Source organism: Megalops cyprinoides, chromosome 4 (genome assembly GCF_013368585.1).
Source record: "Megalops cyprinoides isolate fMegCyp1 chromosome 4, fMegCyp1.pri, whole genome shotgun sequence".
NCBI lineage: Eukaryota > Metazoa > Chordata > Actinopteri > Elopiformes > Megalopidae > Megalops > Megalops cyprinoides.
In genome coordinates this window covers 41,735,587-41,879,765 of record NC_050586.1, presented here as the reverse complement: position 1 = coordinate 41,879,765, position 144,179 = coordinate 41,735,587, and the positions used below count along the sequence as shown (strand labels likewise).

Below are 144,179 nucleotides of genomic sequence, written 5' to 3'. Positions count from 1 at the left end.
TTTAGATTTAACTTGACCTTGCCATGCCTGGGCACTGGTGCCTAATTAGTAAAACATTCTCTCTGAAGGTATCCTCATGATTGATAGTGAGAGCACACTGACCTGGCTCCTCTCTGTCCTCCCTGTCACAGACCTTGACAGGTGGGGAGAGAAGGAGAGTGGGTCGTGGGGCACAATGAGTATCACCACCAAATGACACGCATCTGCACCACCCAAGCAAGACCCTCCAGAAGTCTCAAAGTATATTTATTACCCGCGCCTAGAAGTCTGGAAGATGAGGTAGAAGGCCAAAGTTCACACGCAAGAGTAGGACAGGGCCTGAAAGTCCAGGCCTTGGGGTCCAAAGATCACACGCACAGTGGAAAACAGAGGCCTCTCTGTTGGACGGCCTACAGCACATGCACACAGAGCACATGTGTGCGTGATTTGTTCAATAGCAGCATCACATTGGAATGTGGATCACATGCCCTAACTATGTGATCACCTTAAAACTACATAGACACAGTCACATTATACACTGTGCATAATAATTCTACCAAACTAATCATTATACTGCTTACCAACTACAATAAATGATCACTAAATAATCACCACTATCCTTCATTACTCTACATTACATTACGTGCATTTAGCAAATGCTGTTTTCTGGAACGACTTCCAGAACATAAGTGTATCCATTCATGTTAAATGAGCAACAGTGTCAGACCAGGCTGACAACACTCACAGACCAGTGAGTGTGAGCATAACACCATTCAAGCCCTACCACAAGTTAACTTGTGCACCATGAATAGGCAACGGAAACCAAGTGCACTGCATCACAATACTACACGTAAAATAAACATCAAATGATGATGTTGATGGTGATGAGCTGTATTTACAAAGGTGCCGCAGTGTTAAGGTGGTCAGTATATGCAGAGGTGGATCAAATAAAAAACTGTCAGTGCTCCTGCCCCCTAGCTATTGTGTTTTTGTTTTTCCCTGTCCATGTACTTTTGTTTTCCTTGTGGTCTAGCCCTGCCCCACTCTCCGCCCTGTCTCCGCCCACCCGATCATCTCCTCCTGCCTGCTTACACACCTGCTTCCCATCTTCTCATCAGCCCAGCCTTATATCTACCCTGCTTGTCTCTGTCTTGTTGCCAGTTCGTCGCAGTGTGTTTGTACCTGTCTTGTTCCCGCCGTGTTTTCTGCCTGATCGCTGTTCCCCGAATTGACCCTGCCTGCTCTTCGAACTTGCTCCTGTCTGCTGTCCTGCCTTGTTCACCTGATCTTCCTGACTACCTGGTTTGACCCTGCCTGTCCCCGGCTTTGATTCCTGACTGTGTTTGGACTGCCTGCCTGGTCTCTACCCTGCCTGTTTTTTGGTCACGATTTCTGCCCGGCGTCCTTCTAAAGGCACTTGGAATCTGGAGTTCTTGTGGTCCGCGCCCGAGTCCTTGCCTGTGCCCTGACAAAAACACATCACAAATACAACAAAGTAAACCAATTACACAGACCTGAAGCCATCTGCAAGCCTTACTGGCTATGTCCACTTTTACCGTAATTCACTAGCCTCTACCCCATTCTCCTCCTAAGTGAGCTAGCCAGCCAGTTTAAACAGTCTCCCCTTGCCAGATCCCAATCCTAGACAAGTCCACCTCCACAGCCACATCAACTACAATATATAAATTTGTGATTTAAAGTTCAGTGTGGGGGAATATATGATGGCATCTGTATGCTGTAGGATCCCACACAGGAAATGGCTGAAGAACAAGTATACAGATGGAGAGGAGATTGTACTAGTCTGTCCAAGTGAGTGGTTCAGACTAGCTAGCTAAGTGGACTGTTGTTGGCCCTTTTCAAACATAACAGCATTAAATTGTAATGCATTAAGACAGTGGTTCACAAAGCCCTTTGAGAATCTGATTAAAACTATGGACCCCCCTCCCCAGAAAAATTCACATAAACATACACAAAAAGACTGATGTAATTTATTTGGGAAGCAGAAACTATTGCACAAAAATGAAATATAAGTCATAAATGTAATAAGTCTTTAAAATAATATATATTTTACCATACAATTCACTATGATTCAATATAAACAAAGAGGTAAAGCAAAGAGGTTCTTTAATTCCTATCAAAGGGAAACTATTCCAGATAGACACATAAGAAAGTGTTGCCAAACCACTGGATAACATACTTACTAGGTAAAATATTGCCACAGCATTTGAAGACTCACACCTAGATTCCGTGACCTACCTTAACTGTAACTGAAACAACTACATGGCAGGACCACTGGTTATTGTCATCATAATCAGGATTGCAGCATAGATTTATGTGATTTCCAGGTCTTTGGGTTAGGGTTAGGGTTAGACTGTTTTGCCCATCCATTTCACCCAGCCAAAAGTGCTGGATATACTCATCAATACCATACTATGTAATGACACCTGAGGGTTTGTTTGTGCCACACCCTCACCCTCTAGGAAACTGGTAGATCTCCTCCACCATTGTCACAGGGAGATGGTTGTAATATTTTGCTCTCCAGACCTCTAGTTAGCCAGGTGTAACCAAGCTGGCAAGATGGTCAGAGACACTATCCAACTGTCCAACTATTCTACAGTACAATGCACTGTCTGGAGCTAGCTACCATTTAAACCATAGAGAATGTCTTTGTCAAAGAGATGTCTGAATTGGCATGCTAATGTCCTCTTTCAAATCACAGTGTTATAGTGCAGTGTGTTAAAGTATGGTGATTTCTTTTTGTAGTCAGTAGCTACCTATTGTTATCAGAGAAATCCTGTGATTTTTACCACAAATTCATTAACCTCAGGAATACATACTGCCTATAGGGCACATGCCGATTTGTTCTTATAGAACACTGTGTGACATTATATGACAGGGAACATTGCAGGTATTTATGTACATGTGTGCACGTATGACCACGTATGACAATTCATTTACCACATAGGTTGAGTCCAACGCTCAACAGTGAATGTGCATTGCAGTGTGTGCTCCATGTGTCAGACAACAGAGAGATTATTATTATGTATTTACTGAAAGAAAATGTTCAATATGTATGTTCAATCAATGGACTAACTATGCAGGGTTATCAAATGTGAATTTGTAAAATTAAATGTATGTCAAATAGAAACTTGGTGGTAGCAGAGGCATGATATCCACAGAAGCACTTTGTGCATGCGTATCTCAAGTATAAATTGGTTCCATGATGATGAAAAATATTTGGAGAAAATCATTCCTGTACTCACAAAATGTAATACAATACAAAGCAACTAAAAATACAACTCGTGTACCTGCCCTGACCGTACATGTTCTGTACATTGTTTTGTTTGGTTAAAAAAAATATTGATTCATGGCTTGGCATTTCCTTGTTTTGGGTGCTTCTCTGGTTATTGTAACTCAGGGGATTATGTGTTGAAACAGCAGCTCTGAGGTTGAGTTGTGCCATGTGTGGCATAGGTTGCATCTTGTATCAAGCACTAGTTACAGAAGTGCCTAAGATATTTTGAGAAAAATACAACTTGACAGGAAAAAGAAGAACCTTTTTACAGATGACAAATGATGCCCTTTTTGTACTCTCAAGACCAGTGCAGCTGAGAAGTTGGACATTCCACAGTCAAGTCTTTCTAAAAGAGTCTGGGTCTAATAGACCATGAACATCATGAAGAAATGTGATACCATAAAAGTGTAAACTAGTGTGACATTTTTGGGCAGAACTGCAATTATCACAGTGGCTCTAAAAAATAATTAGCGTAAGTCAAGTTGTTTTATGCTTGAAATTACTTAAGGGCACTGAGTCTGCCAAGGCATTGCAGCACATAGAGCGCCAACAATTTGTAAGGTGGCATTCAAATAACAAGACTTATTATTGACATTCTTGTTTAATTTAGTTAAGGATTATTCAAATTATTTAAAATTTTGTTTAACCTTTACCAGGTAAGGTCAACTGAGAACCAGTTATTTTTTTGCAGTGATGACCTTTGGGAGGGGATAATTTAATGGCTAGAGTCTTATGGCAAATTAGCCAGGACACCAGGGAACCCCTTACTCTTTGCAATAAGTGCCACATGATTAACATGACCACAGTTGGGACCTTGGCATAACATCTTACCCGAAAGACAGTGTGCCCTTCAATACAGTGTCGCCATCAAGTACTAACAAAGTCCATCCCTGCTTAGTTTAATTTATCGGGCAGGAAAAAAGCTCACATTTCTCACATAAGAAAAAATGTTTAAAACACAACTGGCAACTTTATACATTGATTTAGAGCTATTTTACAAATCTTACAGGAATCAGCCACTCCTAAGAATCAAATCATCCTGGACAGGATCATTATGAGTGGAGGATGCTGTATAAACACAGCCATTTACCCAGATGCTGCTTTTGACATATGTTTTCTATTTTTATGCTGTGGCACAAGTAATTGTGAAATTGTGAGGAAACAAAACAATGAAATAACTCCTGAAAAAAGGAACTTTGTTACTACTTGGTGAACTGTTACTTCTGCATTGAGTGATTTTTATTTCCACTGTTGCATTGCTGGTGTATTTTATGTTCAGCAGTTTCCTCATCCATCTAGAAAGTGGCACAGCCATAAAACAATTAGAATCCAACACTAAATCTGGGTACGTTAAGTAGTGAAGCAGGGATATTGGAGTTGAAAATGAATGACAGCTTGAATGTGTCAGACATGGAGGATGAGGAGTGCTGGGTGCAGTTGGAGGACTATAGGCTGCTGCTGATAAAGACCATTGAACCATCACGTATTACACCTTATCTGCGGCAGTGTAAGGTACTCAGCAGTGATGATGAAGAACAGATCTTTAATGACCCTAACCTGGTCATCCGCCGGCGCAAAGTAGGTAAGCCACTTCTGAATTTGCTGAAGGAGTATCTTCAGTTTGTGTGCTTAAATTAAGCAGCATTTTAATGTTGTTTGCTATGTCCAAAGGTGTATTGTTAGACATCCTGCAGAGAACTGGTCACAAAGGTTATGTGGCATTTCTGGAGAGCTTAGAACTGGACTATCCACATCTGTATCGCAAAATCACTGGAAAGGAGCCTGCTCGTGTCTTCTCTATTCTTGTGGGTGAGTGTTGCATAAACTGCATTGTTTACATGCACAGTACTGTAAAATTTCTGATTGATTTGCTATGTTATTATGATCATTTTACCACAAAGCTCTGCAGGTACATGTAAACTACACATGGATTTTTGTCTCTAGAATAATTTTTGTCTGATTCTATTAGAAGGATTGCTTAATCACCAGGAATGTGTGAAAATACTTGTTTTTACTCCTATAAATGTTTTCCTCATAGCTTGAGCAACAAAGTTATCTTAATATAGACACTATCCAAGCCAAAGGTCCACATAAGAACATAAGTTGGCAAGAACAGGCTGTTCAACCTAATTAGGGGATTAGCAGCACAAATGTATGTGGTGTGAGGCACACACCGGATTACTTTCCTACTGAGCAGAGCGTGTGACGAAGGTGTGCCAGTGCACTGGCTAATAGGACACTTGCACCTTACTATTAGAAGAACCTTTGCCCCAGCACCAGGGTGCATTACATTACATTAACTGTTGCACTTATCCACTAGTTATAGTCTAAGAGTCTAATAAGTCTAAGTCTAAGGTTTGCCACCCTTTACTGTGTCTGCTACATCGCATATTTCGATAGCTGACTCTACTGACATTCTAAAAATCTGGGGGTAGCTAAATTCTGGGTGTAAGGCCTCCTAAGAAGTGTAATCCTGATGAGCAGCTGGACTCTTTTAGCCAACATTACCATACAGGTGTGTGCCTCACAGGATCCAGACAAAATGTAGCTTGACTGTAACATATTGCCTTTGATGAATTAACTTTCAAGTGCTTTTGCAGTTGGTTAATTAGAGAAAGCTTTGGTAATTTTAGATGCCAGAACTTCTTTTTTAGAACTTCTTTTTAGAACTTCTTATTCTTATCTTATTCAACTCATTGCTGGTTTACTAAAATCAAGTACTGCATAAGGAAAGATCAATGTGAATTATCAATGAGTTTGAATGAAAACTGATAACTGATAACAGAATAATTCAGGCTAATGTTGGTAGATTGGTTGAAAATAAAGACGTACTGCGGACCACTTACAGGCATGAAGGTGGTAAGGAAGATAAATGTCATTTGTAATGTGAGATTGTCATGTCCACAATAATATTGTCATTTGTTCATACATCTGTGGTTTGTGGTTTTATTTGACTTCCTGTTTAATGACAAGTTATCAAAAAAAGTACTTCTTTTCAATTAAATTTGTTGTTACTTTGACTGTAAATATGAATTTAAGATCAATTGAAATAAATTACATTTTCTGTGTTGAGCAACAACTCTATATAATTCTAGACTTTTTTTAATGCAGTAAATTATTTTGGCTAGTGAAAAGCACAGCTGGCTGTTGAATGTTCTACCACCCTGGATGATACACCAAAAAGTCCATTTTAGACCCTGTAATTATACACTGTCACAGCCTGTGAGAATTGCCCTGCTATAGATGTAGCTTTGCTCTGAATTCAAACTTTCATTTAACAACTGATTACAATGATTTTATACCTCTACCTAAATATTTTCAAATACTAGGAAGGTGATCCAGACCAGCCCATAACATATTGAATAGTGAGGCAGTTCTTTCTTTGTAACAGTGCTCAAACTGGAAGGTCTTTTTGTTGAAGTAAACCTGTGGTAGTTGTGAAAGTGTTAGGGTATTAAGCAATTTTACTTTACCAGGAAACATTTTTGAAAGTCATTTATTATTTAATGATGGCTTGCTGACAAAAATGATTAAACAGTATTTGACTTCTGTGCTTTGTGAAGCATGGAGGCCTGTGTCTTTTAACACACTTGAGTATACAGTACAGTACGCTCTTTGACTATTGAACATTTCCACAGATTTCCACAGTGAGTCAGGTCAAACCACATAGTAACATGTTAGTTGTGTTGTACCTTTTGTTCTCAGATACAGCAGGTGAGACAGGACTTACACGGTTTCTCATGAGTGAAGTGACAAGCCTACAGAAAGCCCTTCAGGAGGAGCGTTTCCACAGACAAGAGGTGTCTGCACATGTGGCTGCACAGGATGACACAATTCGACAGCTGCAGATACGGGAGAGTGAGTTGCGAAAACAGCAGGAACGTGTACATCGCATGCGAGAAGACCGAGACAAGTTTGCAGAAGAGGTATGTCGCCTGAAGGATGAGAACTATGCCTTGCTGCGTGATGTCACTAGGCTGAGCGAGGAGAAGAACAGTGCTCTCATGTGCACCCGGGATCTGCAGCTGGAGGTGAGAGAGATAACATCATGACATTCATGCTTGAGGGTATACCAACCACCTTAAACAGCCTCCCTGGCAACACACACCATGTTCGTAAAAATTCATGTTCGGTTCATAGAACACATTTGTCATGACTACCCAGAGTGCACACCAAGTGACACCAATATTAGGTTGCCCGTAGTACTGTACAAGTACATAGTGAGAAATCAGCAACCACTCTCATTTTCAGATCAACAAAGAACAACTCACTCTTACTGTATTGCTGAAAGGTTTATTCAAACTGTATGTTAACTTTTTGACCATACCTGTGTACTCATTAGAGAAAAATTATGCATTTGTCCTGGTTTAGGAAAGATGCATCTCTATCACACGTTTATTGTATTTTGCCATTTTTCAGTGCACTGTCACTTCACGGGTGTGATACATACACCTTTACTACACAGGCTGGACTGCAGGGTGTAAATTTTAACAGAGAGTGAGAGATTGTATCATTTTATGTTCATGCCTTATTATGGTAAAAACATTGACACATTCATTTTGAATAAAACTTGAAGCAACAAAGTTAGTAAGCAAGTTATTCTCTGCTACTTTGAAGATACATACAGGGACCAACATGAAAAGCTGACAAGAACACATGGGCCATTTACTTGTGTATCATGAATATAATTTACTGTCTTTGCACAAACAGATTAGTGCCAAGGTTTTACTCATATCTATTTTAGTGGTCTTGCAGATTACAGTAGCTGACTGTAGTAATTTATATGCTACATGGAAACCTTCAGATTGAAAAGCTCAAGCACAACCTGATGAATGCAGAGAGTGACTCAAAGATCCAGCGCAAGCGGACTATGACTCTAAAGAATGCAATGGAGCAGAGGCCAAGTCAGGACACGGTCTGGCAGATTCAAAGACAGAATGACCTGCTTAAAGCCCGTGTTCAAGAACTGGAGAGTTCTGTCCAGGTAAACAGCATACTATGCAGTGTGCATTTCTTCCTTTTGAACACTTTTTAAGTAATAGAAAATGTGTTAATGTTTTGCTATAAGTTTGAAGGGATGTAATTGCAACATAAAATAGGCAGTAGTGGTCTGCAAGAAAACTTAACCTAGTTATAGTCTTTATGTGCAAGTCAGCATCTTTTTAAAAGATTGTTTTGCTTTAGATTTGATATTATAATATTTTAATACAGCAGCATGCAACACAACCCACCCAAACAGGACAGGAGAGCGTGAACATCCAGAGCTTGGAAGACTACAAGCAGCAAGCCCAGACAAAACATCAGGAGCTAGTGAACAGCACCTACATCCTGCATAAGCAACTACGTGAGGCAGAGGAGCTGCGGGACAAGGTACATAACAGAGTGAGCAAAGAAGAACAGGGGTTTAAATCTAAATACAGTGGGCTTGGGTTTTGGCCTCATATCCAGGATGGGACAACACAGTTTAGAGTACTCTTCAAGAAACCCAGCAAAAAAGATAATATAAGCAACATTTTTAATATAGTGCCCACCATATTTATTTACACCCATAAATAAATAGGAAGAAAAACATGGCAATCAATATGGCATGTTATACTTTAACCCTAATAGCCTTCCATAGTGCAAAGGCATATGGTTCACAAATAATACATTTTATTCCAGAACACCAGAGGGTAACATTTAGGCAAACCTTTGTAGTTAGTATTTAGTAAACCCTCCTCGGTCACGCCATGATAAAACACTCCGTGGTGCTTCTGTGATATTGGCAAACAGAGTGAAAACTTTTGAAAACTCCTCTTATTAAAATCATTTTATATATTTATGTTTCATTTGTAAACTACATTCCAGAGCTCAAACCTCACATCTGTATTGATTAATAGATTGGATTGATATTGCCATCTGAGAAAACTTACTGTATGTTCAATTAAACATTTCTTAGATTTGAATGAATGCTTTGCATTGCTGCCATGCTGGAATGTCTATTTTCAGCTAAATTTGAGCTTCTTGAAAGAGGGGACTAGGTTTTTTGCCTAAAGTGTTCTGAATCTTGTTGGAATGCATGACTCTTTTTAGCTCCAGGATCTGTAGATGCAAAACAACCCACAAACATTATAAAGCCCCAGCCCCACGCCAGCCACATTTCACAGTGAACAAAAGTATTTTCTCAATACAAACTTCATGTTTTATACAAGCATAACACTGATGAGCATGTCCAAAAAGTTCAGCTTACCATATGACATTCTTCAAATTGTCATTCAGGTGTAGTTTGGCAAAAACAAGTGGCCTTTTTCATGGTTTGCTTTTCAAAGACGCTTCCTCCTTGTTACCTGGCTATGAATGCTTCATTAATGCAACTGATTTGAATACTCTTCCCCTTTATTAAACTCTCTTTCAGCATTACCAATTATACATTAGGCTTGTGTCATTGCAGCAGTCTGTGAACTTGTGTATGCAGCTAAATGGCTTTTTTTCACACACCAAGTCTCACAGTGCACCACAGTGAAGTGGGTGGTCATTGAGGGATAGGTGCTGCTTGACTGACATCATCCGAGCAACTTGCAGGCACCTTAGAAATTGCAGGGTGCCTGAGAGCAGTGAGATGAGGAGACCCTATCCACCCCTATCCTGGCATAACAAAGCCATTTGGGTCTGTTGCTGTGAGCTCCAGGTTATGGTCATCAGATGACATGGCCTGTTTCAAATCCAGGCTGTAAGGGCTGAAGACAACAACTGAACTTCTATCATTTTTGTTTTTTTTTCTCTCTGACTGGCATTATTTTATTGTATGAGCTCTGTATATACAGGCTGAGTAAGATCCGGTTGTGAGGCCAATGTGGACAGTGTGAAGCACCTGTGTTTCCTCCTTCAGTATCTGGAAGAGAAGGATGTTCTGGAGCTGCAGTGTACAACTCTGGAGAAAGACTCAAAGATGTATCGGGATCGCTTGGAAGACATCTTGAAGCAGATGGATGAAGTGATCATGGAGAGAAACAAAGTGAGAGTGTGGTCCTGTGAGAATACAGTTCAGTTTACATCATTGGGTATTAGAACACTCTGGCTAGCATCATGTACAAAGCCTTGATGACTCAATGAGTGTAGTGAATGTTCTACAGCTGATAATTACATGACTCAAATGTAAATAGATATGATAATGAGCAAAGAACTCATTGTCAGCAGTCATTTGCATTGTATGTTTGCCTCAGACATAACCCTAAATCTAAAAAAATTAACAACAAATATTATGTATTTAATCATACATGTCATTTTGAAGGCCATGAGCACCAGAGAGGTGTACCACCAGGAAAACTGCAAAAACCTTCAAGACAAAGATCAGTATCGGAAACAGATTCGGGAACTTGGGGAACGATGTGATGAGCTGCAGATCCAGCTGTTCCGAGCCCAAGGGGAGATTATTGCCATGGAGACCAAGCTTCGCAGAGCTGGGCAGCACATACCCATTACTGTGGTGAGATTTAGTTTATTGTGACTGTAAATTCAAAACAAACCAAATCTGTTCAGCCATCTGATTATGATTTCCAACCCCCTGGCTCAAGACCACATCAAACATAGTTTGTGCACAATTAAGAATATTTAATTGGATATGTAATTTCCCACCAAGTTTTCCATTTCTGATTATATTTACATTTAGTCATCTGGCAGTTGCTTTTATCCACTGAAGTGTATTCAGTAGTGTTAAATAATTAGCAGCACAGATACTAAGCCTTACTGATCCTTGAAATGTAGTGCCCGTGTGGGAAACATTGCCACAGTGGCTTTAAGTGCTGTCTAAGGACGTACAGCCTTAAACTATTACCATATAACTTTAATCTTAACCCATACAACCTTAAACACCACATGTTTATACTGGTGCACAAAATGATCTTATGCTGCTACAAAAGCTTGAAGTGCCAACAGGCTTTTATCTTTTAGGTTGAAATCTGTTTTACAACTGTCTAGCTTGAATTAGTGGTGGTTCAGCACTATAGTGAGTGGATGTCCAATTTTTATTATTTTTATAGAAAGTCAACAAAACTGTCATTTCAGAGCAAAGCCAAGCAAAGTCACCTATATTCATTCTTAACCTTTTATCATTTTTTTCCAAACTGACAGGACTCAATGGGAGGGATAATATAATGCTAATGCACTGTAACACATTGCCATTTCAGACCTCTGACTTTGAGGATGGCTCCTTGCATAGCTGGCCAGAGGTAAGTGCTTTGTATTCAGTTTTTAATTCCATTTGCCATACATACCTCATACATTGTTCTGTCATAGCAGCACAGACATTTAGCAGTAAATTAAAGCATGTCATTCATGTCCTTTTTTTTTGAAACAGTCTCTTCCCCATTTTTAGAGCTTCCCCTTTACTTGTGATGTATATCCAAAAGTTTTCCTCTTTAGCAAAAGGGGGTTTGGGGTGTTTTCACACACATGATCTTGCAATCACTGCTGTCTGGTGATTACAACAGCTCAATGAATGAGTTTTTTTTCTCCTGTACAGCAGAAGAGCCAGACTAGTGAGGAGGAGTACAGGGAAAAGTGTGACAAAGGTAAGCATAATTTATAATTGTCTTTGACAAATACCAAAAATATTGAATACCACGTGAGATTACAATCATATTTTGGGAGAGAGCTCTAATCTACCACAGGTAAGAACACATGCTATTCATTTCCTTCTTTGTTATAAATGACATTGAAACCTGTTCCTGGCAATCAGACCATTCCTTCAGCTCACACTGATATCATAGCATTGTATATGATGATCCACCTCAGCCATGAATGAGGAACACTTTTATCTTGTATGAGGGTAATATACATTGTCATTTTAGGCCAGCTTCATAGACCAGGGCAACTGGAGAAGGACTGTTTCCCAATGGTAAGAGATGATTGTTTGCCATAGTCATAGAATAGCTGCCAAGCTTGATTCATATCTATGTTCACTTTTTGTGTGCACACACCTTGTCTCTATGTATCCACTTTAAGTTTCTCAAGTTTATTTATGACTTCATTTCAACTGCCTGGCAGACATGTGATCTGGTTATGCAACATAATATATTTCATCATTTACTGAGGAAGTGAGAGAGGGAACTGGTGTTAGGAAAAATACATTTCTTATGCAAATAAGTTCCCCTTGTCATTATTTATGTCACACTTTAAAGGGAATTTTCTAGTGCAAATGAGTGAATGTTACAGTTGCTTTATGTTGTTTGGTCCATTTTTCCAGGAGTTACTGCAATCAATTATTCATACCAACTACTAATTATAAGTCTGGCCACTTCATAATTAGCAGTGAATAAACAAGGTTTGGCTTGTGTGTGTGTGTTTGTTTGTGTGTGTGTGCATGCGCTTGCACACCAGTTGATTATAAAGGTTTAAAGACTAACACTGTGACAGAGAAATTTAGCTTGAATTGAGTGGGTCCTCTGATGTTAGTTAGGCTACATCTAGGTCAGATAGTCAGTGCTCAAATTGTAGTTGAAAGCAACATTATTTGAACAGCATCAACAACCATGATAGCATATGCTGTCATGAAAACTGCATCAAAAAAAAAAAACAGCTGTTTCAAGTTGAATTACACTGACAGACATATATGAACACTTAACAGGATATAGTCATAAAACAATGGGCTCAAAATTACCACAGAACTAAATCTATAGTTCTTTGACCCAGTCACAACACAACTATATGTAATGAGTTACAAAGCTGATATTTTTGGTGGGGCTCCCATTTGGAAGCCACTTATTACCAAGGCCATGAGCAAAATGCATAACAATTCAATTCAAAAAACATTATTGTCTGTCCCACAGGGGTAGAAAATTTTCTTTGACAAGAGGCTCAGTAAAATAATTAAAAAACATTCACTTTACATACATACATTAAAAACACAGAGCAGTAAAAAGAGCATTAAAAACTGGGACTTAAAAGTTCATCTTGGCTGCTTATTTAAGTTGGAATAAAAGTCTTCTTGTAGATGTCCTTTTTTACCAAAGGAACTGTGTACCCTCTCCCTGATGGGAGTGGCTGAAAGGAGTTATGGAGGGGGTGGGAAAGGTCTGTTGCGATGAGGGGAGCTTTCCTTTTGACTTCCAGTGTGTAGAGTTCTGAAAGAGGTGCTTGCTGTGTGGCTGTTATCTTGCTAGCTTGGTTTGTGATCCTTGAAGGCCTGTTGTTGCATTTAACTGAAAGAGAGTTGAACCAGGATGAGATGGTGAAGGTGAGCACAGATTCGACGAGTGATTTGTACACAACTGTTAAAATTGTCCTTGCTAATCTTAAAACTCCTCTGCTTCCGTAGAAGGCCTAGGCGTTGTTTAGTCTTTTTAAAAACACTGTCTGCGTGCTTGGCGAGAGGGGGGGGTCGATCTCTGTGCCTAGGTATTTGAAAGAGTCCACCTGCTCAACCACCTCTCCCTTAAGCGGCATTGGTTTAAAAAGTGGGGGAGCATTATCAGCACCACAGCACAGTTCTTTCCCAGCTAGCAAGAAGACTAGGGCCGAGTCCGGGAACTGTTTGGCGCCTTCGGTTAAGACTTGGCATCGGTCAACCTTTATCTGGCCAAGTGCGGCTTGCCACCTGACAGACCAGGGCAATCGCAAAATGCAGTAGCACCGATGCTGTGCGTGTTTACTCGGCCCAGATGCTCATTAACCTACATGTGCCACAGGAAACCGTGAAGGTTAACCGATCACCACAGCCATAACCTGAATAAATTACCTTCAGTAAAACAAATTCCTAGGCTCCTAGGTGATTTCTTTCGTTTGTATTTCACTGTGACATTGGAATATATAATATTAGCCAAATTAGCTCTTAATTAGGTGACCAAAATCAACATTTTGGAAAATATTTTAACATATAAATATGTACATTTTACATACTTCTTATATACTCCAAACTATGTCACTGGCTAAATATGTGTTGAGCAGCAGCGAACAGTTAAAAATGAAGTCAGGCTTGTTAATGTTATTTCCACCTGGCAAACCGTAGCTAGCTACCTCTTCCGCTAGCTAGCTAAGATGAAGCGCTTCGAGCTGACCAAGCAGTTACCAGTATGGTCAAATCATTGACGTAGGAAATTCTTTTTCACGTGATAGCGATAAGGTTATCTAGCTCACTGATTCTCAATCCTGCTCCTGGGGCCCCCCTGCTCTGCTGAACAAATTTATGAAAGTCCTCTGGCAAAGACTCGCACTATCATTAGCAACCATTTGACCAGATAGGTTCGAACATTGGCTAGCTAACCTGCTAACCATTTGGCAGGCTTTTGGGTTAACTGGCTAGCAAACTTACATGTTGAAAGAATAATGAATACTTGTTAGGTATGTAGCCCAATGTTAAACCTATCGCGTTTGTTTCAGTGGGTTGGAATTTACATTTAGAATTATTTGGTAGCATTATCTAATTATTGTAACGTGTTGGGGGTAAGTGGGCGAAGCTTCCCAGCAATGCCTTAAGGTGATGGACTGTTGCTTAGCCCACTGTGAATGTAACTGTCTTCGTCAATGATTTACTTCCCTCCTACCGTGTCAGGGTTAAGTGTGTTATTTTCTGGTTTGTGCTGTTGTAAAAATAAAAGGTTTGTTGCCAGCAGAAGAATAGTAGTGTTATCACTCCAGAGAGAACCTAGCTATTTTTTGCTACTTGGGTTAGTTTTGTTGATGTTGAGCTCCAGGGAGCTCTCCTCAATCCAGGCTGTGAGGAGGTGTACAAAGTTAAAATAATTGTCCAGTGTCTGACTGTCCTTCACACACCCCACCAGTGCCATGTCGTCTGCATATTTGATGAGTGCCAGATCGTTGCTGTTGCAGGTTATTTCGTTGGTGTAAGCGGAAAAGAGAATTGGTGATAAAACACAGCCCTGAGGGAGTCCTGTATTTAAAACCACATTCCCTGATTTAAAACCATTTACCAGCACATGCTATGGTCGGTCCTATAAAAAGCTTTTAATCCATAAAATCAGGGTTTGGTCCACTCGTAGGTCCTCTAGACGCTTTAAAAGGATGTTTGTATTCACCATATTAAAAGTAGAGGAGAAATAATTGAATAAAATCCTGATGTAGGAATGTGGCAAGTCCAGGTGCTTTGCAGCTTTGTCCAGTAGGGTGAGGCTGGCATCCTCAACTCCACGCCTTGCCTTGTAGGCAAGCTGCAGTGGGTTGAGCTTGTCCTCCACTGCCTGGGAGAGCTGATGGCAGACCACTTCTTCCATGCATTTGCAGAGCACAGATGTTAGTGCCACAGGCCTGTAGTCTTTCAGTTCCTTGGCATGTGACTTCTTAGGGAGGGGAGTGATGGCGTTTTCTTTCCAGGCCTGGGGGACAAAGCTGGAGTTGAGGAGAACCTGAAAAAGTTGTGTTAGCACACCCTTCAACTGGGCTGCACATTCCCACAGTACCTTGTCTCTTAGTCCGTCAGGCCCTGGTGCCTTGCAGGGCTTGACATGGCACAGAACAGTTGCCACTGTTCCTTCTTCAACTGTTATTGGAGGAAGAGCAAGAGGGTTCAGAGGGGTCCAGTGGTCCCTTGAGTCTGTGCTGTTAAAACGGGCATAAAATGTGTTCAGTTTTGTGGCAAAAGTGTCAGGATCAGAGCACTGGATTTGATGGTTTCTGGTTTCTTCCCATCATTATGTTCTTCCCATCATTCGTGCGTTTACTGTCACTAACTTTTCCTCCACTTTCCGCTTGTAGTGCTGTTTGACCACCTTAGTCTTTTATTTCACTTTTTTTCATAGTTGTGTTTGCCACCTTTTAAAAATGCTATTTTTTTCATATTGAGCCATTGTTTGAGTTCTTTTGTAACCAAGGGCTTGTTGTTTGAGTACAGTCTAACTTGTTTTACAGGGATGACATTAGCCACACAGAAATCCAAGTAACCAGAGATGGAGGCAGTGAGTAAGTTCATATCATCTTCACAGCTCTGAAAGAATATGTCCCAGTCTGTAACTTCAGAGCAGACTTTCAGTGTTTCACTGGATTCAGAATCCCATACCTGGAAGTTTTTTGTTTGTACTTTCTCAGTTTCCAGTTTTTGTCTGTATTGGGATAGAAGAAGAACAACATTGTGGTCAGATCGACCAAGGGGTGGGTGTACCTTGGAGATGTAGGCAAACGTGAAAACCAGTCCCGGAACAATCACTGTTATATGGGCAAATTCATGAGAGAGGGAAGTGGTCAGAAGGAGACAACTATTATTTTGTCATGTTTTGAACAGTCCGTTTCCCTCACTGTGAAGTTTGTTGCCAATCTATTGTTGACTGCCAAGCAAATCCCACTGCCGAGTTTTAAAAGTGTCCCAATCTGCACCCAAGTGGGGTGCAGTCAAACCTGATGAAGTCAAACACATTGGCCTCGTCTGGTCTGTATACAGGACTTAATGATGGATTGAAAGAGCCAAAAGAGAAGGAGCCAAACTTTGCACTGCCTGATAGGCTAAGACCAGCATTTTGAAGCAGATGTGAACCATCACTGTTAGCCAGTAGAGAGTAATAGGGATTAGTGAGATTTCGGAGAATGTGACTACACAAGCAACAACATTCTTAATCAGCTGCAGGGGTTTGACTGCACCTTGCATTACATTACAATACATTCTTTTAGCAGACGCTCTTATCCAGAATGACTTCCAGCACAAAAGAAGAGACGCGTATCCATTCAAGGCGAATGAGCAACAGTGTCAGACCAGGCTAACACACTCTCAGATCAGTGACTGTAAGCATAGCACTATTCAAGCCTTTCTTGGGAAAGCTTAAGTTCTTTGGAAAACAATGGTGTATAATTAGGGTAAATTTTAATTTCTTTGTTTGCTAGTCTTCTTATGTATGAAACAATGCCAGTCATTAAATGTTTGAAACAATAGAGCCAGTCCTCCGATGATCATGACATAAACTCAGAGATTGTTAGGTACCTAATAAGCTTAAAAATTGAGTCAGTATGCTATTTAAATTATTGATTACCTAGCTAGTGTAACAGAGTCAAAAATGAATATAGTTAGTTTAGTGTGTATTTCACCAAATTTACTCTCAGTACACACGGGTTAAACTACATGTTTGCTGAGGACCCCAGCTTGCTGAGCTGGTGCGACTGACGTGTAGCAGTAAGACAGTGACCTCCCATGACTTCTCAGACATTTTATGCTGTCTGCGAGGTAGGTCACAAGACAGATGTTTGGATAGATTTTAATATTAATTATAGAATGTTTTGTTCTTAATTTCAATTTCTGCTTGTTCATAGTGGTTTACTAGCTGAAAAGATTGTAGACTGGGGTAGCCAAAGTACAGCCTGTAGGCCAAATGCAGCCTGAGGGCAGATTTTAAATGGCCCATGGCCTCTCTCCCGCACAGCTACTGCGAGTGGCCCTCCACGGTGCTACAGTACAATAGTAGGCTATGTGGTGAAGACGTGAAATGTGCTATTCAAGTGGCCCACCACACAATGGCAGCACTAACTACAGTTTGTAGACCTGCAAAATATTGAGGAAGAAATTAAACTTGTCCCTTAATAACAAATTGATTGGTTATTCAGTCAGTAGCCTACCAGTCATTCGCTATGGCTGCAAAGAAGCGCAAAGTTGATTGCAAGGGCCGCTGCTTTCAAGAGAGATGGAAAACAGAGTACTTTTTCAGTGAAAGCCGAAATAATTGCATCTGTCTCATTTGCCAAGAGACCGTCACTGTTATGAAAGAATTCAATGTGAAGAGACATTACGAAACTAAGCATAGTTTGTACCAGAAACTGTCCAGCTGTGAAAGGACTAACAAAGTGAAGCAACTGGAATCTAGCTTGGCGTCCCAGCAACAACTCTTCTCACAGGCAAAAGATTCAAAGGAAAAAGGTACCAGAGATAGCTACGAAGTGGCAACACTAATTGCGGAGCGTGCTAAACCTTTTGCTGAGGGTGAGTTTGTGAAAGACTGTGTAATAAAGATGGTGGATTCCATATGTCCTGAGAAAAAGCAGACGTTTTCCAATGTTTGCCTGGCTCGAAATACCATGGCACGGAGAATAGAAGAATTATCTACAGACATCAAGAGACAAGTGAGTGAGAGGGGGGCATAGTTTGACTTTTTTTCACTGGCCTGCGATGAGAGCTCTGACCAAACCAATACAGCTCAGCTACTTATTTTTTTGGGGGGAGCTGATGATGACATGAACATTACTGAAGAATTACTTGACCCTCAGAGTCTGAAGGGCTATACTAGGGGGGAGGATTTGTTTCAGTCCGTGTCTAAAGTTGTCAATGACATAAAACTGCCATGGGTGAAGTCAGTGTAAGAAGATGTGCAGACAAGGCTTGCTATGTTATTGATTCAGTGTTGCCAACTACTTTCAATGGAAAGTAGGTAAAGCCTGCTCGAAAAGTGGCTAAATGTCGATAGATGGTGTCATGCGCTAATTAGCATATTTGTGATGTCATCGTGTCATATTTGCATTCTGCCTAGTGTCAGATGGTGTTAGCCCTTTACATCTGGTTGCTTCTCTCCTACTCTCTGTGCTCACAAATACTGTATTTTAATACAGCCGAATTCCCAATAAAGCTGTTCTCATTTACATATGTTCCTGTTTCTGTTGTCAGACAATGGATGTGTATATAGGTTTAATAGTGTTTAAAGGTTATCATTATGTGTTTGAATAAAGTACAATGTACAGACTTGTCTAAATAAATTATCTGAATTGAGAGAGTTCAGAAACAGGAAGGAACTAAACCCCTGTGTGATAGTGAGTGATAAGACAGTGATAACGGTCAAAACAATGAAATTATATTGTTTAAATTAAAACACAGGAGGAGCATAGTGATAGGTCCTTGGCAACACTTTGTACATGTGAAGCTCATTCACGTCTATGTCAGCTGCCATGCGGACTGAGACAGAGCACAACGCGTCATTGGAGGGAAAACCACGCCCCTCATGGGGGAAAACATTTTGCGAAGTTGAAAGGGAGTAAATGGGAAATTGCGGGACACAGTCTCTTGAAACAGTTTTAACATAAAATGCCAACACCAGCCTATTTCAATACCCTTCTGCCCAAAGAAAGGGCCAGATATATAGAGAAACTAAGTCTGATTGGACTCCCTCAGTGTCCCTTTTATAACCCAAAATCAGTGTGGACCCCACAGAGTGGCCAGCCGTCACTTATTTTGACTTTACCATTACCTGATCGAATCACCAGATAGGCTAAGCTAGTGAATATTGTCATCTAGATAGCTAACGATGTGATCAAAATGCTCAAGTCTATAGCCTACTATTAGGCTACATATTATTGCTACCATTACCCTCCTGCTGTATCAATCTGAAACAATGTCGTATGAACTTGCCGTATTGCCATGTAAGATCAAATGCTCAAGTCTAAATAAAATATAAATTGCAGTTACACTTGAGGCATAAAGACTTTCCCCCTCTCTGGCCTTGCTAGCTAGAGTGTGGCTAATCATCGCTATCAGCTATCGCTGTAGCGGATAACTTGCAAGCTCGTCCTTAGCAGTCATCGCTATCAGCAAGCACATCGTTAGCAGCAATGGTGTCGCTTAGCCATATTCTCCTCTTCTTCAAGGATGAGACCTGAAGCCGAAGTTTTCAGCGGGTCGAAAATCATTATAAATCAGGGCATGTGGAGGAGTTTAGTTGTTTTGAGGGCCATATCACCAATTTGGTCAGGGCGAGCATGAGGGATAAGACCTACAGGGTGTCAGTGAGTGTAGGCCAGTGTAACGTTAGGTAGCATAGCTAAGTCAGGTTACATCATCACCCATCGAGCTTGCTAAGTAGACTGATTGTTAGCCCACAATTTTGAATGATGAAAACCGCCCAAAGCCTTTGAGGCATATCTACAGAGTCAGAAACACCTTGATGTTTAAGCAAGATATATATATATACACATACACACACTATATGGACAAAAGTATTTGGCCACACCTGTTTTTCAGGGTTTGGGATAGGCCCCTTATATAATATTATATAATATGTATATATTTTTTTAATTCAATCATCTGATGTTCATAAAATAAATTGTTATTGCGACTACCGTGTTATGAAGAGGTAGCCTCGGTCCCAATGTTCAGGTTGTATTGTAGGCGCAGGTTGTATTCTATGTATATATTTTTTTAATTCAATCATCTGATGTTCATAAAATAAATTGTTATTGCGACTACCGTGTTATGAAGAGGTAGCCTCGGTCCCAATGTTCAGGTTGTATTGTACATAACTTAAGTAACTGGCCAGGCATAACATCTCATTTTGGAGTTGACAGATAAATCATTTATAATTTTATTGCCTTGAATGGCTCTCAGTTCCCGTCTTACTCATTTATACCCTCAGTGCTACCCAGCATGCATTGCAACACATTTGTTACCTGAATTATATCGCTGTTAGTTTGGGCTTTGAAACACATTTTCTTTGTTTTATAATGAGTGGTGACTTGACTCTTTTTCGACAATGAAACTGACGATATTAAACACGTAATTATCATACTGCGAACTGATTAGCCGCACTGTTACTGTGAAACATATCACCATAGCTTAATATTTGCACCACACTACCAGTCAGTGCATGGCTTCATCATGGCAAATACGGTTGGGCTTCTCCTATTATAATCCTCACGCGCTGCCACTGGTGCCGAATACCCCCTCTCTTTCCTTGTTTCTTTTTCCTTTTGGTTCTAATCAGCTCCAGAGGGATATTGTCCAACATCGACTGGTAGACGTGGCTTGATGTGATCTCACGAGTTGGCCTGGATTGTAGTTTAAAAAAAAAAAACTACAAAAGCCATAATTCATGTAGCCTATGGACTGTTGCAGCCAATGCCCAGCCGGCGGGAGCTGGCTGCAGGACACCTCAACCACCATGAACAGTTTTTAATGTTTTATCAGACAATAACTATTTGGGACTCTACTCTAGTATAATATTTGGGACAGTTAAGATGGGATTCAGGATTCCGGACAACTGCTTGGATTTCGGGGCGTTTGGTCACCCTACACTAACGGAGCATACTGAGACGCAGTGCGCAGGCAAGCAGCGCACCGGAAGTTAATGTTATTACTGTTTAACAAGCTATTTACATTATTGTTTTCATTAATTCATCCAACAGCAATTTCAAAAATGCTGTCAAGTAAATTTTAATAATAGGCATAACCTACTTACAGTTTATGTGATGGATAAATTGTATGTATTTCAACAGTCTAGTTTACATGTAAATTTGTAGTCTAGTTTGTCCATCAATACACTCTAATCAATACCAACGTAAAACTTTAAGTAGCATATGTTGATATTCTAAACCTTATCACAAACGACTACCAGGATATAACTATAGAATATTCTGATATAGTCTGAATTACCTTATCAGAAAGTGCTACCAATTTAAACCTACAGGTAGCATATTTTGATAGTCTGAAATAGCTTATCAGAAAGTGCTACCAAAATAAACATATTTTTATTTAATATAGGCTATTTATTTTATATATTTTTTCATTTACATGTTGATATATTGTGCAGCTGTGTATTTTCAAACAGGGTAGGCCTGTTGTTATTTTTGTTCTGTTTACATTTTTATTGTCTTTTGCACAGCTGTGTGTTTTGTTAAGCAGGAGAGGAAAACCTCTAATTGTACACTATTTTAATCAGTCTGTTATTGTTGTTGAAAACAACTGAAGGTGCATTCTCAGAGATAGGCCTATTTTTATTTAATATAGACTATTTATTTTATATAATTTTTCATTTACATGTTTTGCAGCTGGATATTTTCAAACCCTGTCTTTGCATGTCTTTGCATGTTATTTTGATCAGTCTGTGTTAATAAAAGTGCTTGTGACATCTCACATGTAGCTTTGGACTTACAACTGAACATTTAGCCCACTTTGTAGAAAATACCAAGATACATATTGTGTATCGCCATTCAGCCATATCAGAGATATGATTTTTGGTCCATATCACCCAGCCCTACCTAGCTGAGAGACTGCAGAAGAAGTGGAAAGGCATATCACTGAGTGTGTGTGCATACAGTGACAGTGCAGAGAGGTGAATCGCATATATTTATCACAGTATTCATGTAGTGATTGGTAGAAGTTCTGTCTAATTGAAAGGGAATTACAAATGATTCACCGGCTTAAGGAGCATCTGATTATCAATTTTTGAACTTCTGATTTTTGTCATAATAGTTGTATTATAAATAGTCATTCAGAAATACCTGATTTGTTGAATATGGTTAGAGAATTAATGTGGAGGTTTGTCCATTTATATTATAAGCCTCCTGCCAGTACTCACCAATTAACAGCACCTGGCATGCCCAAAAATCTGAAGACATTCAGCTCTCATATCAGTTTACTGGAAGGAGAGTGTGGGAGAGGGAAGAAGGGGAAGACAGTGGGTTTGCCTGCTAACGGTGAGTTGCTTAAGAAAAGGTTTGACCAGTTTTGGATGAGGACTCAAGTAGGTGTTTATTGACCCCCTGCCTGCATGTTATAAGACTGCCTGAGTGTTGGACTCAGGACTGGTTGTAGGGATGTTTTTCCCATCTGTTCTGAGGAGTTTTTAATTGTCATTAAAACATCAACCATTGTTATGCTCACTATGCATTATCTCCTGTCCCCGAATCAGCACTATCCTGCATTTAACATATACATCACACCTCTGGCTTTGTTGCAATATATGTAGATGATATCTACAGCTCAGCTCATTCCTCCCCTGAAACTCTCTGGCATCTCTCAAGGGAGGTGTTCTCCACACTTTGAAAACCTTTTAAATAGAAGATGAGGTGTAGACATTGACACCCCTAACACTGTCTCAATTTAAACAAGGTTCCCTCATGACTTTGCTTAGTTGTGTCTTTAGTCTTTCCTCTATAATAATGTCAGCAATGGGGGGCAGTAAGTGTGTGTCAGTGCACTCAAATAGCCTTTTGTGTATTTTGTGGTTGGAATTATTTTGTTAGCTAGTTCATGCCATCTTCCAACAATAACTGGGATGCCATAGCAGCAGAGCAAATTGGCTTCATTCCTCAAGCAATAAGGAATGGTTAGGTTAGGAGTTAATTCATCTCACTGTTCTTTAGCACCTTGTAATTTGTCAGGCACCTTTGATTTGACGGATAATATCAGTGGAGTAGTGCCCATGCTCCAATGAGCTGTCGTGTGCTGTTTGACTTGTAGTGGTGAAAAAGGCATAGAGTGTGTGCAAATGTAACAGAGGATAGCATCCCTGTGCAACTGCAGAAGTTGTCATGGTAAGATGAGCATGGTGCATTGTTTTTCAAAGTCAGGGCTGAGAACCATGGATGGGTCCCAGGAGATTTAAATTGAGTTGCCAAACCAAACTGTAGATCTACAATGTAGATCCATCTCAAGAGTAAAATTATATTTCTACTTGCAGTACACCTGAGACAATGAGTTGGAAACTTGCTCTTTGATACTGATGATAATTTTACTGCACTTATTTAGAAGATTGCTCTAAAAAGAACCTGCTGATGATAATAATAGACCTACGTCACCAATGAGAAACTTTTGTCCTGATCCTACTACACTACAACAAATAGTGGTGAATACATAAAATGCTAAATGCTAGATTAAAATGGGACATTTTAACTGTCTGATTGTATGTTTGGTGCCTTTTTGTTTACTTCTGTTGTAAATTGTGTCATGATGATTTATCACTGTAAAAATGTAGGTTGCCTGTCCTTCTTGTGTTCAGAATGACTGGTTAAATGTGTCTTCTGACTGAAAGTTCCTATAAACAGAAGAAATTGTGACAAAATTATGATGGGGGAACTTATTTTTCCAGACACTGGAAAAGCAGGGAACTGCAATAGTAATGCAAGCAGCGTCTGAAGTTGCAACTCATTGGGTCAGGACCTATTACCTTAATCCATCTCTGTAATTAGGTATATACACAAAGCAGAGGGGTAATTGCTATCATTTTAATCAAATAAATGATAGATAAATAAAACACACAATTAAAAAAAGATAATGATAATCAAATGCAACAAAAGCAGAAAAAATGACAAGGATGGAAATCTATAAATTATTCAATGCATATGATATTACTGTCACTTAGTATTATTGATTTACTGGTTTGACTGTTATTATTGGTTTGACTGTGGTCCTTGGCAGGAGAAGATTGTCCTAGAGGAAGAGCTGCCAGCCAATGGCAGACCAAGAGGGAGGTGTAATTTTCACTACAGGAGGTTTGTATTTAAAGGATATTCATTTTTTTTCTTATAACAAAATAATAAATCACTTTCCTGGATTCTTCCTTAAAATGTTTTGTTATTTAAAATGACAGTACAACTTACATCAAATTGGTGCTTTAGATGTCCTGAAAATAAAGCTAAAACCAGCATTAGTCATTGGATGAATGTGTCAAACAAATGCTCCCCAGAGAATTTTTGAAATTTCTGAAAAGGCTAAAGGTTTTATTGTTGATTATACCACAAATGGGTGACAGTTTAGCACTGTGGTTACAGAAATGGTCTTATATCTAGAACATTTAACATTCATTTCCCAGATGGGATACTGTTGTTGTGCCCTTGAGCTTTAGAAATGGATGATATGTAAAATTCATCATCCATGATGTGTAAAATGATGGGGGAGTTATGAGATAGCTTTATATAGATATTATGTATATATTATGAATTTGTTTTCACCTCATCTTTTTGGTTGTTGTTTGTAATGATCATTTATGCCTACCAGAAGCTCCATTTCTCAATACTAAACAGCACCAGAAACAACTATATAACTAACCCTTCCAGGTTTCTCCTATTTTTGCATATTTGTCACCCCCACCAAAATTAATAGCTGGTTGTGCCACCTTTAGCAGCAACCACTGCAACCAATTGCTTCTGATAACTGGAGATCAATCTTTCACATCACTGTGGAGGAATTTTGGCCCACTCTTCTTTGCAGAATTGCTTTAATTCAGCCACATTGGAGGGTATGTAATTTTTGTACACCACACAGAAATGAAAAATGGAAGTAAAACCAAATCTCTGACCTTTCTCATATCTACATCAACAAAGGCCTGACTATCCAAGTTTGATGCAGTCCTAAACAGAGAACCAGAGGAAACAAAATGATTATTTAAACAATTCAAGATTACATTTCTGTCAGAATCCATGGTCATTACCTTAGTTACTCATGGCAGTAAATTATAGTTAAAATTTGCTTTCAGCAATTTAATTGCTTCCAAAACTTTAAAGGGTTTCCTAAATTTTCTGTAATATCTGATAAATAATATTCTGCTGCCTTAATGAAATCTGTATAGTGTGCTTTCCCTTCCAGGGTTTATTTGCTGCCATCTAGTGGTTCTATTCCTTTACTAATATTTTAGGTCAGAGATAAGAATCCTCCTTATTTATTTACCATTTTTTGCAAAGCAAGATGCTTAAAGGCACCATTTCCATTCTCCCCTTTTCTGCACTTGTTCAGGCATTATCTGTAAGTGGTATGTTTAGATTATTAGATCGTTAGAAGATTATACTATGCACATGGATTATCTTTTATTCATATAATTTAGGTTTTTAGATAGCTGTTAGCTGTGTGTTTTCACTAGCAATTAGCATGTAGCATACTTCATTTACATGCATTGGTGGACTACAGCCTTAAAAATGGAAATGCTCAGCTTTATTTATGGGTGAAATTTCCTGTTCATAGTCAATTTTATTTGTTGTACAGGTACTGTGGAAGTGTGGCTAATAGGCTTACATGTCATTTATTTTGGTTGTGTATTTGCAAAGCATTCATTGTTTCTGTGACTATTTTGTGTGCTGTTTCACACTAGCTAAATAAACCACACCATCACCCACCTTTGACAATCTTATTGTCAGTGTTTAGCTCACTGCCAAGCTGTGTAGGAGAACATAATGAGGGCAGAAGACTGTACATTTATTTTGTAAGAACCTAAACCTTGACCAGGCAGACTCAGAATTAGTTCTCCTTGGAGTGGCTCATACTTGGTTTCTCTCATTCATAAACTTAGTTCTAGGGGAGTTGTCTAAGAACCAAGGGTTATCCCTTTCTTTAACTCTATAATTCCTTAGTGGAGTGTGTCTGTAATTCCCAGGACGTTGTCATAAAAAATCCAGGCCATTTAAACATTTGGAATAAGTATTATTCTGCTTCAACCACAGTTGTACATGTTATGTAAAAGCCAAACATTTAAAATTATAATTTTGGAGAAATGGGACGTGATTTTAGGGACCTTAGTGTTTCTTATGACAACAATAACACAGTGGTAACTCATTATTAGCAAAGATACCAGTGGCAATTAAATTATCGACAACTACTTCACTATGCATTAGTTGCCAAATAAGTAGTTTGTGTGCACTTAGATGAAGGAACATGACAGGAAGGATCATGTCTTCACACTGTGCAGACAGTAGTCTTGGTAGCCTACTCCACAAATGCGGTAGGGGTTTTAAAGCCACCACTAGGAGTAGCATTGGTAGATGGAGATCTAGCTTGAAGTGGTATTGACGTTGTCTAGACAGGAGACCTCAGTAACCTATTCCACAGCCAGAGAGAATGTGTTAGGTTTCCAAATGTAGCACAGAAATAGGCCATGGCACAGGTCTCAAAATGCACAGAAGCCACTTATAAGAAATAGTGCTTCATAGTTTCTCTGAGTTCCAAATTTCCAGAATAAAGAAATGAATGCTTTAGAGCCCTTTTGAGTTCCAGATTTCCAGTTTTTCTTGTACATCAAATATCTGAGTTGCAGTTCCAGCATAAAAAGTCTAGCATGAAAAATCTTCAATCTTTCAATGCATAAAAATATTTTCTTATATTTCACAGGTTTCCTCCTTGTTCAGCTGCTCAGTTTAGAGGGATGGTGTTATCTAGGCAGGGTCTGGGTGTCACAATGCAGCTTCCATTTCTTGCTGATTGAGTAAATTGTGCTCAGGAATGTTCAGAAACTTTCATTTTTTGTACCCCTCTCCTGATCTGTGCTTTTAAATTGATCCCTAGCTTGTTGCAAAAGTGTCTTAGCCTTTATGGTGAATCCTTTGCTTCGAATTCACTACCTGACCAAGGAATGTCACAGACAGGTGTTTTTATTCTACAATAAAGAAGACTCACTTTTATTACACACAGACACCCTTCAGCTAATTGCATGGTAACTTACTTTTGTACACCTGATTTAATTTATTTCCACTTTCCACTTATTCCACTTTTGCAATCAAGATTTTTTACATTTTTATTATAATGAGCTTTATACTTTTTTCTTTTTTGTAGTTTTGAAATGTGTGGATTATGTTTGGTATGTACCAAATATTAAAGCCTACTTCAAAGTGTTTTCACTTCAAGCTTTAATGCAGAAAAATGTGAAAAATGTGCAAGGGTCTGAATACTTTTACAAGGAGCTCTATGAACTGTATAGGTTTGCAAAAGGTTGGAAAATATCTGGTAAATTTCTAAATTTTCCATTTCTGTGGGAATTTTATCATGGAAACTCACAGTATATTCTCAGTTTGGATAAGGCCCTGCTTTAAAATGATTGATAAAGGGTGATTCCTGATCTTTAAACAGTTCCCTAATCACTGGATCATCAAATGGTATTACTCATAAGATTCCATGAACATACATGTTCTGAGTTCTGACATTTCAGATGATCATCAATGTACAGATCATACTTTCATCACATACACACTAGGACAACAAAAGCTTCCAGTTATCCAACTGTGACTGATATTCAGCTCAGGGCTGAAATTCCACTCTTATAACATTAACTAGCCTATGTTGTTTAAATTTTATGTGTTTATCACATAGTTTGCTGGCAAGTTTACAGGTGGATATGTGGGATATGTAAGCATGCTTTTTACAGTGTAGTACAGTGTTTGCAGTGCGATCACAAGAGCAATATTGTCCTAGAGAAATGTGTGATTTGACTGTGCAAATCATTCTGAGAGATGGCATCACCTGAGGTCTGCTGACATTTTGTTGATACTTTCAAAAGGGCCCCAAGATGACTTCAAAAAGGGGCATGGCAAAACTGGTCCTCTGGGTTTTGAATTTTATATAGTCATTTTTGCCAAAATCCATGGCAACAATGGCGCTGACTGGCGTTCTACACCAATAGTTTTAAGCCTCAGTCATTTTTAGGCTAAATGATTTAACATATCATCCCCTGTATCAAATATGAACAAAATAGTGCTATGGCTATAGATGCTATGGTAGGGAATTCTGACAACCTAATGTTTGGCAGCTAGTGTTGTGCAGTTCATGAACAAGCTAATTTTTTCAATGAATCTTTTGAGTATACTGTATGTACTGGTTTAAAATTCTAAAAGATTCATTCATTTGACTCACGAGTCAGGCAACCTCCCCAGAATGCTTTGAGTGACAACTACATCAGGCTATGGAAATGTGAAAAAAAAAATGAGTGGAGGCAAAAGTTGCAATGGGGCAGGCTGTTCTTTCAGTTCTTTCAGTTAGTGACTGTTTGGAATGCAGTGCACTGAGTCTTTACTGATTCCTTCAATTCTTTGAGTTCTTTCAATACATCTTGTTCAGTTCTTTTGTTGCATCTCATTCAGTTCGTTCAGTGCGTTTCCTCCACTGTGCAGTTTAATACAGAGACTACTAAATTGCTTTACTTTGGAAAAGTCTTGTACTTGAGATTGCAGGATACAATAAAAACTCCACTGTCAACAAATGACATTAGTTGCTAAACTTAGGTTATTATGGAATTAATAGCCTAACATATTTTTAGCAGTATAGTGTAATTACGATATATGCTGTAACTGTATCTAGACATTTACTAAGGAATATATAGTTTGTTGATTGTTTCATGATGTCATATTAGCCTATTAATTAGGCTGTTTACCTTGTTTTGTCACATAGTCAGTGTGTGACTTTTGCAATGAACTGGTATTGCATAGCTGTTAGCTGCTAGGTAGAGGGCATTACATTTACTGAGCAGGCCTTTGTTTTTTCTCCCTTAACTGACTTCATTAATGTACGAGACATTCAGGGTGAACAGAAAAGGTCATTACAGTGAATTAAAGTACACAGAGATGGGACTTGCATTTTAATATCATATCTATCTTGTAATTGTTCCAAACAGCTAATAATGAAGCAATATTTTTATTCATTACTGACTTGAGATAGATTAGCCTACATAATAATGATGTTTATAAATAGTAAGTAGATGTTTCTAAAACAATTTGTTAATTTTTAGTGAATGCTGAAATCATATATTTTTTACATGATAAGCCTGTAAGTATCTGTTTATTTTTCTTAATGTCACTTTAGCACTTTTTGCAACATTGAAAGGGAGAGGCCAAAAATCTGTATGATCTGTGTCTTATTAGCCTATTTCAGTATTTCACATCAGAGAAATGCAGTCTATCAATGTATTTATTCATGAAGGCATTGCTCTTTTGTTAATAAGTACCATTATGCAGGGTCTTCACTGTTACAACATTAAGGGAAAGAAGGGCCTTTTATGACATTAAATTGTTTTTACTGGTTGCATTTTTAATTTTTATGTCTGCGTGTCCAGTTGAAGGTAACCTGCATGTCATCTGCCCTGCGGCTTAATGACGCTTTTTGTCATCTAGGTTCAAGATACCTTTGCATGACAGACTATCATCAAGTAGTCACCCTATGGCCAGAAGGAGAATAGGTTCAGTGAAGGAGATGTACTGAAAGAACTCTGAGAGAACTGGAGCATTGTTATTCAAACTGTGGGGGGAGTAGTTTGTAGTTTGTGGGTTGTAGCGTGTAGTGTGGGTGTAGTCTCTTTCCAGGTAATAGTTGTGTAGTAATGCACCATATGCATTCAAGTTTACATAAGCCTTGTTTAAGAGCATGGGTGTAGTCATTATGCCAGGGCGCTAGTTTCTTACAGAAGACTTTCTTCTTTTTGAGGGGTGTCCAATGTTCTGTTCAACATACCATTTTCACTGTCTGCCATTCGCTCAACGGACACTGTAGTTGAGCTACTGTTTAGTGTTGTGCTAGAGCTTGAGAGATCTTCATTATTCAGAAAAGGTCCTGGGAACTTATCAGTAAAGTTATTTACAGTATTTGGAAAATACTATTTGGTGTTACAAAACAGACCAATGAATAAAGGTAATGGGAGAGAGCTTCTGTGCCGTACATTAAGACCAAATCAACAGTGTGAAGGTGGTAGTGTTTGGGTTCCTGTTATATTTTGAGCAAAACCAATAGGATCAAGAGTTGATAAGAATGCTAGTCTGAGAGAACCACTTTCATTGTCCATGTGAATATAAAAATCTCCTACTATCACTGTCTTATCCATACTGACTACCAAGTTAGAAAGAAATTCAGCAAACTCAAGAAACTAGAATATGGTCCATCTGGCCTTCAAATTATTGAAATAAAATTATGGCCAGCTTTTAGGGTGGCACACAGTCTAGAGTCGTGTATAGCAGTAACCCAACCTCCTTGACCAGTCAGGCAGGGGACATGATTATTACTGTGGCTAGTAGGGATGGTTTCATTTAAGGCAATATATTCATCAAGTTGTAGCCAGGTTTCAGTTAAACAAAGGATATCAAAATGGTGGTTGGTAATTACTTCATTCACAAATTCTACCTTTGGAGTCATTGATCTTCTGTTGGTTAATCCAATGTTTAGATCCAATTGGCTGCATATATTAGGTGTAATGGCAATGTCCAAAATTAGCTGAAGCCACTGGTTTTGCAGGCTGATGAATTTACCTCTGACTCGTATCTTTATTTTGTGTAATCCATGCTAGCTAGCAATGATACTCAGCTCCATAATGGTGCCTTTCTTATTGCCTTTTTTATTCAAAGTCTTCTTTTTCATCCAGTTATGCACTTCATACACTCATTTCTTCCAAGCATTTACTTGACTCCTGGTTACGTTCTGTTTACTCTGATTTTCGCTTTACTAATTTTGTGGATTACTGTGATTTACGGTCAAAAGCTTATTGTTTCTTCTAACTCTCAACTCTTACCATCTAAACTTCCTTTTACGCTTTGCACATGCACAATAAACAAACTACTAACCATGAACTATCACTGCACAAAGGAACATGAATACAACAGTTGTACCTACACAAAATGTCCTAAATCATATTAAACACAAAGCAATTTTTATAGGGTGTAAGTTTTATTAGACTATCAAAACAAATTCCCCTTTTGTGGGTAGCTTTCAGAAGTTGTTTTTAGAGGACTGTGAAACAGACACTGTCTCAGTGGAATGAAACTTGGGTAGCAGTTCAAGAGAACTAGCAGACATCTGTGTATGACAGTAGATTTACTGCCTGGCCTTTATTTTGTGAGTTTCTAAACCAGCATGTGAGTTGTATCCTTCTGAAACAGGTCAAATATATGGGCACAGAAATGGCAAAATTGTTTAAAGTATCCAGGTTAACATATGCCAAACAAAGAAGAACGACATTGAGGAAGTGTAACAGTGGTTGCAAGTCAAAGCTCTTCAACAGAAACAGATGGACATTAATCAGGCTAGTTGCTAAAAAATACAAAATAACAGCCTTACCACAGAACTGAATCTATACTTCTGTTAGCAAGTCTCAACAACAAATGTAGATTGTGAGCTTGCCAAAGCTGATATTTATGGGCTGCTATTAGGAAACCACTTGTAACCAACACCCGTGCGCCAAAACATATAACCTGGTGTAATGAGCACAAAACCTGGACTTCTAAGCAGTGGAATTAAGTAATATGGTCAGATGTGTCATCTTTTTCTGTTTTTGCTATATCTGGATGTTTGGAGAGAGCCAAAAGATGGCTTCAACCCACACTGCATGTTCCCAAAAGTTAAACATAGTGATGGATCCACTATGATATGACTAGCTATCTAGTTAGGGTTCTTGAGTTCAATTATTCCTCTGCATGGTAGAATTATGGCCAAGGAATAGAAAGCCATTTTAGGCAACCAGGTCCCCCCTATGGCACACAAATTGTTGCCTCGAGATATTCCCATATTCCAAAACAATAATACACCCATACACACTGCTAAACAGATTCAAGGGTTTCATGAATGACTTCTATGGCCTCCCAAATCACCCAATCAAAACATCTGGTGCAGCTCTACGACACTAAACAGTGGCACCTACAACCTTCTATGCATAGATGGCACTTTCTGCAAAGTGCAGCTTTCTACAAAGATAACTTTCGCCAATCAGATTCATTTTATCTGTAGCTTGCATCTCATGTATTGATGAGTTTTCAAATGTAACACGTTCTTTAAAACAAAGAAAAAGAAAACTATTCTAAATAACTGGAATTACAATAATCTTCATCTGTTGTTTTCAGTTTATCTGGAAGATTTCAGTTTATCTGGAAGGAATTTAAATTAATCAGTCATATTTTCATTGTTACAGCACATTTTTACAATTGAGAAACCGCTTTACATAGCCAGGCCCATTACCATGGGGGAGCTTAGGGGTGCATTGCACCCCCAGACAGACCTCAGTGCACCCCCAGTTGTCTACTTATATCCCAATGTCTACACAGTATTTATGACTTTTTGTGGACCCCCCTGGAATGCAATTGCACCCCTCTTTATTTTCTCCTGGCGCCAAGCCTGCATATAACATAGTGCATTTTTAGAGAGAATCAAACAACCAAAACATCCAGGCTAACTGGGAAAGAACTGCAAAATTAGTCCCTGAATCTGGGAAGCTGGTAGCAGTGCTGTAGAGGTGCTTGTTGCTCAGATGAAAGGAGAGACAGAGAGGGGTGAGAAAGAGAGGGAGAGAATGTAGTGTTTAGAATGGGATGACCAAGGGATCTGGGTGCAATCAGTTATGAAGCAGTGCAACAGTAGTTAGCTTCAGCAGAGAAAATGCAGAGCAGAGATGGTAGAATGAAAAGGGGTGGTGAGCAGAAAGGTTAGGATACACAGCCACAAAGGTGATCAGAGACTGTCTCACCCTATTTAGAGCAGGAACACATGCACATGTTTTGCTCTCATTACGTTTCTTGTGGCTACATTTTGAACATGCTGCAAGGGGTTTAAGATGGCATTCAAGCATTCAGAAAAAAGGGCATGATAAGTCTAATTGAGAGGTAATAAATGTGTGAACTAAGAAAAAGTCTAATTTTGGAAATATTTCATAGCTCTGTCAATTGTCCTTAATAATTAGGTCAGGGGTGGTTACGTGACCATCAAAGCTGAGCGTGAAATTTGACATGGTAGGGCAAGGGCTTTTTGGACCTAGGACCATCATTTCAGTTTTGTTTGATAACATCCAGAGCTGTATGTTTGAAAGACATGCTTCAAGTCTAGAGATCTGGAGATCTTCACCAGGCTTCATTGAGACATAGAGCTGTGTTTATTTCATACCTGAAATGACATGTCAAAGCAGAAACATATAAAGAGAGAACAGCAAGGGTCCAAGAACCAAGCTTTGTGGGACACCATACTTAAATTTGAAAAGAAAAGAAGTATCTCCATTTAGTTGTATGAACTTGAATGTGTCAGGTAAATATGATTTGAACTGATGTTTCAAGGGCTTAGGCATGGTTCAATGTAGGGTATTGTTGAAAAAACCCAAAAAGTCATCTGGTGTGGCTAGGCTACTGAGGTCTTCTTCTTTTGGAAAGAAATCTGGAAGCTCTCTTATAAAGTTTAGAACCGTCAGGGAATTTAACATGCAGCCACAGGACATGTAGGACACAGGAAACATGAAGGCAATTTTTAGGGGTTTCACTGTTGATAAGAATCTTAGAATTCCTAACAATCAGTATGTTATCAACCATAATGACTAAGTTATCAGAGTAAGTAATCAGAGATCAGAGTATTTACGTAGAAAATTTGTATACTGTCCAGGTGGTCTGTAAACATTTAAGAGTGTAAATGGCAGTGGTTTGGAAACATGCATACATGTTCTTGTTGTTAGAACAAGGCCTTTGAAGGTAGGCAAATGCAAGAAACCCCCCAAAAAGGGAATGGTTTTGCAGGTGGTGGCCACAGACCATTTCTCTCTCCTGATCCTTCCTGACTGATTTTTCTCAAGTTTTGCATTTTGCTAGTGCTCTTTTCACTCCTGGTAGCATGAGGCAGTACCTGCAGCCCATTCAGGTTGCACAGGTAGTCCAGCTCCTCCCGGATGGCACATCCATACGTGCCTTCACAAGAAGGTTTGCTGTATCTCCCAGAACATTCTCCAGAGTGTGGAGGAGATGCCAATAGATGGGCCATTACACGAGGAGAGCTAGACAGCGCTGTAGAAGGGCAACAACCTAGCAGCAGGACCGGTATCTGCTCCTTTGTGCAAGGAGGAACAGAAGGAGCACTACCAGAGCCCTACAAAATGACCTCCAGCGGGCTACTCATGTGCATGTTTCTGACCAAACTGTCAGAAACAGACTCCATGAGGGTGGCATAAGGGCCCGACATCCTCTAGTGGGACCTGTGCTCACAGCCCAGCACCTTGCAGCTCGATTGGCATTTGCCAGAGAGCACCAGATTTGGCAGCTTCGCCATTGGCACCCCGTTCTCTTCACAGATGAGAGCAGGTTCACACTGAGCACATGTGACAGACATGAAAGAGTCAAGAGACGCCGTGGTGAACGTTATGCTGCCTGCAACATCATCCAGCATGACCGATTTGGTGATGGTCTGGGGAGGCGTATCCTTGGAGGGTCGTACAAACCTCCACGTGCTAGCCAATGGTACCCTGACTGCTGTTAGGTACCGGGATTAAATCCTCAGACCCATTGTCAGACCTTATGCTGGTGCAGTGGGCCCTGGGTTCCTCCTGGTGCAGGACAATGCCCAGCCTCATGTTGCCAGAGTGTGTAGGCAGTTCCTGGATGATGAAGGCATTGATTGCATTGACTGGCCCTCATGTTCCCTGGACCTGAATCCAGTTGAGAACCTCTGGCACGTTATATCTAATGCCACCAAGTAGCGCCACAGACTGTCCAGGAGCTCACTGATGCCCTGGTCCAGGTCTGGGAGGAGATCCCCCAGGACACCATCCGCTGTCTCATCAGGAGCATGCCCAGACGTTGGGAGTGCATACAGGCACATGGGGGCCATACACACTACTGAGCCACATTATGAGTTGTCGTGATGAAATTTACGCAAGTTGGATCGGCCTGTGATTTTGATTTTTCACTTTGATTATCGGTGTGATTTTGAATCCAGCCCTCAATGGGTTGATGAGTTTGGTTTCCATTGGTTTCTCAACGAATTGCACAATGTATATCAATGAAGATTTTCGACTTGAAAATTTGTTCGAGATCCACGGTTTGATTTAAGTGTTCCCTTAACACTTGAGCAGTGTGTATATATATATACACACACAGTATATATATAGAGTACATCCACATTAGGGAAAATGATAATCCAGAAATATCAAAGCAGCAAAATCTCAAGATCAACAAAACATGGATTGTAAACACTCAGGTTTAATAAAGAGATAATCAAGAAATGTACTGTAAAATCTCAAAAGCCGAAATCTCAAGGGAACTGAACATCCACTGGAAACATGTATGTGCCTCTGTGTGTGAGTATATGTACACTTGCACTTCTCACTGTCCCTTTCCTTTGAAATCCCCTTGCAGTGAAGTGGCCTGGTCAGATTATGGGTGTCTTGCATGCTGCATAAAACATAGACACAGACACACAAACAAAATCAATAACAATGGTGTTCTTACTATAAAGATTATTACTACATGCTAATACTGCCATCAATAACCAATGCCATTTTACTAATCAACAGAACCACCACCATCATTACCATCATCGTCATAAATATACAAGACTCACCAGATAGTATTTGTAGACTATCATGGTGTGGTACCACTCAAAATAGGCAGTCGGACACAGAGCAGGCTTGTCAGGATCTTGCAGAACAAGGACCTCTGATTTCTATCAGTCCTGTCATGATCAGTCATCCTCTTCCTGGATGAGCAGACTTTACCGTTTGGCTTTGACTTTGAGTCACCTCAAGGAAGTGTTGTCTTAGCAATCATTAAGCTATCCTGGGTGTCTTCTAAAGAATTAGCTTCTTATAATACTGAATAATTTGAACATTTACATTTAAACCCCACAAAACTCCCACAACACTATCCAAACACTAATTCTGTGTTAAGTGTTCAATCATTTTCTTTTCTTTTGACAGGAAGCGTGCACTGAGAACAAAGACCGCCTCAAAGGAAAATCCACAATATGAGCTGTACAATACCTCTGGAAGTGACAACTCAGACACAGATTGCATATGACCTGGCACATGACATATCAGGTGGTGTTGCAAGAGCTGTATCTCAGTGCCTATATAATAATAATAATTAAAAAAAAAAAAAAAAAAAAAAAAAAAAAAAATATATATATATATATATATATATATATATATATATATATATATATATATATATATAGATAGATAGATAGATAGAAGTACTGTGCAAAAGTTTTAGGCACTTGTAGAAAAAGTGATGTAAATTCAGAATGCTTTCAAAAAAAATGAAATGAATAGTTTTTAATGTATGTATTAACAACATACAAAGTGCATGAAACAGAAAAATCAATAGTTAAAACAATATTTGGTATGACCACCCTTGGCTTTCAAAACATCACCGATTCACTTATACTTGTGCACAGTTTTGTAAGGTACTCGACATGTAGGTTTTTCCAAGCATCTTGGAGAACTTGCCACAGTTCTTCTATGGATTTTGGCTGTTTCAATTCTTTCTGTGTCTTCGTGTAATCCCAGACTGACTTGATGATTTTGAGATCAGGGCTTTGTGGGGGCCACACCATCTGTTGCAGGACTCCTTGTTCCTCTTTTTGGTGAAGATAGTTTTTATCACTCTGGCTGTATGTTTGGGGTCATTGTCATGCTGCAGAATGAATTTAGGACCAACCAGACACCTCCCTGATGGTATTGCATGATGGATAAGAATCTGCTTCTATTTCTCATCATTGAGGAGGCCACTAATTCTGACCAAATCCCCAACTCCATTTGCAGCAATGCAGCCCCAAACCTGCAAGGAACCTCCACCATGCTTTACTGTTGCCTGCAGACACTCATCCTTGTAGCGTTCTCCAGCCCTTCGATGAATGAACTGCCTTCTTCTAGAGCCAAATATTTCAAATTTGGACTCATTGGTCCAGAGTACCTGCTGCCATTGTGCTGCATCCCAGGTCTTGTGTTTTCGTGCATAGATGAGTCATTTGGCTTTGTTTCCAAGTCTGAGGAATGGCTTTTTGGCTGCAAGTCTTCCCTTGAGACCACTTTTGGCCAGACTTCTCCGGACTGTAGATGGGTGTACCAGGGTCCCTGTGGTTGCTGCCAGCTCTGAGCTGATGGCACTGCTTGACAGCTTCCAATTGCGGAGGGACGTCAACTTGATGTGTCTTTCATCTGCTGAACTAAGTTTCCTTGGCCGACCACTGCGTTTCTGGTCCTCAACCTTACCCGTTTCCTTGTGCTTCTTCATAAGAGCTTGGATAGCACATCTGGAAACACCTGTGTGCCTTGAAAGTTCTGCCTGTGATAGACCTTGCTGATGTAGGATGACCACCTTGTGTTGTGTCTCTATGCTCACCCTTGTCATGGTGTAAGATTAGCAATCTGTTCTGCAACCTCACCTTTTCAGTATGGCTGATCCTCACCCAGTTTTATTCCCTCTACACAGGTGTTTCTGTTTCAGTTAATAATTGTGGTTAAACCTGCTTATGTTGCTAATGATTACCACCTGTTTAGTTGTTTGGTATAGTTGTTTTATCATGCACTGGAGTATATGCCAACAAAAAAGGTTTGGAGGGTCTGGAAGGTTTTGTGTTAGTTTGCCACTTTCTTTATTTAGTCTTAGTGGCACTTTTCACTATTTTCAATGTTCGGAAATCTAAAATATATTTGTTATCGACACACTTCATGGAGAAGATAGAAAAGAACTGTTTTAAGACAAATGTTTTGTGACATTGGGAAAGTCATATTTATGTGAATATCAATTTCAGCTTCATTTTCTGTGACCATGTTCCAGCCTTGTTAGGTTTATATAGGCTTCAGTGTTCAATTAGGGGGCAGGGCAACGTTCAGTCAGGCCTAATTGAAGTGATGGTCATTTTTGTTCACTTGTCTGCACTCAATAAGTATGTAGGTGCCTTTTAAAATTAAGTTAATGTCATGGAATTGTCAGTTTGTTTGGCAGAATTAATGTCATACATATTATTAAAATGTTGGAAATAAGGGTAGTCATCAGGCAATCGTGTGCCAACCACATAAAGAGATGTTTTGAAAATGTCAATAGTTGCCAAAACATGTAACTGTTTTCGCCACACCATAAATTAGGTTCGAGTGATAAAACTAATAGCTACATGGACACATCCACACTTAACCACAAAATGCCCAGGTGTCCCAATAATTTTGGACCCTAGTGTATATATATATATATCGTCGCTGTTGCACGGAAACCTTGTATGTCCAAAACCGTTACTTTTCAGGAAATGAAAAAACCTGTGTTTTTAAAATAATTGAACAACGGCATTGTCAAAGTTGGTGTTGTGTATTTATATATGGTCAGATACTTGCATGTGTCATTATATTATTATTTTACCAAAATCAAGCTCAAATGGAGTTATAAGGGTTTTTGACCAGCGAATGTCTAGATATGCGTTTTGTCCGTCATTGATTATCATTAGAACAGCTGCATCTGAGGCAGTAAGTACATCACATTACGTTATCATCAATTTACAGGTTACAGAGTTTATTGTAGCTATGTGTGTGCTCGGTTTTTCCTGTCGTTGAATACATTTGGCCAAAATTTCTTTTTATAAAAGATTACGTGCTATGAACATGCTATTGAAGATAGTATTGGCTATGACTACATGGCAAATGCTAGACTAAACTGCACTCCAACCTACCGTGGTTTGCCTGCACTCTTTTCCGCTCCCACATGTCTCAGGCCTCAAATACATAAAACATTAGCCTTTATAGACTTAGTGTTTCTTGCGTAAAGAAAATGCTGTACTTATTCAAACAACCAGTTCTTTGTTTAGCCTTGCATTGCAGCTCGTGTATTGCAAACAACCAGAGACTGTCTCCAAACAACTGCCTACTACTGCTGTGTATTCTTCTACAGTATAGCTAGCTGCTATACTTCATTTATCATCGCCGTTTCAACAATGGACAGACTTTTACCTGAGTTTTCTAATAAGTATTACTTTCGATGAAGTAGGGATTGATCTAGCTAGCGAGATAAAGGCTGTGAATAATCTGATCATTTCTTGTCATATCACTAGCTAGCTACGCTAGTCTTCTCAGCAAACACTTCCACCTATAATCACAATGTTAACATCAGTGCTAAATTTGATAAACAGGTACACTGCATTTGCTCTGTTTTAACTGGGTTTGCAACCTAGGGCTAATTTGAAAGCATTTTATTGAGCTGTTTGCCTCAGACGAAATCGATTCGTCACTGTTTACCTTCAGCTCTGCTGTGTGCAGCACTTCATTCAAGATGGAGGCGGGGTGGAGCTATGAGGTTTTGCCGACAGTTTGAAGATCCAATGGAGTTACAAGATTTAGTCACAAGCTCTTTTTAATACTTTTCATTGGTTAAATATTTGTAAAACCCACAGATAGACGTAAAGGGTGACCAATAGCATTGATTTATGAAAAAAATAAAAATGACCAAATATGGATATGCAAGGTTTCCGCCCGACAGCGACGATATATATATGTATATATATATATATATATATATATATATATATATATATATATATATATATATATATATATATATATATATATATATGTATGTATATGTATGTATATGTATGTATAATTTTTATTTAAAAAGGATCCTGTAAGTGAAGCACGCTGTCCTTCAAAGTAAACACACAGCACTCAACATCCTTTTCAGCAGACAAAAAATCTGGTTTAATTGGCAAAATAATTCCCTTTCCAGCTCAGCTGATGTCTTTTGATTGTTTTAGCACTTGTAGTGCTTGGCTCTGTGATGCTTAGCTTTTTTGACTGGGGAGGCCATAGAGGGTGTTTGACTTTACCCTGGTGTTCATGAAACCAGTCTTGAATTGATTTAGCCATGTGTATGGGGGTGATCTTGTAATATAGGAAAATCTTGAAGAAACAATGTTTGCACTGTAGGGTGCCCCTGGTGATTTTTGACACTTTTCCATGACACATTAAAAAAGTTTGCTGTTTCTGTGACTGATGCACCTTCAGTTTGGGCGTAAACCACGTCTTTCAAAATCTGTTAGATCAGATATGTTGCTTTAGAAAGTCACATATTAAAGTGTTGAATTTAAAACACCTTTTATAGCAGAAGCACATTGGTATATGGTATAGCTATTGGTATTGGTATAGAAGCATATAAATAGTATTGATATTAATATGTAATGTGTAGTCTTAATTATGATTTACTTCAAATGATGCATTGTTCATTGCTGTGCATTGCATTGTTTAAAATACATGTCATTTTTCATTGTGTGTTTCCATTATTTTGACTACCCATGTTATTGTTTTGTTGTAAGCTAACAGTGGATTTTTATTCAAACTATTTTAGAACTTGAAACTGTTGTGATATTACACTGCAGATTATTTAAAAGCAAGCATGCATATATTCCATCTGGAGAATACTTTGTCAACAGTGGATATAACAAACGTGAAAATATTTCTTATTCCCTGTCACTTGCCATTAGACATTTTAATACGACATATGTCAAATATGGAATACAGGAATAAGTTTTCTAGCAACTGGGGCACAGTTGTAGGCATTACCAGCCACAGAGACTGGCTTTGCTGGCTAGTTAGGTTCACTACCACTTAGCTTAGGGTTATAAGCAATTCAAGTCAACAAAGCTGTGTGACCAAAGTTGTTTCTTCTTTTTATGTTTAACATTGACCTAATCTACTGTAGTTTAATGTATGTACTTATGTTGTCTTTGTACATCGGTATAATACTAATAAACATGTTTATTTTTCATGTTGTACAATCAATGAATCAGAATCAGAACTTTATTTTCCAAATACAAATGTACAAGGCATTTCTCTTGGTGCAAGTGTCAACATTAAACATAAATGCAAACAGGACTATACAATACAAAACAATACAATACCATTGAAACTGTGCAATGCCATTTGTTGTGTACATTTGTGCAATGAGTTTTAGAGTTACATTGTGGTATCTGTGGGGTGAACAATTAGAGTGCAAGTGTGCAACTGGACAGGGGGTGGATATGGGAAGGGTCCTTATTTGAAAGGTTTACAGCCTGGGGAAAGAAGCTGTTCAGGTGACGTGTAGTCCTAGTCTTTATGGGTCTCAGTCTGCATTTAAAGGGTAGCCGCCAGAAGAGATAGCGGCCAGGATGCTGACGGCCAATGATCTTCTCTGCACATCGCACTATGCGCTGCAGTTTTCGCAGAGTGTGAAGATGCGGATGCGAACCAGGCGGAAATGGAGGATGCAGGGCCGGATCATGGTCCCATGAAGCCCCTGGGCACATGTATTTTGGAGCATCCCGCCCCCGACTTTGGCGTCACAGTCAAAGTCATATGTTTGGTACCCCGTAGACCTGGGGTTGAGGCTGGGTGGGGTGACTGTTCTTGCCCTTCATTACACCACGTTTCAGTGAAGCAGAATGCAGATGTAGTACAAAGGTCCTTAATCATGCTTACCAACATTTGCAGTTTTTTGGATTTGTTGCATAGGGAGCGAACATTTCATAGGAAAGCAGTGCCGGTCGAAAGGCGTGTCTGCAAAGCTGCGAAAGAGAACCACCGTGTCTTCCCCGTGATCGCCGCTTTGTCGTAACTTTGTTCCAGGATAAAGTTTTGTAATCACCCGGAGAGTTCTTTAGTAAATTTTCCTCAGGTGTGCACAGCCTATAACATCTTGTTGTAGTAAGCTCCAAACATATAAGAGCTCAATGTGTATGAGTTTTTGTTTGCCTGTCAATGGTGACTCTCCACCACCTTGAAATATACAAATGTAAAAATGTATATATATATATGTATGTAAACATTCAAGAACTGACACTTGCTAAAAGAAAACTGCATATGCCAGGCTCATTAGCTAGCTGTAATACATTTTAATTATCTAACCATAGTTAAAGTTGTTACTTAGTTGCTGAATTAAGAGACCAAGACCAATAAAATGATAAGACTGACTTTCCACTAAAGGCTAGACTTTAAAATTGCTTTAAATTATAAAACATGGAAAACAATGTATGTGAATGTGATTATAATTTTACATGACAGAAAATCAGGGAGAATAATGTACACTTAATTTACTCTCAAATTTAGGCTACAATTTACATTCCATGGAGTGTTGCTAGCATTTTCTATGACACAAGTAGCACAAAAATGCAGTTTCTGCATATTTCCTTTATTTGCATATCGAGTAAACTTGTATTCCTTCAATGCTTTATTTGATTAAATACTGACACAACTGTGTTACAGAAGTAGCTGGTACAACTGGAATTGTCTGTCCACTCATATCCCTTTTCCACCAAGGCAGTTCGAGGGCCGGTTCAGAGCTGGTGCCTAATCTCGAACCAGTTCTTCACGTTTCGACAGCCAAAGAACCGGCTCTCAGCCAGGAAAACTGGTTCAAGAGCGGCACCAACACTTTGCTGGTCTAGAACCAAGAACCGCTTATGTCAGGGGCTGAGGGTGGGATTGTTGGGACCAACAAGACCAGCTACAAATTTGTGACCGCCATTTTTTAAAAAAAAAAACGGAGCTAGTGTAGTGTATAGTCTGCCTAAGAAGAAGAAGAAGAAAAACCTGTCTGTCTGATTTATGAACCTTAAATATTTCCATATCTACGCAATCTACACAAACCATGCATCCAGATCATGCATATGAAATACTCCTCCTTGAGCACACAAGGCTTGAGGTAAGTTTAAGCTCTTTACTGGTTCTGATGTGTTTCCATAGCCTACAGTTCTTTCTTTTTCTTCTTTTGGTTGTTTGTTTTTGCTTTTGTAAAACTGAAATGACAATAAAGAAAATAAAAGATTACATTTCACTTGTTTTCCGAGTAGTTCCTGCACTACATCAATACAAACACAATTAAACAGAAGTGAATAACTACTGTATGCTCTTAATGACGAGCTCATGAGTAGGCTAATTCAAACAAGAGTAATGGGTGTGGAGATGGATGCAGAGCTGTATACAGATTGTAACTATGATTGAATTTGATGTAAATTCAAAATTATTTTTCTCACCAACACTTACCAACTAGCATCGTTAGCAGTGAATATTTCGTGAGCAATTCAACCGAGAAGAAGGGATGTGAATTTGGACACAGGCTTCGTCTGTCGGGCTTTAAGGGTTAAAAGGCATTTTTAGTGACAATTGCAAGTGACAAATAATTTTTTGAAGATTTTTCCAGAGCCCCCCAATTTTTGCTGTTGAGGCTGTCAGGGGGTCTTAAGCATGACTCAAGGGGTCTCAGACCCCCGAGACCCCCATAGCCTATTTCGCACCCTGGTTACCGCTATTAATCTAAAAGTGCATTCGCGCATAACAAAGGAAGGAATACCTGGACAAACAATTAATAAACCTAACAAGGAACATAAAACATTATATTAGGCTAAACAATTTCACCAGCACATCCAATCCAATCCAAAGGTAATGGAAAGTAATCAAGTTACATTACTTTAATATTGTGATACTTGGATTAGGTTACTGATTCGATTTTTTAACAGGTAATTAGTAATTGTATCAGAATACATTTTTAAAGTAACCATCCCAACCCTGATTATAATAGTGAAGACACTTTACAATTTGTTTCATTTAGTTCAGAAATTCGCCAATTATTCAGATGATACACTTAATTCAGAGCAAAATGTACAGTATTCATACTACACCACTACAGTGACACATCAGTGCTTTTACTAATGTGGGGTATTTGACTTCAAAGGCTATAAGATGAAAAACAAGCCACTTGCATTCTCACTCAGCAGATGGTAGGTGTAACACATGTAACTAGACATTCTTGTGGAAATATTGTTGATAAAAAAACCTTTGCATATGTCCAGCTACTTGGATAATTCTTTTTTATTGCAAGTTTACAGCACAAGACATGGCTACAGAGACATTGTAGAAAACACATAATTTCATGGTACTTCAAAATTATGAGATCTAACAGCACGTGTATCTGTGAAAAGCGGTGTGGTCACAGCAGTGTAAATGACCACCTCCCTTCAGACACAAGTTTGACTGATTTAAATTATCACCGCGGTCCAATTCCATTGGTTTTAGTCTGTCATGGGGCACTCCGAAATCCCACTGTTAAGATATTGCAAACCCATAAATGGAAAGAAATGTGTAATGATGTAAGGATGTACTTTGTCTGAATCCTCAAACCTTTTGCTTTGTAACACTTCTCCTTTGAAAAGCTCCACACTGATTTGATCCTTGAGATTGACCCTCCTATCACGAAAAGAAAGGAGCAAAGAAGAAAAGGACAGAACTAGGGAGGGTTTTTTTTTTTTTTTTAGGGAGGGTTTTCCTTGGTTTTATGCATTTTAGTTCTTGTTTGATCCATCTTACCCTTTTATGTTTGCCTATTTTACTAGTTTTAACTTGACCTGTTTATTTACATCAAATGTATTTTTGAACATTTTCATTCATGTCTTTTTTTATGAAAACTTGGCTTCATGGGAGAAGTTTCAGCCATCTTCTTCACGGTCAGGGACAATGTGTTTCAGCTGATAGTCGTCAATCAGTGGGAGTGAATACATAGCCAATGTGACATAGACTAGTGAAATATGTGTTGATTTGCTATGCAAGCAAGAGCTGGTTAGTTAGGTGGCAATCTATTCAGTCTAACATTTAGAGGGTGAAATATTTACATTCTAGTTTTTGTTGCTAGCATTCTACATAGTTCCACAAACCGGTCATTTGTTGCTCAGTAGTTTGGCTATGTATTCTGTATAAGACCAACTGTGGCATCAGCAAATTTGAATGGTGAAGTTGTATAAAAAAATCTTTGTTTATGTCATTTTTTCAGCAGGGCCCTCCTCTTCGCAGTTATCCGTGCCTTGGCACACGACTCTACATGGCTTTGCTTTTCTGACCACAGCTATCTGTGCCTTGTCCCTCCCTACAATGCCTATCTTCACTACAGCTGTTATTTCACACTGGGTTCTCCACGGCAGGTGTCCATTCTGTGTCTAGGAAAACAGCAAAAACATAACTACATTTGTGTGCATTTCCTGAAAAAATTCCAATGTATGGTTGCATGCTTGCATTATGTATGTATGGCATTACTACTGCTCTTAATATCAGTATTGGAGTTACTGTCTGCCTTTTAATCTGTCCAACTGTGCATATATGCCCATCCCTCCTCCCACTGTGTCTGACGCTGCTGAGACAAAGCAGACTTAGAACGGCGGCTGAAGTCCATGACTAATTATGCTCATAACTCAAAAACCATTCATCATAGTGCTGAACTGAAGGTATCAAGACTGTCGCTCTGCCCAAGGGTCACTGAAATGAAAGAAGTTTTGCAGAAGTCACAGGCTCATATATCTTAAGTCATAACCCCTGAACAGGTGACACAGAAACTAGTGTGTCCTACAGAGTATCTATGCCAAATTCTGGCAGTGTCATAGCTCTTTTCACATGTAATATGCACATGGGTGCATTAACAGTTTCTTAATCAGAGAACCAAGCTGCTATGTAACTGTTATGTTAATCTTTCCTTCTAAAACGGAAACTTTTCTTAAATCTCTGGAAAAGTTTGTTTTTTGAATTGCATTCATCCTACCTAAGATTTTGATTTAAATAACAATTCTATATTGCTCATGACTGAAATACAATGCCAATGATCTAGCATTCTGTACTATTTGTTTATTTGGCAAACACCCCCGAATGACTCACAAGGCCAATATCACATGATACAGTAAAGACACTCAATAGACATGAAGGTGAAAAACAGTGCTAAAATAAAAAATACAACCACATAAGCATAGTACTTCACAATTATTCTTCACACTATACTAAAATCAATGTAGAAGCAAATACTGATCTATGGGAAAATATATTTAAATTATAAATATATATAAAATATATAAAATATATAAAAATTATTTGTCACTTACAGTTGTCACTAAAAATATATTTTAACCCTTAAAGCCCGACAGACGAAGCCTGTGTCCAAATTCACATCCCTTCTTCTCTGTTGAATTGCTCACGAAGTATTCACCGCTAACGATGCTAGTTGCTTGTCTATGCGACGAAGTGTTGGCGAGAAAAATAATTTTGAATTTACATCAAATTTAATCATAGTTACAATCTGCATACAGCTCTGCGCCATCTCCACACCCATTACTCTTGTTTGAATTAGGCTACTCATGAACTCGTCATTGCATAGATATGGAACATACATCACAAGAAAGAGCGAAACCGGAGCTTTGTAATGATGCAAGTCACATATTTGTACATACCGTAGTAATCACGTTATGAAGACGTTATATCTAATGCCACCAAGTAGCGCCACAGACTGTCCAGGAGCTCACTGATGCCCTGGTCCAGGTCTGGGAGGAGATCCCCCAGGACACCATCCGCTGTCTCATCAGGAGCATGCCCAGACGTTGGGAGTGCATACAGGCACATGGGGGCCATACACACTACTGAGCCACATTATGAGTTGTCGTGATGAAATTTACGCAAGTTGGATCGGCCTGTGATTTTGATTTTTCACTTTGATTATCGGTGTGATTTTGAATCCAGCCCTCAATGGGTTGATGAGTTTGGTTTCCATTGGTTTCTCAACGAATTGCACAATGTATATCAATGAAGATTTTCGACTTGAAAATTTGTTCGAGATCCACGGTTTGATTTAAGTGTTCCCTTAACACTTGAGCAGTGTGTATATATATATACACACACAGTATATATATAGAGTACATCCACATTAGGGAAAATGATAATCCAGAAATATCAAAGCAGCAAAATCTCAAGATCAACAAAACATGGATTGTAAACACTCAGGTTTAATAAAGAGATAATCAAGAAATGTACTGTAAAATCTCAAAAGCCGAAATCTCAAGGGAACTGAACATCCACTGGAAACATGTATGTGCCTCTGTGTGTGAGTATATGTACACTTGCACTTCTCACTGTCCCTTTCCTTTGAAATCCCCTTGCAGTGAAGTGGCCTGGTCAGATTATGGGTGTCTTGCATGCTGCATAAAACATAGACACAGACACACAAACAAAATCAATAACAATGGTGTTCTTACTATAAAGATTATTACTACATGCTAATACTGCCATCAATAACCAATGCCATTTTACTAATCAACAGAACCACCACCATCATTACCATCATCGTCATAAATATACAAGACTCACCAGATAGTATTTGTAGACTATCATGGTGTGGTACCACTCAAAATAGGCAGTCGGACACAGAGCAGGCTTGTCAGGATCTTGCAGAACAAGGACCTCTGATTTCTATCAGTCCTGTCATGATCAGTCATCCTCTTCCTGGATGAGCAGACTTTACCGTTTGGCTTTGACTTTGAGTCACCTCAAGGAAGTGTTGTCTTAGCAATCATTAAGCTATCCTGGGTGTCTTCTAAAGAATTAGCTTCTTATAATACTGAATAATTTGAACATTTACATTTAAACCCCACAAAACTCCCACAACACTATCCAAACACTAATTCTGTGTTAAGTGTTCAATCATTTTCTTTTCTTTTGACAGGAAGCGTGCACTGAGAACAAAGACCGCCTCAAAGGAAAATCCACAATATGAGCTGTACAATACCTCTGGAAGTGACAACTCAGACACAGATTGCATATGACCTGGCACATGACATATCAGGTGGTGTTGCAAGAGCTGTATCTCAGTGCCTATATAATAATAATAATTAAAAAAAAAAATAAAAAAAAAAAAAAAATATATATATATATATATATATATATATATATATATATATATATAGATAGATAGATAGATAGAAGTACTGTGCAAAAGTTTTAGGCACTTGTAGAAAAAGTGATGTAAATTCAGAATGCTTTCAAAAAAAATGAAATGAATAGTTTTTAATGTATGTATTAACAACATACAAAGTGCATGAAACAGAAAAATCAATAGTTAAAACAATATTTGGTATGACCACCCTTGGCTTTCAAAACATCACCGATTCACTTATACTTGTGCACAGTTTTGTAAGGTACTCGACATGTAGGTTTTTCCAAGCATCTTGGAGAACTTGCCACAGTTCTTCTATGGATTTTGGCTGTTTCAATTCTTTCTGTGTCTTCGTGTAATCCCAGACTGACTTGATGATTTTGAGATCAGGGCTTTGTGGGGGCCACACCATCTGTTGCAGGACTCCTTGTTCCTCTTTTTGGTGAAGATAGTTTTTATCACTCTGGCTGTATGTTTGGGGTCATTGTCATGCTGCAGAATGAATTTAGGACCAACCAGACACCTCCCTGATGGTATTGCATGATGGATAAGAATCTGCTTCTATTTCTCATCATTGAGGAGGCCACTAATTCTGACCAAATCCCCAACTCCATTTGCAGCAATGCAGCCCCAAACCTGCAAGGAACCTCCACCATGCTTTACTGTTGCCTGCAGACACTCATCCTTGTAGCGTTCTCCAGCCCTTCGATGAATGAACTGCCTTCTTCTAGAGCCAAATATTTCAAATTTGGACTCATTGGTCCAGAGTACCTGCTGCCATTGTGCTGCATCCCAGGTCTTGTGTTTTCGTGCATAGATGAGTCATTTGGCTTTGTTTCCAAGTCTGAGGAATGGCTTTTTGGCTGCAAGTCTTCCCTTGAGACCACTTTTGGCCAGACTTCTCCGGACTGTAGATGGGTGTACCAGGGTCCCTGTGGTTGCTGCCAGCTCTGAGCTGATGGCACTGCTTGACAGCTTCCAATTGCGGAGGGACGTCAACTTGATGTGTCTTTCATCTGCTGAACTAAGTTTCCTTGGCCGACCACTGCGTTTCTGGTCCTCAACCTTACCCGTTTCCTTGTGCTTCTTCATAAGAGCTTGGATAGCACATCTGGAAACACCTGTGTGCCTTGAAAGTTCTGCCTGTGATAGACCTTGCTGATGTAGGATGACCACCTTGTGTTGTGTCTCTATGCTCACCCTTGTCATGGTGTAAGATTAGCAATCTGTTCTGCAACCTCACCTTTTCAGTATGGCTGATCCTCACCCAGTTTTATTCCCTCTACACAGGTGTTTCTGTTTCAGTTAATAATTGTGGTTAAACCTGCTTATGTTGCTAATGATTACCACCTGTTTAGTTGTTTGGTATAGTTGTTTTATCATGCACTGGAGTATATGCCAACAAAAAAGGTTTGGAGGGTCTGGAAGGTTTTGTGTTAGTTTGCCACTTTCTTTATTTAGTCTTAGTGGCACTTTTCACTATTTTCAATGTTCGGAAATCTAAAATATATTTGTTATCGACACACTTCATGGAGAAGATAGAAAAGAACTGTTTTAAGACAAATGTTTTGTGACATTGGGAAAGTCATATTTATGTGAATATCAATTTCAGCTTCATTTTCTGTGACCATGTTCCAGCCTTGTTAGGTTTATATAGGCTTCAGTGTTCAATTAGGGGGCAGGGCAACGTTCAGTCAGGCCTAATTGAAGTGATGGTCATTTTTGTTCACTTGTCTGCACTCAATAAGTATGTAGGTGCCTTTTAAAATTAAGTTAATGTCATGGAATTGTCAGTTTGTTTGGCAGAATTAATGTCATACATATTATTAAAATGTTGGAAATAAGGGTAGTCATCAGGCAATCGTGTGCCAACCACATAAAGAGATGTTTTGAAAATGTCAATAGTTGCCAAAACATGTAACTGTTTTCGCCACACCATAAATTAGGTTCGAGTGATAAAACTAATAGCTACATGGACACATCCACACTTAACCACAAAATGCCCAGGTGTCCCAATAATTTTGGACCCTAGTGTATATATATATATATCGTCGCTGTTGCACGGAAACCTTGTATGTCCAAAACCGTTACTTTTCAGGAAATGAAAAAACCTGTGTTTTTAAAATAATTGAACAACGGCATTGTCAAAGTTGGTGTTGTGTATTTATATATGGTCAGATACTTGCATGTGTCATTATATTATTATTTTACCAAAATCAAGCTCAAATGGAGTTATAAGGGTTTTTGACCAGCGAATGTCTAGATATGCGTTTTGTCCGTCATTGATTATCATTAGAACAGCTGCATCTGAGGCAGTAAGTACATCACATTACGTTATCATCAATTTACAGGTTACAGAGTTTATTGTAGCTATGTGTGTGCTCGGTTTTTCCTGTCGTTGAATACATTTGGCCAAAATTTCTTTTTATAAAAGATTACGTGCTATGAACATGCTATTGAAGATAGTATTGGCTATGACTACATGGCAAATGCTAGACTAAACTGCACTCCAACCTACCGTGGTTTGCCTGCACTCTTTTCCGCTCCCACATGTCTCAGGCCTCAAATACATAAAACATTAGCCTTTATAGACTTAGTGTTTCTTGCGTAAAGAAAATGCTGTACTTATTCAAACAACCAGTTCTTTGTTTAGCCTTGCATTGCAGCTCGTGTATTGCAAACAACCAGAGACTGTCTCCAAACAACTGCCTACTACTGCTGTGTATTCTTCTACAGTATAGCTAGCTGCTATACTTCATTTATCATCGCCGTTTCAACAATGGACAGACTTTTACCTGAGTTTTCTAATAAGTATTACTTTCGATGAAGTAGGGATTGATCTAGCTAGCGAGATAAAGGCTGTGAATAATCTGATCATTTCTTGTCATATCACTAGCTAGCTACGCTAGTCTTCTCAGCAAACACTTCCACCTATAATCACAATGTTAACATCAGTGCTAAATTTGATAAACAGGTACACTGCATTTGCTCTGTTTTAACTGGGTTTGCAACCTAGGGCTAATTTGAAAGCATTTTATTGAGCTGTTTGCCTCAGACGAAATCGATTCGTCACTGTTTACCTTCAGCTCTGCTGTGTGCAGCACTTCATTCAAGATGGAGGCGGGGTGGAGCTATGAGGTTTTGCCGACAGTTTGAAGATCCAATGGAGTTACAAGATTTAGTCACAAGCTCTTTTTAATACTTTTCATTGGTTAAATATTTGTAAAACCCACAGATAGACGTAAAGGGTGACCAATAGCATTGATTTATGAAAAAAATAAAAATGACCAAATATGGATATGCAAGGTTTCCGCCCGACAGCGACGATATATATATGTATATATATATATATATATATATATATATATATATATATATATATATATATATATATATATATATATATATGTATGTATATGTATGTATATGTATGTATAATTTTTATTTAAAAAGGATCCTGTAAGTGAAGCACGCTGTCCTTCAAAGTAAACACACAGCACTCAACATCCTTTTCAGCAGACAAAAAATCTGGTTTAATTGGCAAAATAATTCCCTTTCCAGCTCAGCTGATGTCTTTTGATTGTTTTAGCACTTGTAGTGCTTGGCTCTGTGATGCTTAGCTTTTTTGACTGGGGAGGCCATAGAGGGTGTTTGACTTTACCCTGGTGTTCATGAAACCAGTCTTGAATTGATTTAGCCATGTGTATGGGGGTGATCTTGTAATATAGGAAAATCTTGAAGAAACAATGTTTGCACTGTAGGGTGCCCCTGGTGATTTTTGACACTTTTCCATGACACATTAAAAAAGTTTGCTGTTTCTGTGACTGATGCACCTTCAGTTTGGGCGTAAACCACGTCTTTCAAAATCTGTTAGATCAGATATGTTGCTTTAGAAAGTCACATATTAAAGTGTTGAATTTAAAACACCTTTTATAGCAGAAGCACATTGGTATATGGTATAGCTATTGGTATTGGTATAGAAGCATATAAATAGTATTGATATTAATATGTAATGTGTAGTCTTAATTATGATTTACTTCAAATGATGCATTGTTCATTGCTGTGCATTGCATTGTTTAAAATACATGTCATTTTTCATTGTGTGTTTCCATTATTTTGACTACCCATGTTATTGTTTTGTTGTAAGCTAACAGTGGATTTTTATTCAAACTATTTTAGAACTTGAAACTGTTGTGATATTACACTGCAGATTATTTAAAAGCAAGCATGCATATATTCCATCTGGAGAATACTTTGTCAACAGTGGATATAACAAACGTGAAAATATTTCTTATTCCCTGTCACTTGCCATTAGACATTTTAATACGACATATGTCAAATATGGAATACAGGAATAAGTTTTCTAGCAACTGGGGCACAGTTGTAGGCATTACCAGCCACAGAGACTGGCTTTGCTGGCTAGTTAGGTTCACTACCACTTAGCTTAGGGTTATAAGCAATTCAAGTCAACAAAGCTGTGTGACCAAAGTTGTTTCTTCTTTTTATGTTTAACATTGACCTAATCTACTGTAGTTTAATGTATGTACTTATGTTGTCTTTGTACATCGGTATAATACTAATAAACATGTTTATTTTTCATGTTGTACAATCAATGAATCAGAATCAGAACTTTATTTTCCAAATACAAATGTACAAGGCATTTCTCTTGGTGCAAGTGTCAACATTAAACATAAATGCAAACAGGACTATACAATACAAAACAATACAATACCATTGAAACTGTGCAATGCCATTTGTTGTGTACATTTGTGCAATGAGTTTTAGAGTTACATTGTGGTATCTGTGGGGTGAACAATTAGAGTGCAAGTGTGCAACTGGACAGGGGGTGGATATGGGAAGGGTCCTTATTTGAAAGGTTTACAGCCTGGGGAAAGAAGCTGTTCAGGTGACGTGTAGTCCTAGTCTTTATGGGTCTCAGTCTGCATTTAAAGGGTAGCCGCCAGAAGAGATAGCGGCCAGGATGCTGACGGCCAATGATCTTCTCTGCACATCGCACTATGCGCTGCAGTTTTCGCAGAGTGTGAAGATGCGGATGCGAACCAGGCGGAAATGGAGGATGCAGGGCCGGATCATGGTCCCATGAAGCCCCTGGGCACATGTATTTTGGAGCATCCCGCCCCCGACTTTGGCGTCACAGTCAAAGTCATATGTTTGGTACCCCGTAGACCTGGGGTTGAGGCTGGGTGGGGTGACTGTTCTTGCCCTTCATTACACCACGTTTCAGTGAAGCAGAATGCAGATGTAGTACAAAGGTCCTTAATCATGCTTACCAACATTTGCAGTTTTTTGGATTTGTTGCATAGGGAGCGAACATTTCATAGGAAAGCAGTGCCGGTCGAAAGGCGTGTCTGCAAAGCTGCGAAAGAGAACCACCGTGTCTTCCCCGTGATCGCCGCTTTGTCGTAACTTTGTTCCAGGATAAAGTTTTGTAATCACCCGGAGAGTTCTTTAGTAAATTTTCCTCAGGTGTGCACAGCCTATAACATCTTGTTGTAGTAAGCTCCAAACATATAAGAGCTCAATGTGTATGAGTTTTTGTTTGCCTGTCAATGGTGACTCTCCACCACCTTGAAATATACAAATGTAAAAATGTATATATATATATGTATGTAAACATTCAAGAACTGACACTTGCTAAAAGAAAACTGCATATGCCAGGCTCATTAGCTAGCTGTAATACATTTTAATTATCTAACCATAGTTAAAGTTGTTACTTAGTTGCTGAATTAAGAGACCAAGACCAATAAAATGATAAGACTGACTTTCCACTAAAGGCTAGACTTTAAAATTGCTTTAAATTATAAAACATGGAAAACAATGTATGTGAATGTGATTATAATTTTACATGACAGAAAATCAGGGAGAATAATGTACACTTAATTTACTCTCAAATTTAGGCTACAATTTACATTCCATGGAGTGTTGCTAGCATTTTCTATGACACAAGTAGCACAAAAATGCAGTTTCTGCATATTTCCTTTATTTGCATATCGAGTAAACTTGTATTCCTTCAATGCTTTATTTGATTAAATACTGACACAACTGTGTTACAGAAGTAGCTGGTACAACTGGAATTGTCTGTCCACTCATATCCCTTTTCCACCAAGGCAGTTCGAGGGCCGGTTCAGAGCTGGTGCCTAATCTCGAACCAGTTCTTCACGTTTCGACAGCCAAAGAACCGGCTCTCAGCCAGGAAAACTGGTTCAAGAGCGGCACCAACACTTTGCTGGTCTAGAACCAAGAACCGCTTATGTCAGGGGCTGAGGGTGGGATTGTTGGGACCAACAAGACCAGCTACAAATTTGTGACCGCCATTTTTTTAAAAAAAAAACGGAGCTAGTGTAGTGTATAGTCTGCCTAAGAAGAAGAAGAAGAAAAACCTGTCTGTCTGATTTATGAACCTTAAATATTTCCATATCTACGCAATCTACACAAACCATGCATCCAGATCATGCATATGAAATACTCCTCCTTGAGCACACAAGGCTTGAGGTAAGTTTAAGCTCTTTACTGGTTCTGATGTGTTTCCATAGCCTACAGTTCTTTCTTTTTCTTCTTTTGGTTGTTTGTTTTTGCTTTTGTAAAACTGAAATGACAATAAAGAAAATAAAAGATTACATTTCACTTGTTTTCCGAGTAGTTCCTGCACTACATCAATACAAACACAATTAAACAGAAGTGAATAACTACTGTATGCTCTTAATGACGAGCTCATGAGTAGGCTAATTCAAACAAGAGTAATGGGTGTGGAGATGGATGCAGAGCTGTATACAGATTGTAACTATGATTGAATTTGATGTAAATTCAAAATTATTTTTCTCACCAACACTTACCAACTAGCATCGTTAGCAGTGAATATTTCGTGAGCAATTCAACCGAGAAGAAGGGATGTGAATTTGGACACAGGCTTCGTCTGTCGGGCTTTAAGGGTTAAAAGGCATTTTTAGTGACAATTGCAAGTGACAAATAATTTTTTGAAGATTTTTCCAGAGCCCCCCAATTTTTGCTGTTGAGGCTGTCAGGGGGTCTTAAGCATGACTCAAGGGGTCTCAGACCCCCGAGACCCCCATAGCCTATTTCGCACCCTGGTTACCGCTATTAATCTAAAAGTGCATTCGCGCATAACAAAGGAAGGAATACCTGGACAAACAATTAATAAACCTAACAAGGAACATAAAACATTATATTAGGCTAAACAATTTCACCAGCACATCCAATCCAATCCAAAGGTAATGGAAAGTAATCAAGTTACATTACTTTAATATTGTGATACTTGGATTAGGTTACTGATTCGATTTTTTAACAGGTAATTAGTAATTGTATCAGAATACATTTTTAAAGTAACCATCCCAACCCTGATTATAATAGTGAAGACACTTTACAATTTGTTTCATTTAGTTCAGAAATTCGCCAATTATTCAGATGATACACTTAATTCAGAGCAAAATGTACAGTATTCATACTACACCACTACAGTGACACATCAGTGCTTTTACTAATGTGGGGTATTTGACTTCAAAGGCTATAAGATGAAAAACAAGCCACTTGCATTCTCACTCAGCAGATGGTAGGTGTAACACATGTAACTAGACATTCTTGTGGAAATATTGTTGATAAAAAAACCTTTGCATATGTCCAGCTACTTGGATAATTCTTTTTTATTGCAAGTTTACAGCACAAGACATGGCTACAGAGACATTGTAGAAAACACATAATTTCATGGTACTTCAAAATTATGAGATCTAACAGCACGTGTATCTGTGAAAAGCGGTGTGGTCACAGCAGTGTAAATGACCACCTCCCTTCAGACACAAGTTTGACTGATTTAAATTATCACCGCGGTCCAATTCCATTGGTTTTAGTCTGTCATGGGGCACTCCGAAATCCCACTGTTAAGATATTGCAAACCCATAAATGGAAAGAAATGTGTAATGATGTAAGGATGTACTTTGTCTGAATCCTCAAACCTTTTGCTTTGTAACACTTCTCCTTTGAAAAGCTCCACACTGATTTGATCCTTGAGATTGACCCTCCTATCACGAAAAGAAAGGAGCAAAGAAGAAAAGGACAGAACTAGGGAGGGTTTTTTTTTTTTTTTTAGGGAGGGTTTTCCTTGGTTTTATGCATTTTAGTTCTTGTTTGATCCATCTTACCCTTTTATGTTTGCCTATTTTACTAGTTTTAACTTGACCTGTTTATTTACATCAAATGTATTTTTGAACATTTTCATTCATGTCTTTTTTTATGAAAACTTGGCTTCATGGGAGAAGTTTCAGCCATCTTCTTCACGGTCAGGGACAATGTGTTTCAGCTGATAGTCGTCAATCAGTGGGAGTGAATACATAGCCAATGTGACATAGACTAGTGAAATATGTGTTGATTTGCTATGCAAGCAAGAGCTGGTTAGTTAGGTGGCAATCTATTCAGTCTAACATTTAGAGGGTGAAATATTTACATTCTAGTTTTTGTTGCTAGCATTCTACATAGTTCCACAAACCGGTCATTTGTTGCTCAGTAGTTTGGCTATGTATTCTGTATAAGACCAACTGTGGCATCAGCAAATTTGAATGGTGAAGTTGTATAAAAAAATCTTTGTTTATGTCATTTTTTCAGCAGGGCCCTCCTCTTCGCAGTTATCCGTGCCTTGGCACACGACTCTACATGGCTTTGCTTTTCTGACCACAGCTATCTGTGCCTTGTCCCTCCCTACAATGCCTATCTTCACTACAGCTGTTATTTCACACTGGGTTCTCCACGGCAGGTGTCCATTCTGTGTCTAGGAAAACAGCAAAAACATAACTACATTTGTGTGCATTTCCTGAAAAAATTCCAATGTATGGTTGCATGCTTGCATTATGTATGTATGGCATTACTACTGCTCTTAATATCAGTATTGGAGTTACTGTCTGCCTTTTAATCTGTCCAACTGTGCATATATGCCCATCCCTCCTCCCACTGTGTCTGACGCTGCTGAGACAAAGCAGACTTAGAACGGCGGCTGAAGTCCATGACTAATTATGCTCATAACTCAAAAACCATTCATCATAGTGCTGAACTGAAGGTATCAAGACTGTCGCTCTGCCCAAGGGTCACTGAAATGAAAGAAGTTTTGCAGAAGTCACAGGCTCATATATCTTAAGTCATAACCCCTGAACAGGTGACACAGAAACTAGTGTGTCCTACAGAGTATCTATGCCAAATTCTGGCAGTGTCATAGCTCTTTTCACATGTAATATGCACATGGGTGCATTAACAGTTTCTTAATCAGAGAACCAAGCTGCTATGTAACTGTTATGTTAATCTTTCCTTCTAAAACGGAAACTTTTCTTAAATCTCTGGAAAAGTTTGTTTTTTGAATTGCATTCATCCTACCTAAGATTTTGATTTAAATAACAATTCTATATTGCTCATGACTGAAATACAATGCCAATGATCTAGCATTCTGTACTATTTGTTTATTTGGCAAACACCCCCGAATGACTCACAAGGCCAATATCACATGATACAGTAAAGACACTCAATAGACATGAAGGTGAAAAACAGTGCTAAAATAAAAAATACAACCACATAAGCATAGTACTTCACAATTATTCTTCACACTATACTAAAATCAATGTAGAAGCAAATACTGATCTATGGGAAAATATATTTAAATTATAAATATATATAAAATATATAAAATATATAAAAATTATTTGTCACTTACAGTTGTCACTAAAAATATATTTTAACCCTTAAAGCCCGACAGACGAAGCCTGTGTCCAAATTCACATCCCTTCTTCTCGGTTGAATTGCTCACGAAGTATTCACCGCTAACGATGCTAGTTGCTTGTCTATGCGACGAAGTGTTGGCGAGAAAAATAATTTTGAATTTACATCAAATTTAATCATAGTTACAATCTGCATACAGCTCTGCGCCATCTCCACACCCATTACTCTTGTTTGAATTAGGCTACTCATGAACTCGTCATTGCATAGATATGGAACATACATCACAAGAAAGAGCGAAACCGGAGCTTTGTAATGATGCAAGTCACATATTTGTACATACCGTAGTAATCACGTTATGAAGACAGATCAATTTCTGCAAAGTAATATCGTCACTAATTTCTTCACCCACTTCACACTCCTGCTTCTCGGTTGAATAAGTCATGAAGTCCCTTCACAGTGTACCGCATATCAAAATAAACAGCAGGATTTACCCTTTCCGATACTAGTTGTGTCTCTGTCAAAGCGTTGTCGAATGATCCGGTTGAAATCACAGCAAATTTCATTCAATTGCGTTGTCTCCAACATAGGGCTGACATTACATCCTACTTTGTATGAAGAATAAACACAAAATAATGTGTTTGCTTTTCATTGCAATGATTCAGAAGTTGTCGTCAAAAGACGTGCGCAAGTTTTCATAAAATAAAGCACATTCTTCATCCAATGATTCGATGACAAGACTTAAGTGAATAAAACAATGACATTTATTTCTGTTAGGCACTATAAGCACATATTTTTTCAAATTGCTAAGTCATACAGTATCCCACCATAATGGTTGTGATAAGTTATGTAGCTATGTTATGAGGTTACCCAAGTTGCCAGATCGTCTATGAAACACAATCTACACACACACTACATACAATTATTTATTTACCATCCACAACCACCCCGCCCCCCACCGCCGAAAAAACGTCCAGTTTTGAAACCTAAATGTTGGCAGGTATAGGTAGGGGGGACTCCCCGATTGCCACCGGGTATTTCGCACACTGTGTACCCTACTATCCTACAGTAAATACTATGTGACCTTAGATCTGAAGAGCTTTGCTAAACTACAAAAGAATTCATTCAAGGATTGATGAGATTTGAGGTGTTATCTGTCAAACAGGTCTAAATTTTGTAAATCAAGCTGAAGTATGTATAGGTGTGTTTATTATACTGTGCTTTTTATTATTGATTCTTTGTAAACCTAAATAATCATCTTCCTTTAGGAAGGCTTACAAGTATCTGTAAAGAAGTCACTTTTTAATCCTGTGCTTTAGTATGACAGTCATTCATTGCTATAGATCAGCGTTTCTCAAACCTCTCCTGGAGGACCCCTTATCCGGCATGTTTTAGATCTCTCCCTGCTCCAACACAGCTGATTTAAATGATCAATTTGTTATTAAACAGCTTCAGGAGGTCCTAACGAGTCAACGCAAATTAACATAAGTTGCACATTAAGCATCAATACAGCAATACAGTTCTGACTCTCAAATAAGAAAAATTCTAGTTAACGTTAGTTTTGAGGAAACAGAAAGTGTAGCAAATGAGGTGGTGAAAACTATGAGAAGCTTAACGCGTAAAGTATTAACATACTGAAATCACAGTGTCTCACATCTTATATTCATTTTACTCTGAAATAACTTGAAATTGGTGCAATTATCAGGTGAAAAACTAAAGATTTCTGGGCTGGGCTAAGCCCCCAATGTTTCAAGATCCTAACAACACCTCTAGTATATACCATGTAAAAATTTAAATGTCAGTTTTAAATTTCCATTTCAACTTTAATTTACGCAAAATTTATCACATTTGCCAAGCTTTACTCCAATCTAAATTGTCAAAAATAGAAGACCAATATGCATTTTTATAAATTATTTCACCAATAGAATTGTTCTAAAATGCTTATTTGTACATTTGTGTTTTAGAATGTCAGTTTCCCCAATAATAAGACAATGACCCCGGGCCCACGGTTCTGCCCAGTAGCAAAGGGGCCCACCTTGGGCCCAATCTGCCTGACTGAACATGCATTTTTGTTGTTTAGTTTAATATTTTGAATAAAGTTTGTTTGTGTGTCTTGATTTCCGCAAAAAATAAAAAGTCAGACTGCGGGCGTAATGGTTTCGACCGACCTCTAGCTAAATTTATCGCCGCGATATTTATTTTGAATGAGCAGAGACACAATAAAGTTACAGAAAACTTTATTGGCTGTCCAGTATCATTGTGTAAGTGTACAAACAAAAAATTACGCCCCCTGTTTGAGTCCCAAAGTAGGAACTAGGCGATCGCCGGCTGTCTTATTTCCCATCGCCGTCACTGCTGACGGAGCCGCGGTTTTTAAAAATGGTCCACGAGAAATAGCACACTTCATTCTAATCCGCATTTCTCTCCGTTCCGCCCTTCCGTCTCCGTAGGTTTCCCCTTGGATTTGTATTGCATCTCCATAGAGCCTATAATAGAGGCTATGCACGGACGGGTTTCCTGACATTTATATGTAGTCTACCTGATTTCGACGCCGGGGAAATACACAAAGCAAAGCCTCAAGGCACATTCTAAAACGCTTAACGTGGCAAAATGTTGCAAAACTGCGATCAATGATCACCAAATTTCTCTCGGACATCTCTTGTCAGAAACACTTCCTCCTGTCAAAAATCAAAACCGAAATCCTAGGAGTAGCCGATGGTCGTTATCTCACGTTAAGCGCTTTCCTCTCCATTGACTCCATTGATTTACTGTAGTGTGTGTCTGTGTATTCATGCGTTATTTTGCATTTAAGTAGCAGAGAGTATCAGACAAAGACAAGGGAGTCTATCTGCAGGAGTCCATCAAGGGAGAACATCAGGGTGAACAGCAATTCTCCATGTATCATCCAATCCCTGTGACCATCTCCTGCAGAAGATGCACTCATCGTCATTGTCTACCTTGATCCTGAAATAACTCCAACCTTGTCTACCCCTTGCTGACCTCCGCTGACAACCTGCCTTTGCTGAAGGCTTGTGGAACTGTCAGTCTGCAACCAGAAAGGCTGCCTCCCTCCTCTCTCTCCAGTTCCTTGCCCCCATAAAGACATGGATCACCCTGGACAACACCGCAACCCTGGCAGCCCTCTCCGCTGCATACTCATTCTCCCAAACTCCCCGACTCTCTGGCTGGGATGATGGGACTGGGCTCCTCATATCTTAGTCCTGGAAATTCTCTGTTCTCCCTCTCTCCCATCTCTCCATCTCCCCTTTTGATTTTCACGCTGTTACTGCTACTAACTCCTCTAGAATGTGTATTGTTGTTGTTTACAGACAATCTGCCCGGGAGACTTCCTTGAGGAACTGGATTTTCTCCTCAGTTCCTTCCCAGAGGATGGAACCCCCCTGATCCTACTGGGGGACTTCAACTTTCACCTAGAAACTTCTCAAGCTTCCGGATTCCTCCCACTGCTCCACTCCTTTGACTTCTGCTCCTTTGACACACTAATGCAGTCACCTCCAACACACAAGGCAGGCAAACAACTGGATTTGGTCTTCCTCAGATGGGATTGCTCCACCTCAGATCTAAAAGTTACCCCCCTCCAACTATCTGACCACTATTTTGTCTCCTTTTCTCTACGTCCTCCTCCATGAACCAGCCTGTTGCCTACCTCTGTCACCTCTCACCTTCAACATTCTCCTCTCCTCCACAGTTCTCCATTCTCCCTCTCTTGATGCTTTCTCTAAACTGTTTACTGATTCTGCTGCTTCAACCCTATTCTCTTTTCTGTCTGCTTCCCTTGATTCTCTCTGTCCTTTTATTTCCAACAGGGCAAAGGTTCAGAATGGAAGTGGAGAAAATACAGCCCCTCCACCAATCTGCTGAACTATCAAGCATTCCTTTCTGCCTTCTCTGCAAGTGTGACATCAGCTAAGGCTTCCTTTCATGAATCAAAAATTCAAAGCTCACTTTATGATCCATGAAGACCATTTTTACTTTCTCTTCTCTCCTCAATCCTCCATCTCCCCCACCCTCCTCTGATCTCTCTGCAGATGACTTTGCAGATCATTTCAGCCTAAATATTGTAAGCATTCCTAACTGCCTCCAGTCGCCACAACCCTCATCTCTCACCTCTTCCTTTTTTATTCCCTGCCTACCTTCCCTTCCTTCTCCCCTCTTTCACATGCTGATGTTGCTCACCTCCTTACATCAAATCGACCCACAACCCTTGCCCTGGATCCCATTCCTTCACCTCTCCTGCAGACCATTGCTCCCAGTCTTCTTCCATTCATCACCAGTCTGATGATTCTGTCACTCTCCATGGGCAGTGTGCTGGCAGCCTTCAAGGAATTGTGAGTCACACCCCTGCTGAAGAAAAGGACTCTGGACCCATCTGATGTCCAGAACTATCTGTCTCTCTCATTCCTTCTCATCTAAAACACTTGAACAAGCTTGAACAAGCTATCCTCCTTTTTCTCATGAACCAACCTTCTTTTCAGTCTAGGTTCAGGGCTGGTCATTCCACAGAGACTGCGCTATTCTCCATTACTGAGGCTCTTCAATCAGCCAGAGCTTCCCCCACTCCTCAGTCTTGATTCTTCTAGACCTTTCTGCAGCCACTGACATAGTGGATCATACTCTACCTCTGTCTACCCAGGCTATGTTGGGGATTGCTGACACCACTCTCTTTTGGGTTGAATCCTACCTCTCTGGATGCTCTTTCAGGGTGTCCTGGAACAGTGGGTTGTCTAGAGCCCACAGCCTAGTCTGTGGGTGTCCCTAAAGGCTATACTTGGCCCCCTCCTCCTGTGTCTTTACATGCAATCTCTCAACTCTGTCATCTCCTCCCACATTTTTGCGTATCATTTCTATGCCGATGACACACAACTCTTCCTGTTGGTTTTTGCCATCTGACACAGGTTTTTGCACGTATCTCAGCTTGCCTGGAAGACATTCACAGTGGATGGTGGACCACCCCCTAAAGCTGAACCTGGCTAAAACTGAGATGCTGTTCCTCCCATCCAAGTCCTCCCTGTTTCAATACCTCTCCCTCAGCCTAGACTCTACAAGCCTTAACACCAACAGCACTGTAAAAAGCCTTGGTATAATGCTTGATAACTGTCCTTCTCCTCTCAGGTGGCAGCGGTGAGTCCGTCATGCAGATTCTTCTTGTACAACATCCAAAGCATATGTCCTTATTTCACTATGTATTCAACACAGCTCCTAGTTCAGGCCCTGGTCCTCTCACGCCTGGACTACTGTAACTCCCTCCTTGCTTGCTTTCCTGCCTGTGCAATCAGACCTCTACAACTAATCCTGAATGCAGCTGCATGGCTTGACTACTATCTCCCTAAACATAGTCAAGTTACTCTCCTCACTTCATTGACACCATGTTATCGCTTGCATCAAGTTCAAAAACTTGGTGCTGGCATATAGGACCTTTGACCTACGACCTATCACCACTCATCAAACCCTATGTTCCCTCAAGATCACTGCACTCTATATCTACTGTGCAACTGACTGTCCTGACCCAATGTGGTCACTCTTTTCAGACATAATCCCTGTCTGTATTGGTCCCTCAGTGGTAGAATGACCTCCCCATGGAGGTTAGGACAGCAAAATCACTGGCCATCTTCCGACACAGACTGAAGACCCACCTTTTCAGACTGCATCTCGGTTCCACTTCAATCCCCACCCTCTAACACCTGCTACCTCTAGTATTTGATGTTAATTTTATGTGTAGTACTGTGATGTATTTTCATTCTGTGTTCTAGGGACTGTTGTATTGTAGAGTCCTTACCTTCTGTCAGATTGCACAAGTTAGCTTGTGGTACGGCTTGAATAGTGTTACGCTCACACTCACTGGTCTGGGGGTGTTCTTAGCTTGGTCTGTCACTGTTGCTCATTTAAATTGAATGGATACACTTATGTTTTATTGCGCTGGAAGTCACACTGCATAAGTGTGCATGTAAATACATGCAGTGTAATGTAGCAATTAATGTCCAAGTACATATTATAACCACATGCTTACATGGTTATTTCCTTTATTAAAGTGAGGGCTATATATTTTGCTGTTTGAGATAAAGTTTGAGGCATCAGCATTCTGCCCAATGGTGAGTAAATGCGGGAAGTACAACCAATTTAGTTGAAGTATCACAGCATATATTAAATCAGTGTGGTGAAAAGCCTTAGCAGTGCATAGGCCAAGTTTAATACAGAGGTAATTTAATGAATTTCCTATCTTTTATGGCTTTGGCCACCTTTTACCTGGAATGTAAAATTAAAATATGCAAATCAAAGAAATACTCTCACCCCACCCACCAGTTTACAGCCTACCAGCTGCTACTAGTTTACTACATTGCAACTAATGTAGTAATGGTTATTATCAGGTGAGTACAGTATTGTGAATATATAATGTTATTAATATTTTATGAAATAAAATGAATGAGACAACATAAATCAGTTAAGTGTCGCATGGACAGCACATATACCCACACGCACGCACGTGCAACTATGCCAGTTAATGGGTCACTGATTTCCTGAAATGTACTTACTTTATCAATGGAAAAATGAAAAAGTAAAAAAGGATATCATGAGTACATTAATAGTTAATACAACTACTAATTGCACCTCTATTAATATCATTTATGTTAACAGAGGTGTTCCACTTCAGGTGAATAAGCACAATTTATGTATACCGCATTTTGTTTAGCATACATTTCAGCTTTTATTTAAAATCAGCATCCGGTTGAGTATTTTGTATATTACTTCATGTACAAATTTAACTTATCCTAAACACTACCGACTGAATATGATGTTAAAATAATGGATATGCTTTTCTGTGACCCAGTTAAGAATGCCTCACATTTTAATTTAACAAGCTAAAGAAATTGCAAAGGATGTGACCCTGGCCACAAGATGCTCGTATTGAATGAGAATTATTTGGAAAGTTCTGTCGACATTATAGTTATTTATAGTTATATTAGTAATACAACCAATGTTCCAGGCGTATACAGTAGGATTTTACATCTTTCCTCAGGTACTTAGTGTCTCCTCTGACATAAAATTCTCAAAAAAAGCATTTTCACCATGTCAAGGGTGCTCAATGTAGAACTGTCCATAGAGTCAGGGCTTGCGGAGCAGGATGTCCCAGGTGTCCTTCCAGCGCAGTGAGGCCAGCGCATCAGAGTTAAGTTCTGGCTGCCCATAGGTGAGGGGACTGAAGGCACGGTAGGACAGATACACAGAAGACAGACCTGCCACCAGTACTGCATCAAGTGTGAGACGATGAGAGGAACACCTGGGTATGTAAGGAAAAAGGGAACAGTGAAATGAACAGCGTATGGGGAGGTGTAGGAGATGGGGAAAAATATATTAACTTTGGTGAGTGTGTTCAGAATATAGGATGAATTATTATAGGACTATCAAATTATTTTGAAATGTAAATAGACCAAAGCCACACAGAACAATATAAATAATATTTTATATAACAATATAAATAACTAAACCTAACTAAAGCTTTTCACCTTTATACAACACAGTTTGTTTTTTGGAATCATGGACTGTATACTAGTCTTACAGCTGATGTTACAGGAACAATCTCTGCACTCTTGCAGGTGCTCTGAGGAGAGACTCATGCAATCCTCTAGTATGCTTGCCTATAGCTGCCCTACCAATCCCTATTTCCTTCAGAACAAAGCCAATTTGTTCTGCTGCTGTTCCTGTCACTGTTGGTAAATGACCTGGCTGAACCCAAACCAGGGCTGTCAGACTCAGCTTGTGATCAAAGCAAATGTCTTCCCAAATGAATCATTTCGGACATCATAAACCTAACAGTTCTGAATAGTTAAAATATACATGAACAACAGGTCCAGATGAGTACTAGAAGAAAGAAACACGGTCAGCCACATTACAAAATTTTGCTCATACCCTGTCCCCTGCCATAACTCCAGACATTCCCCCATCTCACCTCAAAATATGTGTGTGCAGATGCTCCAGGACAGCTGACAGTAGCAAGATCTTGAAGCTTAGCGATGGCAGGTAGTGGTACAGGAAGAGAGTCTTCTCCATCATGAAAAACGGTAGGTAGTTCACTGCCCAACCACCACCGCACACAAGACCTGCTTGGGTCAGCTGACTCCATGAGGCTTGGTTGGTGGATAAGTCAGGGAGAGAAAGAGAAAGTGATTTTCTACATATTTCTATGAACTGTTCATAAAATAAAAGTCACATCACTGGTGAAAAGGTGTGCTCCAGCAAATACAACTTCTGATTAATCACAGTATAGATGTTATTATTGATATAAGATAGACTTGTTGCCCTATTTTATGAGGTAACTTTACAACATGTTTCAGAAATTAAACATATGAGAAAATGGTTGTTTTCATAAATTTTAAGATTAGTGTAAACTAACTTCACCATATACAGTGGCATGAAATTTTCCCCCTTCGTGATGCATTGCATGTTTCTCTTACTAAAGTTTCATATCATCAAATAAAATTTAATATTAGACAAGGGAAACCTGAGAAAACACACACAAAAAATTAATTAATCATTATTATTTCATTCATTTAATAGAAAAAGTGACATATTACCCATATTGTTCCGGTGAAAAACTAATTGTCCTGTTTGTTTTGGAACAAAGAAATACACAAAATTTCAGTTGATAATTAGATTACTGATTAGATATTTAGATTAGATAATTAGACAGACTGAACACAGCCAGGCTTGATATCAACCAGCCCTGTTGAGTTTAAATGGCGTATATATATATTGAACCTTACCATGAGAGAGAAGTAGTCACCACAAAGCTTCTACAGGCACACAATGCCACAATCAAAGGAAATTCCAGAACAGGAAAATGTTCAGATATATCAGTCTGGAAAGGGTTACAAAGCCATTTCTAAGGTTCTTGGACACTGAACCACAGTGCGAGCCATTATCTCTAAATGGAGAAGACTTGGAGTAGAGGTCAATTTTCCTAGGAGTGGCCTGGCATAGTGGCACCTCATCCAGAAAGTCTCGAAAGATCAGATACAAACTTCCAAAGAACTACAGGCCTTTCTAGCACCAGCTAAGGTCAGTGTTCATGAGTCAACAATAAGAAAGAGCAAAAATGCAAAAATGGGCTTCATGGAAGAGTAACAAGGCAGAAACCGCTGCTCACTAAGAAAAAAATCAAAGCTTGTCTCACATTGGCTAAAAAGCACCTGGATGATCCCCAAGAATTTTGGGATATATTCTATGGACAGATGAGTCAAAAGTGTAAATTATTGGAGGGTGCAAATCGTAAAGCGAATAGAGCATTCCACTGTAAGAATGTCATACCTACAGTGAAACATGATGGTGGCAGTGTGATGGTAAGTGGATGTTTTGCTGCCTCAGGACCTGGAAGACTTGCTATCATAGAAGGAAGCATGAATTCTGCTATGTACCAGACAATTCGTAAAGGAGTATGTCCGACCATTTGTACGTGAGTTGAAGCTTACGCATAATTGTGTGATGCAGTAGGACAATGATCCAAAACACAGAAGCAAATCCACATTTGAATGGCTAGTAACAGTCCTGACTTGAATCCAACAGTGATGATGTGGAGGGATCTGAAAAGAACAGCTTATGTATGAAGACCTACCAATCTGTCAGAGTTAAAGCAGTTCTGCAAAGAAGAGTGGGCCAAGATTCCTCCACAGAGGGTGGTCCAACTAGATATTAGGTTTAATTATTATAGTTTGTTTGAAAATCTGAAGCCATTCAGTACTCCAAATAGGCAATAATAGAGAATATCAAGTAGGGGGATTTTTTCACGCCACTGCAGTTACTTGAGACATGAAGCTAAGGAAATGATGCCTAATGGTTCCACTAAGAGAATTCACTGGAGAGATTTCTTTGTTGCTGTTTGAACAAGAAAGAGAAGGCATGAGACAGAGAAATTCAGATTTTTCAACTTTCATAAATAGAATAATTCACTTAATATCCATTCTGCTCTATATCTGTCCCTATACATAATTATATATATAGTAGACAATATATACAATGGGAGCCAAATGAGGGAGGCCACCAGAGGAGCAGTTTTCACTGTTTGTTACAGTATCATACAATTATACCCAGGGACACCCTGAGTATGTGTTGGTATTTTATCAGAATGGTACGCTATCAGTGTTGCGTTGCACTTTTGTATTGGACCAGGTGCACATTTGTGGGTTCAGCCTAGTGTGTTTGACACTGGGTCTTGTTGGTGTGCAAATGATGGTTTCTTTGTTTTTGTCATTTTACAGGATGCAGATTTTTGCCTGACTTCTCAAGTCTACTGGATGTACTGTTAAATGTACTCATCTTGTACATCAATCGGGATAAGAGCATGTACTTGATGTCTAAATGTATATGTGTATATGTATATGTATATATAAATATACACATAGGGTAGACAAAACAATGAAATGGAACAACGAAAACACCTAACAAGACAGTTGCTCATACATTAACAGATCCAGAACCATATTCAGCTGCTGGGAACAGTGAACAACTACCGTATGTATTGAAGATTTTAGAACCTGAACTGCATTGAAGGCCGTTGGCTTTCTTCAAACATAAATCCTTCCAGATGTAAGAAATAGAGTAAAAGACAACCCATCAGACCACAATACTTTCATCCACCATCCTGAAGTCCACAATTTGTGCTCATTACACCAAGTTAGGTGTTGTGAATAGGCCTTGGTGACAAGCGGTTTTCTGAATGGCCCTATCAGAGGCATCAGCTTTGTGAGTGTCATAATGTACAGTTTCTGTTGAGACTAAGTCACAAAGGTGCATATTCAGTCCTGTGGTAATTTTTGAGATTGCTGTTTTGTGGTTTTTAGCAGTAAAGCACCCGTCTGTCCCTGTCAGTGCAGTTCAACCACTGTTCCTCTTTCCTGATGCAGTTTTCCTGGTTTGGAGTATGCTGTCATGATTTTGTTCCCCTTGAATAATCCTACCAATTCTTTGACTGGTGCCCCTGCAATTTGGGAATCAACAATTTGACTTCTTTCAAAATCTGTTAGATCATTCATTTTGCTTTAGAAACATAACAAGGTATTGAATTTTGTAGTTAACCTTATTGAGTCCTTTTATAAATTCAAAGACCTCAATTACATCACCCCTAAGCCTCCTCTCGCTAAGTCTAAATAAGTTAAGTAACTTGAGTCTTTCCTTGTAGCTTTTATATTTCATACCAGGAACTAATTTAATTGCCCTTCTTTGAACTTTTTCAAGAGCCTCAATATCTTTCTTACAGTGCGGTGCCCAGAACTGCACACAATATTCCAAGTGAGGTCTGACTAAAGCATTGTTAGTGTAATGCAAAGCATTGCAAGCACACTGTTGTTATCCGTTTTATTCTTCTTTTTCTTTTTCTTATTCCACCAAATTTTGTACCACTTCTCCTCCCAGTTTTCGAGATATTGACCCCAAACCAACTGTAACCCGTCCGGTCTGACCCCGATCGGGTTGCTTGTATACAGCCAAGCCATACCCGCACCAAGCCATTCTCCGGTTTTTGTCATTTTTTCATCCCTTTTTTCCCATAGACTCCCATTCATTTTCAAAATCACCCCCCTCACACTTCATGGCCTTCCCACTCGCTCACTTTTCACTCCATAGCCACCATACCTCACATGTTGCCTTGGGACAAATCACCCAACACTCATCCAAGACCGTCTTGACCTGCACTCGTCTTTTTGTCATTCACTCATCCCTCGATCCTCGCATTGACTTCAATTCATTTTTAAGGTCTTACCGCTCGGTCACCTTTCGGCCTGGTCGCAGTACCTCATATGCTGGCTCAGGTCATGCCACCCAACACTCATTGAAAGCCATACTGACCCGCCCCAGCAACACCTTAGCAATGCCCAGCGACCATATTGTTTACCCTAGCAACCACTTAGCAACATCCTGGCAACCGCCCAGCAACTCCCTAGCAATGCCCCAGCAACCATATTGTTTACCCTAGCAACCACTTAGCAATACCCTGGCAACCACCCAACAACACCCTAGCAACCAAATCATATACCTCAGCAACCACCTAGCAACAGCCTAGCAGCCACCTAGTAACGCCCTGGCAACCACCTAGCAACAGCCTAGCAACCATCCAGCGACAACCTAGAAACAACTTAGCAACATCCTAGCAACCACCTAGCAACACCCTAGCAACCGCTTAGCCACTTCCTAGCGATTGTCTCATATACGTTACCACGTTTTCACTGCCGGGTTGCAATCACACTGTGCATTTTCTTCAGGAAATGCACTTTTCTAGTTTCAATACAACCTCCTTAGACTTATACTCATTACTTTGGATGCTGTTTAGGTCTTCCTGTATTACCTTAGTTGATACTGTTGGCTAGACCCCTAGTTTCGTATCATCTGCAAATTTTACTATTTTACTACTAACCTCTGCATCAAAAGCTATTTTTAAAATAGCTTAAACATATTAATATGTAGTTGTGACATTAATAATACTTTAATAATACTTTAGTGGCCCATGTCTTGTGGTGAGAGGTATACAAATCCTCTTGGAATCAGTTAAACAAGGTTTATATATGTGTGTTCTCAACATTATTTGTTTTAAACTAAGCTTTAAGCTTTTCCTCCATAATAAATATGTATTATTGCAAGAAAAATAGCATCTGTGAAATTCAACAGTCACTGGGTCACAAGCTGAAAACCTAATGACAGCTTATTGATTTTTGAACAACAATGCAATCATTGAACTGGATCTAATGGCTTCATGTTGCTCACATGATAACATTGAGTTCACTTATGCATAAATATACTGGATAATGATCTGGATTTACAATCTTTATTCAGTCTTAATCATTGTTCTTTATTTACTTGCCATTTTTAGAAAATAAATACATGTTAATTGTCTGATTGTATATGCAAGAAGTTTTGAATACAAGATGAATTTGAACAAAGGCAAGAGCTAGATAATATTCTGGGACAGCAACATCTGAGTGACTCCTGGGAATTATGGTTCACATGAATACCACCACTGAGGGATGATAGTACTCAAGGTGCATACAGGTTTATTGGTTTATCAGCAAAGTGTCACAGAGAGGGCAGACAGGATCATTACAACAGAGACTAAGGAACAAGCTCATTTTCAGGGGTAGCTTATTTTTGGATGTGTATTTTATGGTCATGGCAGATCTGCAAAGACATCACCTGTGTCCCTTTCCTTAGGTTGTGAGGGTGACAAGCACCTTTTTTTGCTATGAGTCTATTCCATTACACCTTGAGGTCATTTATGGGCATGTTGCAAGCTCTGCCTTACACCCATGGCATATCAGGATAGCAGCTTCCGGAAGTGAAATAGTTTCAAACTGTTCCTATGCATAAATTAGCTTATAAAATACATTTAAGGTTTACACTGTGTAGTTGTCACATTAAAGTCACTGTGGCTGTCGTATGTTAAACATTGTATGCAGACTGATTACATTAATTGATTTTTAGGAATTGACAAGTTTGAATATAGCTTAGATTCCATTTTGTGTTAAATAATACACTATCAAAGATAACTTGATAATGACTAGTTGTATAATAGGTTCTGTCATTTACCTAAATTACAAATAAGTTATAAATGAAACAGCCCAAGCATAGGTCACACCATTTTTATACTTAGATTGCATTTCATACCTTCAGGAATGTCTTCTATGTTCCTTCTCCGCCTCAACAGGTACCAAAAGAATAGCGCAGTAAACACTGCTAGGCCCAAAGTGGCAAAAGTCCAGGTAACAAAATTCCCAATCAAGTGGATCTGAGCCTGAGACAGAGAGACACAGTTTCAACCTCAGTTATGACTAATATATATATATATATCTCCATCCCCTGTATTATCCACTCTAATGGATATTGTTTGTTAGGGCCTCTCTTTGTAATAATTTTTCACATGAAATAAGAGCTTGTTTATGAATGTCCTCTGTAATGGACATGAAGATATATGTGTTTCACCTGTTTCACACAATACTTTATCAGACATCTCACTGAGTGAGGCAGACAGAATGTTGAAGAGAATCAATGAGGGAGATTCAGATGTAAATTTGTCAGATGATGAGGATCCACACACACAGTGAATGAAACAGAGGAGGAGGCGTCAGCTGAGGAAGAACAAGACACAATGTAAAATAAAGTGCGCCCCTCCTCTGCATCTCCAAGAAGGGAGACTACGTCATGAAGTACCACTTATGATCAATATGCCAGATGAAAGGCTTCAAGGAAAGAAAGGAATGAGTCAAATGAAAAAGATAGTGATTCAGTTGAGAAAAGTCAAGTAGTGCAGATTCTGTATGATTCAGTTAATTGCATTGTTGGTGTTAAATGCATATTTTCTTTTCTTGTCATATTTTACACGTTTACGATCAACAGAGTCTTAGTGTCCACTACAGTCCACATACAATAAAAAAAGTTTTTTTTTCTTTGTAATATGGGTTTTTTTTCAACCCCCAACCACTTTAGTATTTTATAGTTATTTATATGGGAAGAGAATTTAGACAATGTTTAAGTTGCACAAAAACAAAAACAATCAGATTATTGTCGCTGCAAGTGTAGAATGTTTTTGGCTGCAGAAAATTGGTAAAGAAAATAAATGCACACAATAATAACTGACAGATAGCTTGCAAAGGGGACTGACATTGCTGGAGGGGTGGAGCCAGTATACAATGTTGGTATCCATGACAACCCATTCCATGGGAGAAGAGCTGTACTTGTGTTCAGACTCCTCATTCTTCACACTGAGCATTTTCCACTGTTAGAGAAACAAACACAAAAAATTACCTAAAGCCATTTAGTATGCCTTCACAAGTCAGGAAGAGTGGCAATGAAAATGTAAAACAAGATTTTATTTTCAATTCACTGCATTAATAAAAAATCTTGCAATCCTCAGTTAATGAAAATTTTGTATTTCATCATGACATGGACTAATAAGGATGCGTTTCAGCCACATTGTCTTCCTACATTTGCATATCCAGTGTGATAGAAATAAGTGTTCATAATACACTTTCAAAATAAAAGAAAGTAATCCAACAAGGCAGTTAAAAAGGTGGCTAAGCTCGCTAATAAATCAATAAAATCAGTAATATAACACTGTTGAACAGTACACTGTTCAGTGCCACATAAACTTATTCTTCTGAGATGGTAAGACTAAGAACCAAGTCATACAAAAGAATTTAGGAAACACTAAGTATATTTAGATTGCTGCTCCTCCAGTTTGTGTGAGGTTGATGCGGTCCAAATTGCTTAGTATAATTTGGCATAATTTAATATTAATCATCTTTATGGCATACTTATTTTTTAAAGTGTTGCTAATGACTTTGTACTCGAGTTTAGATAATTAGTACTCACAAATTACAAAGTCCAGTATATACAACTTGGCATTTCTGTATGCGGAAGGCATTTAATGGGATATATTTATATTTATTTATTTTTGATATTTATTTTGATACTACAGAACTTAATGCTTAATGCTGACCAGAACCCCCTCTTAGTACAAGCATGCAACATAATGCAAAATCAGTCAAAACAGAACTCTATAGTACCAGCACTGACAGCTTAGACAGAGCTGAGAGAACTTAAAGCTTCCTGGAGTGGCATAAGCATAGAAAAACACAGTACAAACAAACCACAGCAGATAATATTGCACACTTCCACAGAACAGTTTAAAACACTGGACATTGTTGAAAATCTAAACAAGTCATACACTGTATTGAAGTATACTGTACGTCTGGTTAAAGAACCTCAGGTTTATTTACAAGTCTTGTTGAAAAATCTTACAGAAAATGGAAGAAAACTATAAAGTTAATTGTATTAAGAAACTGTTTTCTCATTTTCCTATGGCACACTCAGGGGTGCAGATGGCGGGGGGGGTGGGGTCCCAGTTTCATAGGGACCCCCGATCCGTCTCCCCCACAAAAAAAAAAAAAACTTCTGATGAGCAGCATCACATCCCTAGTTATGGTTAGTAGATATTTGTTGTTGCTAACTGAATTTTTACATTGCCCTGGCTAAAGACAACATTTCCTCATGGCCTTCAGGCAATTTCTGATGACAATGAGACAGGCCCAAGTCAGGCTGTCAGGCTGAAAGAGACAGAGATCACAGAGAGGATCAGCTGGAGGGTAATGGAGACAGCAGAAAAAGACAACATGGAGTGGAAGTTGAAATTGAGGACACAAAAATGACATATACACAGCCAAATCAACCTGATCCTGAAGTTATACAAAAGCAAGTGCTCAGTGAGTGGATATTAACATTCCAAAAAAACCTGGCATGATTAGTACCCCTGGCTGCATGTCAATCAGGGTATTGATGGAGTTCTGTGTTTTAACTGCCCTTAGTACTTTAAGACAGGGAAACCAACGCAAGCAAAGAGTACAGCTTTTGTCAGTGCTGGTTTTAAAAACCAGACTAGAAAAATTTAGCAAACATGTAAATGTAAATGCAAGTCAGAGGGCCACAAAGTTGCTCTCACAACTGCAGCGTACGAAAACAGATCAGTCAGTGCACAGCTGAGCAGTGCGCACTTTGAACAACAGAAAGATAACAGAGCTAATCTGTTAAAAGTTATTGGTGGTGAGATGTTTCTAGTGAGACAGGGTGTGGTCTTTAGGGGGCATGATCATCGAAAAGGGAACCTAGACCAGCTTTTAAGATACAAAGCTGAGGACGATCCATCTTTACCCAGGTGATTGTCTGCCAAGAGGGAGGTGCACACTTGGGACTGTCGGAATGAACTAATCAATTTGATGAGCTCATCAATTGTCAAGGCAATCACAGCCGAAATCCGGGCCATGCCTGTTTTGCAGTTTTCAGTAATAATGGACGGGACACAAGATGTTTCAGGTGCTGAGCAGGAGGCCCTATGCCTATGCTCTGTTGACCTTGATTTGGTGGTACACAAAGAGTTCATTGGGTTGTATGAGACAACATCGACAACAGGTGAAAATCTTGCCAAGATTATCTTGGATGTACTGTTGAGGCTGAATTTGCCCGTATCAGGCCTTAGAGGTCAGGCCTACAATGGTGCAGCAAATATGACTGGGAAATACTCGGGTGCACAGGCAGTCATTTGCCAAACACAGCCACTAGCACCATATGTACATTGTGGAGCCCATTGTGTGAACTTAGTAACACAACAGGCATGCTCAGCCTCCCCTGTTGTGAGAAACGCACTTCAGTGGATACACGAGCTTGGGACATTCGTTGCACAGTCTGGTAAACTAAAGAATACCTTTAAATTTATTGCTGCAGCTGCTCGGGAAGAGCCAGTCCTGTCAATCAGGCCTTTATGTCCCACCAGGTGGACTGTGCGATCATCTTCCATTTGTGCTGTGTTGACGCAATATGAAAGGGTGCTAAATGCACTGGAGAAGATGGCTGCAAGTAATCACAGCTCTGAATCTGCAAGCCGTGCACAGGGCTTGCATGATCGACTGCAACAAGGTAATGTTGTACTGGGCCTTATGCTTGCCCTAGATATTATAAGTGAACTAGAGATACTAAATGTATATCTCCAGAAAACAGCCCGACAGTGGATGGCATGCTTTCTGCAGTCTCCCTCGTCCGAGACAGCTTGTGGGCAAAAAGAGACACTGAACACTTTAAGATGATCTTTAGGGAGGCAGAAGACAGGTGTGACAATCTGTCTCTACAGCCTATTGTTTCACCACGCACTTGTAGGCCCCCAAAAAGATATGGGCAGACCACTGTTTACACGCCTGGATCGGCCTTGGATTTCTGTGGAACAGAGTTCTGCCGTGTCTGAGACACAGTAGATATTCAAAAAGGTCTTGACAGATTGGACAAAAGACAAATTGCCCAGCAATTTGTGCAGAGTAATGAAAGAAGGAGAAGAGTTTTTGGGTCCTTCGAGGAGCCTACTTCTGGACAGTAAATTTGACCAGTTTTGACTCTTGTTTGTCCATGGCTTCATAAAAAGTCAGTATCCCATCATGACTTTTAGAGTGTTAAACCATTAGCTCAAATTAAACGAAATGCCTCATCAAGCACAGTTGTATAAGCTTAAAAGTTGAGACCTTTTGCTCACAGTCCCCCCCCCCACCCCAAAAATCTCTGCACACCCATGCAATCAGGAGCATACTTAATGACTGGAGGGGATTATTTAAAACCTAAGGTCACACCACCCAAACATAGACTATTCAATGCACACCATTACAATTTAGATATTGACTATCTATTTATTTTTCTGGACCATGTAATGTCAGCTGCAACACATTCTGTAAGAAGCTCTCAGCTCCCCACAGGGAGGCTATTTATATTTCATATCATTCAGTTACTGCTGACACACCTATCAGTGTCTCCAAAGATTTGTACAATAGAATACATTTTGGCCTGTATAAGAAATGTGTTCTTCAGTCAAAGAAAAATATTCTTCAACCAGTCCGAAGAGGAATGCATGAGAAAACAGGTTTTCTGGAGAGGTGGTGGTCGAAGAATGTCACTTTCTCACTATGAAGCTGTAACAATACCATGTCCCTCCACACTTACCCTGTAGCTACCTTCCTCATTGCTGTTCTCCCGTTCTATGCCATTGGGTCATTCCTACATAGCTTGGCATCACTGACAGTAGTCTCACAACCATCTGCTTGTGTTGCTGTCATTACTTCATATAAAAGAGGAGCCTTTTGCTGCAGAGCATTGTTCCAAATAGTTAATAGCTTTACTGATGTATGTGCATTTTTTAAAAAGGAGCAAAACATAACTAAGTGAATTTAAATAGTGACGAAAAACTAGTGAATGGTGTTGAGTGGTCTTTTATTGTTTTATATATAGATATTATTGTTATAGTTCAAAACAAAAGAAAAACAAACATTAAAAATTAGATCATTCATTTTGAAAACTTTTGCAGACATTGGGGATCTTACACAGATTTTCCACATTGTTCCAAAAAATGGTTTGATTTCTGCTTTCACCTACCACACAAACATCTCCCTCTCCTCCACTGAGAATCTCCTTTGCTGCTCTTTTGCAAACTGCCATTCCTCCATAATTGGGGAAATCAGCAATACAAGTGCTGGTATGTGGGATCTTACAGGGTATGATATGGGAATATTTTATTGGTGAGTGTCGACTGTTTTAGATGTAAGCGCTGCTTTTGATAGTGGACCACAGAATATTTACAGAATTGCTTAAAAACAGAGCAGGTCTAATGGAAGAAGTCTTAAGATGGTTTGAATTGCATCTTACTGACAGAAAAATGTTTGTTACTCTGGGAGATTCTGCATTGAAAGATCTTTAAATTGATAGATCTTCAATTGACTCCCCTCCCTTTTTTCCAGTGCTCTCTGAGAGTTGAGAGTTATGTGTACGCTGGCGTGTCTGTCTGTCGCTGCTTGCTGGAACTTGCTCACTGGAACTGTCAATGCCATTTTTCCCAAGGTATCCTTTCTGTTTTGAACTATTGGATTACATGTTTTTTCATGGACCATAACAAAAGCCAAAGATTGCAACCACTGGATTGTTTATCTTAATTAAAATATCCAATTGGTCTGATTGGATTCGCCTTCTCTCCTGCGGACGACGGTAGCGTTCCACCGACCTAACTTAAGCCCTCTCTGTCGCTGACACCACTGACTGCCCAGTGTATGCGCGTGTAAGCGTCTCCTTCCTCACGTTTGTATGTTAGACGTAGCATTTAACTTGGGAGGGTAGCTTCTCCTGCCCTTTCCGGCTAATTGCTGGGTCTCTGCATGACTGTCGGCAGCTGGCCTATCGAGGGTCAACCTCACTTGGCTGTGTGTAAGTTAAGCCGTTTTCGCACATGAACTCCGGACAAATGTCTGGAGAATCAGGTCTGGAAATTGGCCGGAATTGCCCTTTCACACATGTAGCACACAACAGGAGATTGTCTGTGACAGACGCGTTCTCACATATTGGAAATATTCCGATTGGTTTAAGTGCGGGGCGGCACCTGGATAGAGCATGCAGGAGACAGGACATGACGCAAAAAGTATGCTGCAGAAATTGTAGTGGCTGTATTCGAAACCGCCTACTGCATACTGTGTACTGCATGCTATTTTTCAGTGTAGTACCCAGTATACGACCATTAATGATTACATTTGTAGTATGTTACATTGTCGCGTGAAATCATTGTGAGTTTATAAATGTCCAGATTTAGATTTCCTCATGGTATTTTCCAGTTAAGACACCACTTGCATTCTCACGAGTGAAAAGTATTGACGAGTTCACAAAAAGTATTCTAGAGTTGAAGTATTTTCAGGTTTTTTTTTTCAATGTCTTACCTTTCAGTGGTACGGGCACATAATGTGGCACGGAGGAGGAGAAGGTGAACATAGCTATTGTAGCCTACTTTTGGGTAGCCTATAAAAAATATCACACATAGCCATCCAAATGGTGCTACCGGTACACATAAGTTATTATTAATTATTAGGGGTGCAGCAGATCACAAAACTCACGATTCGGTTCGTATCATGGTTTCTGAGTCACGGATCAGATCATTTTTCGGATCAGCGGAAAAAAGGAGACAAATATAACTTTGCTCTCCATTTATTACTTAAAGAACACTTAAAACAAGGAACTTTTGCCCATGGTCTTAAATGAAAACAACATTCAAGATGTCAAATAAAATCTTAAGATAAAATATTCAATACTGAATTGTTGAGCGCTTGTTCCGCTGTTCTTAGGCTGTATCCGAAATCGCTCCCTATTCACTATATAGTGCATATATATACATTTTACACTCGATCGTTGGACTTAACTGCTAGCTAGCTAGCTAACGTTAGTTTCAACTAATTTGAACAGATGAAGCTGAGTGCTAGTTCTTTATGTTAGCTGGTGATAGCTGGATAGGTAGCGGTATTATCTAGCTAGCAGGTTAATGTAAGTTGCAACTAGCTAGTCACTTAGCTAGCTAGCTGGCACAGTTAGACACAAAGATGTTCATACAAATGTTCGAATAAACTTGCAAACATAAAACTATATCCAGAAAATTATTAATTTATTGTAAGCATGTGAGTGAGTGAACAAGTGAGCGATTTCGGAACCAGCCTTTATCTTCGCAATGCTTCTGCTAAGTAATGTTGCTGGCTTTTAAAATGGCGCTTGTATCTTTTCACTACAACTCTGCATTGAGATTTAGGGAATTATTACTTTAAAAAGTAACAGCAGCAGTAAAACTGTATTTCATACCATTATGGTTAAACTTTGCAATTAATCCGCTGTTCACATGCGTGCCAAACGGGGGGGGGGGGGGGGGGGGATCACAGATCTACTACGGTCCGTTACACCACTATTAATTATACACTTATCATAACAGGAAGGTAAGTTTTTGTTGTTCGCTATGTAATGTGAGGTCACCGGTTCACCTATCTCACTATACCTATCACTATTAGCTACAGCTTAGCTAGCTACTAACCAGATAATAAACTACTAACCAGTGTTATTAATCATCGTAAGAGACAAGTTTTGGCAGTATGGTTATAGCTAACTATCTCTTTAACGATCGTTGGACTCAAAATAACATGTATTTGGACGTATCCGCAATATCAACGAAAGAGTGGAAAGAAATATACAGACCAGCAGAACAGAGTACGAAGCAGATGTTTGTATTCTGCCGGTTTCGCGCCAGTTGCATGATATAAACGTCATCAACACGCCCACTCGCTCGCTGTCAACTCTCCGACAAATTACCTGCTCTATTCACACATGGGCTCACTCCGACATGAGACGGACTTTGTACTAGGGAGCTGGCAGAATGAAGTCCGTCTCATGTCCAGTCAGACTGATTCGGATGTTTGCGTTCTCACATACAGCTCCTCCAGCTAATGGCTAGATAAGTTCCGGCTTTCAGTGCATGTCTGAAAAGGGGCTTTAGTTAGCTAGCCTGGCAATGTATGGGGAGTTCATAATGCGTCCTGTTTGCTTAGTCTTGGATAGCCTCACAACTTTTGTCATTCTTCAGATGCTGTGGATTATCCACACTTGCGGCTTCTCCATAGCATCACATTTGACTATGGGCTACTCGTACTCCTCAGCGGCCCTTCTAAAAATGAACTCGTCATCTTTCCGTCTTACCTGCTGGAGTCTACAAACACTGTGTTAACTTATGCATCACTCACCAGCCTTGTTATACACACCGAGGCTCATGTCGTAGATTTTGCAGACAGGCTGAAGTATCTGATGGCGTCATCCCTACTATCTGGTCTGTGCTTCCCACTCGTCCCCCGGTCAGGTAATACAGAGGTGGTGGTGTTGACTTTGGCAACCTCCTACCTCTGACAACAAACTCTCCTCCTATGATACCTGTGGACATCTCTGTCAGGTACCAAATTCCGATACACTGGACATCTCGTTCTCTCCCAGCTAAAGCAAATGGTTTGAGCGGCAGAGTAAATGCTGCAAATCTCTGATCATCAAAATTTTGTGGAAATATGTTGTCGAAGTGGGCTGCACAGCAAATACCAGATTCCCCACCAGTCAAATTCGCCCTATAAACGCTCGGCCCCTATCAAACAAAACCTTCATTTTAAATGATAACTTTACGTCTTGTCAGTTGGACTTTTTATTTGTAACTGAGACCTGGCTTAACGTTGGTGATCTCACCTCACTTGGTGATCTCTGTCCTGCCTATTGCAGTTTCTTAAATTCCCCATGGACTACTGGTCGTGGAGGTGGCTTAGCCACCGTTCTTAAAAACTGTTTTAAATGTACAATTATGCCCATCGATGTCTACTCTGCTTTTGAGGTGCAACTTTTAAAGATTAATGTCACTACCCTTGTCCTATGTGCATTGGTGTACAGACCACCTAAGACTAACAGTAATTTCATTCAAGAGTTTTCTGATCTTCTATCATTTACGGCCTCTCGCTCTGATAAACTGTTGATTTTAGGGGATTTAAACATTCATATTTGTTGCCAACCAAAACCTATGGTCAACGAGTTTTTATGCCTTGTGGACTCTTTTAATCTCATTCAATCAGTGTCGGGTCCAACACATCAGAAGGGTCACAAGATCTTGTATTATCATCTGGTTTCTCTGTCTCTAACCTTGAAATTGTTGATACTGGTGTCCCCCAGCCCCACTCCCTCGTCCGATCTATAAACACAGCCACAGCCACATATTTCTCCAACACATTCATGCTCACGCACGTACCTTGTATCTCAGATGCCCTTCTCTCCTGCACCGACACTGAGGAGCTAGTCACTCTTTTCAACACATCCTGCTCTGACACTCTGGACTGTATAGCTCCTTTAAAACTAAAAAGGCCCAAGTCTAACACTGTTGGTACCCCCTGGCTGAATGACTACACCCGTGCTCTTACATGAGCTTGTAGGAGTGCAGAGCACAAATGGAAAAAAGACAAACCCCAGGTCTCATATGAAACATTAAGTGATTGTTTAGAGCTTTACCAAAGCTCTGTTAAGTCAACTAAGACACAATATTATGCTGAACTAATTAATAAAAATGCCCACAGACCTAAAATACTGTTCAACACGATTAACTTTATCTTAAATCCTGTTGCTGCGGCTACCTCTGCTTCCACTACTGAAACCTGTGAGAAGCTTCTGAATTTCTTCTTTGACAAAATTTACAACATCTCTCATCTCACCCCCAGACTCTGATCCCTAAGAGACACATCATCCAGTCAGCCACCTCCAGCATTTTCAACCTGTGTCGTCCTCCCGGCTGTCTGAGGTGGTCTCTCACATGAATCCCACCTATTGTCTCTGAGACATTATTCCATCACTAGGGGTGGACAGTATAAACGGTATAGAAAGTACACCGGTATGAATTTGCCCTAAGGTATGGATATTGACTATACCGTGCTGACTGGTAGAGCCTTCACAAATGTAGGTGTAACTTCATCGAAAAGACACGATACCAAGCTTTATCTACATACACAAATCTTTGTTGACCTGACAATGATTAATCTTTTCTGAAGCATTAAAATATTGTTGTCCAGGACACCGTGAGTTTTTATTTTCATTTTGTGCAGCTTGATTTTATTTATTTCATGAAAAAGTGTTTTTCAGAGATGGAAGTTACTTGAGAAAAGGTTTTGTATTTTTTTCTATTTATTGTTAAAGTTTTGCACAATAAATGTTCTTAAAATACCTCTGTACTATGTGAACCGTGTATGTGTAACCGTGTTACCGTCTATGCTTCAAATTATACCGTGATATAAAAATTATAGGCCATAATGCCCAGCCCTAGCCATCACGCCTCTTCAAGGAAGTTTTTTCCACAATCTGCCCCCTTATTTTGGCTATAATTAATAGCTGTTTAAAACTGGAAGGGACAACTCGATTTGTTAAACATGCAATCATGCAACCCCTACTAAAGAAACCTAGCCTAGACCCCAATGACCATAAAAACTACAGGCCCATCTCCAAATTACCATTTATTTCTAAGACTTTGGAAAAAGTTGTCTCCTCCCAGGTCTCCTCCTCTTGAACACATTCAACATCTTTGACAAATTCCAGTCTGGTTTTAGAGCCCTGCATGGTACAGAGTCCGCCCTGTTGAAGGTACATGACGACATCCTACTCTGTGGAATTCTGAATCATGTGCCTTTTTAGTCCTGCTTGATCTCAATGCAGCATTTCATACAATCAACCATTACATTCTTTTAAAGCACCTGGAGGGCAAAGTTGGTCTGCAGGGCCCAGTGTTAAAATGGTTTACCTCCAGCCTGAGAGAAAGAACCTTTTCAGTCAGAATAGGAAACTGTTCTTCATCTCCTGCTCAGATTAAATGTAGTATCCCCCAAGGTTCAATTTTAGGGTCTCTTTTATTCTCACTATACATGCTTCCCCTTCGCTCTGTTTTTGAGAAATACAATATTGTGTATCACTGTTATGTGGATGATACACAGTTTTACCTACCAGTTACACCTGACAGTGCTTGCTCACTGAAGAACCTCTTTAACTGTCTTGAAGACATCAAATGCTGGATGGCAAGGAAAGTCCTTCGACTAAATGAAAACAAAACTGAACTAATTATATTTGGCCCTCCTAGCTTTGTCACTAGCCTAAGCAATGTGCTTGGTCCCCTGTCTGCAAATTTGCACAATGGAGTTAAAAATCTTGGTGTCTTCTTGGACACTTCTTTGAACTTTAACAAACAAGTCAGTAGTGTTGTGAAGGGCAGCTTTTATCAGCTTAGAATCATAGCCAAATTAAAGCCGTTTTTATCTCATAAGGACGTGGAAACAGTTATCCATGCTTTTATCACCTCTCGGCTGGATTACTGTAATTCCCTGTACATGGGATTGACCCATTCCACCTTTTCTCGACTACAATTGGTTCAAAATGCAGCTGCTAGACTTTTAACAGGAACTAAGAAAGACAACACATCACTCCTGTTCTGGCTCACTTGCACTGGTTACCAGTGAAATACAGAATTGATTTTAAAATTTTACTATTTGTTTTTAAAGACCTCAATGGATTAGCTCCACAATACATTACTGATCTGCTGATTCCATTCTGCCCCCAGGTCACTTAGGTCATCCTCATAACAACTCCTCTCAGTCCCCCCCTCACGCCTCAAAACCAAAGGTGACCAGGCTTTTTCTATTGCTGCCCCCAGGCTTTGGAATAGTCTCCCATCCCATATTAAGTCCTGTCCCACCATTGACAATTTTAAATCAGATTTAAAGACCCACTTTTTTCTCTTACTTTTAGTTCAGTCTGAGGTTGCCTCATGGTTATCCCATGGTCCACTCTTAATTTATTTTCATCAAGTAACAATTGTGTATAAGAAATGTATTGACTCCTCTCTGGCTCCATGTACTCTTGCGATTGAAATCTCCATATGCAATATATCCAAATTAGACAGGGACCATTGTCTCATGGAGAGACAGTGTGGTGACTTCCATCTAAGCGCCACCACCTTTTTAGCAGCTGTAATGCCTGCTAGCAAAGCTCTCTTCTGTACACAGGGGAGGACTAGATCTGAGTCATCTCCTAGGAGTAAAAGAGTTGGGGAACAGGGGATCCGCACTGAAAGAATATCCGATAATTCTGAAGTCACATTTTGCCAGAACTCCGCCACCCCAGGACCCCATTTATTTCATGACAGCCCCAGACCATATGCATAAAGGTACCAGTGGCTCAATTAGTATCATCTTGTGGACAAAATCGGCACAAAGGAGTATCTACCAATTTCATAAGAAAACGTTTCCTCAGAGTCAGATATAGTCTATGAATGAAATTGTAATGGACCGTCTGATGATATGGGTTTCTTGACGAAAGGGTAACATTATTTCAAATTGTGCTCCAGTTAATATCCACTTCTGATTGATTTAAATCCCTGGACCACATTAAACCAGAGGAGAAAGGTAAATGTGATGCCTTTATCAAAACTGAATATATTTTAGTCACCATTCCTTTAGTTTTACCCCCTGTGTCCAGAATACCATGAAGAGGGTGTAAAGGTAGTGTGAGTCCCCAGGGGACCCCAACTTGTTAATTTTAGAACTTATTCAAAAACTGTTGGTTTTTAACAGTAAAGTACATAAAGAACATGTTTCAACCATATATACCAAGAAACACAGAAAGAGCACTCAGGCCAGCCACTGCTCCTATTGTTTCCAGAAGTTTAACAGAAAAGTGCAACAGGAATGTATTAAAGGACAAGTATAATCCAATTTAATATTGAATTGAATATTGAATATTGAGGATCACATACAAAAAAGAAAAATAGATAGATAGATAGAAGATAAATCACATGCATAGTGGACAGGCCACTTAGCTTTAGATTTCAAATTCCCAAACTCTGCACTCCCTCATTTCATTAATGACTCCCCTTCAGTTCCAGTTTTTAAATTACAGTTCAAAACACATTGTTTAGAATGGCATTCTAGTGAGCTGCTTTTATTTTACCTTACTTTTACTCATTTATTATTCTTCTCAACTTGCTTTTACTAATATTTTATGTGGGTTATGCTGTTTTTTGTGTACAAAGTGTTGTATAAGTGCTACTTTAATGTATGAAACGTGCCACAAAAATAAAGTAAAAATTTCTAGCTTATCAGCTAAGGAGGATGACACTGAAATGATCAGTCAATTTTCAATGTTTTTATGCAGCTAGCTACCCGTGATTCTACCAAACCACCTTAAAATTAAATTTGGTAACTCACTAGTGGGTTTATAAAATTCAACTTAATTGTTTGCTCTCAAGGTCATTTGTGTCAGCTAAATCTACTGCTATGGACTCTGGATCATTGTTGGCAAATGAAACAGTGCAGACTCGAACCTGGGTTAGCTGATTGAGCCATTCGGGAGCCCTGCATTTTACATTGTTATTAATGAATTCATGGACGGACAGGCAGCAGAAAAATGGGCATTCAATGGGGCAATATAAACAACATCAAGAAGTAGATAGCTGCTGTATAGACAATATTTTAGTGGAGTGAGTTTATGCATATTAATTTCGTCAAGCAACACCACTGATTTAAACGTACTGTGTTCACACATACTGCCACGGTGTGCTTTCTTGTGCAATTTTCATTGTCTCTGCTCACTGAATTATTTTCTTTTCAGGATTTCTCAAGTGAGTAACAAAGATAAATAAAAATTCATATTTATAAGAGCTCTACGCTTTTTTGATCCCAAGATGGGAGTCATCAACTAACAGTGCTTAACAACCATCAAATTTAGAACTGTATAAAAGGCTGAAATCTGGTACAGGAATAAGGGGAGTTTTGGAAGCTAACTGACCTTTGCTTTTTTATATGCTAGCTGCAATGAAGGGCAGGGTGCAGGCACTGGGGTCAGGAAAGACCCACGTAGTGATGGAGCGAGAGATAAACATACTTGTGCAAATTTCCTTAAAAGCTGGGAAATGGCCTTAGCTATCCCCTTTCGTTTGTTTCCTGTAGCATTTGAGACTACTGACAATTGATTTCTGAACCCCACAATCATGCTGCCTACCTGTTGCCCCTACTTTGATGCTACTGCACCACACCACTAAGAGGAGCTCTCTGTTGCACTAAAGATTAATGTACTGTCAAGAGGCCAATTATAAGGTGGAAACAAATACATTCACAATCCCATATAATGACCCCAGCTGTATTACCATCATTCTTCTCACCTGCAGTTCAAAGAACTTAGTCATGAAAGTGAGATTGTGGCTTATATTAATCTGTGTGGGAGAGTGTAGCTCCACCTCCCTCTCTCTCTGCTCCTGGCCTGCAATGTAGGACAGAAAACATTTCTCACTAACAGTGACAGTCATTATAACAGTAAAACTAAGTAATATTTATAAGTCAAAATAGAATTCAACAGTTTTTGTCAGCCAAAGTCCTAACACTACACATTCAGTGATGTGATTTCATTTCAAATTTAATTTCAAATCTTATTTTTAAAAAAATGATATGCTTTCGTTTAGAACACATTTCAAATTAGTATAATCTTCACTAGGATAAAAATGAAGATAATCTCTCAAAGAACCAAGTTCAGTCTTTGTATGTTAAATGCTCCACAGTATATACATACACATAAAAAATGACTACTGAATACAGCTGGCTTAGTTTTTGTATCACTTCTTATAGAACAGATGTGCAGTATCTGAATAAACTGTTTTAAAGGAAACATACTGCTCTATTTCTGTACTCTCATAGCATCTCTTACTCCTTCCATAGCGGTGTTCCTCCACATTCCACACACCACTCTGCTGATAGCCCTTATAGATCTTGTCTCCCACCACCTCCAGCTGCCTGAAGCCCCACTCTGGTAGGGAGAGCCCACTGAGCTGGCAATAATGGGAGAGCAAATCAAAATTTCAGTTGGGCTCTTCCTGTAACTTTCAATGAATTTTGCAATGAGTTCTGCAAGCAATAGCGTGTAATACAGCTAGGAAATGCATAAAACAATAACAATGAACGCATTCAAAAGCTACATTCATTTTGAAAACCAATACTTGTATATTACTTGACTTTAAAAAGTAACTAATGATTTGAGAAGTCAAAATGACAGATGGCTTTAAAACAATTCTGTCAAGGCTTACAAAATTTAGCATATGATGTGTAATTGTTGACAATGCAACACCTAGTCTGGCCTGTGAACCCCTGAATGTTTATTTTGTGTAGGATGTACTTTGTTTTGCCACCTGATTATGAATACACCTGAATGCAGTTTATTTGGAATACTGGTCAATATCACAAATATCCTCTGCCTAGCTCATCCTACCTTCAGCACAGCAGAGGTGTTGACATGGACAAGCTGCACCTCTGACAGAATAGTCTTCCACACTTCTCGTTCTGACTCCCTGTTCAGTATTTCCTAGTGAAAGGACAGCATCTGTTAGTGCTCTTCTATAACAACAGTACATCTAACGGCAGGAGTGAGATTTCCTCATCCACACTGTTTTTCATTCTGTACATGAAGTAACAAAAAAGCAGCAGCATTAATAAGGCAACAAGCACAAAATGTCCACCAACAGCTATGACTGGGTCATAAATGTGATGAGCAGTAACTTTTAAAGAAGTGCCATCAAAACAACACATTTTTCAAAGTCATGTCAATTCAAGCAGCTTAGGAGGCAATGCGATCTCAGCACTTTAAGAAACAACAATATACAGTAAAAGTATGAAAGGCAAAGCACCAGTCAGTCAGTTAGTGGCTAGGAATAAAACTGCATTTTAGTGAATAAAGACAGCTCTCTAACAGTAGCCACTTTTAAAGTTGACTATTATTACGTTTGGCCAGTTTTTCCATTTAACTTTCTAGTATTAAAATTGTTGTATTTTACATCCGCATTCTCATTTAGCGATGGTGGTACAGATGAACAAACTTCACATGTTATGGTTGATCTTTTTACACAGCCACCAAACCATGTTAAGCAATCATTTTACTTTCTCTTAAGTCCCTTGATGTATTATTTTGAAAGTGATGGACATGTGATTTGCACAAAAGTATAACACTTTATCAGACTTTAAGCCTATCAAAAGTAGAGGAAGGTTTTAGAGAACAGACACTGCCAATGTCAAATTATGGGGAACTCAGTGGACAAAAGAAGGTGTCCTCACACTCTCTTCCTCTCCTTTGGTAGACTGTGACCCAACAATATAGAAAACATTTGCAATGATAAAAATATTTTTACTTCTATTTATATTCTACTTTAACCAAATGGTAGACACAAGCACTTGCACAAGAAAATGTCATGTTTCGGCTGTCAGAGTAAGCTGAGGTCACTAATGACTGAGATGTCATGCTTCTTTTCTGTAATAACTAGGCCTACCAGTATTGTACCTATCATGATTTCCCTTTTTTACTCATAATTCCCTCCATTTTTTTTAATGTAGGACATTTAAGTACCTGAATCAGTACCTGGACTCTTGCAGACATCGGTGCTAATTTGTGTTCTAAGCAAATTAACGCCTCGGCAACTAATAGAAGTTTTATGGCATGTATAAATCATTTTATGCCAATATGTCCAGTGGTTAGCACTGTAGGAACAATGCCTATGATTAGAGGGGGGTACCACTTACGTGTAAGGAATATCCTTACATGAGGTTCCAATTATGTAGGGGATAATTAAATTAAACACATGGAGGCGCCATACAGAATATGGTGTCTACCATAGTGGTTAAAATAAAAGATCAGTCTCAATTACATTTTGTATATCAGTCTCATAAAATATACTAAACTATTAATTTAGAACTTCAATTAATAATTAAATTAATAATCATAATCGAAATGACCCCATGAATAGTTCATTTTAATCAAATCTCAATATTATCTATTTAGCTAACTAAACAAATGACACTGATGATTTAACCAAGAGGTGAAGGTATTTAGAATTCTGATCAGCAGAGGTTGGCGATATTCATTCCACGTGTAACATTACAACAGACAACCTTGGAAAAATAATGCATTTATTGAAATATAACATCATAGTAGTAATGCACGAATCAATACTATAAGTGTACAATAAGTGAAGCAGGTGTATGTATGCAGGTTTGAGCGAATGTCTTGCATGAGTGAGAGCGTCATAGTGTCAGTGCTCCTGCCCCCTAGCTATTGTGTTTTGTTTTTCCCTGTCCATGTGCTTTTGTTTTCCTTGTGTTCTAGCCCTGCCCCACTCTCCGCCCTGTCTCCGCCCACCGATCATCCCCTCCTGCCTGCTTACACACCTGCTTCCCATCTCCTCATCAGCCCAGCCCTATATCTACCCTGCTTGTCTCTGTCTTGTTGCCAGTTCGTTGCAGTGTGCTTTTACCTGTCTCGTTCCCGCTGTGTTTTCTGCCTGATCGCTGTTCCCCGAATCGACCCTGCCTGCTCTTCGACCTTGATCCTGCCTGCTGTCCTGCCTTGTTCACCTGATCTTCCTGACTACCTGGTTTGACCCTGCCTGTCCCCGGCTTTGATTCCTGACTGTGTTTGGACTGCCTTCCTGGTATTTTGACCCTGCCTGTTTTGGACTGCCTGTTTGTTCTACGACTCTGTTAATAAACGCCTGGATTCTGGAGTTCTCGTGGTCCGCGCCTGAGTCCTTGCCTGTGCCCTGACACATAGGGTGTGTGCTAGTGGTGTTCAAAACGATTCTTTTTAGTGATTCCGTTCCTTTCATAAAATGTTCAGTTCAATAAAATGATTTGAATCTTTGACTCACTGATTCGTTCATTTCCATATCCAGTCAGGTGGCATACACAAATCTGTAAATAGTTTTATTGCATTTTAAAAATTACTCCCTTGGTGTTGTTAGGAGACAGTTTTGTGGAATGGCATGGCATTTGATCCGGAGACACGCAATCAAACGCTGGAGACAAGCGATGTGTATTTGAATACAAAGCGATGTCGCTACATCCGACCGGAGCCAAACGGCGCCTCTTGTGAACCCTATGGAGCCAATTAGGTTACAGGGCTCGGGAAATGCCCAATTAGAGAGGGAGCTGTTTAGCTATGCACAGCTCCACAAGACCAATCAGAAACAGCACCCCTGCTGGTTATCATAACTCATATGCAAATGTGACTGCTATTAACTGTATAAAAAATGAACTGAATTCTATACCTGTTGAACTTCTGCTCAATGCTGATGTTCCCACAGCCGGCTGTGCTAATAAACCTTCCTGTCTTTTGCTACAAACATCGAATCTGCTTCTTGTCATAACGAAACACTTTTTGGTGTTTGGGACTTTTACTAACAGTGTGAAACCAAATGTCAATGAAATTAATAATAATTAAATCATAATATGGATTTCATGAAACTGTACCATGCTATTCCAACAATCATGCAGCTGCAAAGTATACTTTGTCTTTAGGAAGGTAATAGAACCCCACATTTTAACACGTATAATAGCCTAAGTACATGTCAGTTGCTAAAACTAAAAAAAAAGCACTGAAGAAAAAAGAGCCATGCTTATATCCGAAGCGAAAAACTTTGTTCTACAAGTTTTGAACTGAGCCCAAACATTTTAATATACTTGTAGACCTAGTCAGTGATGTCATATTTTTATTTGTTGTTAATGTAGACATAGTACGCTACAGATGTGATACATAGGCTATACTGCTGCTATACTGAGAACTAGCGATTCTGGCAACAAGTAGTCACCAGGTCTTCGTAGTCAGTGACTCTTTTGAGGGGAACGGAACCGGTGTACTGGGAACTTGTCAGCATAGTCAGTGAATCTTTGGAGTCCGAAGGAACTGTTTAACTGGGAACTTCTCAACAGTTCATCAGGTCAGTAGGGGGGGGGTTCAGAGTCTTCGTAGTCACCGGATCTTTTGCATTGTCCCACACCGTCAGCTGTGCCGAGATGGCCAGTGGGAGGTGCCTCGAGTATTTTAGCATTTCAGCCATTGGCTAGTTGTCGTCATGAACATACTGCTGATATAGTTATGTGATAGGCTGCTTCGTGGACAGACCGCATATCTAATATCCACTGGAGGGAGAGTTATAGCTGCTATGCCAGCTAATCAGCGCACATGTTTCCGAAGAGGAAGGAACAAATCTTTTAGACTGGGGATTCAGTACACTCAGTTCACCTCAAAGATTTGTTCAAAAGGATTTGTTGGTTCACGAACTGCACATCACTAGTGTGTGCTCTTTTGTTCTGAGTCGTGCGTGTGTTGTGCGTGCATGTATATGCGCGCGCTCGCTGAACACACATGTTCAAATGTTCAAAGAGAACAAAGGAACATGCGTGTAGCAGCGAGTTTCAGTTGCCTATGTGCATGTGTTAGCAAACATAACGTCTGTCTGGTACAGGATATTTTTACCTATGCAATGTCCTATGCCCAGAGTTAATAGCCTACTGTAGCTCCTGGAATGAGGTCTAAATCTTTCGGTTCCATCGTTGGGGAGCCAGGGCTGGTCTGGTTCGGTTCAGGCGCTGATGAGGGTTTCTTTCTGGGAGACACGTTAAGGTGAATCTGGTCGCACCTTTGTCTCCGGCTGGTAACAAGTTTGTGCTACTCTGATTGCTGGCGCTGAAACTCAGCTCTTGTTTTATTGATCCCCACTAGCAATTCATCGCTAGTTTGGAGAATCAAAGCCAGGACAGAGCCCTCGGCCTGGCAGTTCGTGTCCCGTCCACGTGGTGCGGCCTCCGGGGGAGAGAGAGGTACGTGTGCTTTTTCTTCGGACACGGGAAACGAGAGCAAGATACGACCATCTTCTTCGAACTTATGGAACAAGAGGGATATGTCTGGCTTTTTCGGACATATGGAACAAGAGCAAGAAAACTAGCAAAGGAATGCACCCGGTTTTTACTAGCATCACTGCGGGGGGGACATTTCCTGTTTACTTTCATTGTCCTTGGTTGGGTGAGAGGTCGTGAAACTGCAACATCACTTCCAGTGAGATCGCGTTTCACATTAAAAGCGTTTTATGTATTACTGTCCGTAAAAGTTGAACAAATAAAATGAATGAATCTATCTGTGGACAGCACTGTACCTACAGCACTTTAGACCACATTTTCAAATGACACATAAATACTATAAGTTGATTGTCTTCTGATGGGTATTTTGGTAAACGCAGAAACAATTTATGAAGTACTATCAAAGAGGAGCATCAAAAGAACAAATAAGTGGAAGTACAGCTGGCACTTATCTTAGCGTTGTACACTGAAGGACATGTGGTGTGAAAAAATAGTTGCAGGTAGCTTGTGAGCATATAAGAGATTTGCATTTGCCATAGCTCACACTCCTGCGTGAGATATAAAAATGTTGCCAATTTCAAAAATAAGAAATTAAATTTCATTTTGCTCAGCACATTACATACTTGAAGGTATTTTATCAAAAACTTAAACTGAGACAAAACTGTGATCTAGTTGTAAATATACTGTGAGGTTCTCACCACTTTCCACAGGTTCTGGGCTGGCATTGAAACATTGAAGTCAATATACCCAGAAACTTCCTGTGAGTGAGGACTCATGGGAGCAGCAACATCATGCCTGATATGAGAGAGAATACAGCAAAACTGCAGTAAATTAACAACATTACCAATACTGATCCAAAAACATTCAATTATGGAACATATTAGTTGAAAACATTTAACAATCAGCTTGGTTTGAGGAGTCATTCATTGTTTATATTATTGAAATTAAATTTCATGCATTGAGATGTATAATTTTAAATGACTCTGTCATAGCTATTCCCATTCACAGCTTCTTCCTAATGCCTGCTGACTTATTATTTTCTCTTACTTTCGTTGTGCTCTATAGGCATGAATGGGCAATGGAGTGAAAATGTAGTGAGGGCTTAGTTTCCATCATAGTGATAATACACAAACTGTTTAATTTATCATCCAGTGATCCTCAAAGCAATTGATTCTCATCAGATACATCACATGACATAACAAGTCCATTGAGACAAAATGACACATCGCAAAATTTAAAAAGCAGATCCATTTTCTATATTCCAAAGGGAAAAGGACAAACTGAGAAATTTCCTTACGTGTTAAGGAAGCGTGACGTCATGCCATGCAGAAGCTGTACGACATCCCCATGTCTAACAGGCTGGGGTGGGTTGCTAACCACTAGGTCCTGTCTGGAATAAAAATAAAAAACAAAAAACTGTTGTTGAATTCTGGTAACTCAGTTGTGAAGCAAAGCTGTACATTATAAAGGGGAGGTGTTTCTCGAATGAGATTGTCATTCTTAATGTCATATAGTATGTTTTAATCAGTTTTCAGCATGCAAACCTTTTGTAATAAAAACATATATTTATATGTTGTCTGAACTTCATAGTAAATTTAAATTTTAATATGCTGTTCCTTAACAAGAGTAAGTATCTGTAAATGCCTTTTCCTCTTTATGTAGCTGTCTTTTGGAATCACCAATAGAACCCACTGGGCTCAACTTACTATGACAACTAATTCACTCATACAAGAGCACTAGGGTAAAGTGAGTGCAATCCTCTCACACACTCACAAACCAACCACAGCTGTTTTCACACTCCTCAGTAACACTCCACACATTCAATCCTCTAGTGTGGTACAATGGGCTAAGAACGTCACTGATGTGATGCAAGCTAAAGGTGACTGACAAGTCTGACAGCAGCAAGAGCAGCCATCCCTGTCAACATGCAGTGCCCACCCCTATCCCTGGGAAAACAAAGCCAATTTTTTCCACCACAGTGGGTTCCCTGTAATCACTGGCTGATGACACAGATGGGATTGAACCCAGGCTGTAGAGCTTAGCTTGTGCTCAAAGCAAGCACCTTAATCACTGAGCTACTCAGGAGCCTGATTTTAAATCTTTTAATATCTCAGAGATTGGTGTATTGTCACAATTCAGCCAGCTAGATTACCAATATTATTTTTAAAAAGTGGCAAAGTTCACAAAAGTAAAACAACTGACAAGAGCATTATTTTGCTATTCAACATTCTTAATCCACATTTTTAGGAGGTACTAAAACACAAGAATTTGGGAAAATACACAAATTTGCACTGACATTAACTGAAACCTGCTTTATTATTTTTTAAATCATAAGTATAAGCCATACAAAGCGCTGCTGCTTTTACCACTATGAAATGATATACCAAACATTTTTCTCTTGGGAGAGCTGGGATTCTTTACATTGTTGCTTAACACTGCATCAGAGCTGGTTACTCTCATTCAAAAGCCCATTATAACAACCACAATGCGCTGTCGCCTAAAAAGTTATAAAATCAGAGTAGGAGTTCATTCAGGTTTGCAATGTGAAATATGGGACAAGTCTATTCAATCCAGCACATGCTTGCTTCAGATAATTCAGAAAAACAACAAAGTGTGTTGTTAAGGGGGGGGCGTGCTCATTCTGGTGGTACTGATAGCCAACACTTTGCTCTTGCTTCTGAGTTAAAAATAACATTCAGCCAACAATGACTAGGAGATCACAGCAGCCTAAAGCACCCTGAGAGTCGTCAGGCACCTGGAAGCTGCTCATATTATTGTTGTTCAGTTTGCAAATGAACAAATCTTTTCAGTGTACTGTATGTATGTACTGATTCACTGCTCTAAAAGATTTGTTCATTTTGACTCAGTCAGGCAACCTCCCCAATATGCTCTGAGTGACAACTACATCAGCACATAGAAAACAACAAACATGATCATGAGAGGAGGAAATGTTCCACTGGAGTGGGATGTCCAGTTCATGACTGTCTGGGTCTGCTGCAGTTCACCATGTCACTACTGATTCATTCAGTTCTTCAAATTTGTTCAGTCTTTCAGTACATCTGTTTTGGTGAATCTTGTTCAGTTCTTTCAGTACATCTCATTCAGTGAATCTCGTTCGGTGTGTTTCCTTCTACCACAGGATGACAACACTGTCATACTGTGCAGTTTAATACATAGCCTACTAAATTGCTCTATTATGGAAAAATCTTGCACTCGAGGCTGCAGTGTACAGTAAAAACAAGTTTCCACTGTCATTTTAAGCTAATTACTAATGAAAAATTTATGAAGCAACAGATTTCAGTAAAGCTATGTAACTAGGCTCTTTATCTTGTTTTTTTCGCATAGTCAGCATAGAGTACCAAGGTGGCTACGTCACACTTGTCGGGACAGTACCATGCATTTTATGGTTCTTTGCCTGGTCTGGGTTTTTATGATTCCCTTCTCCACTCAGGACCAGACCAAGGGCAGATAAGATCAGTCAACAAATACACACACATAGCAGGCAAGAGAGCAAATGGCCTAACACCATAAATACCCCTAAATCAGTGACCTCAAGTCGTATACCTACTTAAAATAAGCAGCCATTGCTTTAAGATCACAAGAAGTCACGTAAAACCCAGTCAGGTATTTGAAACCTCAAACTAATGATTGACTGTTGGATACACATTTGATTTTGCCAGATAAAAGTGGAAGTAGGGCGTAGTACACCCACTTTGTGTATTGGTAAGCATTAATCTGCCCCTCAGATGTAGAATCCTTGACTAAATGGTGGCCACAGTCATGTTTGGTTTAATCTGAAAGACGTTTTGGTGCCAGGTACTTCTAATATAATCTTAAAGAACTTTGCCTTTTTGGCCAATTTTAAAGTTACTTCTTAAAAAGAGTAACATCCAGCTAGACCACTTTTCTCCGCCTTCTCCCCCTTCTCCCCTTCCTGAGCACAATCAGCGTGTGTGTGTGTGTATCTACATGTTCAGATCACTTACCCTTTTATACCCCACAGTTAATTGTACCCTCATGTCATGGGTAAAATGTTGGAAAGCCCAATGTGTGATAACATGTATTTCTCAATATAGCAGCAAAACCACCATTTTACCAGTTCCTCTTAGCCAACTCTCTCCTCTCAGCCCATGCCTATTAATTTTTAGGTGTCACTGCGATGCTCATGAAGAGCTGAATGTAACAATGATATTTTCGCGATTATATCTGGTATTTCCAGATGTTGGGATCTGAAGCACAAAATTAAGTCCTGAAGAAACTTCTAGGCATTCCCCCACCATAAAATTAATTATGCACGGGTCAGGGAGGTGGAGAGAAGTCAGAAAACCAAGATGGACACCTCCAGGAAAACCTTTGTTGTGCTTGCTCTTTCGAAAATCAGACGACTACAGAACAAATATGAGGTCCATCACAAAACCATCATAGAAGAAGTTATATCCACTAATGACTGAATGGCCTGGCGCACTTAACACTAGCTAGTGAACTAACGTTAATTTGCTAGCTAGCTAGCAAGCAAACGGTACTTAAGATTAAAAGTCAATACCTCGGCTTGCAGTATGAATGTAAAATTACCTATTTGTTTAGAAGAGACACGACGAAGTTGTATTTGCTTGATGGCTATCTAGCTAGCAAAGTGCGTGAATGCCAAATTAACTAGCTAGCTACTTGCACATTCAGCTGATAAGCACAAATACCACCTTACAAACACAAGTCTAGTTAGCTAGCTACAATACAAAATAAACAATAAACATAACTAGCTAGCTACTATCACATTCCAATGACAAATACAAATATCCCCTTGCAAACAGACACAAACACATAGCTAGCTACAATAATAAAAATAACAATGAACGTAGAAAGCCAGGTAGCTTTCTACACTTTTGGCTTTCACGCATTTTGCTCAACTGTCATATTACTAATAGCTAGTTAGATATCAAACTAATTCAGCCTCATCACATCTCTTCTGACCAAATAGTTAATTTTACCACAGCCACTGCAAGCAACCTGTTGTGACAACTTTACTGTAGCTAGCTAGCTAGCTACCCCGACCAGCTATTGTTAGCTATTGTTAGCAATCCCAGTTGATAACAACGCATTATGCGGTATTTTGTGCATACAGACACCGTAGCAACATGTCCACAGAGAGATGTTAGACAGTTTGTACGACTGATTTAATGAGACACAAATAAGACAGAAGTGCTAATAAACAGTATAATACTACAGCTTTCACGACTTATGATGCCTGGAGCAGCCATCTTGGATTTTGAGGTCGGGGTTGGTGAGGTTCCTCCGACTTTCCGAGTCGGAATTCTGACTTCAGGGCGCATTCCAGTTGAAATTTCCGACTGGGAACTCAGAAATTCTGACTTCCGAGTTCAAATGGAACACACCATAAGTCAGGCCAAGAACAGGCCTCGACGCTCAGTTTTTGCTTACGCTCAGCCTTGATGTTCAGCCAGCTCAGATAGATGCTCAGTCATCTGTTCAGTGATCCAGTCCGTGGCTCAGTTTCTCCTGCAACTTTTTGGATTTTTCCTTTTGGAGTTTTACTGCTATTGTGAGTGGTACCTGTGTTCTTCCTTGGGAGAGGTAAACAATTGGCTTGGGTAATTTTCTCTTCACGCATTCATTCATCCATTCCGTGATCCATCCATGTTCTTGTTTTGTTAATGTCTTTATATAATTTAATGTCTGTCACGGTAGTGGACCAGGTTTGTAGCCCAGACTGAATTTTGTCTTAGTGTAACTTCTCAATAAACCTTTTTAATTTATTCCACTTGTGATTGTATAATTCTGACAAAGGTTGATCCACCAGACTGCTCATTTCCTATCTATGAATTTGGTGATTTAATTGATAATTTAATAATAATTACTAAAGATATTAATTAAATCAATTCTTTTAATTATTTTACATGTTGGTTAATTGAGGAGTTTTAGTACTTGGTGTCATTTGTGTTTGATAATCAGAGTGCCGGACAATAAACAAGGGCATTAATTTCTAAGACTGCTGGGTTCAGGCCATTTAATTTTTATTAAATTCTCACTTCCCTGACACACTGGTGTTGGAAGTGAAATTCCCCATTCATTTTAGTCACAGACATTTTTTAAAACGCACTTTTAAAGTACTTCTAGTGATTTATGGCTTACCATCAATTTCCACATTATATACTGTGATCCCAACTTACGACTTATGTTGTTTTACATAATTTAATTTTTTAGCTTAGATGCTAGTACAACCATGGGCTAAAAACTACACGTCCCATGAAACCAAGGAGCTTTCTCATTCCCGCTCTCCAGTCTTGCTAACTAGAGTGTGGCTTATTATCATTCTCAGCTTATCAAACCCAGCTGGGTTTTCTCAGATCCAACGGTTTTCTAAACTGAAGATCCCAGAATGCCCGTATGAGATGGTGGTATCTGATTTGTCAGGACGTTCCCCCTGCATTGCTCTATTGGATATGTCGTTCAAAAAGTGGACTACAAAACAAACTACAAGTCTTAAATCTTAACATTTTTGTAAATTTCTAAACAGTTGATGATTCCAAATATATCCTCACACCAAACAGGTTAATTCAGAACTTGAGTAAAAATGGACAGTGAATTTACTTCTGACACCAGCGAAGAACCAGTGATGACGTACCCACCTCGGTACTCTATACGTGTTTTGCAACAAATTGGTATGGTAAACACTGCATGCACAATTATTAGGCAAGTGAGTATTCTGACCTTATCGTTATTCCTATGCACATTTTCCGACTCCAAATCATATAAACTTGAATGCTTATTGGATTTAATCGTTTTCAAGTGATATGTATTTGTGTAATGAGGGAGGGTGTGGCCTAAAGTGATTAACAACTTGTATTAACTATTAGGCAGCTTCACTACCTCAGGTAAAATGAGCCAAAAAAGAGATTTAACTGACACTGAAAAGCCAAAAATTGTAAAAAGCCTTTCAGATGGATGCAACACTCTTGAAATAGCTAAACTATTGAGGAGTGACCACCGGACAATCAAACGTTTCGTTGAGAATAGTCAACTGGGTCGCAAAAAAATGCACAGAGAAATAAAGGTGCAAATTAACTGCAAAAGACTTGAGAAGAATTAAACGTGAAGCTACCAGGAACCCATTATCCTCCAGAGCCACCATATTCCAAAACTGCAACCTACCTGGAGGGTCCATAAGTACAAGGTGTCAAGTGCTCAGAGACATGGCCAAGGTAAAGAAGGCTGAAACACGACCACCACTGAATAAGATTCACAAGTTGAAGCATCAAGATTGGGCCAAGAAATACCAGCAATGTACAGGCACGTGGAAAAGAGTACGAGGCAGATGTTTGTATTCTTCCAGTTTCACGCCAGTCACATAATAGAAACGTCATCAACACGCCCACTCGCTCGTGGTGGATTCTTCGGAACACTGCCTGCTCTATTCACACATGGGCTCACTCCGACATGAGGCGGACTTTGTACTAGGGAGCTGGCAGAACGAAGTCCGTCACATGTCCGGTCCGACTGATTCGGTCATTTGAGTTTGCACATACAGCTCCTCCGGCTAAGGGCTGGATACGTTCCAACGTCCAGTGCATGTGTGAAAGGGGCTTTACTTTAAAATTTGAGAATAAACAAGTGATTTTGGGAAAAATTCTTTTTGTAATTTAGTTGCCTAATAATTGTGCACACTTATTCCCCTGAGAAAGACAAAACTCACTTTTCCTTTGTTAAACATTCAGGGTTGAGGTTCAATAACATTTTGGACTGACTGAGAGCATTGTATTTGTTCAACAATAAAATCCTGAGGAATACAATTTGCCTAACAATTGTGCACGCAGTGTAGTCATTACCTTTTAGCTACACAGCATTATCTTTACTGAGCAGGCCTTTATTTTTTCTCCCTTAACTGACTTTGTTAGGGTACTGGACATTCAGACTGAACAGAACAAAGTCAATAAAGTGAATTAAAGCACAAGAGTAGTGCCTATCCTCCAACTGGTTACCACTTCACACTGGGAATTTTAGAGTGGGGGGGGGGGGGGGGGGGCATTAGCTGCGTGTAAGTGTATGGCAGGATTTTTTTCATGCTCCTGCACAACTGCAGAGGTTGTCATGGTGAAACAATCCCATTCCAAAAGTGGGCATGAAGAGGGAATAAAGCACAACAGCAAAGAGTAACCTTCACCTAATGGATTTTTAACAATTACAAGTACCGTTTACAGTAAATATTACTGTTCCCTGTGTTTGCACAATCCAGGCCTAGAACAAATGATTATACTTTTGTCTCACTGAACTATCAGTTAACTGTCGTAACTCTCAATTTTTGCCATTTGTTGAGCTTGAGTGTTGCGTTTGCTCAGTGAGCCCTCTTCTAGTGCCTGTAATTTGTCAGAATGTCAGTCAGCAATACAGTATGCATATGAACTGGTGTAATAAAATGGTTGTACGGTTTTTAATGAATGTTCAGTCATACCATATCTTCATATTGTCTATAATAAGGTATGGAGTACCAAAGTACTAATAATATATAAACCTCTGAAATGTGATGTTGAACATCATCTTCTGTAGCAAAGCATATAGTGTGACAGCTACATTAAAGCTGAATAACACTATTCAGTTCTTTTGAGAAGTCTGGACTATTTAATACTTGTAATACTTACATATTCTACAGTGCAACGAACATAAGATTGATAACACACTGGGCCAAACCTTTTAAACATCTTGATTACCTCTGAAGGGTTTTGCTAATGCTTACATTATGAAATGGCATGCAGTGATTCACTTCTTAAGATAAATATGTATTTTTAAATGTGTATTTGTTGGAATTTGATTATATCACTATAATAATATTTTTAGCTTTGATTACTCAAAAGTATTTTGCTAGTTGGCTAGCAGTTGGCTGTTACTGTAAAAAGGTGGTACAATTTATTTTTGAAGTGTTCTGTTTGCTAAAAGAGAATCACATATGTACCTCATTATTGTATACTTATTAGTAGTGAAGAAGAAGTGTAGAATTAGTAATCTCCATGTTTTTGTAACTTTCAGCAAGCAATGAATGAACAGCGTTGTGGAAAATTTCTGATTAAGTGTATACTCCATGTGGAAATTGTAAGCATTGCCACTTTCACCCCACCAGAGAAAAGCGGAGCTTGACGTGGTACGATTAAGCTTGTTACTTGGTGGAGATAAATTATTGCCAGCAAACATTATAAGCATTGCCAATAGATGTTAGTTTTTTATTTTAACTGCAGTTATCGATATATTAACCGAAATTATTGATATATGAGCCATTTACTCTATTAATTAAACAACCTAACACTATAGGCCTTAAATGAATAATAATGTATCCTATTATACTTTGTTTGCCTGTGAGCAGAAACTAGAAAGAAGGGTCAAGAGAGTACAGGAGACTGCGGGAGGGGTATGCAGCTGTGAGATACCTGTATGCCAAGTAAGGCCTGTTGTGGGGCTGTTGATGAAAGTTGGACACTGTCCGAGCACTGCTCGGAGGATGGACCCTTAGTGTAAGATAAAAGAGTTGGACTCTAAAAAAGGAGGGTCGCAAACAGGGATTCTTTATGGAGTATAGCCAAGGCAGAGCAGGTCAAGAAAGGACAGTTATTTTTTATAGATTAGATATGCGCAGTCTTGGAGATAATAGTGTACAGCCAAGGCGGGGTAATTATTTTTAATTAGACAGGTGTGATCTTGGAAAAATAGTGTACAGAATGTGTGTTATGAAATTGAAGGAGGGGGTCTGAGTCTAAGCTCCAGGAGGGGCTAAGGGGATAAACATAAAAAGGGAGATGCATTTGGGGATGGGGCTGACTGCTTGGCGGGGCTGCTTGCCGGACTGCTTGGGGGGGCTGCTTGCCGGACTGCTTGCCTGACTGCTTAGGGGACTGCTTTGGGGGACTGCTTGGAGTTGTGACTGATGACGCTACTGCTCCGCGCGGACCAGCCCGGTTTACTGTATGTGATTTTGAACCATGTACAATAAACCTTTTGCATCAGACTTTGAGGAATATTTTGTATTAATTTTTGGAGATTGTTCATTTTTGCATTTGATGTAGCTTCCTTGCGGCGCATTAGCAGAAAACGGCGGGGAGTGGTGAGGTCACCACAACAGGCATGGCTAAAGATGGAGACAGGCTTATTTCAAGAAGTGTTTTTAGGGGTACTACAAATTTCTGATCAAATTATGGAGCAGGAAAATTAAAATGGAGAAGAAGGAAAGTACAAATTGTCCAAGAGTCCACAGCATGTTCCAAATGATGTCCTTCATCACAGGTCATAATGATGTGATAATGATGCTAAAAAGAAAATTTTTCTAAATTGGCTTGAAAGATCTTTTTACATGTAGGGCTGAACTTTGGAGGTGTGCTCATGCATCAGGTATGACTAATGGGAAAAACATACGGGGAAAAAACCTAATGCCACATACCGGGGATAGCTGTTATTGTGCTAAAAACAGCTATTCGATATATCGCAACAGCTATATCGCCCAGCCTCATTTACATGTTAGCTACTAGTGAACTTGCTGTCCCATTATGATTCAAGAACTGATGCTCATAAGCTATTTTGTAAGTTAAAACACTAAAATAAATGATGTTTTGAATTCATTTATTGTTATTGTTCTGTCTATTACAGAGCTGTTTTGCATTTTATCACAACAGAGGAATTTATTTCTTTTCTGCAACGATCTATGCTCTTATAACTCTTGTGCTTACCTGCCTGGATCTTTGACAATCCACCAGTTGTTGACATCTTTGAAAGGGTAGCAGGTAACCTGCTGCTGATGAGAGCTGCCACGCCCATTTTCATACCTTGACATAAAGAAAAAGCTGAGATCAGCTGAGCATAAAAAAATCAATGATTATTGAAAGATGATGTCGTGGAGTATTGCAAATTTGATTATGGCCTGACTTTGAGCACAGAAGCTTAAGGAGCACAAGTGAGACAAAATGTCCTTTTACCTGATGGGATAGTTGGCCTTGTGTGAGTGCAGCCAGCATGGGACAGGTTTGCTTGATTTACAGCGCAGTGTAATTTGGGAGCCAAACGCCACTTCCAGAGGCTGACCTTGTGTTATCCTTGCCAATCCACCCTGTGTGCAACACACAGTAAATGTATGACAGTCTGGGAAATATATAGTAAAATTTTAACTTGTTTAATGGTTTGCAGTTCTGAAGAATTCTGATTGAATTACTCAGATACACTCAGTGGCCAGTTTATTAGGCACACCACCTAGTTCATGAAAATGAACTGCTCCTACAGACAGTGAGTCACATGGCCGTGGCTTGCTATATAAAACAGGCAGTCAGGCATTGAGGGAACAGTTACTGTTCTACTGGATATTAGAATAGGCAAAATCAGTGACCTAAGCAATGACCTAAGCAAGGTATGATCCCAGGTGCCAGGCATGCTGGTTCCAGTATCTCAAGGCCATCCTTCTGGTCTTTTCGCACATGACAGGAATGCACTGATTCCTATTATGTCATGCTGATGACTGTCAAAATTTGGTGCAAGCAGCATGAGTCCATGGACCCATCTTGCCTGGTGTCAAAAGTGCAGGCTGGTGGCGGTGGTGTAGCAGTGTGGGGAATGTTTTTCTGGTGCATATTAGGTCCCTTGATACCAATTGAATGTCACAGCATATCTGAACATTGTTGCTGACCAGGTGCATTCCTTCATGGCTACAGTTTATCCTTCACCACAGGGATACTTTCAGCAGGATAATATGCCATGTCACAAAGCACACATTGTTTCAGAATAGTTCCAGGAACAGCAAGTTCACTTTACTTATATGGCCTGCGCAGTCCCCAGACCTCAACCCAACAGAGCATTGATGGGATGAGATGGAATGGGCTTGCAGTACGATGTACCACCATCCAATCTGCAGTGATTTCATTCATTCATCAATCTGCAGTAATTTCACTTTCCAATGTATGTTTTAATTTTTTGGAACACTTGAAAAATATCACTACCAGAACCTAATATACTATATAGTAGAAATGGACTAACTTGACAATAACACAATTGATATTTCATGACAATTTCCAAGAAAATTTGTTCATGAACCGTGACACTGGAAGCTGCTGAGTGGACCTGACAAGAGGGGCATATTTTCCAGGTGACAGTCAAGTAAAAATAGGGTCACAATTAAAAATAGTGTTATCTTTTAAAGATCACTGCAAATGATGCAATAAGACCATGACACTGTAAAATACAGTTCCCATACAATGTTAGTATACCTTATGATGGCCTTTGTATATATACACTACTGTTCAAAAGTTTGGGGTCACTTAGAAATTTCCTTGTTTTCCATGAAAACATACATGAAATGAGTTTGAATAGGAAATACAGCAAAATGACTAGGAAATATAGTCATTGACAAAGTTAGAAATAATGATTTTTAATTGAAATAACTGTGTCCTTCAAACTTTGCCAATGTCAAAGAATCCTCCATTTGCAGCAATTACAGCCTTGCAGACCTTTGGCATTCTAGTTGTCAATTTGTTGAGGTAATCTGAAGAGATTTCACCCCATGCTTCCTGAAGCACCTCCCACAAGTTGGATTGTCTTGATTACATACCTTACGGTCAAGCTGCTCCCACAACAGCTCAACAGGGTTGAGATCTGGTGACTGTGCTGGCCACTCCATTATAGACAGAATACCAGCTGACTGCTTATTCCCTAAATAGTTCTTGCATAGTTTGGAGCTGTGCTTTGGGTCATTGTCCTGTTGTAGGTGGAAACTGGCCCCAATCAAGCGCCGTCCACAGGATATGGCATGGTGTTGCAAAATGGAGTGATAGCCTTCCTTCTTCAAGATCCCTTTTACCCTGTACAAATCTCCCACTTTACCACCACCAAAGCAATCCCAGACCATCACATTGCCTCCACCATGCTTGACACATGGTGTCAAGCACTCCTCCAGCATCTTTTCATTTGGTCTGCGTCTCACAAATGTTCTTCTTTGTGATTCGACCACTTCAAACTTAGATTTGTCTGTCCATAACACTTTTTTCTAATCTTCCTCTGTTCAGTGTCTGTGTTCTTTTGCTCATCTTAATCTTTTCTTTTTATGACCCAGTCTGAGATATGGCTTTTTCTTTGCAACTCTGCCTAGAAGGCCAGCATCCCGGAGTCGCATCTTCATTGTTGATGTTGAGACTGCTGTTTTGCGGGTACTATTTAATGAAGCTGCCAGTTGAGGACCTGTGAGGTGTCTGTTTCTCAAGTTAGACACTCTAATGTATTTGTTCTCCTGCTCAGTTGCACACCGGAGTCTCCCACTCCTCTTTCTATTCTGGTTAGAGCCAGTTTGAGCTGCTCTGTGAAGGGAGTAGTACACAGCGTTGTACAAGATCTTCAGTTTCTTGACAATTTCTCACATGGAATAGCCTTCAGAACAAGAATAGACTGATGAGTTTCAAAAGAAAGTTCTTTGTTTCTGGTCATTTTGAACCTGTAATCGAACCCACAATTGCTGATGCTCCACATACTCAACTAGTCTAAAGAAGGCCAGTTTTATTGCTTCTTTAATCAGCACAACAGTTTTCAGCTGTGCTAACATAATTGCAAAAGAGTTGTCTAATGATCAATTAGGCTTTTAAAATGATAAACTTGCACTGGCAAACACAATGTGCTACTGGAACACTGGACTATTGGTTGCTGAAAATGGGTCTCTGTACGCCTATGTAGATATTCCATTAAAAATCTGTTTGCAGCTACGATAGTCATTTACAACATTAACAAGGTCTACGCTGTATTTCTGATCAATTTTATGTTATTTTAATGGACAAAAAATTTGTGACCCCAAACTTTTGAACAGTAGTGAATAGAGGTTATGCACTGACGTCACTTTCCCGACGGAATACGCCCCCTCAGTCGGACTGAGTGGCAAAACATCCTGCAATATGGCTTCCTTTAGTAGGGGAAACTGCGAAACCGGGAGTAAAACGAACAATCTTCTTAAATTAAAGGCAGTTGGACTCGACAGTGATCCTTACAATTTACCAAAGAACCAGTGGTCTATGGATATTGATATGTGGCCAGGAATCGGGTTTCCTGACATTTATATGTACCTGATTTCGACGCCGGGGAAATACACAAAGCAAAGCCTGAAGTCATACAAAAGCCGGGACATTCTAAAACGCTTAACATGGTTTAATGTTCCAAAACTGCGATCAATGATCACTAAATTTCTCTCGGACATCTCTTGTCAGAAACACTTCCTCCAGTCAAAAAATCAAAACCGAAATCCTAGGAGTATGGTCGTTATCTCACATTAAGCGTTTTCCTCTCCATTGACGCCCATTATAAGAAAAAATCTTAACGTGGCTTACTCAATGATCACCAAATTTGACTCACATCTCATGTCTCCTATCAAAAAAGCAAAACTCCATTGATGCTCATTATAAGGAAAACACTTCATAGCTTAGTTGATCACTGTTTGGAAAATTAACAAAAAAGCAAGAGGACAGCGCTTAATGTTACTTCGGCCTAACTACCATATTCCTCGGATTTTAGTTTAGGTTTTTGATAAGAGGTGGTGTTTATGACATGTGAGACGTCAGAAAAGTTTGGTGATCATTGGACGCTATATACTAACATTAAGCCACATTAAACCTTTTCCTTATAAGGTAACGGGCGTCAACGGAGAGGAAAACGCTTAATGTAAGATAACGTCCACAGGATTTCGGTTTTGATTTTTTGACAGGTGGAAGTGTTTATGACAAGAGATGGCCGAGAGAAATTTGGTGATCATTGATCACTGTTTTGGAACATTAAGCTACGTTAAGCCGTTTCACCTTAAGTGTTTTAGAATGTCCGCAAAAGCTTGGTCGTACTTCAAGGCGGGATTTGTTGGTGAAATTAAAGTTACAAGGACACCAATGGATATTCTGGTTGTATGCGGACAGTTTTGTACAAATATTTTTATTTTATTGCAACTTTTATTTGGAAAGATGCAAGCTACACGTATCAGTGCCTGCATTCCAGTTGTTTCTGTGAATTGCAGCGATCCATTTGCTTCTCTTTTCTTTAGCTAAGTATATAAGGTATAACTCGCAAAAGTATGACGCATCCATGCGATTTTTCACGGTTCTGGTAAGTGTTGTGTGCTGTACATGCTGACATCAGGCATATCAGACTTGTATGGGCTCGGAGAAAATGCCCGTGTTACTTTCGTCCCGGCTCTCCCCTACATGTCAACAAATGATAGGCGAATTTTTGCATGCAGAGTTTGCATGTCACCTTCTTGGGGTTGTCCTTTACACGCTCGAAATGATTCCACACTTTGGATGATTTCCTGCCTGACATAAGTCTAATAACTTTTTAACGACAAGGCGCAGCTCCCGAATGGAATTTGAGGGGGTTTTTTTTCTGCGACTAACCGACCAATGAAACTTGGTCGACTAAGACTCTTCTCATCGACTAACGTTTGGTCGACTGTTAGGGGGCAGCCCTACTTAAAACTTAAGTGGAACATCACAACAAATAGAAAAGCCTACAGCACAACATGTAACCATAGCACAGAAAAGCAAAGTATTACAATATAAACACTACAAACTGTGAAAGTAGCATGAATGTGGCTACACAACCTCTAGACTAGCTTGGAAGGCGCTGCTCATCATCTGGTCATGGGGTCCACTGCGATAGAGCAGGCTAAGGTGAGCATAGAAAAATCCGAGGTATAGCACCACAGGCAGGACCAGGAGTGCAAGACAACGGGGCAATACCTGCACCAGCACCATCACCTGCAGAATAAGAGAAACATGTACTGTAAACAGCTGACACAATACCAGGGGACTCTAGACATCCACAGATTTGCAGATTCAATTATTCAGGTCAGTAAATACTCCTTATTCTCTGCCAGCTACATCACTTTTTGTAGTATTTTTACTTTTAAAATGCATGAATCTATTGTTTACTGCAGTTTCACATTTGGAGAGGACACCCATGCCATGAAAGAGCGACGAGTAAAAAACAGCCCTAAATAGTGAGGGGCAGTCTCGGATTGCCTTCATGGTCATGGTTTCAGCTCACCTCTTCCTTGACACACTTATGCTAATAACTCTCTCTTTTCTCTCAATGGAATTTATGCTCATTTTGTAACTGTGCTCACTTTACCTAAAAGTTTATCTTTTTTCTTTACATGAATGTGTCACATGATGAATTCATTTTACTGTATGCATGTTGTCTGGTGAGTTTAAATTTCTTTTGTGTTTCTCAATATTCAAATGTTTTTTTTTTTTAATTCTGTACATTAAACGGACTTCTGGTTTTGACATTTACAGACATATCACAACTTGACCTCTCAGAGTGTCCTGATGGTCATGGAAGATGAAAAGTTTAAACTTCAGAGTATTAAAAAAATCACCCCCCCCCCCCCATCGAATAGTACAGTAGTTATTACAGTATCAAATTCAGATTAACTAAATGTAACTCATTTACTCAACCACCAATTTGGAAGTACATGTAGTTCCAAAACCCAAATAGGCCTGATATTCTTGTCTTTGTTGGCTTCAAAAGGATATAGCAAGGAGCTCTGTAGAAGTGCTTTTCAACAGCAATGGGAATGGATCTGCTCCCATTAATGCTAGCTACCTCTGGTGAACATCCAACTGATCTCAAAATATTATTAAATTTAACTTTTGCACAGATGCTACATGTTTAGATGCCACTAGTTTATGTAGATACTTTGGTATCTATATGCCTACACCCAACATGGAAAACAGTTATGAGTTCAAATGTGTTCAGCAACACACAATAATGATTTTGATGTTTTCAGGCTGCTCTGATTTTTAATCTTTGAAATCATTTTCTTCAAGTAATATAAACCCATTCAAAATTTTAATGTTCATTGTGTGCCACGACCTCCCACAATCCCACAATGCCAGCTCAATGCAAAACAAATAAAAAACATCATTACTGCAATGAAGTCCTGTAATCATATTTTTGATTGTTCCCATTTTTAATAAGATGTCAAGAAATGACTAACATATTGATAAGCTGTATTTTCCTTTATAAAATGTCTACATATAGTCTAACTAATATAGTCTAATCTATACTAATATAGTCTAACTAAATTATTGAAAATAATTACCTAAAATTAGCATCTGTATTTGTAATTACCTAATTTTATGTGGACAGTATTCTGTATATTTCCCCAGTCCAATACATCTTGAACATATCCTCCAAAGTCAAAGAGACACCGTACAAAACAAACAAAACCACGCACCTGTCCTAGCTATCAGATGAGATATATTAACTCACATTGCTTTGTGTTCTGTCTCCAATGAGCTCCCAGATATGGATAGCTGCCAGACCCAAAAGTAGTATGTAAGTGAAGAGGCCCATGTACTTCACTCTGTGGTACAAATATAAAACACAAACACAGTGAAGATCAAGGTACCAGTATACACTAGTATATGATGTAATCTACATACACACATATACACAGTTACATGCACGCATGCACTTAACACAGTCAAACTAGCATAACATCAGTAATTCCAGTTAACTGAAGACAGTGAATTGTTAAACAATGTATTCATTTATTTTTCTATTCTATTATTTTTCACATATTTTTAAGTCATAACAACACAAACATCAACAGTTGCCAGTTCATAAGAGCATTATAATTTTTATGGTAAGAACAGATGATTCAGCCCAACTAGGTTTGTCTTTTTGTCCTCGCTGTATATTAAGCATTGTGTCAAGTGAGGCAGTGAACACGTGAAGGGTCTCCGTTTCCAGTATCCTGCTAAACTTTTCCGTCCATTGCAATGCTCAGATGTAATCCCTCTTATTACTCGCTGTAGTTTATGTTAATGGATTAAGTATGACATTATTTCCTACTGACATCAGTTTGATAATGAATCACTCCTGTGGTACTCCTCCAAACACTTTTGAAAATTCAACACTATAACATCATAAATCTTTGTGACACCTTGCTCACAAACTCCCTCTGCAAAAACATGTTGACAATAGCATGGTAGAATTTCATCCAGTATAATTCTAATATAGTTAATATAATTTCTAATAAAAGATTCAAAACTAACTAGCTAGTTACCTTTCTTATATATTGTTATAATACCACACTTGTCCATCCATGAGGATTTTCTCAATTTTCTAGTGATAGCAGAAAAATTGTTAACGGTTTATAAATAATCTCCCCTCATTCTTTAATTACTCAGGAGTACACATAACATGGACCTGTTGACCTATTTGTCTTAAGTTTTAATAGCCAGCTCCAACAAATATTGTCCTGTGGGGGGGGGGGGATTAAGTTAATGCGATTAGCTACTTTGGCTGCATTTATTTCAGCCATCCTGTCCCAAAATACAGGCAAGCATGCATTTTTACGGCATGTATCTACCAATTCAGATAAAGTACTGACTCATCTTTACCTTGTTCAACTCACAATATCCAAGATGCCAAGTGTCTACAATGTTTGAAGCAGATTATAGCGGGCTCAATAAACCGGGATGGCAGGTATGAAAGACAGCCGAGTTACACGTTGGTGAAAGGTAAGGCTTCAACCTTACTGCTGTCCTTCTGGACTGCAGCAGTTTTTAGGTAAGACCACCACTGTATGATAAAACCTGTATTTTACAGGCCCATGAAGGCCATTACGAAACTATGCTGGACTTGGACTCTTTTTAATACAGGATGACCTAAACAGCATCCAAAAGTGGGTAGGTACCTGGAAGATGACATTCAATTTAGATAAATGTAAAGTCTTTGCATGTGGGAAATAAGAACCTTAGACTAGACTACTTCATGGGGGGGAAAAACTAGAATGTGCTCAATTTGAAAAAGACTTGGGAGTAATAGTTGACCCAAGTGTAACAGGATCTAGGCAGTGTGCTGTAGCAGTAGAAAAGGCCAACAGGATGCTGGGATATATAGCCAAAAGTATTGAGTATAAATCTAAGGTGGTTATATTGAAATTATACGATGCTTTAGTCAGACTTCACTTGGAATATTGTGTGCAGTTCTGGGCACCGCACTATAAGAAAGATATTGAGGCTCTTGAAAAAGTTCAAAGAAGGGCAACTAAATTAGTTCCTGGCATGAAATATAAAAGCTACAAGGATAAGACTCAAGTTACTTAACCTATTTAGACTTTGGGGTGATTTAATTGAGGTTTTTAAGTTTATAAAAGGACTCAATAAGGTTAACTACAATACATTTTTTAGGGTGAGTTCAGAACAAGAGGACATAAACGTAAACTAGTTAAGAGTAAGTTCCGCACTGATATAAGGAAATATTATTTTACACGAAGAGTTATCAATACATGGAATATGTTGCCAGGTCATGTAGTTGAGGCAGAGACCCTTGCTGTGTTCAAGTCCAGACTTGATGCAGTTTTGGATACTCTTTAATTGAAATGGCAAACTTAGTTGGGCCGAATGGCCTGTTCTCGTCACAATATGTTCTTCTTCTAATTGTCTCATTACAGAAAAAAACAAGAATAATCATCTATATGCTAATAATCAATCTAAATTGCTTTGTTATAATTCTGGATGAGAGTTTGCTTCACAAATAGAATATAAACAAATATTTATATAAAGAGAGATTCCTGCCATTTAAATCACATTCCAGGTAATGGTAACTGCGTGAATTTATTACATTTCAATAGCATATATACTCTACACAGGCAACATTGTGAGAAGTACTGACTCTCAATTGGTCATCTGAATTGAGACGCAGCTCAAGTTTCAGTATGTTCAAATCCATTTTGCAGAAAATGGCCATTTAAATTAGGGGTGGGCGGTATAAACGGTATAGGTAGTACACCAATATGAATTTGCTGGTATGAATTTTACGGTATGGATTTTAACTATACCATGCTAACTGGTAGAGCCCTCACAGATCTAGGTGTAACTTCATCAAAAAGACACGATACTAAGCTTTATCTACATACACAAATCTTTGCTGACCTGACAGAGCTTCAGATCTTTTCTGAAGCATTAAAATACTGTTACTCAGAGATAAGTTTTGGCAGTATAGATATAGCTAACTATCTTTTTAATGATCGTTGGAATCAAAATAACGTGTATTTGCACGTATCCGCAATATCAACGAAAGAGTGGAAAGGAATATACAGGCAAGCAGAAAAGAGTACAAAGCAGCTGTTTGTATTCTGGTTTCATGCGAGTTGCATCATCAACATCATCAACATGCCCACTTGCTCGCTGTGAATTTTCCGGACAATGACCCGCTCTATTCACACAATGACTCAATCAGACTGTAGCGAAGGGCGAGAGCAGTCACCCCACCTGGCCTCGAACCCGGGTCTACGGGGTACCAAACATGCGACTTTGACTGCGACGCCAAAGAGCCAGGCTCGTTGGTATGACAGTCAGAGTGAATATGACCGCGACCCCAAAGAGCCAGGCTCATTGGTATGGCAGTCAGAGTGCATACTCAACTGTAGTGACAGCACTCTGTCACACTGCCCTCCCCTTTGGGAAGCACACCCATGCGCTTCACACACCATGGCGTCCCTCACGTATTCCCCTGCCATACTTCTCCCATCCCAGGGTACCCCACTCACTAGTGCTTCACTCATCTCTGGGGTCCCTCACACCATGCTTCACCCATCTCTGGGGTCCCTCACACCGGGTTCAACCGAACCTGGGGGTCCCTCATACGGCTCACACACCGGGCACGCCTTCGATGGCCTCGCGGCAAGCCATCCCACTGTTGACACCATTTGTAGCGAAGGGCGAGAGCAGTCACCCCACTCGGCCTCAAACTCGGGTCTACAGGGTACCAAACATGCGACTTTGACCGTGATGCCAAAGAGCCAGGGCTCTCAGGGCAGTAAGAGCACATACTCAACTGTAGTGACAGCACTCTGTCACACAGACATTACACAGACTTTGTACTGGGGAGCTGGTAGGGTAAAGTCTGTTTCATGTCCAGTCCAACTGATTCGGACATTGGTGTTCTCATTTACAGCTCCTCCGGGTAATATCTAGATAAGTTCAGGATAGTAGTGCATGTCTGAAAGGGACTTACAACGCTGCCACACACCAACATGGCGGGCATGAACATGTCTGGTAATGCGACCGATGTGCTGGTTAAGAGAATTACTTCCTGTTCTGGCAGGAGTCGAGTCTTCTTTCAGTAACAAAACTGACCCCATGTTAGAGAAGCTAACAGTACTCTCGACTGGTATCACTGAAGTGGAAACTCGAGTTTCAGCAGTTGAAACACGTATATCTCAAGTGGACGACGCTGTTATTAAGACACCACGGATGTAGAAAAGCTAAAAGCGAGTCTGAATGCAGCACTGGAGAAGCTGGATGACTTGGAGAACCAGGCAGGTGATGCAACATCAGAATTGTCGGTTTGCCAGAGGGAGAGGAGGGAACAAATCCCATCTCTTTCCTCAGGACCTGGTTATCCAAATTACTGAATCTCTTTTTCAAGCATGGCAATGTCAAGATAGACCGCGTACATCGCATATTAGCTTGTTGACCTGCATCGGGAGAAAGACCCCGTGTAATGATCCTGAAACTTCACAACTTTCAGGAAAAAGTGTGCATTCTGCAAGCTGTGAGGGCTGCTGGGCAGTTATTTTATAATCACCACACCATTTCCATCTACAAGGACTTTTCTGTTGCGGTCACAAAGAGGAGGCAAGCATTCTACACAGTGAAGAAGCAACTTCGCAAGAAAGGAATTACCTTTGCCATGTTTTACCCAGCTGCTCTAAAAGTGCAACACAGCAGCCGAGACAAGTTCTTCAAACAACCAAAGGACGTCAAACTTTTCCTGGATGGTTTAAAAGATGAAGCCCACACATCCCCAGGCGATCATCCCCATCCCCATGGCAGGCATTTCGCTTATAATTAATCTTTTAATTAAATTAATTTTTTTTTACAGCTTTATTGTCTGTTTGAAACCTTTTTTGTGAGACTGTGCCTGGGTTAGCTAACCCAGTAGCTAGACGGGCTAATGTTCTACAGCCTCAACAGTGCTAACACTTCACAGCCTTAATGGTACTGAGAAATGACGTTATTATATTGTTTGTATATATAATATAATATTACTATATTACTATATATTTGTTATGATGTTATTCTTCTTCAATGGGCCTTACCTAGGCATAGCCTACCTTTCTTTAATCAGATCTGATGTCTTAAATACCATTGAGTTACAGTAAATATAATGTTTATTTTCATGAGTCTAAAGAATATTTATGAGGGTTTGCTGGGGTTCGCTGCATAACATCTATGGCAGCTTTGTTCTACATCGTACTTTATCTTTTGACAGCTCCACCTTCTTCTGATAATGTTACCTGGTCCAGCAGTGTTTCTCACTTACATGGGAGACCTAGCTTGTTGCTCTCTAGAGTAAAATTGACCAGCGTCATACCTCAATATCAGAACTTCTTATTTGCTATGTATGTTACCTTTGTAAATAGTTCCTTTGTTAAGTTCGGCATGCAGGGTAGCTTAATTCTTTTGCATTTTTTCTCCCATATTGTTGTTCTTTTTATTATTATTGTGATGTGTGTTGTCTCATTACTTTTTATTTTAATTTTTGTTCTCAATATGAGGTACACCTTTCTCCCCCCCCCCCCCCCTTCTCTTCGCATATAACCATGGATAGTCTCTTTCTTAACCATTTATGTCAGCCCCTAGGTGAATTTGAAGCTATGTACATGGAATGTAAAAGGTATTCATAATCCTGGGAAGGGGAAAAAGGTCTTAAGTTTTCTGAAAAAAGAGAGGGTTCATACTGCATTCCTCCAAGAAACGCATTTAACTGCAGATGAGCACTGCAAGCTGAAACGTGCCTGGGTCGGGCAGGTGTTTTGGTCAGCATTTAGTAGTACGAGTAGGGGACTGGCGATTTTAGTGCATAAACATCTGCCTCTTTCTAACGTGCAGACATTCTCAGACAAATTAGAAAGGTGTGTTTTACTAAAAGGATGCATCTATGGTGAAGCTATTACCTTAATGAATGTATACTTACTCCCTGTCCAATCCAGTGATTTTATCACACACATATTTTCAAAATTTGCTGAATGGCAGTGCAATAATAGTGTAATTGCAGGAGATTTTAACTGTATTCTCTCACCGAGGATCAACAGGTTCTCAGTATCGAATGATAAAATTTCTGGTAGGGCCTGTGCTTTGGCCAAGACTTGTAAAGAACTGGGCCTTGTTGATACTTGCCGAATATTACATCCAAGAGACAGGGAATATACCTTTTTTCTAGTATCCATAAAACCAACAGCAGAATAGATTACTTTTTCCTCACCTAAATCTGCTTTGCATAATATAATTTATTGTGACATTGGTAATATTGTGATATCAGATCATCTTATTGTCTTTCTTGCCTTGGGTGTGACCAATATGACGCAGTGTTCTGAGTTTTGGAGACTTAGATCTTACCTTGCCCATGATCCGGACTTTGAGAACTACCTCAAAGAGCAGGTTAACTTATTTCTCATTGATAACAGAACCCCTGGAGTGTCACCTAATTTATTATGGGATACTACTAAAGCATATATCAGAGGTTTCATTATTTCATGTGTGTCCAATCAGAGGAGGAGAGGTTTGATGGAGCTGGATCTTCATACCCTTCAGACATGGTACAACATGTCCCCCTCTGATGAATTACTGAGTGAGATTAAAACTGTACAGACCATCTCCTCAGTCAAAGATGAACATGGAAAAGTTTTTTATCATAGCAAAGATATAAATAAGATTTTCAGAACAAGAAAGATTTTCTATGAGCAGCTATATGTTTCCCAATTGGGCCTTATCTCAACTGATAGTATGAATGTCTTTCTCTCAAATCTATACTTACCTGAAGCATCAGAGGAGCAAAGAGCAACCCTTAATAAACCAACTGAACCTAGTGAAATTCATAATTGTATAATGGGCCTCCCTAATGGTAAAGCGCCTGGGCCAGATGGCTTCACTGCAGAGCATTACAACATGTTTAGGGACATCTTGGTTAAACCTATGCATGACATGTTGCAGTTTTCTTTTAACTCTGGTAATCTTTCTGACTCTATGATGGAAGCTAATATTTCCTTGATTTTAAAGAAAGGCAAACCCTCGGATGAGTGTACATCTTACCGCCCTATTTCCCTGGTTAACATGGACTTCAAGATCCTAGCTAAGATTTTGGCTGCCCAAATTGAGTCTGTGCTTCCTACTCTTATCAACATTGATCAAACAGGTTTTGTCAAAGGGAGGTACTCAGCCCATAATATTAGGAGGCTGCTCAATATTGTCCAACACTCTAATCAGTACTGGAAAGGAGTCCTGGTCATATCATTAGACGCTGAGAAAGCGTTTGACCAGGTCGAATGGCTATATTTATTTTCTGTACTTTCAACTTGGGCACTGAGTTTATTAAATGGGTTAGGATTCTCTATACTCTCCCAACTGCCAGTGTCATAACCAATGTCATTAAATCTCCTACATTCAGCCTATTTAGAGGAATCAGACAGGGCTGTCCCATGTCTGCGCTATGGTTTGTGCTGGCTATTGAGCCGTTGGCAGTGGCTATTAGAGAGGACTCATCCATGTGGGGATTACGGTGGGGAGTACGGTTCATACGATTTCTTTGTACGCAGACAATGTTCTTATATATTTAGACTCTCCATGCAATTAAATCCCCAACCTTATAGATTTGATCACCAAATTTGGAATATTTTCTGGTTATAAAATTAATTTTTCAAAGTCTGAAGCTATGGCTTTAGGCAATCCTCAGCATTTTGGCCCTTCTGCCTCCCAGCCCTTCAAGTGGTCATCCACGGGCTTTACATATCTAGGAATAAAAATTTCCCAAAAACTGGAGAGCTTATACAAGCTAAATTTTGTTCCACTTATTCAATCGATCAGTAATGACCTAGATAGGTGGTGCAGCTTACCTTTATTATTGTTGGGTCGTGTTCATCTTATTAAAATGAATATACTTCCCCGTCTGCTCTATCAGTTTCAAATGGTACCAATTTTATTTCACAGTAAAGCTCTCAGTCAGTTACGCAGTGCTATCATTTCATTTACATGGCGAAAGAAAGGGGCAAGGCTTAGATATAGTTATCTATCATTACCCACTAAACTTGGTGGTCTAGCTGCCTCCTCCTTTAAATTATACCAACTTTCTGCCCAGCTTCGATTTATTTTGGAGTGGTTTTTGGATGATCCAGATTCTACCTGGCTTAGCTCTGAAGCTGCAATCCTTGGGCCTATTCCTGTCTGTAATTCTCTATATGTCTCTCCACCAAAAGTGTCTGTATTAACTAAGGATAACTTGTTACTTCAAAACATGGTTGCTCTTTGGAAGCAAGTACATAAGCTCATGCTAATACCCTCTCACCTCTGACACCACTGCACAACAACCCAGACTTTCCCCCAGGGCTAAATGGTGGACTATTACTATGGAAAGATAAGGGTGTTAAATTATAGGGGATGTTGTAGAGGGGGGGGAAATGATGACCTTTGATCAAGTTATCAAAAAATTCAATATTCATAAGAAACATTTTTTGACTTATCAGATTCATAGCTTTGTAACTAAAAATCTAAAACTCCACTCTGGTAACTTTGATTTATCCCCAATTGAAAAACTATTGGGTGACCTCACCACGTGTAAGTCAGCATGTAGACGGTTCTACAATGTACTTACCAGCTGTCACTCAGACCGTGCAGACAAAGTGAAAACCCTATGAGATATTGGAGATAGAATTCTTGCAGCTGACTGGAAGGAACTATGTGATATGCCCTCTTATTTTGCATGTAATTCAGCGTGGGAAATACAGTTTAAGATTCTACACTGTTTATATATCACACCAGCATTAAGGCATAGGATGAACCCAGGGTTGGATCATTTTCCTGTGAGGCCCCTGAGCATATGTCTTTTGGAAGCCCCCCCCCCCCCCCCCCTTTCTTTCTTGCCTTCCTCCTTGCAAAATCATCTGCTAGATCGTCAAAATCTAGCTGTCTGACAAGGTCTGACTCTATTGACATATGTGACAATGAGCTGAGACGTGTTTGGCACATGCTACTCCGCAGCTCATTTTTTATTCTGCCTAAAATGTACCTATTTCAGGCATATGTTTTACCACTGCCACATTTCTATCCAACCTTTGGATTTTCAGTTCTCTTTTTGCTGACCTGCTAAGTTGCTCGGATATTTCACTTTTAATGGCCAAATGCAATAGAACAAACTGGATTTTTGGATTTAAACAAACTGAATTTGTGGATTTAAATCTTTGGAGTTAAAACCTAGGCATACTGAACACAATTTTTTTCTCCTCATTACGAAACGATTCTGTGTCGTATGGGACGCTTGCAACACTGACACAAGAAGGCTGCGGCATCTGGCACGAGTGATTTTTTTAATGTTAGGTAGCTACATAGAATACAATTGTGGGTAAAAGCTATGTAGATAATTTGATTCTCTAAGCCTAAACATGATTAATGGCGATGACAAAATATATCTAGATTAAAACAAAAACCCGGTTAAGTTTTAAATGGCAACGTATTACTAAATGATGTGATGTAACCAACTGGCTAATAAATACGCTATCCGCAATCAACGTAGCCAGCTAATTTATTTATAGCAACCTAGGGAGACCGGACTTAAACACATCTGTCTTACAAGAGGAAAAAACAACAAACATCTGAAATCTGCAAAAAAACATAACAAAACATATGCACTTTTCCAGTTTGAACAAGTCATTACAGACATAGTGTAGTGGTCAGTGCCTGATAATTCTGCGGAGTGGAGACTGAAATTGCGGAAATGTGAAAATACAAAGCTATATATAGCCTAAATAAATGTAAAAATAATTTTTAAAAAATTTGGCTGGTGGTCTACTACGGACAGTTCGGTTCGTGCCTTGTAGTGTTACTAACACAATCAACGATTTTCACGCCTTATGACATAGCCCCCCCGGGAGGGCCCTTCGTTACGTTGAAATATAATCAAAACAACCGTACAGGTAAACAGGGATATGCCTATCTTTTATACCCAACAAACTGATGGTTTCAAACATCTTATTGGGAATTAGAGTGGAGCTGAGCTGCCCTTTGATTTTAAGGGGACACACCCCCTACAAATTCTCCTCCCCTGTGCTCGCAAGTGTATTTTGTTGCTTTGGGTGACAGACCAAAGTCCCTCAGTTACACAGTGGGTTGGAATAGTAACAGGTCTAATTCCCAACAAGGTCTTTTCATCTGCTTTGAGGGGAAAAAACCCTATAAATTCTTTAGGCTGTGGGACCCTTTTCTCAACTGTCTTGGTCCAGATAAGACACAAAACCTGTCCTCTGGCTTGATGAGTTTAGCATGGAGGTCTCAGGGGGTTTGAGTATGTTTTGTTTGCATTTATTTATTTACTTGCTTATTCTTCTCCTGAGATAACCATAGGATCAAGAATCTGGATAATGTGTATGATATTTGAATACCTAATGTAAGAGTATATTGTGTGGTAATGTACCTCACTATGTAGATACAACTGTACTATAATATGTTGGTTATTTTTATTTAATTATTTACTTATTTTATCTTCTACTCATTTCTCACTTGCTGTAATTTTACTGTTTTTGTCATTTCAGTTTTTTTTTCTTTTTCCCTTTTATTTCTGTAATTTTCTGTTATTTTGTTTCTTTTCTCCCTTTATAAAATTGTCTTGGTTTTGAAAAAAACAAAAATAATGTACGAGTATATATATTCTGTAATGTGCTTACTCTGCTTTTGCCACAAAATGCAAAAAAAAGAAAAGAAATTACCAAAGGGATCTGAACAACACAAGAAGAGTAAAGCAGCAAACTGGCTGAACTTACCCTACTGCACAGGCACAAGAGGTTCCAGAGACTACCAACCATGCCCACTTGCTTGGTGAGCTATGAAAATAAAGGAAAGAAAGGCAGAGGCAAGTTACCAACCTTCAGTGAAGTATAAAGAATTTTCAGAGAAGTGTGGTCAGTAAGGCACTTGTGTATAATTAATACACAATATAACATCTTATGTATATTTTGGTGTGCAACATTTTATGCATTAAGATATAAAGTATGTTATGTAAAATGAAGACATGTTTGGAGGAAATAACATTTTTCATCTGACCAATGTCTACAAGCCATTTATATGAACTTACAGAGAACATGAACTTCACCTTACTGTGAAACACATCAGGCAGCAAAAGAAATATAGTGGGGTTTTTTTGTAGCATGCTGTTCAGTAGCATGTTTTCATGGCACAAGTTTCTGTGTGTGTGTGTGTATGTGTGTGTTGGCACCTCTGTGTGTACGGGATAGAGGAAGAGATCCTGTGGGGGGTCTCTCAAACCTTAAAATCCCCCCTTTTGATGCTAAAATGCTTTACTGCATCAACATTCTTCCCCACTGAAATACTAGATTTAAGGCTTAAATAAACCATCCTGACTTTTTAATGTTACCATTCTCAACTACCAACCATTGTCTTTTCAGAGTATTACACATACAACATATCATGGAAAGCTGTACAAGGAGAGAATCACACATATCAAAACGGCTCCTTTGAACGTTACCTCCCACAACACTCCAGAATAGGCAATTTCTAGATCACCATAATGCATTTGATGATTGAGGGCCTTATCCTTTTCCTCTAAGCCCTGCTGTGCTTTTATTATGTGGGTGCCCTTCCTTTGCATTAAATTCATGATTAGATAGTCCAGTTGGGGTAATTCAAATTCAAACTGGGCATTCTGGAATGTCCGACAAAACCTAATTCATCCTCCGGTTCAACATTAAAAATTTGTTCTTACCTATTAATAAAGGGGAAGTGATAGGTTCCAATAGACCAGGAAGTTTGGGGAGTCATGCAAAAGGAAGTGTTAGTTATTGGGCAGGATTTCTGGCTGTTGTTTAAAGAGAGGTAAAAATGGCTATCAGTGGTAGTTATGCATACGTCCTCAGCTCGAAGTACGGCTCTAGTGAAGTTATTATGGATATGTGTCAAACTTACATCACACCTTTCCTTAACGTCCAATCCCATACCACACAGTTGTTGCTGTACAGCATCACAGCCACAAAAGTATCCAAATGGGGTCCTATTACAACAAACTGGATTTACTGCTCTCCATTCTCCAAATCTGTTTTGATTTGGTTATTAATCTTGGAAGGTTTTCTATCTCCTTCAACACATTTTTTGCAAGGTTCCAAGGCTCTCAATTTGAACAATTTGGTCAAAGACTTGATCTGCTTGAAAAATGGGAATGGACACTGTCAACATAGCATACATTTGTCTCATGTGACAACCTAATTTTTAAAGGAATGGCCAGCAGAGCATGCCCAGCTTTTTTCGTCTCTATTGTTCATAACAGTCTCGTTCCACCATTTTAAAATTTGAATAGGGGGAGCCTTGTTTTCTGTTTTTGATGTTTTCTCCCAATGCTCTGTAAAAGGTAGAGCAATACACTCCATCAATGGACCATAATCGAATGGGTTGTAGAATCCAGCAGGAATGGGATGAGATATCACTTTCGCCATTTCAATTATATGGCTGTGTGGAATGGGTAGTTTGCACCATCCCAGCTTTTCCAAGTAATCCTCTAAGTTTCCTGTGGTATTTTTCATGAAGCAATCTTTTAGTCCAAACCACCTCATTTCCACTTCTTCTGTAATTAGAGTTGAAGGTACTGTAATATTTGAGAAATTTCATTATATTTCACAGCAGAAAACTGAGCACAGTATAGTTCTTTGTGGATGGCACTGAACGCTGTCCTGACCCCATTTTCAAATACGGACAGTGCCAATGCAATAATATGTACATGTTAGGGATGTGAATTTTAAGAAGTGTCCTTAATCGATTGTTATTAACCTTATCAAATAATAATCGATTAATGGCCCGTTTTTTTTCTTAGCCCACCCAATACTGTTTAATAGGCTAGGTGTAAATTCTACGATCGTTGAAGTTTATTGTACTCTAGGCTATTATAAAAGCAATAGTTACCTTGTATATATACATAACACAAATGCATGTTATATTCCTCAGTTAAATGTTTATTGTAAATCAAAAATGTAGGATATTCCTATATAGCATACCAAAAAATGTTGTGTAGGCCTAGGTTTCCTTTTCCTATTAAGGCCAACAGGAAGAAGGGGGAAAAAACTAAAACAACTCCGTTTTGTTTGTCTCAAGTGAACCGATAGCCTAACATTATCCCTCTTGAACGATATAGACGACAGTAGCCTAAACTAAGCCTTCTGAACTAAAGGCATACACACTCCTGAGTCTGATCTCCTATGCTCACATAGACCTAAATAGACCTAAATAACCTAAAACCTAAAAGTATTTTTATTCACGAAGATCAGCATATCTACGTGGTCAGGGGTGAGTCTTGTGCACAGTCTGTTCACAGTAAGGCCAGCTGCTGAGAATATGTAACTTATTTGTTATGGTATGTAGCGCGTGTTACCTTATATGGTTCGCTATGTTTTCATTTGCGTTAAGTTTTTCATAGATTTCAGCTAGCATTTGCTATAATTTTAGAGTTAAATCGCTGTTTCCTCAAAGTTAAAATTAGCTAGAATTTCTCCAATCTAGTATTCTAATGGCACCAGTTTTAGCATATGCGCTAAACGGCTAATCACACCGGTGTGACCATACGCGCGAAAGTGTTAAAACGAAATTTGCCGTTCAGCACATCTGCATTTGCCACACAGTAATTAAGTAATTCAGCCAGGTAAATATCCACGCTGGAATTACAGAAGGAAGTTGTGGTCAAACTTGATAATATGATTAATTTGCGTTAAAAAAATTAACATGTTAAAGTTTCCAGATTAATCGCGATCGAGCGTTAACGCATTATCGTTGACAGCCCTAATTACAAGAAGAAACAATTCTAAACTTCTGGAAGTTTAAATCAATTAATTGTTTAATTAATAATAATTCAATCAATTAAGATTTAACAGTTAATCGATAGTCGATGAATTGTTAACAGCCCTAGTCCATGTACTGCATTCTCTTCTTCGTTGAGTCCCTCCTTCAAGAAGGCATCTGTCTTCAATATTTGTGTCACCATCATTTCCTGTAACTTGAGTTCACTTCTCTGTTGCTGGCTGTCGATCCAGTTTGAAATTCACAACCCTGCACCCTTAGCTGTCAGGACTCCCTCCACTAAACCCAGCAGTTTTCTTCCCGGGTGTGCAGGTGTGGAGGGTCCCTGAGGAGCATTGCGCTGCTACTGTGTCATGGGACTTCAGGAAGGCTGTTGTGATGAGGTCCTTGTAGATGGTGACCACTTCTTCTCCTCAGCAATGCTTGTCGACGTCTGGACTCCAAGCAATGAGGTTGATGAGGAGTGGGACATGGACCCACTGGACATCGTTGATGAGGATCCCCTGGTGTGGCTTCAAAATGGTTCCTGATGGTGGTGCTGGGCGCTGGTCCAGGCATCCTTGTAGAGTCACTGTCGCGAGGAAGAGTATTGCAGTCAGGAATCTCCACATGGCTTAATCTGAAATGACACAGAGGAGCAGTATATATTCTTGCCACCAACCTATGAAGCAGTTTCAGATATAGCACTACAAACTACAAAACAATGAAGAAAGAAAGAAAAAAAATATATATAAACAATAATCATTTCAATCCTACTAACATAACTCCCCACCCCTTTTTATTATCTTCCTATTAAACCTTGTGTCATCACTGCACAGGCTTGTATCGTTTGAGTTGGTCCACATGGAACCATTTCCTTGTTGACTGTCCAACTTTTGTCTTGTCCACCTCCTAGACCAACAATCTCTTCTGAAGTAGCCTATTTTTCCACAGTTGTGGCATCTATCTCTAAAAGAGCTGTTTCTAAATCTCCTGGGTCCATTTCTCTGTGGTGGTCTCTGCCCCAGGCTACCTCCCCCCTTTGCCTCGGTTTACCACAGTTGTGGCATATAACAATTCCATTTGAATTACGAAGTGGGGGTATAAGGTTTGGTGTAAGGTTTGGTTTTTTGTTTGTGGGGTTATGGATACGAGAGTTATACACCTTTGTCATTTTAGCAACTATGTCCGAATATGGCGTATTTGAATCTAAATGCAGGGTGAGGGCACTGTGTGTATGAGAGTCACACTGAGTGATCAAAGCAGATTTAAACATCGGGTCTTGTTGCGCTAAATTTGCTACCCCACTGTATGAATTAAACGCTTCCCACAACCTAGCCGCATACGCCGCCGGATGTTCGCCTGGTGCCATTACAACCTCTCTGATTTTCTCTCAATCTATTGAGCGTGTCCCCAGAACTCCTAACAAAGCCGTTTTCCGGTCCTCTTTCCCTGCATTCCTATTGTGTATGGCATGAGGAAGTCTGCTCGCTAGTGCATGGGGCAAACAAGCAGTTAAAATCACACAGTCATCGGCATCTGTTAGCCGGTGCAGGTCGGCCATACGTTCTAAATTGGAAACAAATTCTATGGGATCTCACTTTGCAGGTTCAAATGGACCGATATCTTTTTTCTGGAGCTTCGATTTTGCTAGGTGACAGAGGTTTGATGGTGGTGGTAGTCGTCACTCGTCACTCGGTCCCCACCCTCTCCAAGTACAAGTGTAGTTGTCTGATGGACTGGATCTACCGGGAATTTCATGGTGCAATCAGAGTAACCATCACTCACGGTGTATGTGTCATGTTTACCTGATCTGTTCCAAAAAGCGCTGACGCTATCGTCTGCTTTTCCTACACCGTTCTCCATGGTCTCCTTATATTTCTCAAAGATAATCGTACACAGATTGCAGTCTTCTTATTTCAGCTTGAGTTTCCTCTAATTCTGATTGTAACTCTGTGTTACTGTACCTCAACTCAGCAACCTCCTTTCTCAAATCTAGCTGTATTTCTGCATTCAGGTTGGCATGCGTCTGATAACTTTTTATGGAACATGTATTGTCTTCAATCTGTTTTTTCATATTTTCATTCTCTACATTTATGGTCTGCTGTCTCTTTTTACATAATTTAAATGCCGCAAGGACTCCTTGCAACGCCATCGTGACTTTCCCTTTTTTGCTTAATTTCGCTACTTTGGGGTGATTGTTGAACTGGGACATAGCCCACTCGTAAGGCTCGCCCTGGTTCTCTATCCCCTCTAGCACCTCAGATCGCCCATGCTTAGCAATATAACAAACAATGAATGCTTCCATTATAAAACCAATGAACGAACCGATTTCTATTAAGAAAGGACGGTGTCCCAAATTCTATAGTCAAAAACAACACGTAACAAATCACAATCACAACAAAAGACAAATCACGATCACTGTTCCAGATCGTCAGACACAGTGTTCTAAATATCCAGCTGCTTTAGGATAATTATCACTATGGAATCACTGCCTCAGTACTTTGAGCGCGGTAGACTAGCAGATCCAGTTACTTTAGGATCGTGCATATAGAACCACTGTCCCAGTGCTTCGGGCTCAGTAAATTCCTACAGTCCAGTTACTTTAGGACTGTTTAACCAAACACCTTAAACTATAATCACTGCCTCAGTACTTAAGAGTGCAGTAGATTAACAAGATCCAGTTACTTTAGGATCTTCACCTAATTCCAGTACTTCGGACTCCAGACTCCTACTGTCGATTACCCATAGAACAATACCAACACACTCTCTTTCTGCTCCAGATTGTTTTAACCAGGGGGGATTTCATTACGTTAAACCACCTTGTCATAAATAAGGAAACCAATTCCTTACCGCACACTTGAAGCACAGCTTGTCCTGGTTGATGTCTTGTCGAAATCACCAACGTTGTCTGTCTGTTGCGTCTTCTTCGGCCTTCGACCTCCTGGCCAGGTGGCTCACCAGTTGTAAGAATTGAAGAGGCGCGGGTCCAATGTAGTTTAGAAGTCGGTATGGTTTTACTGGCGTTCGAGCAGTTCGAGCAACAAGAAAGTTTTACAATGATCGGCAAAGCATCACAGAAAAAAAGTTGGCACCGCTGTGTCCGTGGGATAGAGGATGAGACCCTGTGGAGGGTCTCTCAAACCTTACACAGTTGTAATGCCCTTTCAGTAGTCACAATATAAGTGAATGACCACAAATTGAGGACGACTTACTCTTTACAGTTTGCGTACTATACACAGCAGGCAGAGATGTACATGATGCCATCACCATTTTTAAATATGATACAAATATCGTGGCAGTCCCAGGCTAGGATTTTACTGGTGACCATCTATGCTTGCACAAACAAGCATTTCAGCATAAATGCAAATTTAATTTGGCGGATGTAGAATTCAACAGGTGCCAGGTAACATTAGGAGGATTACCACAAGGTCATGTGTTGTCACGCCTACTCTATAACATATACACAAATGACTGCAAGCACAAACATTCAGACAGAAATGTTATCAGGTTCACTGATGATGGTTTGATTTAATAAAGGTAATACAATCCTCCACAACATGCCTGCACAATGTAGGCTCCACAATCTTGAACAACTAAGCAATAGTCCTTGTAACTCCTAACTGTGTTAGGAGTTACAAGCTAGCACAAGATAATCTCTTGATGATCTCTACATTTTATAGGCTTCTTCCAGATTGTTGTAGCTCTCATGCCATATTTTAAAAAAGTCTCCTGACACATTTTAACAGTTCTAATACAACTGAGTTTTTAATATAATAAATGTCAACGTCTTTTGCAATGGTCTTATTCCTGACAAATTCTCCTGTAGGACAGTACCTTTGCCAAATCTGATGGTCAGTTTTACTTTGAATAAGGACCTTATGTTAGCTTAACCACATTATTAGTGAGTTTCTTCTTCAGAGAAGAACTGTTGTCTTGACATGACTTTTTGAAACACCCTCCTTCTCTTTTTCACAGCTCATTTATGCATGCCTTGTGCATGTCCGTATTTTAAAAATGTTGTATTTTGTACTTCATTTAGTTTTCTCAGAAGCACACATGCAATTACAATATCAGGGAGCAGCAACATTTTGCCATTATTCAGATATAGAATGTGCAGTCTGAATACAAATACATGAATGCATGACAACAGTGTCAAGATAGCTATGCTATGCTAAGTAGCTCAGTGGTTTGTCACCTTGAAAACAAGCTGAGCTCTACAGGCCATGTCATCAAACAATGATGGCTGGGAGCCCGCAGCGGCAGAACAAACTGGCTTAATTTTTTCCGTCTCTTAGCATAGTATCAACCCATGCTAGTCAACTGTGCGACCGCCAATCTGCCTGTGTAAAATTATGCATGAAATGTCTTTCTTCAAGTGTGCACATGCTTAGTATGGGGACTGCAGCATCAAATTAAGTGACACTTGGTGTCGTATGTTCTGGAGGGGAACACATGTTTCTCTGCACCCTCCCAGAGTATTAGCAGGGGTTGTTGTAAAGAGCAGCATCACTCATACAATACAGCATTCCAGTTTGGGAGGAAAAATGGGGAAAAAACCACTAAGCATTCTAAATTTTATAAAAAGTGCTTTCTTCATATGGTGCATTGTTTAGTTTCTACACATTATTAGATGTATAACATCACATTTTACACAATAAAGCATAAGACGCACTCACCTTAAGCTCTGTGCATTGTGAAACCTCAGGTAAGACATAATTGCCAGCAGCAAAAAGAAGATGAGCAGCGACTCCAGCAACATGAAGCGAGACTGAGCAATTAGGGAGTTCTCTGTGTGTTACAAACACATGTATTACAGGCGTATTACATTTTACTGTTACTGTAAACTGTGAAGAAATATCTGATCTAAATAACGGAGGAATATTGTTTTCCATTTTCCATTAATTCAGCTTGAGGCCCAAAAATAAATCTAAAAATAAAATCAAATGCTCATGGTACTGCTTTTGTTTTACATATTTATAGCATTTAAAGGTGAGAGGATGGTAAAGATGGACTGAGCCATACCCATGAGGAGGAGCAGGGAGGCCCCAAGTGCTGTGAGATGGGAGTATCCCAATTCCACCATTAGAAGGTAGCCGAGGGGTACACAGAGTGCCCCTGCAACAGCTGGTATCACCCTCAGGCTCCAGATTGGCACATTGCTGGAGTACTCTGCAAGGAAAAAATGAATCACTGACTCATATCAAGGTAAATACACAAGTGACAAGTACAAACTAAATGTGTAGTTTGTAGAGAAAATAACCCAGGGAAAAAGATTACAGTAGTGCAAATCCAAGGTCTACAAAATGGTGGCAGTGCGACATAGTCTATTGATGCTTGGAAAAATATATAAGCATAAAATGCATGTATACAAACATTTAAATAAAATACATAAATTTCCATTTGTATTGTTTTACCTGCTCCAATTCTGTTCCAGATGAAGTTTCCATCAAATCCTCCAAGATAAGCTTGATGAAAAATAAATTTGTTAAAACAGTTTTAACAATTAGACAATTAGCCTTAAGTAATCATGGGGGAGTGAGAATGTGTATGGGCTAGGGCGATTTCTCACCTCCCAGTGCTAAGATCATGTGACCAAATGGAGGGCCACTCTCATCGATGAAAAAAACCCTCTTCATGTAAAGGGATACAAACTGTCCATAATACAATTCATCAAACCTGCAACATAATCACAAACAAGTCAGACACTACAGGTTTTTTCCACTGGCCACCAGCTAAACCACTTATGATATTTGCTTTTATTTGTATCTTTGTCATTTTTAAAGCCCAGAAACTTCTTCCTTTAGTAGTGACAATAGAAAAAGAAGTACAGGTTGTGATTGTGAGAAGGACACATCTTACACCACAGCGTTGGGAAAACAAATTCCACACAGTCTTGTCACCAGTGCCAGACCAGTTATGGCAACAAGCACCACGTTGATCTCGGCTTTCACTACGATGGGCAGTTTGATAGAGCATGGCATGATTCCCACTGTAGCTACTTATTTGTCCTGAAAAAGAAGCACAAAAAACTCAAGAGAATGTTTGGACATTGCCCAGTGTAAGATGAATGCAATTTCAAATTCACAACACTGAATAAATATGTAAAAATCTGGTAAGGGTGGGGATAGGTGGGCACATTTTTGATATACAGATATCACAATAAGAATGTATGACATCCATAAAGAGGGGGCATTTCTGGATATTTTCAGTATCAAACAAGCTGGGTTCCTGAAGAGCCCAGGTCCTCAATTTGAGTATAAGATGAGTTCTATGGCCTGTTATCTGTTATCTACAGATATACAATACAGTGTAATCCTGTAATGAAATCCAGAATGAAAATAGAAAACTACAAAGCTACAGGTACTAGGGATGTAACGGTACAGTGCACCCACGGTTCGGTATGTATCGCGGTTTTTTGAGTCATGGTAAAGGTACAGTTTCGGTATCTTTATATTTAAGAAAAAAATAAAAACACATCACCCTTTAAACAATGAACTCTTTATTTAGCCTACAGACAAATAAAACTTTCCATTCAGAGAAATGGCAGCATGACTGACTAGTAGGGCTGCTCGATTATGGCAAAAATAATAATCACACTTATTTTGGTCAATATTGAGATAATGATTATTTAACATGACTACTCATTGACTTTGGAAACATCATGCATTTATTGAACTTTTAACCCTTTTGTACAGTAACTTATGTTTATTCTATGTAGCGCAACTGTTACGTTACATGTTTTATGTTTTCATTAGCGTTATTAAGCTTCTCATTGTTTTCAGTTAGCATTTGCTATATTTTAAACTTTAAATTGCTGTTCCCGCAAAGATACAATTAGCAAGAATTTTTCCAATCTAGTGTTCTAATCACATTAGAGATGAAACGGTATGAAAATTTGTACCGTTGAAAAATCTCCGGAGCGCTATCACTGCCTTCCGCCATGTTTTCACTGACGCAAAACAAACCCACGTTGTATGCTGCGAGCCTGCGCACCTGCGTCTGGGAGACTTGCTAATTTTGGTTGATGCTAGGCAGTATCTACCGTGAGTTTTTCAAAGCGCGGTAATCAACCACGATTTTAATGATAATTAAAATTTGAAACGGTAATACAGGGCTCCAGACTAACATTTTTTTTTTTACCATGAGCACTGTAGCCCCTAACTGAAATTTTTAGGAGCGCAAGCAGAAAATTTAGGGGCGCACATCATAAATCGATTTGCAACACAATTATTCACATGTCCCCCCATTTTAACTGTAATAAATACAGAAACTACAATGTGCTGTTACCAGTGTCACATTTTAATTGAAATGGTGCTTTTTCAATCACGTTTACAGAATGTAGTCAGAATGAGGTATGTGGTCAGAGAAGAACCTCAACTTAACAAATGTACACAAAGAAATATCTGTTCAGTGACCTTCCTGTCATTACAGTACAAAAAACAACTAAACAAATATATTAAATGCAACCATGAGGTAAGTGATCACTGTTCATTAACTTTACTGCAATTACTGCACCGCTTACTTTACCATTACAGCACATCCAGGGCTCCAGACTAACTTTTTCCACTGTCAACACTGGTGCTCCTTACTGAATATTTTAGGAGCACCAGCATAAAATTTAGGCGCACCACTTAAATCGACATGCAATACAACAGATTCGTTTTTTTTTTTCTCATCTTAACTGTATTACTGATAAGTTGTTTGGTAATAAATAGACAATTTACAGAAATACCAATGTGCTGTTTTATTTTAAAGGAAAAAGTCACAAAGTGAAGTAGTGATTTAAGAGAAAAAATTTAAATGGTGCTTTTTTAAACATAAACACCAAATGATAAATTTACAAATGTAAACACAGGGCTCCAGACTAACTTTTCCACTGGTAGCACTTTCTCTGTTGGTCGCACCAGCACATGATTTGGTCGCACCTTTTTTTTTTTTGGTGCAGCATGGTATTAATCAATGACCTTGCGCGCTGATGAATAGTTGTCTTAATTTGCATACCCTAGTTTTGCATTGATGTAAAGACTGACAGTGACTCGAGACTTGATATTTGCAAAATATTTTAATCTGAACATTAAGTTTCCCTCGTACCGCAACCACCGGTACTGCGTTAGCCATTGTGGTTGAAAGTAGTACTTTTTCTCCTTCACTGGCTCAGTCGGTCTCTCCCTGCCTGCACCTGCACTCTCGTCATCAGTTGTGTCTGAGTCGGGACCTATCGCTGGCTCTGTCTCTCCACCAGTCTCCTCCTCTATCTCTTCATTTTTTTAACCGCTTCGCACTTACGGTCACACCGGTGTGATTAGCCGTTTAGCACGTACGCTAAAACCGGTGCGATTAGAACACGAGACTGGAAAAATTCTAGCTTTGAGGAAACAGCGATTTAACATTAAAAGTTATAGCAAATGCGGCGGTGAAATCTATGAGAAGCTTAATAACGCTAATGAAAACATAATGAACCATGTAAGGTTACACGTGCTACATAGCATAAAATAATTTACGTGCGAAAGGATTAAAATAATCAGCTATAGACCGCTTCATCTTTGCAACAGGATAACAGCTAAATGGATCGTTTCGCACGTTTCATCATCAGTGCGTGTGTACAGGCAGGGAGAGTGCAGGTAGGGAGACACCGACTAAGCCAGTGAAGAAGTAATACTTTCAACCACAATTGCTAACCAGTACCCGTGCGGGAAGGGCTCCAAAATGATCATCATGCACTCGCACGAATGCGACCACGTGAAATTTTAATCCCTAACAGGTACACTATGAATTCTTTTAAGAGACTGTTACTGGTTACAATGAACCCATTAGGGTTGTGAGATGCAACTATTTTTTTCAGATTATTGAGGATAACAAAAACAATTCAAGAGCTATATGTATCAATACTGACAGTCTATTAAATCAAGTTCAGTCACACTCAGTTCATTGGTTAACATTACTCCGCTGAATGTGATGCTTTTCTGGATTATTTTCAAGACAAACTTGATGATAAGGTCAAATCATGCAGTGACAACGATGATAACGCGAGTGCTATCGAGTGCAGAGCAAACTTGACCATTTTCATCAAACTGATTAAGAGAAAAAAACTTTAAACAATTTCACAGATGAAATCTGTAACATGTTCATTAGATTGTTCCCCAAGGAGATTTCTTGATGAAGTTTTCATCAGTTCATCAGTTTTCATCACCCGATGTCTGTGATAGGCTGATGAAACAGTTAACAGTTCTCGGTCCACAGGAATATTTCCCACTAGCCTAAAAATTGTTGTTGTTAATGTAGCGGGAGTAGTTTTGACCTGTACGAATTAATATGGAATTCGTCAAAATATTAGGTTCTCATTCCTCTGAGTATATGAATATGTAATATGTAAAACTATACGATCACAAGCTCAATATGTAATATGTAACTATATGGTCATATTGTGCCCCTTTTCCTTATGCTGGCCACGAGTGTGGAGCCGGAGACTCGTTACATTATTGTACTGTATATATTGACAACCTACTTGTGCTGTTTTATTGCCAGTGCTAATAAAACACACGCTGTGAACCCAACCCATTCTGTCTGCCCGTGATTCCTGCAAGAGTAGCATTGGTTGGGAACGAGAGGTTACGTTAAGACAAAACTCTAAAAGGCTGGCTTTTCTATATCTTTATTCAGCAACTCCAGGCCCATTTCTAATGTGCAGTTCCTTGGTTAAGTACTTGAAAAGACAGTCTTCACACAATTTTGCTAGTATCTTACCAACAACAAAATTCTTGAGAAGTTCCGGTCAGTATTTCAGCCACATCAAGTCCTCTTCAAAACGGTTAATGATCCATGGCTAAATGTAAATGAAGGTCAGCTGAGTGTACTGATTGTTTTAGAATTAAGCACTTTTTTTGATACAGGGGACCACAGAATATTACTACATGAGTATGTGAAATAATCATGAGTATGTGAAATAATCTTAAAATGGTTTTGATCATACCTTACTGACAGAAAAGTGTTTGTTACTCTGGGTGATTCTGTGGCATTGCCAGCTAGCATTACTTGTGGAGGCCCAAAAGGCCCAGTTCTTGGCCCTTTACTGTTCTCACTGAATATGCTCCCACTTAATGATACCATTTTTAGTAATGGCATATCCTTTCATAGTGAAGTTACAGCTCATATTTATTATTTTATCAGTTATTATTTTTCTTAATATTTTATGGAGTGATAAGGGCTTTTTATTTATTACTGATTCTGGACATCGCTCTGGTTTTTTGTTTTTTTATTAAATCTTGTTTTTACTTAATGAATTGTCTTTGTTGTATTTGTTCTGTTTGTATTATTCTATTTGTTTTATTCATCTTTATCACGCGTTTTTCCATAGCAAACAGACCACAATTAAGAAAGCCAATTTCATGTTTCCAGAGAGGTTTTCTGGTTGGTTGTAAACACAACTCATTTGTTTTTGACTAGTTGACGAAAGAAACTGTTGGAAGATGAGCTAATTGTCACCCTTTACGGTTAAAAAAAAGCTTTTAATAAAGCCTGTTTTTGAGGCAGCAACAAGTTCTATTATTATGAATACTGCTTTGAGAGGATTTCTGTTTCTTTTCACTGACGCGTTCAGTCAAGCATAATCATTTGTCGCCTCCCTCTGGCAAAAACGAGAACCTAGGATGTGAACTTGTTGAATGTGATGCTTCTAAGAACTGTGGCTTAAAAATACTTAAAATGTAATAAAAAGTGAATGAAATTGGATATTTATTGATACAATTTATTGATCAATCAAAATGGCTTACAGTTTGTCTTAATGCAAGTCAGGTTTATTATCTGATGTTTTTAGTCCTTTTTTAGTACAGTAATTTTGATAGACTTATTTTAAAACCATTGAACTGTTGTGTTGGGGTCTCCTTTACCTTTATCGGCAGGGTTTTTGGGCTTTGAATCTCTGAATCCATTTTAAAATTCACAAAATTTTCAGTGCTTTCAAAAGTAGCCAAGTTTGTGGCTTGTTACTTTCAAAAAAAAGTAGCTGATGGGGTTCAAAAACACGATATAAATTGGCAATCCAATTTGGAGCATTCCTCTGTATTTACTATCATGTTGATGCAATTAGTGTGGTTGCCCAAAGTGCAAACACACCATTGTTCTTGTGATTCTTATTATTAGTGTGGTTGTTCTTGTGTGGCTTATTTATTTATTTATTTATTTTTCTTCTAACTTTAATGCAGCCTAAACATTCGCACTACAGACACCAAACCAATGCCAAATTTACCAGTTCGTACACCATTGGTGTGCTTGTAGTTCGGCCTGCACTCTTCTGTTACAAATATTTCAAACTTCTATATCTCCACATACTTTGCCTCTACACACAATTTTTTTTTCGTTCAAAAAAATTTTTAAAAAGGTAATTTTACCCCCATTCAAAAGTATAGGCGAGAATTTCACTTCTGCATTTGACATTATGTTTTTTATAACTGCCATATCTCTGCTCTACATGCATAAATTATACATTAAAACAGATGTACACTTGTGGAGATTCTCACAATGTCTTCAGTTTAGCTCTGTGATAAATGGTTTTTGAATTATGAGCCGAAAAATTCACCAAGTTCAGTCTCCACTCTGTCAAATGTAGAAATTCCTGCTCACTCTGGAGAGGGGAGGGAGATGGCACATGGCAACTCGAATAGCACGTATGCTCAATAATGCATTGCTCACAGGCAACTACACATTGCATTTTCTTTGTATGGATTTGTATGTATGGTTGCCTGAAGGCCAAGCACACTACTGTTCTTGTGTGGCTTATTATTATTAAGTTAATCCACACTTTTGTTACATCCAGATTGGACTTCTGTAATGCCCTTGTCAAGATATGCATATACCTCTCTAAAGCCCCTTTAAAATGCAGCTGCTCGTATTCTAACTAGGAAAAAAAGCACTTTGAGCACATCACCCCAGTACTACCCTCTCTCCATTGGCTACCTATCAAATACCACATTGATTTCAAAATACTTCTCCTGACATTTAAAGCTTTACATGGGGTTGCCCCACCCTATCTTAAGGACCGGCTTCACCCATATTCTCCAATACAAACTACGTTCCCAAAGCGTGGGACGTGTCATTGTTCCAAGAGTGGGTAAAAGTACTATAGGCAGTAGAGCCTTTTTGTATCGAGCCCTTCTTTTGTCGAACAATTTACCCAGAGGTTAGAGGAGAAGAGTCTCTCTCTGCCTTTAAGTCTAGGCTAAAAACTTACCTCTATATCCAACCTTTTATCTGAAGGACACAGCACATTGCATGGAACACAGAGTCTCTGATGGACTAAGTGGTCATTGCTGTCACTACATCGTGGCCTGGTTACTCTATGTTCAGCTAATTCGGCTGTGGTCTGGTGTTGACTGCCTTAGGGTGGCCCTCATGATCGTGCTGGCCCCTTGTCTCTCATCCCCTAGGTATGCTGCCATAGTGGTTATCTGCCAGGATATATCCTAATTACACACATGCATCTCTCTTCTCCCCTCTACTCCCCCCTTGCCTTTATGTTTTTCATTCCTGCAATTAACATCACAAGGCTCCAGGCTGCGACCATTTAGTCGCATTTTGCGACCATTTTTGGAGACAGTGCAGCTAAATTTTATAACTAGGCGCACCAGTGCAATTTGCAAATACGCCCCCAATTTTTTTAAATCACATTTCTCCAGACTACAACCAAAATGGCATATGCGAACATTTTTTGAGAGTGTGCAAGTTAAAATTTCACGTGGTCGCATTCGTGCGAGTGTATGATGATCATTAGGCTGTTTTGGTGCCCCTCCGGCACGGGTACTGCGTTAGCCATTGTGGTTGAAAATAGTACTTTTTCTTCTTCACTGGCTCAGTCGGTGTCTCCCTACCTCCACTCTCCCTGCCTGTAGATGCGGACTGATGATGACGTGCAAAACAATCCATTTAGCTGTTACCGTGTTCCGAAGATGAAAAGGTCTATAGTTGATTGTTTTAACCCTTTCGTACATAATTTATTTTATGCTATGTAGCGCGCGTTATGTTACATGGTTCGTTATGTTTTCATTAGCGTTAAGCTTCTCATAGTTTTCACCGCCGCATTTGCTATATTTTTTAATGGTAAATTGCTGTTTCCTCAAAGATTAGCTAGAATTCTTCCAGTCTCGTGTTCTAATCGCACCGGTTTTAGCATACGTGCTAAACGGCTAATCACGGCTGGTGTGACCGTACGCGTGAAAGGGTTTAAAAAAAAAACAACAACAAAATGAGGAGAGAGAGGAGGAGGCTGGTGGAGAGGGAGAGCCAACTCGAGGTCCCGACTCAGACACAACTGACGATGAGAGTGCACCCTGCAGGGAGAGTGCAGGTGCAGGCAGGGAGAGACCGACTGAGCCAGTGAAGAAGAAAAAGTACTACTTTCAACCACGATGGCTAACGGGGTACCCGTGGTGGCGATACGAGGGAAACTTAATGTTCAGATTAAAATATTTTGAAAATATCAAGTCTCGAGTCACTGTCAATCTTTACATCAATGCAGAGCTAGGGTGTGCAAATTAAGACAACTATAGCGAGTATGCACTGACGTCACTTTTCCGCCGGAATACGCCCCCTCAGTCGGACTGAGTGGCAAAACATTGGCATGTCGCCAGGAATCGGGTTTCCTGACATTTATATGTACCTGATTTCGACGCCGGAGAAACACACAAAGCAAAGCCTGAAGTCATACAAAAGCCGGGACATTCGAAAACGCTTAACATGGTTTAATGTTACAAAACTGCGATCAATGATCACTAAATTTCTCTCGGACATCTCTTGTCAGAAACATTTCATCCTGTCAGAAACACTTCCTCCTGTCAAAAAAATCAAAACCGAAATCCTAGGAGTATGGTCGTTATCTCACGTTAAGCGTTTTCCTCTTCATTGACGCCCATTATAAGGAAAAAGCTTAAGGTGGTTTAATGTCCCGAAACAGCGATCAATGATCACCAAATTTGTCTGACATCTCACATGTCATAAACACTATCTCCTATCAAAAAAGCAAAACTCTCCATTGACGCCCATTATAAGGAAAACGCTTCGTAGCTTAATTTCCCAAAAAGCGATCATGGACTACTAACACAATCCTGAATTACGCATTTAGGGTTGTCAACACTTGCGAACAACAAATTACTCAGCAGGTGTCAGTAATTTTAATTTTTTTTTAATTATATTTCCTAGTCTACATTTAATATTTCAAATAAAATTTCCACATTTTGTTTCTGTTGTCAGCAGGCAGTTTGCACTGAGAGGACAATTCAATTCCATTTACGAGAGAGGATAGGTAGAATGAGAAACAACTGCCTCCAAGTGCAGCAAATATTCTGTGGATGTCCACAGAGCTGCTCTGTTGTACAGCCATGAAATGGTGAGAATTTTCAATGCTCATCATTTATTTTTTCAGTCTTTCCAATGGTCAATGCATGTAAATGTTCGTTCCTTTGGACATTCCTTCCGAATCCTCGAATACTCTGTTGGGTCTCCCTTCGCCTTTAGCGGTGAGTATTTGCACTGAGGGAAGTTACTGATTGAATGAAGTCACACCCTTCATTCAGAGCTCACCTGAATTAACTGTTTTAAGTGTCATATACGTCCACAAATTTGGAATTCACAAACCGACCACTCTGCCTGGGCTGCCACATAAATTGCCAGCCTGCTTGCAACATTTGCTGTTGCTAATATGTTTCACAAGCTAGCGCTACAGAGGGAGCATGATTCCGTGGGGAAACCTCATGCAAGGTCTGTAGAAACCATGGAACCAGGTGAGACTATGGAAATAATAGGTCAGGGTGAATTTAGCTAGCTACCTTGCTGTGAATTCTGTGAATCAATAATTGGACAGCTAATTTTAGCTATATAACCACAAAATACACGTTTAAGCTACTAACCAGCAAGCTCAACGTGAGTCTAACACGACCAGCTAGATATCAGGCGCTAAATTACCCCCAGAAAAGTTAACGAAAGATAGTTAGCTTCTTGCATTGACATAAGAGGTTATCTTGTTAGTTAAAAACAGAGTTAGCTAAAGCATGACACTACTCTATCTAGTGAACAAGGCAGATGAAGTTGGTTAGCTAGATGTAAACCAATAGTAACACACCGATTTCACATATGTTGCTTTGTTCACTGTACTGCTGTCGCGGTAATGTCTGCTAGGTAGCCTCCCCTATTCAATATGAATTAATGAACACACAAGCAATATATTTATTAGCTAGCACAACATTACTCACTGGGACTGCGTCTGATCCGTGTTAGTGCAGGCTTTCCACATCTGATCTCTCCGTCTAACCCAATGACGTGTAGCTGTATATAACTTATATAGATCCAACTATACTGAGACTGGCAATTGTTGCTGGCAACAGGTCCGTGAAGCTGGCAGGTGTTGCTGGTAAATAATGGGAGGCTCGATCTGAAGGTTCAAACCAGTGCCCAGCCACACACCGTCAGTGTCAAGTCAGTAACAGTAAGGACTACTTCCGGGTCACTTTTTCCCCCCCGAAATACATCAAAATAAAAGCTCTTATTTACATGCGAAACGGTAACAAGTGCTTCAAATATTACTTATGTAATATGCTTGCAAATATCACTGTTATTTCAGTTGATCTTAAATTCATATTCACAGACTAGGTGAACACATACTTAATACAAAATGAGGACTTCTGTTTGAACTTCATCAAACAACTTGTCATTAAACAGTAAAGACACACAGGCGCATAAAAACGTTGGGGTATTATTGTGGGTCAGCTCTCCATGATATTCTCGCAATACAACTGACATCTGTCTTCCTCAATGAACAACGATTTTCAACAGTGACATGCCTTGCTTTTATAATCTACAAATCTTTTTTTTCTTCGTTCGAATTGTTAATTTACATGAATCTTTCTTTATGTGGTAGTTAGCCAGTTAGCTAAGTAGTTTCCTACCTAGGCAGCAGGATAACGTGCTGACTGCTAAAACTAAGTAATGTTTACTAGGCTTTCTACTACTAGCTAGTTAGTAACTAACCATGCGGACAAATGTGAGCATTTCTCATACACTAATACACTTGAAACCTACACTGCTCTCTGGTAGGCTACATGCAGGGTAGCTAATTACCTGCCGGACTAAACTACGGAGTTAGCTGTCGAATCAAGCTGAATCTTCCCGCTGCAGCACACGTAGCTTGTCATCAGATAGCTAACAAGAGACTTACGTAGATGACAGCTGGTAAATGACAATTTAATTTAATTCTGACCACTGCATTCGCCCCTTCTCTCTTGCTCTCTCCGCCTGTCCTCCCATCTAAGCAACAAGTGCTTGTATAGCACCACTACCAGCTATGTAACCACCCACTCTCAGGAGGGACTGGGTCCCGACTCATGATGCATGCGTAGTTGTGTAACCTAAGATAAATCTTTAGCCTAGCTTTGACCACTCGTATTAAATCCGTTAGGAGTGGCTAAATGTTGGAGGTATATGGCTGATACGTGTAATATGAAAGCATGGTACTTATTTACAGTTACTACTTCAGACATTAACTTGTGCAAGTATAAACTGTAAATACTTTTTATTCTTGTCTTCATTTCTGCTGGTTGGCTTCCCTTAATGACATTACTTGTAGCTGCATTTGTTAAAATGTTCCTATCTGCCAATCAAGTCCGACATTTTAAATTGCAAATAAACATCTAGAATCATGTATGCAAGTCGTCATGTTTCTTGCGGTTAAGTGTGCGGTTGGAGACATATGCCTGTAAGTGTCGAAATACATTCTATTTGTGCTTTACTATCAAACGTTAATGTTAACGTTAGCTAACTGGATTTCTCTGTAAACATTAGCGGTTGGTCTTACCTATATTTGTTTCTTAAAATAATATGTCGAGTACTTGGATGATGACAGCATTTTCACAGCTGTAAGGCATAACTTGCACTGTACTGTGATGTTGTTCCCCTTTTCTGCTTTAAAGACAAATTAATGGCGAAATTTCCACCCAGTGAGAGCATTTTTTTTTCACTAGAGGCCATGATAATGAATTGGCAACTTAAGATTGGTCTCGAGTGAAACCATAGGCAGAGTGGTGTTGTTGTGAGACTCGTTAAGTAATGTGTGCGCATGTGCATGGTAGTATATCGTTTTTTTATTTTAAAATGTATTTTAAAATTCTAATCCTGCTAATAATCCCCATTTTTACTAAATGTATCGGTAATCTGATTGCGTCTTTTCCCCCCTGTAACTGTAATGGAATACAGTATCCTAATTAGGCCTACGTAACGCCCTTACATGTATTCCGTTACTCCCCAAGCCTGATTATAATTATTCGCACTATGTCACTACAGCCAGTGATACTAATTCTACAAAAAAGAACAAAGTAAACACATACAATTAGGCTAATTTATTATGTCCTGTAAAGACAGTTATACTGTGTAATTAGTCTGAGAGCGCATTGATCGAATGAAGGTGCTTCCTGGAGTTTGGCATCTTGCCTGGGAGGCAGTGTAGCAAAGTGGTTAAGTAGAATGACTCATAACTGAAAGGTTGCTGGTTCGATTCCCTGCTGTGGTACTGTGGTGCCTATCCTCCGGGTTTGGGCCAGAGGGACCAACGGCCTTCCTCCACACTTTGGTGCCTTCTGGAAATAAATAAGAGTTCTTACAGAGTCTGATGTAATTAAGGTTTTGGTTTATTGCATATGGTGATCAGTCATATACAGCAAACTGGGTTGGTCTGCGGAGCAACAGGTTACAATGCATTTGCAAGCATATCCCCAAGCGTTCAGCCCTCCCCTCAGCCTGCATCCATCCTTTATGCCTTTTCTCACTCCTCCTATCTCAGACCCCAACTTCCAACTCCTCCCAGGCTCCTCCTTCAAGATCACCCCATCTTCCATTTAATACACCATTGTTTAATTTTTAAGATGTTACATTTACCCCGCCTAGAAAATCCCATAAACACCATAGTCATCAATTGTATATTATTTTTAAACATAACACTTCTGAAATTTCCCATTATTTCCACTCCACACCTATATGATTTTTAAACATGATTAAATAATACAGAGTTCATTTTATTTTTAAGCATATATGCCTGGAATATCACCATTATTTCCAGGCCCGCGTTTAAATAATAAAAAGGTTAAATAACTCAGCCAGACAGCGGTGCTGCAGACTGTAAGAAGGCACACAGATATCTATGTGCCATAACCTACAAGGTTAGGCCTTAAAACAAAGGGTTAATGTAAGAATTAGGCCCCGTCTGGACACGGCCCAGGAGATGGGCCACAGGAACAAGACAAAGAAGAATTAAACCCCGCGAAGGGGGACCGTTGGCTCAACACTAGTATGATGGGCAACTATAACAAATTGCAGTAAATCCACATACAGTTTGCAAGCATTTGTCAGTAGATGTCAGCTAGGCCAATGCAGGCAATCAGCTGTTATCTTCAAGCTGTATGACTCATAAAAGAAAATATAAAACTAAAATGGGATGCATATGTTAAAAGGGGCAAAAACAGGCTGATATGCTGTAGGGGCATGTCAGGGGGAGGAGATACAATAAGCGAAGGTGGCATGACTATGAGTCAGAGGAAGAAGATACAATAAGCGTGACTGTAAAACAATAGGAGAAAGTGGCATGACTATGAAACCAGAGAAAAAGACACAATAAGCATAGACTGTAAACCAAGAGGAGAAGTGAAGGGAAAGAAGATACAATAAGCGTAGGCCATGAACCAATAGGAGAAGTGAAGGGAGAGAAGATACAATAAGCGTAGACTATGAACCAATAGGAGAAATGAAGGGAGAGAAGATACAATAAGCGTAGACCATGAACCAATAGGAGAAGTGAAGGGAGAGAAGATACAATAAGCGTAGACTATGAACCAATAGGAGAGGATGGCATGAATATGGAGCAACAACATTGCGCACAAAGGTTCTGGGGTGACGTCCAAGGAGGGGCAATGCTGAAGGCAGTGTTCCTTCTTCAAGGTTGCATATTCTAACATCAACTGTCCTGCAATAGCTTTCAAATACTTATAACCTAGAATAACCCCTGACCTTACCCAAACCCATAATCACACAGAATCACAGCATATTGATAAAAATACTTAATGCTTTTCCAACTTTAATCAACACTATCATTAAAATGCTTAATAATTGTAGTGCTTATGTAGTAAATCAACAATATCATGTAATGCTTATTAACTGTAGTACTTAATATAATGCCTTTCATTAATAACAGTGCTCTAGTGCATACTAGTGCTTTAGGCCTCACATAAGGCCTCACATTCTCCACCACCATACTGCTGTTGTACCCTTGGTCAAGGCACTTATCCCATAATTGCTTCAGGATAAATGGATAACATTGTGTAAAAAAAAACTATAACCAAAGTTGCTCTGGAGAAGAGTGTCTGCTAAATGCCAGTAATATAATAATGGCATAATTTTACTAGAACATAAATCTACACAGCTCAAAGTGTTGGGTTCCAGCAGTCACATTCTCAAAGCCACATTACTTTCATTGACTTTGGAGCATAGCATCAACACTGCAGTGACAATCAAGGCTGACGTGTTGACACTGACACTTCTGAGTGACTTGAAGTTCAAAAGTGTTATGACACAACCAAAGACGAGCCTGCTCATTATTTAACCTAGCCTACTCTTCCATTGATACTGCAGTGAGACAATTATTTACACATCTACATCAAATCCTCCTGTTGTTTCATAGTAACATGTCATATGAACCCACAATATACAAATGTAGAACATACCATTGTATCATAGGCCTACTTTTTACATGTGCTATAATATAGCAGTGAATAATATTAACCTGTTAGCCAAAAAACATTGTGCAGCAAATATTTACATTTCTTTCACAATATAACTTACACACTTCTTTTTTATTTACAGGTATCAGCCTACATTCCATATAAATCTTTGTGGTACAACAAAATTACATCAGATCACACAATCACAAAATAGATTGCTCTCAGTTCTTATTGAATATGTCTTTAGCCATACAGTGGATATAAAAAGTCTACACATCCTTATGAAAGTGCAGGTTTTTGAAATGTAAAGACAGACATAACAACAATGTAAATGTCAGACTTTTTTTATCTGTAATGTGATCTTCCAACAAACAAAAATCCAGAGAAAAAAACAAATAGTTAATTATTAGTAACATTTTAAATAGAAAGAAAAAAACTACAACACCCTGATTGCATAGATCTGCACACCCTTTCATAATGGGGGCTCTAGCTCTGTTCGAAGTTAACCAATCACATTCAAAATCATGCCTTTAGGTAAATAGCATACACCTGCCATCAATGAAAGTGATTCTGATTAAACCCAGATTAAAGTCAGCTGTTGCTGTAGGATTTGCTTGAATATTTGGGGTTGCATCCTACTGGGAGCGCCATGGTCCGCAAAGAGCTGCCAAAGAAACTGCGAGAGCTAATTGTTGAAAAGTACCAATCGGGAGAGGGATATAAAAGAATATTGAAGGCACTGGATGTGCCATGTGGAGCACTGTCAAAACCATCATCAATAAGTGGAGAAAATGTGGCACTACAGAGACATTGCAAAGATCAGGACGACCCTCTGAAATTGATAAAAGGATGAGGAGAAAACTTATCAGGGAGGCTACCAAGAGGCCAACAGCAACACTGAAGGAGCTACAGGAATTTCTGGCAGGTATCGGTCACTCCTTGCATTTGACCACCATCTCTAATATTTTGCACATGTCTGGGCTATGGGGTAGGGTGGCAAGACAGAAACCCTTTCTTACAAAAAGGAACATCCAAGCCTGTCTAAATTATGCCAAAAGATTCATTCAGTCACCCCAAACCATGTGGGAAAATGTGCTATGGTCTGAGGAGACAAAGGTTGAACTTTTGGGCCTAAATTGTAAAAGATATGTTTGGCACAAAGGCAATAAAGCTCATCATCCAAGGAACACCATACCAACTTCGAAGCATGGTGGCGGTAGCATCATGCTTTGGGGCTGCTTCTCTTCAGCTGGGTCAGGGGCTCTTGTCAAGATAGATGGGATAATGAATAGCTGCAAATATCAAGATATTTTGGCACAAAACCTGCTGGCCTCTGTCAGAAAGCTGAAGATGAGGAGGAATTTCACATTCCAACATGACAATGACCCAAAGCACACATCCAAGTGCAAAGAAGAGTGGGATAAAATTCCAAAGTCTAGATGTGCAAAGTTAATAGAGACTTATTCACAAAGACTTGCTGCTGTAATAAATGAAAAAGGTGCTTTCACAAAGTATTAGCTGGGCGGGGTGTGCAGGCTTATGCAATCAGAGTGTTTTTTTTCCCTAAATAATTTTCTCTGGATTTTTATTTGTTGGAAGGTCACGTTAAAGATGGAAAGACGTTTATGTTGTTATTTCTGTCTTTACATTTCAAAAATCTGAAATTTCATAAGGGTGTGTAGACTTTTTATATCCACTGTATAATATGTAGCAAACGGTTCAGCTCATAAAGGTCTCATGTCAAACACAGTTCAGCGGATCTGATTATTTGCATGCAACTCTCAGATTATTCCTTTCTCTCAATGAGAAAGGTGTATTAGGTGTATTAGGTGTTCAGAACTACTACTGTCTTTCTCAATGAAGATGGCACCGGCGTGGATGTCTTCTTTCACTCAGTGTCCTCCTCAACTTTTGCGTTTTTCTTGTTTTTCTTGTTACTTTCTAGTTTTAACGCATTAATCAAGTACGACAGACAGACTTCTGGATATTAGATTAAATTCGCAATCTGGAACTACACCAATGGACTTTCCTTTGGTTGGATTCAGCTCACCTTGGTCACCTGGGCAGAAGCGCTGCCGGAGGAAAAGGGAGAAAAGAGCCAGGGTCCTGGTCAGGCTGAGGAACGGATGATAACGCT

The 144,179-nt window shown here is 39.4% G+C and overlaps 2 protein-coding genes across 2 annotated transcripts; one reads left to right on the top strand and one right to left on the bottom strand.

Moving 5' to 3' along the window:
• The first annotated feature begins 4,588 nt into the window (after positions 1-4,588).
• card9 (caspase recruitment domain family, member 9) lies at positions 4,589-36,439 on the top strand. Its single transcript, XM_036527565.1, has 12 exons — positions 4,589-4,856; positions 4,946-5,083; positions 6,980-7,305; positions 8,079-8,258; positions 8,486-8,644; positions 10,143-10,268; positions 10,545-10,739; positions 11,440-11,481; positions 11,775-11,823; positions 12,103-12,149; positions 24,363-24,436; positions 36,340-36,439. Exons 1-12 carry the CDS (start codon positions 4,658-4,660, stop codon positions 36,437-36,439), a joined length of 1,635 nt encoding a protein of 544 aa, XP_036383458.1. The 5' UTR covers positions 4,589-4,657.
• Positions 36,440-64,632: 28,193 nt separating this feature from the next.
• On the bottom strand, positions 64,633-137,744 carry pomt1 (protein-O-mannosyltransferase 1). Its single transcript, XM_036527007.1, has 20 exons — positions 137,534-137,744; positions 128,154-128,302; positions 127,864-127,970; positions 127,709-127,759; positions 127,317-127,463; positions 126,971-127,082; positions 119,279-119,338; positions 108,727-108,820; positions 107,052-107,207; positions 102,420-102,550; positions 102,174-102,269; positions 92,750-92,842; positions 92,151-92,247; positions 87,041-87,133; positions 86,483-86,603; positions 85,944-86,041; positions 72,507-72,620; positions 71,513-71,639; positions 65,814-65,991; positions 64,633-65,144 (listed from the first exon to the last, which is right to left on the bottom strand). Exons 2-20 carry the CDS (start codon positions 128,273-128,275, stop codon positions 64,970-64,972), a joined length of 2,172 nt encoding a protein of 723 aa, XP_036382900.1. The 5' UTR covers positions 128,276-128,302; positions 137,534-137,744; the 3' UTR covers positions 64,633-64,969.
• Positions 137,745-144,179: the final 6,435 nt, after the last annotated feature.

Coding starts and splice junctions, on each gene's coding strand:
- card9 (XM_036527565.1), top strand. CDS start 4,658: ATGAATGACAGCTTGAATGTGTCAGACATGGAGGATGAGGAGTGCTGG. Junction 7,306..8,078: donor CCCGGGATCTGCAGCTGGAG/GTGAGAGAGATA, acceptor GGAAACCTTCAG/ATTGAAAAGCTCAAGCACAA. Junction 11,482..11,774: donor CCTTGCATAGCTGGCCAGAG/GTAAGTGCTTTG, acceptor TCTCCTGTACAG/CAGAAGAGCCAGACTAGTGA.
- pomt1 (XM_036527007.1), bottom strand. CDS start 128,275: ATGCCATGCTCTATCAAACTGCCCATCGTAGTGAAAGCCGAGATCAAC. Junction 102,551..107,051: donor CCTTCCAAGCTAGTCTAGAG/GTTGTGTAGCCA, acceptor TGTTGCACACAG/GGTGGATTGGCAAGGATAAC. Junction 102,270..102,419: donor AAGGCCAACTATCCCATCAG/GTAAAAGGACAT, acceptor CTTTATGTCAAG/GTATGAAAATGGGCGTGGCA.